The following is a 144179-nucleotide window of genomic DNA, read 5'->3' on the forward strand; positions in this document are numbered from 1 at the left end:
AAATCCACCGCATGTCGCTGGGGCTCCACAGGCGGAGCTAGGCCCGGTGGGGACACGCCTTCGTAAGTTCAGCCACAAGTGGGTTCACTCCCTGTTAGATCCCTGGGCAATAGAAATTGTATCGCAGGGATACAGGCTGGACTGTGAGAAGATGCCCCCTCACCGAGGACCCGGCGGGCTTTCCCCCAAGAGAGGGAGCCAGTGTTAACTGCAATTCGGAAATTGTATCTTCAACAGGTGGTGGTCAAGGGTCCCCTCCTTCAACAAGAGGGTGTTATTATTCGACCATGTTATAATCCCGAAACCAGACGGTTCGGTTAGACCCATATTGTATTAAAATCCCTGAACATATACCTGAAAAGGTTCAGGTTCAAGATGGAATCGCTAAGAGCGGTCATTGCAAGCCTGAAATGAATCGGGACATAAGGGATGCATACCTTCGTGTCCCCATTTATCCACCTCATCAGGCGTACCTCAGAATTGCGGTACGGGATTGTCATTACCAATTTCACCAAGGTAATGGCGGATATGATGGTGCTCCTGCGGAAGCAAGGTGTCACTATTATCACATACTTGGATGATCTCCTCATAAAAGCGAGATCAAGAGAGCAGTTGCTGGACAGCGTATCACCTTCTCTGGAAGTGAAACGGCAACACGACTGGATTCTATATATACCGAAGTCACAGTTGGTTCCTACAGCTCATCTGCCTCGCCTAGGCATGATCCTAGACACAGACCAGAAGAGGGTTTATCTCCCGATAGAGAGAGCTCAGGAGCTCATGACACTGGTCGGGAATCCATTGAAAACCAAAACAGATGTCAGTGCATCACTGCACTCGAGTCCTGGGAAGGATGATGGCATCATACGAGGCCATCCCCTTCGGCTGGTTCCATGCAAGGACAATGGAACTTACTGGACAAGTGGTCCGGATCACATCTTCAGATGCATCGGTTAATCACCCTATCCCCCAGGGCCAGGGTGTCTCTCCTGTGGTGGCTGCGGAGTGCTCACCTTCTCGAGGGCCGCAGATTCGGCATTCAGGACTGGGTCCTGGTGACCACGGATGCAAGCCTCCGAGAGTGGGGGGCAGTTACACAGGGAAGAAAATTCCAAGGTTTGTGGTCAAGCCAACAGACTTGCCTTCACATCAATATCCTGGAACTAAGGGCCATATACAACGCCCTAAGTCAAGCGGAATTCCTGCTTCGCGACCAACCGGTTCTGATCCAGTCAGACCGCAGGGGCTCATGTAAACCGCCAGGGTGGCACAAGGAGCAGGGTGGCGAGGATAGAAGCCACCAGAATTCTTCGCTGGGCGGAGAATCAAGTAAGCGCACTGTCAGCAGTGTTCATTCCGGGAGTGGACACGACCTCCACCCGGGAAAGTGGTGACTTCATCAGGAAGTCTTCACGCAGTTTTGCAAATTGATGGAAACTGCCTCAGGTGGACTACATGGCGTCCCACCTCAATAAAAAGATAAAAAAGGTTTTACGCTGGGTCAAGGGACTCTCAGGCGATAGCTGTGGTCGCACTAGTAACACCGTGGGTGTTTCAGTCGGTCTATATATTCCCTCCTCTTCCTCTCAGACCCAAGGGCTGAGAATTGTAATAAACGGAGGAGTGTGAACAATATTCTTTGCTCCGGATTGGCCAAGAAGGACTCGGTACCCGGAACTGCAAGAAATGCTCTCAGAGGACCCATAGCCTCTGCCTCTCAGTCAGGACATGTTGCAACAGGGACCCTGTCTGATCCAAGACTTACCGCGGCTGCGTTGGACGGCATGGCGGTTGAACGCCGGATCCTAGCGGAAAAGGGCATTCCGGATGCAGTTCTTCCTACGCTGATAAAGGCTAGGAAAGACGTGACAGCAAGACTTTTTCACTGTATATGGCGAAAATAGGTTGCTTGGTGTGTGGCCAGGAAGGCCCTACAGAGGAATTCCAGGGGGGTCGATTCCTGCACTTCCTACAGTCAGGAGTGACTATGGGCCTAAAATTAGGATCCATAAAGGCCAAGATTTCGGCCCTATCCCTTTTTCTCTCAAAAAGAACTGGCTTCACTGCCTGAAGTTCGGACGTTGTTACAAGGGTGCTGCATATTCAGCCCCTTTTGTGCCTCCAGTGGCACCTTGGGATCTTAACGTGTGTTGGATTCCTAAAATCCCACTGGTTTGAGCCACTTAAGACCGTGGAGCTAAAATATCTCACGTGGAAAGTGATCATGCTTTTGGCCTTAGCTTGGACTAGGCGTGTGTCAGAATTGGCGGCTTTGTCATGTAAAAGCCCATATCTGATCTTCCATATGGAAAGGGCAGAATGGAGGACTCGTCCCCAATTTCTCCCTAAGGTGGTATCGTTTCATTTGAACCAACCTATTGTGATGCCTGCGGCTACTAGGGACTTGGAGGATTCCAAGTTGCTGGACGTAGTCCGGGCCCTGAAACTTTATGTTTCCAGGACGGCTAGAGTCAGAAAAACTGACTCGCTATTTATCCTGCATGCACCCAACAAGCTGGGTGCTCCTGCTTCAAAGCAGACTATTGCTCGCTGGATCTGTAGCACGATTCAGCTTGCACATTCTGCGGCTGGACTGCCGCATCCTAAATTAGTAAAAGCCCATTCCACGAGGAAGGTGGGCTCTTCTTGGGCGGCTGCCCGAGGGGTCTCGGCTTTACAACTTTGCCGAGCTGCTACTTGGTCGGGTTCAAACACTTTTGCAAAATTCTACAAGTTTGATACCCTGGCTGAGGAGGACCTTGAGTTTGCTCATTCGGTGCTGCAGAGTCATCCGCACTCTCCCGCCCGTTTGGGAGCTTTGGTATAATCCCCATGGTCCTTACGGAGTACCCAGCATCCACTAGGACGTCAGAGAAAATAAGAATTTACTCACCGGTAATTCTATTTCTCGTAGTCCGTAGTGGATGCTGGGAGCCCGTCCCAAGTGCGGACTCTCTGCAATACATGTATATAGTTATTGCTTAACTAAAGGGTTATTGTATGAGCCATCTGTTGAGAGAGGCTCAGTTATTGTTCATACTGTTAACTGGGTATAGTTATCACGAGTTGTACGGTGTGATTGGTGTGGCTGGTATGAGTCTTACCCTGGATTCCAAATCCTTTCCTAGTAATGTCAGCTCTTCCGGGCACAGTTTCCCTAACTGAGGTCTGGAGGAGGGAGGAGCCAGTGCACACCAGATATAGTACCTAATCTTTCTTTTAAGAGTGCCCAGTCTCCTGCGGAGCCCGTCTATACCCCATAGTCCTTACGGAGTACCCAGCATCCACTACGGACTACGAGAAATAGAATTACCGGTGAGTAAATTCTTATTTATTTTTTTAATGTGTGTGTGTAAGCAGCGGGGAATATCTAATGGGGCATAACAAGTGACTGGGAACATATCTAATGGGGCATTACAAGTGACTGAGGGCATATCTATAGGGGCATAGCAAGTGACTGGGGGCATATCTAATGGGGCATAACAAGTGACTGGGGGCATATCTAATGGGGCATAACAAGTGACTGGGGGCATATCTAATGGGGCATAACAAGTGACTGGGGGCATATCTAATGGGCATAACAAGTGACTGGGGGCATATCTAATGAAGCAAAACAACTGGCTGGGGGCATATATAATGGGGCATAACAAGTTACTTGGGGCATATCTAATGGGGCATAACAACTGACTGGGGACATATGTACTGGGGCATAACAACTGACCGGGGGTATATCTACTGGGGCATAAGAACTGACTGGGGGCATATGTACTAGGGTCATATGTACTGGTGGCAGGCTCATTTTTAAGTTGATAATTTTTGTATGACCCCCAAAGCATTTTCATTTTCATTTTCGCACAAATTGCTAAAAGGATGCGGGCGCATGCGCAGCACACAGAAAATGCGATCGCCTCTGCCTGTCAATCAGGCAAAGGCGTTCGCGGGGTGGGGGGCGGCAATGCTCCATTTCCGAGACGGAGCAGTGAGGAGGCGTGGCGTGTGGACACGAACGGGGCATGACGGGGGTGTGTGACATCATGCAGCCGTGGCGAACGGAAAGATGGCGGCGGGCCTCCTGCAGGCTCAGCTAAGCTGCGTCGGCAGGAGGCAACCATCATTACTGCTATCAACCAGAAATTGCAATGCGATCGCAATTTCTGCGTGATGAAGGGGGGGGGGGCGATGGGCGGCCCCCAGCATGCGTTCAGAAGGATTGCAAATTCTGCTAATTTGCAGAATTTGCAATCCTTACTGAATTAGGCCCTAGATCCAGAATTCACAAAAGAATAATGAAATAGGGGAGTGTACAGCATGATTACACACAGCAGTGTAACATATACAACATATCCTCACTTTATCCTCAAACACAGTAGGATATTTCCGTCATAATCAAGATATTCTATTTGTACTGATTGCAGCCAAACAAATGAAGCCGCATTACCATTTAGCATAAGACTCAATCTCTGGAGAGGGCCTCAGCAGGATAGACATAGCAGTGACACTGCCGCAGTGTAAGTTATAAATTGGCGTGACATTCTAGAAGTAAGACAAATGATGCCTATCTGTATTCACTCTTGTTTTTACAGTAATAGCGCATTGCAGCCTGTGAGCCTAATAATGCCATACACATGTTATTATCAATTGCATGAGACAGGCTGGAGAAATATTCTTGCACATAAATTCCCACTCTGTGGACAACATACATTATATTACAGAAATAAAATTGGTGCAGTGGCGTCATGACGGGGGTGCGGGGGGTGCGTCCCGCACCCGGGTGTCACCCTTCAATGGGGTGACACCAAAACGAGCCGCATACAAGGTCCGCGCACCGCACCCCCTCCTCCTTTTCACAAAGCGCCGCACACCCGCCGACCCCATATCAGTCCCACCCGCCTGTACAAGCAGCAGAACGCCGCTGCGGGAGGGTCCGGACTCTGTAGAACAGCCGGGCTGTTTCATAATAAACTCCCTGGATCCCGGGCGCTGTGACGTCACCATGAACTTCAGTGCCGCTTGCAATGCTGGGAGGGAGAAGTGGAGGACACTGCAATCTGTAGCGCTGCCGCTGTTTTAACGGAGAGGATCTGTTCTGCAGTGGCGATTGTCTCCTGCTGCTGTCACACCCTGGCTGGCTGCCAGTCGTTTCACCTGCCAGTGTGGTAAATTTTATCAAGTAATTTAAATATATATTTTTGTATATAAGCGGCTCCAATAAATAAAAGCAATAATAACATTTTCAATAGGAGCGCTGAATAGATATGAAAGTGCTAAAACCTGTGAAAAAAAAACGGTGGTTAGTAAAGCAATGTTTAACAGCCCTTTTAGATGCAGGTGTTTTGAGTCCGTCATTGATCCGTTTTTGTGTGTTTAAGGGTTCCGTATATTGCCGGGGGTCAGGACCGCATGTAGGTAGTAGGGACAGAAAGTTAGGATCCCTTTGCTAACCTCTGCATACAACCTACATGCGGTCCTGACCCCCAGCAATATACAGAACCCTTAATCACACAAAAACGGATCAATGACGGACTCAAAACACCTGCATCTAAAAGGGCTGTTAAACATTGCTTTACTAACCACCATTTTTTTTCACAGGTTTTTGCACTTTCATATCTATTCAGCGCTCCTATTCATATTTTAATATATTTTTAACCCCCTCAGTGCTCGAAGTGGGCCAGTATATAACGGTATGGCATACCGGCACTTCGAGCACCGACCCCCGCTGCCGCCTTTCAAATTCTGCGCTGTCAAGCATTGGAACCGATCTGCGGGAGATTTCAAATGGTGGCGCCACGGTCATAGGGACCAAAGGCCATCTCCACATCACTGCTGTTCCCCCGGGCTTTCTGCCCTTCGCCGCTGCTGCCCACATCCTCCCCTGCTGCAGCCCACGTCCTCCGCTGATGCCTGCCGCCGACGTCATCCTCCACACCGCTGCCCAGGGCCTTCTCCTGGTCACCGGCGCTGCCCAGGTCCTTCTCGCCGCCGCTGACTTCAGCCTCTGCACCACCGCCGAGTACAGCCTCGTCCGCTGCTCATTAGGTACTGTCCCTCTGTCACTGCTGTCACTCTCCCTCTCTCTGCTGTCACTGCTGTCACTCTCCCTCTCTCTGCTGTCACTGTCTCTGTCACTCTCCCTCTCTCTGCTGTCACTGTCTCTGTCACTCTCCCTCTCTCTGCTGTCACTGTCTCTGTCACTCTCCCTGCTATCACTTTCTCTGTCACTCTCCCTGCTGTCACTCTGTCACTCTCCCTGCTGTCACTCTCCCTGTTGTCACTCTGTCACTCTCCCTGCTGTCACTCTGTCACTGTTACTGCTGTTACTCTGTTCCTTCTGTCACTACTCTGTTCCTTCTGTCACTTTCCCTGTCCCTATGTCCGTGCTGTCACTCTCCCTGTCCCTAAATTTTGGATCATACGGTGTGGAGTAATGTGAATTTTGGATCATACTGTGTGGGGTAATGTGAATTTTGGATCATTCTGTGTGTCGTAAAGGGAATTTTGGCTCATTCAGTGTGGCATAATTTATAAGGGGCACCAGTACTAGATAGTATAAGGGGTCCTACTATTGTGGTGCATAATGTGTATAAGGGGTATATGGAAGAGGACATAATACAAATTGAGGATTCGTGTGTGGAAGTGGGACAGGATGAGGGTGATATGTGTGTACTATCGGACAGTGAGGATGTTGATGATGATATTGTTTGTGTAAGTCAGCCACCAGTGGCTGCAGTTATTGACCGTGGTAAAAAGAAAGACATTGGATGCCAGGGCATGAGACCAAAAAAGCCACCTCTTGGGTGTGGGATTATTTTTACTCCGATCCTGACAATGTTTATGAAAGCATCTGCTCCATTTGTGAGGCCAAATTTAGTAGAGGTAGGAACGTTAGCCATCTAGGCACCACCTCCGGGTTCACTACGGCTGGCCGGCGGTCGGGCTCCCGGCGACCAGCATGCCGGCGCCGGGAGCCCGACCGCCGGCTTACCGACAGCGTGGCAAGCGCAAATGAGCCCCTTGCGGGCTCGCTGCGCTCGCCGCGCAACGGGCACGGTGGCGCGCTACGCGCGCCACACTATTTTATTCTCCCTCTATGGGGGTCGTGGACCCCCACGAGGGAAAATAAGTGTCGGTATGCCGGGTGTCGGGCTCCCGGCGCCAGTATACTGAGCGCCGGGAGCCCGACCACCGGCATACAGAAGACCACCCCCACCTCCATGTTACATAATTTGCGGCGAAGACATTACATTTATTATACAATATTATAATGCAATTAACACCTCATCATTAACATCCTCAGAGTAATTACTTAAAGGAGGAAGTCCTTCTAAAAAATTGTTTTGTGGGGGCCCAAACAAACCAATCATTTGAGCCACAAGTGACGGTCCCTGTCGCTGAAATGATTGGTTTGTTAAACTGTGCATGTCCTGTTTAATATATACAACATGGCAATTCCATCTTGCACCTTATTTCTTTGCATTAAGTGCTCTTTGGAGCATTTTTTGGGCATAGTTTCTAAAACTGCCATCCTGTCTGCCACTGCAGTGCCACTCCTAGATGTGCCAGGTGTTTTTGCCGCCCACTTCTGTCCCTTAGCTTAGTCATCCAGCTACCTCGGTGCAACCTTTTGGCCTAAACTGGTTAAAAACAATATGGTGAGCTGCGAGGTGTTCAAAATAGTCTGGAAATGAGTGGAAATTAATGTTATTGAGGTTAATAATACTGTAGGAACAAAAACAGGCCCAAATTCTTTGATTTTAGCTGTTTTTATGATTTAAAAAAAAAAAATTAGAACCAAAAGCAAAACACACAAGGGCGGTTTTGGCAAAAATGGCCAGGTGCACATATCTACTAAGTATTCCATGGGGTGTGAAGCGGAAGGAGGTCCATAGGGGGGGAGGGGGGTGACACCATGAGTTACCACACCGGGTGACACCAACCCTAGTGACGCCTCTGAATTGGTGTCTCAATGGACTCACTCAGCCTTAGTAAATACTCATTTATTTTATTACTAATAATGTATATTAATATCTAAATAGGGTTTTCTTGTAATGGCAAATGCTTAATATTTAGAAACAAAAAACAAAAAGTTCTTGCATGGAGTTTGAGCATTTAATATGACTCCAGAGGCCAGTGACATGTTATTGTGAAAGGTGTTACAATCTCCATGTCTGTGCTTTAAGGGGGGAATTCATCATAGCTGTGAACAAGGGGCCCGATTCAGACCTGATCGCTGCTGTGAGTTTTTCGCACAGCGGTCATTATCGAAGTACTGCACATGCGTATGCACCACAATGCGCAGGCACATCGCCAAACAGCGACAGGATGGTGAGAAAAATTAGATTGCACGGCTGTTCGCAAGGCGATTGACAGGAAGAGGACGTTTGTGGGTGGCAACCAGGGCCGGACTGGGACTAAAAATAGGCCCTGGCATTTTTGAAGCACACAGGCCCACCTCTGTGACTCCTCCCCTTACTATTCCTGACTCCTCCCACTTATTAGTCTATGCTCTTACAAATATAATTAATATTCTAACAACATACAAGTGTACATCATTCTCTATTAAAATACACACAACCAGTGGTTGAAGTGGAAATTTTTAAGTGAGGGTATGGAAATGTGAAGTTTGTAATTAAGCGCGCACCGAAGGCGTGCGCGCTCCGGAAAAGGGGGCGTGGCCACTCAAAAGGGGGCATGGCCTTCAGTGTAGTTTACCACACCATACACCCCTTATACGCATTATGCACCACAATAGTAGGACCCCTTATACTATCTAGTACTGGTGCCTCTTTCACATTATGCTACACAATATGAGCCAAAATTCACATTATAGCACCCGGTATGAGACAAAATTTACATTATATGCCCCCAATAGTGCAGTGCCAGATCCACAATTGCCCCCACAGTGCCAGGTATACAAATGGCCCCACAGTGCCAGGTATACAAATGCCCCACAGTGCCAGGTATACAAATGCCCGACAGTGCCAGGTATACAAATGCCCCCACAGTGCCAGATCCACAAATGCCCCCACAGTGCCAGATCCACAAATGCCCCCACAGTGCCAGATCCGCAAATGCCCCCACAGTGCCAGGTATACAAATGCCCCCACAGTGCCAGATCCACAATTGCCCCCACAGTGTCAGATCCACAATTGCCCCCACAGTGTCAGGTAATACCTGACACTGTGTGGGCATTTGTGGATCTGACACTGTGGGGGCAATTGTATACCTGGCAGGTATACAAATGCCCCCACAGTGCCAGGTAAACAATTGCCCCCACAGTGCCAGGTATACAAATGCCCCACAGTGCCAGCCAATTGCCCCCACAGTGCCAGGTATACAATTGCCCCCACAGCAGCCAGTGCTGCAGCTGCTTACCGCTGCTGCTGCTGCTGCTTCTCCTCCGGGCTCCGGCTGTGAGGGATGGGTGAGTCAGGAGAGGTAGCGCCCACCAGCGCGGCTGTGTCTGGCGCGGCGGCGTATAGCGGACTTCGTTCAAACCAGCCGCCGGTTCGTGAGCCAATCAGAGCTCGCGGACCGGCGGCTTCTGATTGGCTGCCGGTCCGCGAGCTCTGATTGGCTCACGAACCGACGGCTGGTTTGAAGTCCGCTATACGCCGCCGCGCCAGACACAGCCGCGCTGGCGGGCACTCTCCTCTCCTGACAGCTGAGACACGCTGCCGCCGGACTGAGCGGCAGCGTGTATCAGTGAGCGCTGGACCGACCCACGTGGCCATCGGCCCTTCTGGCATTTGCCAGAAGTGCCAGATGGCCAGTCCGGCCCAGGTGGCAACTGACCATTTTCAGGGAGTGTCTGGAAAAACGCAGGCGTTCCCAAGCGCTTTCAGGGAGCGTGTGTGACGTCAGCTACAGACCCAATTTCTTTGCACAGGAGGAGTAAGTATTGAGCTACATACGCACAGACTTCACGAACTGCACAGAATGGGCAAAACATTGAGTGTGATGCGAACGGTTTTGCAGCTGTCTGCTGACTGAGGGGAATTTTTGCACGGCGTACACATGCAATCGCACACTTGCATGGGGCAAATTTTCACTCCCCCTGGGCGGCGACTATCTTATTGCAGGCCAGTGTGATTTGCAGCACATCGATCAGGTCTGAATTAGGCCCAAGATACAATGGAGAGAGATAAAGGGGGCTATTCAAGTAGGTCTGTAGTTCTGAATTGTTACTTTTCACCAGTGGTGCAAGTAGAAAAAGGGTGGAATTCAAATGTTTGAAATGTCAGTTGGGTGTCTGCTTTTTCCTGTCTATTAGATAGGAAAAAAAAGACACCCAACTGACTTTTTAAACAATTGAATATCCCCCAAAATGTCTTATAGGTAATGGGTGTGGCCAAATGCTACATGGGGTTGGCCAATGGAAATGGGGGCGTGATACACATGTGGGGGAGGGGGGGCAGATACACATATGCCCCCACAGTGCCAGATACACCCCCACCATGCCAGATATGCCCCACGGTGCCAGATGCACAAATGCCCCCACAGTGCCAGATGCACAAATGCCAGATATGCCCCCACAGTGCCAGATACACATATGCTCCCACAGTGCCAGATATGCCCCCACAGTGCCAGATACACATGCCCCCACAGTGCCAGATATGCCCCTTCAGTGCCAGATATGCCCCCACAGTGCAGAGATGCACATGCCCCCACAGTGCCAGATATTCCCACCAGAGTGCCAGATATGCCTCCAGTGCCAGATATGCCCCCCTGAGTGCCAGACATTCCCACCAGAGTGCCAGATATGCCCCCAGAGTGCCAGATATGCCCTACTTTGCCAGATACACATGCCCCCCAGAGTGCCAGATATGCCCCCACAGTGCCAGATATGCTCCCACTTTGCCAGATACACATGCCCCCAGAGTGCCAGATATGCCCCTACAGTGCCAGATATGCCCCTACTTTGCCAGATACACATGCCCCCAGAGTGCCAGATATGCCCCAGCAGTGCAACTCACCGCACTGTCTATTTCTTCTGCTGCTGCTGGGGAGAGTAGGGCACAGCACATGCCCCTCCTGCCCTCAGTCCGGTCTCTGCGTCCTCCTGCGGCGGCGTCCCATATTTTAGATCTGGCGCCAGTCCGCGAGCCAAGCAGGGCTCGCGGTCCGGCAGCTCCTCACTCCCTAAAGTGGTGCGCTGAAATGTGTGCGGGTGGTGGTACGGCGTACCCGCTGCCAAATTCTTAAGGGTACGCCATACCCGACCGTACCCGCATTCTTGCACCACTTCTTTTCACTATATATCGCATCAGTTTGATGTGATGTGTCGTTTAGTTTTGTTAAGTAGCAACTCATGTACACTTACCTGTCCTGTGATGCGATCTGTTACCCAGAGCTCTGGCGGTCCAGTCTTCTGCTGCGGTCTTCTGATTTCACGGAAATTCTAAAAAGAGGCTCTTGATGCACAGTCTTCTCGTAGTAGTTTCTTTCTGCACATGTTCCGGCGTCATACGTGACTGGCATGGCACAAGTAACCGGCTGCAGTGGTCTAGGAAAGTTGGCGGGGGCTCCACTGGAGAAGTCAGGAATGTCTCCACGGTAACCCACTCTGTGAATAGAACGAAGCAGAGAAAGAACAGGGCTTTTCACTGCTATATGAATAGGCCCCAAAGTATCAACCGAGCATTCAGCTTGTAACTGTTATTTTGCAGGCTGCGCTTGTATAATGACAGTTATTGGTTGCTACTATATCTCTCCCCAAGCTCTGATAAATTTCCCCGCCCCCCAAAAAAGTACCAACCAATCAGCTTCCACTGCCATTTTATTCTCATCAAAGCTCTGAGTAAGATAAAGGGGCGAGAGATAATATAAAGTACTAACTGATCAGCTTCAAAGTGTAATTTTACAGGCTGTGTTTGTAAAACAGCAATTATACCCCTTTCACACAGAAAACCAAATTGAGGGTCAAGCATTTGGATCCGGTAATTTGCCCGTATCAACCTGGGACCTTTTCTGTGTGAAAGGGTCAACCCGGCTCAAAGTCCTGGGAATTGCAACCCAGGTTGACCCTTTCACACAGAATAAGAGCCAGGGTTGATCTGCAAATTACAGGGTTCAAATGCCTGACCGGCAATTTGCTGTCTGTGTGAGAGGGGGTACAGGCTGGGACCGAAACAAAACATGTGCTGCAAATGCCTCTTAATAGCCGAGATGCTGTGAATAGACGCTGTTTACTCACTGTTCTGCTATGCAGAGCGGCAGTCAGTAGCGGTGTGTGTTCCCCCAGCTGTCCCCCTCAGCGGGACACTGCGGCCCGGGGGTGGGACATTTGGGAGGTATGCAAAGATGTTATTTTACATATTTGTTGATATCTGTGAGGATGTTCCTATAGCAGGCATGTATACTGGGGAAAACAATGCCGGAGGCTCCACACCAGCATGGGCTGCTGCACCATCCAGGGGCAGATTTAGGGGTGAGGCACCCCTAGGCACAACAGTATTGGTCACCTACCATCTGCCTAATTTTATTATTTTTATTGATTAGTTATAAGCCCTCATTTGATGATATCCAATTTAAAAGAATAATAAAAAAAATCCACTAACTATGACATTTTAATTATTTATACATATTTACTAAGTAGGACAGCTTACAGGTAGGTATGTGCATGTGCTACCCATTTACACTCTATTCAAGATGGCCTATGGTACAATACAGTGGAAATATTGTGCAGTTACTGGTACTTTTTGAGCTGACAGTACCAACACAAGTATCCAAATGCCGCCCCAAACAAGTGTCGCCCCTAGGCACGTGCCTCACGTGCCTAACAGGAAATTCACCACTGCCGCCATCCAAGTTGGAATCAGCAGCCGCCGCAGGATGCCACACACTGCTCAGCCTGTCAATCATCATTTAGCCTGCCCCCGGACTCCTGTGGAACCAGCCAATGGGAGTCTGGGGGCGGGCTAAATGACGATTGACAGGCTAAGCAATAAGTGGCATGCTGCGGTAGCTGCTGATTCCCGGGGAAGGAAGCCAAGACATATGTTACATACAACTTCACACATACCTCCCAACATTGAATGCTGTGGAAGGGGAATCGCGGGCGATTTTGAAAAGGGGGCATGGCCTGAGAAAAGAGGGCGTGACTTAGTGGGGTTGCCACCATCATAAGCCACGCCCCCCGTTTTCATCACTGAGGTGGTATGCCCAGCACTCTCTGAGCTGCTGGCATGCCCCCTCTCCTTCTGTCTTCAGGGGAAATAAGGCTCCTGTCACTGCTAAGCAGAGCAGCAGTGACAGGAGCCTTCCAACTGCCCCCCCCCCCCCAAAAGTGGGACAGTCCCCAAAAAACGGGACTGTTCCACGAAAAATTGGGACCGTTGGGAGGCATGCTTCACATGTACAGTATGTTCATACGTCCTGGCCAGCTCCCTCCCTGTACACCTTGGACGGCACTGCAGCCCAGGGGCAGCAGCCTCTGCTGCTCCACACACACATCCAAAGGTACCCAACTGAAAAGTGCACTTCATCAAGAACCTGTTCTACCCATAGAACTTGCTGCACCGCAAGAAGCCTATTAACAGTAACAAACTGCTGCTTAGAATAGCAGAGACATTAAGGACAGATGATTTAAGTCTGCTGTAGTAAGGAACTACTATCCACAGCAGCAACCAGCTGCAGCATATTGCACAAAGTGTGCCCTGATTTATTGTCTACTAAAAAAGATTTAAGTATCTATTCTATATATGCTCCAGCATATTGAATAATGATGTGCACTGATCTATTGGTTACCAAAAAAGTTCTATTCTATATAAGCTTTAACGATATTTTATATCAAAATCGCATGAATAGGACTTTACAATTATATGTATGTTATACAAGTTTTATGCAAAATAACTTTTTTTTTTTATAAGTCTCTGATCCATGTTCAAACACATTTACAATGATAATGTATCCCTTATGCACCAAGGAATACCACTGCTAATATTGCCAGTGTTTCCCAACCTCGGCGCCAAAGGCACACTAAGGGGTATATTTAGTAGAGATGAGCAGTCTGGATTCACTTCTCCAAACATCGCAGGTCGGGTGTTCCCGCCAGACTCAGATCCCACGTTGAGGCCAAACCTCATCCTTCTGGCGTCGTATTATCGCGGGACTTGGATTTTATATAAGGCGCCGCAGACGGGATACAGAGCCATTTAATTCTAATGCACGCTGCCATTTGCTGTGTTATACTCTGCTGTAGTGGGTGTACTGTGTCCAGAGTCTAACAAGTTAACAAGTGGCTGTTCTGTATAGTGACTGTGTTTGGGAGCACACTGCACGCTGAGGCATGCTGCACTATACTCTGCTGTAGTGGGTGTACTGTGTCCATAGTCGAACAAGTGGCTGTTCTGTATAGTGACTGTGTATGGGGGCACGCTGATGCATGCTGCACTATACTCTGCTATACTGGCTATGCTGTGTCCAGAGTCTCAAAAGTGGCTGTGCTGTATAGTGACTGTGTAAAGGAGTCATGCTGCTGTGTGCTGCGTTATACTCTATTGTAAATTGTACTGTTTGCTGCACTTAACCCTAGTGCACTTTGTTCACATGCATCTATAAGCCCTGTGATCCACACAGTTGGAACAGAGCTGCAAGTTAAAAAAACAGAAAAAAATTAAATAAAATATATATTTCTATTGTTTGTACTGTTTGGTGCGCTTTGTTCACGTGCATCTACTAAGACCTGTGAACAATGCAGTTTGAACCGAGCTGCAAGATATAAAAAACAAGTTCTAAAAAAAAAACTTTTACGCTGTGACAATGTTTCATATAAATTGCCGCGTACTTGTGCCTCTGCTCTGATTAGTAACCAACCAGCTCGCTGCAGCCCTTGGCCAATATTGGTGAAAACAATATTGTGAGCTGTGAGGTGGTCACAATTGACTGGAAATGACTGGAAATTAATGTTATTGAGGTGGATAATACTCTAGGAACAAAAAAAAACTCACATATTATGTGATTTTAGCTTTTCTTGTCAATTTAAAAAAAAAAAAAAAAAAAAAGCAAATCCAAAACCAGTCACAGCGGTTTGGCAAATCAAATTCCAAAGCCTATAGGGATTCTGCCATTATCCCTATAGACAGCAAAGGAGTTATTACATTGCTTGTGAACAGGAGAAGTGCCGGTGTCCACACTTTAAACATTCCTATGGCCACCATTCATATTGCCACTAGGGTCCAATAGCAAGCAGGGACGTGCAGTCAGAAATAAATGAAGAAGCGGCACCTATTAAAGTGCCGCTGTGACATAGGGACGCGATTTCACAGATGAAAGCACGCCCCTGTCAGTGAGGAGGGATGTAATTGGCCAGCGGATCTGTCACTGGATCCGCTGTCAATCACCAATGGGTGGGTGCGGGCATATGCGACGGCAACATTGCTGACATTGGCAGCGGCGGTGTGGACATGGTGGTGCGGGCGTTAACAGCGGTGAAGGTGAGGGCGTTAGCGGCAGGTCTGGATCCGAGAGGATCCAGTCCCTGCCTGCAATTTACAATTTTGAGTTTGTCAATGGTGCCAATTACAAAAATGGCGCTGAGACACCATTTTTAAAATTCAAGATGGCCGCTGCGTCTTCGCCCCGCCCCCTCTGGCTGACTTATAAGTCAGCACGAGGGAGCGGCTGTCAGTCTGACAGCGTAGGAGGAGCAGAGAAGAGCTCCTGAAGCCAGAAGACGCTGTAGAAGTCCTGGATGGACGACGGCCATGCAAAAGAGCTTAACAGCCGCCTCCCACCAAGTGAAGACACCTGGAAGCCCTGGGAAGGCGGAGGCCATGCAAAAGAGCTGCCCAAAGGCCGCCGCCCACCCAGGTGAAGACAGAAGACGCTGGGAAGCCCTGGGGAGGCGGCAGCCCCCCAGGTGAAGACAGAAGACTTTAGAAGTCCTGGGGAGGCGGCAGCCATGCAAAAGAGCTGACCAAAGGCCACCACCCCCCAGGTGAAGACCCTGTACAATAAAAAAATTTTTAAAATGTGTTGTGTATTTATTTTAATATTTTCTTTACAGGAGTACTACAGGTGCCAGCGGGCACTTTATGTCCGGGCATGCTGGCTGGTTCTCCAAGTGCTGGCATGCTTGGGCAGGCTTTCTGGGACCTGTAGTCCACGTGTAAAGAACAATATTAGCATGGCATGAACCCCGCACCCACCGCCACCAGGGGCGCGGGGCATAGCACTGGCTGGTTGTTGCTCGGGAGGGGGGACACCATTCAATTTTTCTGGGGTCCCCACTTTCCGAGGAATTTCAGCCTTAGGCTGACTGGTTTGGGGGGAGTTTAATGTGATGGCAGGGGGACCCCATACTGAGTGTCCCCCCTGCTATGGCATTACTCCCCCTGGCTGGTTCAGCCTGGTGGTGGTTTTTGTTAAATATGGGGAACACCATTTTTTTTTTGTGCTGGGGTGGGGGAACGGGGGGACGACGACGACGACTAGTGAATCATCCAGTGCCTCCGCAGCCACAGACCTCACTGCACGTCACTGATAGCAAGTCCTGGTGATTTTATCTAAACTTAACAATTTTAGGAGAAATCAGACTTACTCTGAAGGTGCGTGAAAAAGGACTATAGAAATCACTGCATATCATTTTCACTCCAGCAATTGAATAGCAAAACCCTGCGGCACAGGGTTTTTTTTTTAAATTTCCTGCCGACAATTGAATCTGCTCCAATGTGTTCCAAATTGGAATGCAAAAGATAAATATTAGACTGGTCCACTACATATACACTAATCAGCAGCCAATACATGTGTACGGAAAATGGACCATATGCATCAGATCATATATAGGGTCCTTAAGTATTAAAGTTAAATACGGAATATTCAGAAATACAGAATTTTTTGAGTGAAACTAAGATAGTGAAACCTTTGTTTTCTGATGGCTCATTGTACACAAACTTAAACAAAATTTGTGTACATACACACAATTCATTCATATTTCATATTTCAAAGTTTGTTTAATACACAAAGTTATTAAAAATATTGTATTAAATGACCTTTAGGCTGTGTGTATAAGGTATATATGAAATATGAATGAATTGTGTGTATGTACACAAACTTTGTTTAATGCACAATGTCATGTCCCACGATATATGTGTTTCATGTGTTGTCATGTTTTTATTGCAGAGCTTTGCATTTTGTTAACATTTGTCCCTCCTGATTTCCTGTAGCCAGGTTCTGATGTCATTAGTCCTGCCCTCATCCTGTCCTCAGCTCTGTGTGTGTCTGCCATTTTAGATTCTGACCAGCTCTGGTAAATCATCATCTTTTCACCTACTGCTGTTTTGTGCATAACTACAAGAATATCAGCTTGAAATAAACCCTCATCTGGATTCTTCTCACATGTCTTGGCAGTTGAGTTGACACTATCTGACAAAGTCTCTCGGTGTGAGTACTGGTTAATGTAGACATATACCCAGAGTAACTGACTGAAGAACACTACACTTACAGCCTAGTTATTGAGTCAGAATAGTGAAAAGATGGTTCATAAAAACTACCAGTAAGCCAATTGCAGCTTCTGCAGATACAAATACATAACAAGCCTGCCTGTAGTGTAACAGGAAATCAGTGTTTACAGCTATAGCACAGCTCATTATAGCATAACCAGCTACAAACTTACTCTAGCTTTATTCAGATCCATTTTCCTGTGTACTATCATGGCTGAAGGAAATACAGTTCCGGCTATTCAGGATGAGCAATGTCTACAATCAGAACAAGGAGAAGTTATGGATCTCAACCTGCAGTCTAAACGCCCTGCTAAGTCTACATGGAAGGTAAAAGAGAATCTTGAAGGTAGGAAACATGAGCTTTCTTCCACTGTCCTAGACTTATGGCAAAAATTGCAAAGTCATATGTCCACCATTTCTCAGCCTGTTTGTGATGTGTCACCGCTAGAGGGCGCACTAGGACAGCTTTGTTCAGTAAATGAACTTTATAAAGTGTCAAGTAAGGAATATATAAGCATTTTGAAGAAACTCAATAGCCAGGATTCTTTAGAAGAACTGCAAAACTTTAATTGTCTTAATTTGGATCGAGACAGTCTATTGAGTGAAGTTAAGTCTAAGACAGCAACCAGAATTGCACAATTATTGGAAACATCATCACGCATTTCTGTGTCCACCAGGCGTTCAAAACGATCATCTAAGTCACGAAGCTCAAAATATTCCATGCTCAGCGAACAACTTATAAATGCACGTGCAGAAGCAGAAACTGCTAAAATACAAGCCGATTTTGCACAAAGGAAAGCAGAAATGGAATCTAGAGCAACACGTGAAAGAGCAGAAATGGAATCTAAAGCAGCACGTGAACGAGCAGAAATGGAATCTAAAGCAGCACGTGAAAGAGCAGAAATGGAAGCTCTAGAGAAACAATGTGAGTATGCCACAGCAATGGTACGGTTAAAGGTTTTGGAACAAGCTGGCAGTGGAAGTGAAAGGGACAGCATCAGTTCAAGTGAAGTGGATGTGGAGGATCCTCTTAAGCGCACAAGAAACTACGTCCTAAGTCAAAACAGTGAACCCCTGATTGCTGCAAACTTTCCCGACAGTGCGGACATCCTTCCAGGGGACATCTTTCCAGAACAAAAAGACTCCAGTCCCTATGCAACACGCCACATCCAAGGACAGTACAATGCACAATCACTTGGTCATCCTGACCCATTTTCACACACCACAGTGCACCAAGGCCCAACACCTCAACAAACTCAATATGCAAATGCCTGGTCACAACCCAATATGCCAGTAAGTCACCAAATCCCTGGCAACCACACAGTTCCACATGCAGCGAGACCTACAGACTTTAAACCAGCTCTTAGGGCGGTGCATAGGCATTCAGCCTATCTCCCTATGTCTCTTACCCAGAACACCACAAATAATATGAACAGCACTACACAGCCAGCAATTCTTTGCCCAAAGTCAGAGAAAACAGACATGTCAGACTTTGCAAGATTCATGGTTCGTCGTGAACTTATTAAGACCAGCCTCACTAGGTTTGATGACCAGCCTGAGAACTACAGAGGTTGGAAATGTGCCTTTAGATCCACAACTAATAACCTTGGTATTACTGCTGCTGAAGAACTAGATCTGCTGATCACGTGGCTGGGCCCACAGTCGACAGAACATGTCAAGAGACTCAGATCCGTCCACATTGATAATCCTGTGGCAGGCCTCATTGCTGCTTGGGAAAGGTTAGAACGAAGCTTTGGAAGTCCTGAAGCCATAGAGAATGCTCTGTTCAAACGGCTGCGGGATTTTCCAAAAATATCCAGCAAGGACAATGAGAAATTCCAAGAACTCAGTGACCTACTCTTTGAACTCCAGCTGGCCATAATGGACACTCACTTACCTGGCCTCAGTTACCTGGACACAGCTCATGGGGTAAACCCAATAGTTTCCAAGCTGCCATACGGTATTCAAGAAAGGTGGACTACACTTGGGTCAAGATATAAAAGAGAAAATCGAGTCTCCTTTCCCCCCTTTTCTTACTTCTGTGAGTTTGTCAAGAACATTGCCGAACCCAAGAATGACCCAAGCTTCTCCTACAGTGAGTCAAATCATCCTGGTTCACCTACCCCCAAGTTTGACAGCCCACGCTCTAACTACAAGAACCACAGAGGTCCAGTATCAGTGAAAAAGACTGACATACTTCCCACACCAGCATCAGCTCCTGTCAAGAGCAACCAAGGTGATAGGATCGAAAACCCCAACCGCTTGTGTCCCATTCATAAGAAGCCACATCCCCTCAAGAAATGCATCGGTTTCAGAAAGAAACCCCTCCAGGAACGCAAGGAACTTCTAAAGAATTTTGGGGTATGTTTCAGATGTTGTGCTTCTACTGAACATTTTGCTAAGGACTGTAAAACTGCTATTAAGTACATAGAGTGCGGCTGTGAGGACCACGTGCAGGCACTGCACCCATCTCAACCCAATACTACACCCCCTGCACATTTCCCCTCTGCACCAAGGCATGGCGGGGAGAATGCAGATCAAACAGCAAGTCCTACTACTGTATCTTCTTCATGCACTAAAGTCTGTGGGGAAGATCTCCGGGACAAGACTTGTGCAAAGATATGTCTAGTCAAAGTATACCCCAAGGTACAGCTAGAAAAGACTCTAAGGGTGTACACCATCTTGGACGACCAGAGCAACCAATCACTCGCAAGATCAGAACTCTTTGATCTGTTAAACTTAAAGGGAGATGCTTACCCTTACACCTTGGGTACCTGTAGTGGAATTACAGAGGAATCTGGAGAAGAGCCAGTGGACTGGTTGTAGCTTCTCTCAAGGATAATCTTGAGATACCCTTACCCACACTTGTTGAATGTGATGAGATACCATCCCTACACAGAGGAGATTCCTATGCCAGAAGCCGCTCTTTACCACACTCACCTAAGGCCTATATCCAATGAAATACCAACCCTTGACAAAAATGTAAAGATCTTACTTCTGCTTGGTAGAGACATTCTCAGGGTACATAAAGTACGTCAACACATCAATGGACCAAATGATGCTCCATTTGCCCAACGTCTTGATCTAGGCTGGGTTATCATAGGCAATGTCTGTATAGACAAGATGAAGACGCCTACCAAAATTTCCTCATTCAAGACAAACATCTTGCATAATGGTCGCAGCACCTGTTTTCAGCCATGCCCACATCATTACTGGGTGAAAGAGAAGCTGGGCAGCAGTAATTCGCAGCATAGCAATCAAGATAACATGAACATGGTCCTGTCTTGGGACGACAGTCTCGGATCGACAGTGTTCAATTCAACAAGTGAGGACAACAAGTTAGCATCTGCGAGAGAAGATAAAGAATTTCTCAAGATTATGGACAAAGATTTCACTCAAGACGATTCCAACAGCTGGGTAGCACCTTTACCCTTCCGCTTTCCAAGAGTTAAACTATCAAACAATCTACAGCAAGCAGTTGCTAGATTTTCCTCTTTAAAACCAACTCTAAAGAGGAAACCAGAGATGGAAAAACATTTTGTGGATTTCATGCAAAACATATTTGACAGAGATCACGCAGAACCTGCACCACCAGTAAAGGATGGAAGTACCTTCCATCCTTTGGCGTGTATCACCCACGGAAACCCAATCAAATTAGAGTGGTTTTATGATGATGTCTCCCTCAACAATTTGCTCCTTACTCGGCCAAACCTAAACAACAGCCTCATAGGAGTGCTAATTTGCTTTATAGAAGAGCCTGTGGCAGTAGTAGCTGACATCCAGCAAATGTTACATTGCTTCATAGTCAGGGAAGACAATCGGAACTACCTGAGGTTCCTGTGGCACAAAGACAACAACTTCAATAATGAAGTCATAGATTACCGGATGAAGGTACATGTATTTGGCAACAGCACTTCTCCTGCTGTAGCAATCTATGGACTCAGGAGAACAGCCCAGAAAGGTGAGAAGGACTATGGATCTGACGCTCGTCATTTTGTTGAAAAGAACTTCTATGTTGATGACGGACTTAAATCCCTACCCACAAGTGAAGAGGCAATCGATCTCACCAGAACACAAGAAATGCTTTCTGTAGCAAACCTCAGGCTCCACAAGATTGTCTCCAACAGCCAGAAAGTAATGGAAGCATTTCCTTCTGATGATCATGCCACCAACTTGAAAGATCTTAATCTTGGTTCTGATGTTCCTCCCATACAACGCAGCCTAGGCTTGCTCTGGGACATTAAACAAGACATATTTACATTCCAAGTATCAGGCTATGACAAACCTTTCACCAAACGAGGAGTTTTATCTGTCATAAACAGTATCTATGATCCTCTTGGATTTGTAGCTCCAGTCACCATTCATGGCAAGATCTTGCTGAGACAGTTAACCAAGGTGAACTTAGACTGGGACACTCCATTACCTATTGAGCAACAACAAAGGTGGGAGACGTGGAAGAAGTCGTTGAAGATATTAGAACAACTCCAAATACCACGTTGTTACACTCCCAGCTCCCTTTCAGCTGCCACCAGGAGAGAAATCCACATTTTCTCAGATGCATCGATGGAGGCCATAGCCACAGTAGCCTACCTGAGGATCCTTGAAACCAACAACAAACTACACTGTGGATTTGTCCTGGGTAAAGCCAAATTAACCCCAAAACCTGCACACTCTGTACCAAGACTCGAGCTTTGTGCAGCTGTGCTCGCAGTAGAAATTGCTGAAGTTATAAAGGATGAACTGGACGTTCCAATTGATTCATTTGCATTCTACACAGATAGCAAAGTCGTGCTTGGTTATATACACAACCAAACCAAACAAAACAATTCTATGTATACGTCAGCAACAGAGTGGAGCACATCAGAAGTTTCTCCACTCCTGAGCACTGGCATCACATCACCACTAGCCTTAATCCAGCTGATCGTGGAACAAGACCTTCACCAGCACCCAACCTTTGTGACATGTGGTTGTCACCTCCAAGATTCTTATATGATGATCCCTGCTTACCTCCTACCAATACCAACTATGGGCTGGTCGATCCTGAGTCCGACAAAGAAATTAGGCCTACAAGCTCCACGCTCTACACTACCGTGACTACAAAACTGAAGCTGAAGTCACATCGTTTTGAGCGCTTCTCAAGTTGGTCATCCTTAGTGCGAGCTGCTGCTCGCCTAATCCACACTGCTCACTGCTTTTCAAAGGACATTTACAGACGTCAGTGGAAACAGGTTCAACACCTGTCCAATGTGTTTTGGCATCGCTGGAAGACAGAGTATTTACATATGCTTCAAAGTCGTCACAAATGGCAGATGTCAAAACCCAACCTCCAGATCGGTGACCTTGTTCTTTTAAAGGATAAAGAGGCCCATCGCAATGAATGGCCAATGGGACTTATCACCAAGGTTGTTTCCAGCGACGATGGAAAGACTCGTAAGGTAGAGGTTAAAGTGACCAAAGGAGGCTCTGCCAAAGTTTTCTTCCTACCAATCACTGAACTAGTACTTCTTCCAAAGGAAGATATCACATAAAGAAGGACATGACTACTAGATTCACCTCATGATCGGAAGTATTCTACCTCAAACTTCCAGTTATGATATACCATCGACACCTTATTATTTGGATCATACTGTGGGTTGGTGGAAGTGTTTGCAAGTTGCGGCTTCCCCAATCCGAAGATGGGTTTATCACTTGGAACTTGATCTAACATTTTCCTACTGTTATGGATTACAAGCTTCAAGACCTTCAGCCACAAGACTTCGACTGAACTTATTTCTTGTTATCGTTGTTTATTGTTACAGGTTTTCTCTTTTGTCTTACAGGTCACAAGATTAGTTCTGGACTTCATCTAAGGGCATTACTATAATGTTTGATTTATCGTGAAATCTAAAGATTTCAGACGGGGAGTGTCATGTCCCACGATATATGTGTTTCATGTGTTGTCATGTTTTTATTGCAGAGCTTTGCATTTTGTTAACATTTGTCCCTCCTGATTTCCTGTAGCCAGGTTCTGATGTCATTAGTCCTGCCCTCATCCTGTCCTCAGCTCTGTGTGTGTCTGCCATTTTAGATTCTGACCAGCTCTGGTAAATCATCATCTTTTCACCTACTGCTGTTTTGTGCATAACTACAAGAATATCAGCTTGAAATAAACCCTCATCTGGATTCTTCTCACATGTCTCGGAAGTTGAGTTGACACTATCTGACAAAGTCTCTCAGTGTGAGTACTGGTTAATGTAGACATATACCCAGAGTAACTGTCTGAAGAACACTACACTTACAGCCTAGTTATTGAGTCAGAATACACAAAGTTATTAAAAATATTAGCTAAAATTACCTTCAGGCTGTGTGTATAAGGTGTATATGAAACATAAATGCATTCTGTGCTTAAACTTGGGTCCTATTGCCATGATATATCATTATGGTATGCAATTATTCCAAAATACAGAAAAATCCGATATCCAAAATGCTTCTGGTCCCAAGCATTTTGGATATGGGATACTCAACCTGTAATATAAAGCAAGTGAACAAGGATTCAGTAATACATGCTGTCTATAAATACAAAATCAAACAAATCATCAAAGCTATGTTGAATATTTCCATGTTTGATATGGATTCCCAATACTAATAACCAGAAGGTCACTAGACAAGACAGATCATCTCTAAGTTTAATTCCTATTCGAAACAAATTACCAAATTATCTAGAACTTTTCCATTCTCAGAATGGCTAGAGTTCTGATACTTTGCTTAGCTGATGGGCCACAGATTGTATATATAAAAGCATGCAACCTTGAGAAAGAGCCAGCTCCAAGTTTTTCAAAGCAAATATGGCACCCATTAACACAGATAGCAATGTACTGTAGCTCCAAGTTGTAGCAACTGGATGTCTACAAAAGTAAAAGGCTGTTACAGACGTGGAAGAAAAAACTGCATCAAATGCTGACATCAACCATAGATGTTCTGAAGTTTGCACTTTCTCACTAGGCCACAAGTTAATCATGGATAATTTCAGTATGTGGATAGAACTACTCGTAGTCTCAAAACAAGTAGTTGCAATATAGAAGAAAAGGACTGTCAGATGAGACAGCTTATCTCCACATGTTTTGAATGGTCATGGTGGGGACAAGGGTGTTTTTAACACTACAAGGGTAGAACATTTACCAATGATTACAAGGGATAGAACATATACCAATGACTATAAGGGATGGAACATATACCAATGGCTATGAGCAATAGAACCTTTACCAATGACTATGAAGTATAGAACCTATATCAATGACTATAATGGCACATATACCTATGTCTACAAGGAATGGAACCTACAGTATACCGATAACTACAGGGGATGGAACATATACCAGTGACTACAAGCGATGGAACCTATACCAGTGACTGTATACCAATAACTACAAGGGATGGAACATACTGTAAACTGTGCCAATGACTACAAGGGTTGGAACATATACCAATAATTGTAAGGGATAGACCCTATACCAATGACTAAAGGGATGGAACAGAATTTATACTGGTGACTACAAGGGATGGAAATATACCAGTGACTGCAACGGATGGAACCTATACCAGTTACTACAAAGGATGGAACCTGCACCAGTGACTGTGAGGCATGGAACCTATACCAGTCACTATGAGGGATTATGAGGGATGGAGCATATACCAGTGACTACTAGGGATAGAACATATACCATTGACTAAGAGGGGTGGAACCTATATCAGTGACTACAAGGGATGGAACCTATACCGGTTACTAATTGGGATGGAACCTATACCAGCTACTGTGAGGGATGGAACCTATACCAGTCACTGTGAGGGATGGAAACTATTCCAATCACTATGAGAGATTAAGAGGGATGGAACATATACTAGTTACTACCAGAGATAGAACATATACCAATGACTAAGAGGGGTGGAACCTATACATGTGACTACAAGGGATGGAACATATATCTGTTACTACAAAGGATGGAATCTATACTAATGACTAGTGATGAGCGGGTTCGGTTCCTCGGAATCCGAACCCCCCCGAACTTCAGCCTTTTTACACGGATCCGAGGCAGACTCGGATCTTCCCGCCTTGCTCGGCTAACCCGAGCGCGCCCGAACGTCATCATCCCGCTGTCGGATTCTCGCGAGGCTCGGATTCTATCGCGAGACTCGGATTCTATATAAGGAGCCGCGCGTCGCCGCCATTTTCACACGTGCATTGAGATTCATAGGGAGAGGACGTGGCTGGCGTCCTCTCCATTTAGATTAGAAGAGAGAGAGTGAGAGTGAGACACTTGATTTACTGGAGCTTAGGAGTACTCAGAGAGTGCAGAGTTTACTAGTGACTGACCAGTGACCACCAGTGCAGTTTTATTATATTATTATTTAATATAATCCGTTCTCTGCCTGAAAAAAAAACGATACACAGTGACACAGTAACAGTATACCATATCTGTGCTCAGCCTCAGTGTGCTGCATCATCTATGTATATCTGACTGTGCTGAGTGCTCAGTGCTCACACAGCTTAATTGTGGGGGAGACTGGGGAGCAGTAGCAGGAGTACATATTATTTAACAGTGCACACTTTTGCTGCCAGAGTGCCACTGCCAGTGTGACTGACCAGTGACCACTGTCTGACCACCAGTATATTGTGATTGTCTGCCTGAAAAAGTTAAACACTCGTCGTGTGGTGTTTTTATTCTATAAACGCATTCTGCTGACAGTGTCCAGCAGGTCCGTCATTAATTATATAATATATACCTGTCCGGCTGCAGTAGTGATATATATATATTTTTTATATCATTATCATCCAGTCTATATTAGCAGCAGACGCAGTACGGTAGTCCACGGCTGTAGCTACCTCTGTGTCGGCAGTCGCTCGTCCATCCATAATTGTATACCACCTACCTGTGGTGTTTTTTTTTCTATCTTCTTGATACTACTAGTAGCTTACTTTAGGAGTCTGCAGTGCTGCTGACAGTGTCCAGCAGGTCCGTCATTATATAATATATACCTGTCCGGCTGCAGTAGTGATATATATATATATTCTTTATATCATTATCATCCAGTCTATATTAGCAGCAGACGCAGTACGGTAGTCCACGGCTGTAGCTACCTCTGTGTCGGCAGTCGCTCGTCCATCCATAATTGTATACCACCTACCTGTGGTGTTTTTTTTTTTTCTATCTTCTTGATACTACTAGTAGCTTACTTTAGGAGTCTGCAGTGCTGCTGACAGTGTCCAGCAGGTCCGTCATTATATAATATATACCTGTCCGGCTGCAGTAGTGATATATATATATATTTTTTATATCATTATCATCCATTCTATATTAGCAGCAGACGCAGTACGGTAGTCCACGGCTGTAGCTACCTCTGTGTCGGCAGTCGCTCGTCCATCCATAATTGTATACCATCTACCTGTGGTGTTTTTTTTTTTCTATCTTCTTGATACTACTAGTAGCTTACTTTAGGAGTCTGTAGTGCTGCTGACAGTGTCCAGCAGGTCTGTCATTATATAATATATACCTGTCCGGCTGCAGTAGTGATATATATATATTTTTTATATCATTATCATCCAGTCTATATTAGCAGCAGACGCAGTACGGTAGTCCACGGCTGTAGCTACCTCTGTGTCGGCAGTCGCTCGTCCATCCATAAGTATACTAGTATCCATCCATCTCCATTGTTTACCTGAGGTGCCTTTTAGTTGTGCCTATTAAAATATGGAGAACAAAAATGTTGAGGTTCCAAAAATAGGGAAAGATCAAGATCGACTTCCACCTCGTGCTGAAGCTGCTGCCACTAGTCATGGCCGAGACGATGAAATGCCAGCAACGTCGTCTGCCAAGGCCGATGCCCAATGTCATAGTACAGAGCATGTAAAACCCAAAACACCAAATATCAGTAAAAAAAGGACTCAAAAATCTAAAATAAAATTGTCAGAGGAGAAGCGTAAACTTGCCAATATGCCATTTACCACACGGAGTGGCAAGGAACGGCTGAGGCCCTGGCCTATGTTCATGGCTAGTGGTTCAGCTTCACATGAGGATGGAAGCACTCAGCCTCTCGCTAGAAAAATTAAAAGACTCAAGCTGGCAAAAGCACAGCAAAGAACTGTGCGTTCTTCGAAATCACAAATCCACAAGGAGAGTCCAATTGTGTCGTTTGCGATGCCTGACCTTCCCAACACTGGACGTGAAGAGCATGCGCCTTCCACCATTTGCATGCCCCCTGCAAGTGCTGGAAGGAGCACCCGCAGTCCAGTTCCTGATAGTCAGATTGAAGATGTCAGTGTTGAAGTACACCAGGATGAGGAGGATATGGGTGTTGCTGGCGCTGGGGAGGAAATTGACCAGGAGGATTCTGATGGTGAGGTGGTTTGTTTAAGTCAGGCACCCGGGGAGACACCTGTTGTCCGTGGGAGGAATAGGGCCATTGACATGCCTGGTGAAAATACCAAAAAAATCAGCTCTTCGGTGTGGAAGTATTTCAACAGAAATGCGGACAACATTTGTCAAGCCGTGTGTTGCCTTTGTCAAGCTGTAATAAGTAGGGGTAAGGACGTTAACCACCTCGGAACATCCTCCCTTATACGTCACCTGCAGCGCATTCATCATAAGTCAGTGACAAGTTCAAAAACTTTGGGCGACAGCGGAAGCAGTCCACTGACCAGTAAAACCCTTCCTCTTGTAACCAAGCTCACGCAAACCACCCCACCAACTCCCTCAGTGTCAATTTCCTCCTTCCCCAGGAATGCCAATAGTCCTGCAGGTCATGTCACTGGCAATTCTGACGAGTCCTCTCCTGCCTGGGATTCCTCCGATGCATCCTTGCGTGTAACGCCTACTGCTGCTGGCGCTGCTGTTGTTGCTGCTGGGAGTCGATGGTCATCCCAGAGGGGAAGTCGTACTCGTAAGACCACTTTTACTACTTCCACCAAGCAATTGACTGTCCAACAGTCCTTTGCGAGGAAGATGAAATATCACAGCAGTCATCCTGCTGCAAAGCGGATAACTGAGGCCTTGGCATCCTGGGCGGTGAGAAACGTGGTTCCGGTATCCATCATTACTGCAGAGGCAACTAGAGACTTGTTGGAGATACTGTGTCCCCGGTACCAAATACCATCTAGGTTCCATTTCTCTAGGCAGGCGATACCGAAAATGTACACAGACCTCAGAAAAAGACTCACCAGTGTCCTAAAAAATGCAGTTGTACCCAATGTCCACTTAACCACAGACATGTGGACAAGTGGAGCAGGGCAGGCTCAGGACTATATGACTGTGACAGCCCACTGGGTAGATGTATGGACTCCCGCCGCAAGAACAGCAGCGGCGGCACCAGTAGCAGCATCTCGCAAACGCCAACTCTTTCCTAGGCAGGCTACGCTTTGTATCACCGCTTTCCAGAATACGCACACAGCTAAAAACCTCTTACGGCAACTGAGGAAGATCATCGCAGAATGGCTTACCCCAATTGGACTCTCCTGTGGATTTGTGGCATCGGACAACGCCAGCAATATTGTGTGTGCATTAAATATGGGCAAATTCCAGCACGTCCCATGTTTTGCACATACCTTGAATTTGGTGGTGCAGAATTATTTAAAAAACGAGAGGGGCGTGCAAGAGATGCTGTCGGTGGCCAGAAGAATTGCGGGACACTTTCGGCATACAGGCACCACGTACAGAAGACTGGAGCACCACCAAAAACGCCTGAACCTGCCCTGCCATCATCTGAAGCAAGAAGTGGTAACGAGGTGGAATTCAACCCTCTATATGCTTCAGAGGTTGGAGGAGCAGCAAAAGGCCATTCAAGCCTATACAACTGACCACGATATAGGAGGTGGAATGCACCTGTCTCAAGCGCAGTGGAGAATGATTTCAACGTTGTGCAAGGTTCTGCAACCTTTTGAACTTGCCACACGTGAAGTCAGTTCAGACACTGCCAGCCTGAGTCAGGTCATTCCCCTCATCAGGCTTTTGCAGAAGAAGCTGGAGACATTGAAGGAGGAGCTAACACAGAGCGATTCCGCTAGGCATGTGGGACTTGTGGATGGAGCCCTTAATTCGCTTAACAAGGATTCACGGGTGGTCAATCTGTTGAAATCAGAGCACTACATTTTGGCCACCGTGCTCGATCCTAGATTTAAAACCTACCTTGGATCTCTCTTTCCGGCAGACACAAGTCTGCTGGGGTTCAAAGAACTGCTGGTGACAAAATTGTCAAGTCAAGCGGAACGCGACCTGTCAACATCTCCTCCTTCACATTCTCCCGCAACTGGGGGTGCGAGGAAAAGGCTCAGAATTCCGAGCCCACCCGCTGGCGGTGATGCAGGGCAGTCTGGAGCGACTGCTGATGCTGACATCTGGTCCGGACTGAAGGACCTGACAATGATTACGGACATGTCGTCTACTGTCACTGCATATGATTCTCTCCCCATTGAAAGAATGGTGGAGGATTATATGAGTGACCGCATCCAAGTAGGCACGTCAGACAGTCCGTACTTATACTGGCAGGAAAAAGAGGCAATTTGGAGGCCCTTGCACAAACTGGCTTTATTCTACCTAAGTTGCCCTCCCACAAGTGTGTACTCCGAAAGAGTGTTTAGTGCCGCCGCTCACCTTGTCAGCAATCGACGTACGAGGTTACATCCAGAAAATGTGGAGAAGATGATGTTCATTAAAATGAATTATAATCAATTCCTCCGCGGAGACATTGACCAGCAGCAATTGCCTCCACAAAGTACACAGGGAGCTGAGATGGTGGATTCCAGTGGGGACGAATTGATAATCTGTGAGGAGGGGGATGTACACGGTGATATATCGGAGGATGATGATGAGGTGGACATCTTGCCTCTGTAGAGCCAGTTTGTGCAAGGAGAGATTAATTGCTTCTTTTTTGGTGGGGGTCCAAACCAACCCGTCATTTCAGTCACAGTCGTGTGGCAGACCCTGTCACTGAAATGATGGGTTGGTTAAAGTGTGCATGTCCTGTTTATACAACATAAGGGTGGGTGGGAGGGCCCAAGGACAATTCCATCTTGCACCTCTTTTTTCTTTCATTTTTCTTTGCGTCATGTGCTGTTTGGGGAGTGTTTTTTGGAAGGGCCATCCTGCGTGACACTGCAGTGCCACTCCTAGATGGGCCAGGTGTTTGTGTCGGCCACTAGGGTCGCTTAGCTTACTCACACAGCTACCTCATTGCGCCTCTTTTTTTCTTTGCGTCATGTGCTGCTGTTTGGGGAGTGTTTTTTGGAAGGGCCATCCTGCGTGACACTGCAGTGCCACTCCTAGATGGGCCAGGTGTTTGTGTCGGCCACTAGGGTCGCTTAGCTTACTCACACAGCTACCTCATTGCGCCTCTTTTTTTCTTTGCGTCATGTGCTGTTTGGGGGGTGTTTTTTGGAAGGGCCATCCTGCGTGACACTGCAGTGCCACTCCTAGATGGGCCAGGTGTTTGTGTCGGCCACTAGGGTCGCTTAGCTTACTCACACAGCTACCTCATTGCGCCTCTTTTTTTCTTTGCGTCATGTGCTGTTTGGGGAGTGTTTTTTGGAAGGGCCATCCTGCGTGACACTGCAGTGCCACTCCTAGATGGGCCAGGTGTTTGTGTCGGCCACTAGGGTCGCTTAGCTTACTCACACAGCTACCTCATTGCGCCTCTTTTTTTCTTTGCGTCATGTGCTGTTTGGGGGGTGTTTTTTGGAAGGGCCATCCTGCGTGACACTGCAGTGCCACTCCTAGATGGGCCAGGTGTTTGTGTCGGCCACTAGGGTCGCTTATCTTAGTCACACAGCTACCTCATTGCGCCTCTTTTTTTTCTTCTTTGCGTCATGTGCTGCTGTTTGGGGAGTGTTTTTTGGAAGGGCCATCCTGCGTGACACTGCAGTGCCACTCCTAGATGGGCCAGGTGTTTGTGTCGGCCACTGGGGTCGCTTAGCTTACTCACACAGCTACCTCATTGCGCCTCTTTTTTTCTTTGCGTCTTGTGCTGTTTGGGGAGTGTTTTTTGGAAAGGCCATCCTGCGTGACACTGCAGTGCCACTCCTAGATGGGCCAGGTGTTTGTGTCGGCCACTAGGGTCGCTTAGCTTACTCACACAGCTACCTCATTGCGCCTCTTTTTTTCTTTGCGTCATGTGCTGTTTGGGGAGTGTTTTTTGGAAGGGCCATCCTGCGTGACACTGCAGTGCCACTCCTAGATGGGCCAGGTGTTTGTGTCGGCCACTAGGGTCGCTTAGCTTACTCACACAGCTACCTCATTGCGCCTCTTTTTTTCTTTGCGTCATGTGCTGTTTGGGGAGTGTTTTTTGGAAGGGCCATCCTGCGTGACACTGCAGTGCCACTCCTAGATGGGCCAGGTGTTTGTGTCGGCCACTAGGGTCGCTTAGCTTACTCACACAGCTACCTCATTGCGCCTCTTTTTTTCTTTGCGTCATGTGCTGTTTGGGGAGTGTTTTTTGGAAGGGCCATCCTGCGTGACACTGCAGTGCCACTCCTAGATGGGCCAGGTGTTTGTGTCGGCCACTTGGGTCGCTTAGCTTAGCCATCCAGCGACCTCGGTGCAAATTTTAGGACTAAAAATAATATTGTGAGGTGTGAGGTGTTCAGAATAGACTGAAAATGAGTGGAAATTATGGTTATTGAGGTTAATAATACTTTGGGATCAAAATGACCCCCAAATTCTATGCTTTAAGCTGTTTTTTAGGGTTTTTTGAAAAAAACACCCGAATCCAAAACACACCCGAATCCGACAAAAAAAATTCGGTGAGGTTTTGCCAAAACGCGTTCGAACCCAAAACACGGCCGCGGAACCGAACCCAAAACCAAAACACAAAACCCGAAAAATTTCCGGTGCTCATCACTACTAATGACAACGAGGGAAGGAAACTATACCAGTGACTAAGAAGGATGGAACCTATACCAGTCACTGCAAGGGATAGAACATACAACCAGTGACTATGAGGGATAAAACCAATCCTTTACTATAATAGTTTGTTCTCTGGCTAATTTCTAATACAAATGAGCATCTTTGTGACAGATCTACATTTTAAATCTATCTACCTGGATTCTTATTTCATCTTTATGTAGGAACTGCTCAGAGTGGTCAGATTAATACCTGATCTGACAACTATTTTCTCCCCCTTTATACCATTACATGCATTATTTTGATCTACTGGTGTATATGAGTGCAATATCGCATCTATTATTTTACTACACCTATTGCAGAGGTGTGGTATGTTCCGGGAGATTCCTTCATTACTCAAAAATGATCAGCAATTTTTTTTTTTTACATGTTTTCCCAATATTTGCTTGAATTACTATCCATGTGGACTATGATTGGGAATAGTAACCTGTGGTCAGCAAAGCAAACCACTGCGCCCAGAGGGGGGCAAGTGAAGCGAGCCCACAAAGGTCTATGTACTGATCTACATTCTGATAGTGGTCACATGTGGCCAACCCCCCCCCCCCCAACCCCCACAAAAAAAAATGTGTTGAACATTTTGGTGTCGACGATTGTCATGTCGACTTTTTGCCCCTGTCCACCTTTTGTACCTGTTGACTTTTGTACATGTTGGCATAATGCATGTCGACTATATGGTGTCGACCTATTCACTGTCTATCTAGATAGTGTAGATCATCTATACCACACCCAATACACTACAGACAGTCATTTCGACAGGGTCAAAAGGTCAACACAGTAATAATGTCAACATGGGAATGGTTGACACAAAAAAAGGTCGGCACAAGTTGTTTTTTTTTTTGGGGGGGGGGTTATTGTATATGTTTAAACATCTACATGTCAAATTGTTGGAGATGTGTACCCTCGCAGGCTCGCTTAGCTTGCCATGCTTTGGGCAAGTCACTATTCACTATCGTAGTCCACGTGGATGGTAAATGTAGAAAAAATGACAAAAAATTAATAATTAAACTCAAAAAAAGTATGTCGCCTATTGTCATGTTGACCATTTGAACCTGTCGACCTTTTAAACATGTCAACCTTAAGCACTGTCGACCTTTCACGTGTCAACCTTTTTCCCATGGTGATATTTTGTACCTGTTGACCTAATGCATGCCATCCATATGCGATCGACCTATTCACTGTCAGCCTATCAACCGGAACCCATGCAGATCATGAGCAGCAAATGAGTGCAGACAATTTTTGGGGTCATTCTGACTCGATCGCACTCTGCAGTTTTTCGCAGCCATGCGATCAGGTCCAGAATGTGCATGGGCTGTGGCCTCAATGCGCAGGTGCGTCGCGTTGCTGCCCGGCGACAGGAAACGTCAGGTAGGGATTGTTCTAATGAAGATTTTGAGCGCAGCGGCGATCGCAAGGTGACTGACAGCAGGAAGGCGTTCCCGGGGTGGCAACTGACCATTTTCTGGGTGGGGAGAGGAAAACACAGGCGTGTCCAGGTGTTTGCAGGGTGGGTGTCTGACGTCAATTCCGGGACCTGACAGGCTGAAGTGATCGCAGTGGCTGAGTAAGTTCAGAGCAACTCAAAAACTGCACAAAATGTTTTTGTACAGCTCCTGTGCACAGGCGTTCGCACACCTAAAATACACTCCCCCATAGGCGGCAACTATCTGATCTCACGGGCTGCAAAAAGTTGCATCATGCGATCAACTTGGAATGACCCCCTTTGTCCCATATTTTAGGCTGACCATATTATCCCTTTAACCTGGGACACTCATGAATTACACAGGTTCTGTGGCTGCTTAAAACCAAGTGAGATGTAGGCTTGTAGTCAGCCAGCCACAGAACCTGTATAATTCATACGTGTCCCAGGTTAAAGGGATAATATGGTCAGCCTACATATTTTGGTTTGAAGACTGCTGCATCTAGGGCCGGTGCTTGAGACGTTTGCTTTTATTATCTTTCATTATTGCAATACATCAATAAAGGTTCATTTTATTCAGATATAAAAGGATATCTGCTTCATTTTTTAATCCCCACCTACTCATTCTTATTATTTTTATTGTATAATATCTATTTTGCACATCATTTTGCTGTTGACAAAACACCTGTTCATTTGAAACATTCTGATGGAATGTTGTAAAATAAAGCATAGCAATCCACACGGCACTGTACGAACACATCTGTGTCATGTTATCGTTTCTCAAAATTAAAAATACAGTCTACATTTTACAGTGGGAGCCAGATTCCAGCGCTATGTATGGTCATCTGTGGTGTGGAATTTCCTTTTTATAACATTACGTTATGTCAGAAGCGTTGTCATCTTGAATCAGTAATCACCTTGATTTTAGTGCGGACGTCAGTATCGTTAGTGTCTGTGTCACTGTCCGTAATTACTTTTAGTTCTTTGTGCCAACAGGCCTCACAGAATAAAATTGCTTCAAAATAACTGTGCGCACATATTTGGTCTGCCCTAATTTAAAAAAATAAAACAACTGTCTTTCGTTTTTTTGTTCTCTGATTTGTTGAGGAAAAACGTGAATACCTCACTGCACAGAAATTAAAGATGTTTTAGCTTTTGAACCTAAACTTGGAATAGTAGAAACATAAGTAAACAATCTGTGCCGTAATGGTAACACCGCAAAGCTGAGCAGAGTAGGCTGTACTACTTCATTCTACACTAAGAAAAATGAATGGCCTATTGAGATTTTGTTCATTATTAAAGAGCTTATGATACAGATAGTGAAATATTGCAAATATCTACATAATATATTCAAGCGTCCGATTCCAGAGGCGGAACTACAAGTGATCTAGCAAGTGAAGGGGTAACTCTTTTCCATTGTGCCGGCTTCCACCGTCCCCCTAAGTGCCCGAAGCTCCAGCTAACTTTCTGCATGATATAGAGTGGCTTGGTGAGTGGGTGGAGCCAGATGGGGGGATTGCCCTGCTCGCCCCTCATCTTTCTCCCTAACTCAGCTCTGTTATCAGGATGGGCAGGAGGGCTCAGAACTGATGGGGAGCGCCAACGGAGTTGTCCTCATAACCTCATTCAGCACTCACAATTGCCCACATTCTGAATGCAAAGAATCCTGAACTCTGTTTGCATGGGGGATGCAACTCTTCCTGTGTACATGCTGTGCCCCCTGTGCTGATTTTCTCCTCTACCTTCTGCTCTGCCCTGTTTCTTCCAGTGTGTCACCCTGACCCCCCCAGGCCTCGGTATGTGTGTGTCTATGCCCCCCCCCACCCCCCGCTCCAGTGTGTGCACCACTATGACCCCCTCAGGTCCCAGTATGTGTCATCATTTGCCCCCAGGCTTCAGTATGAATGTCACTATGTCACCCTCCCTCTCAGGCCCTAGTGTATATTGCCATGCACCCCCCAGGCCACAGTGTATACGTCTTCATGTCCCCTCCAGTCCGCAATATATGTACATCCATGTCCCCCCATATTCCAGTGTGTATGTCTCTATGTCCCCTACAGTCCCCAATATATATATATATATATATATATATATATATATATATCTATCCATGTACCCTCAGACCCCAGTATGTATATCTCCATGTGCCCCTAGACCCCGCTGTGTATGTTTCCATGTCCAGACCCAAAAAGTGTCTCTTATCATCCTTATGTATGTCTGGCCATTCTTTTTCCTCTTTTGCCTGTGTCTCCCATTACTCCTTTTATTATATATCCCCCCCACCTACGTCTACCATTTACCCACAACCATGCACCCTGTGTCCTTCACAAACCACTGTTCCTCTTGGCCCACAACATCTCCTACCTCCCCTTCTCTTCTTCCACTTCTGACCACTTCACTCCTTACCTTTCTCCTCCTGCTCTTCTGCTGAAGGTGATGAAGAGAGCGTCCTGCTGGCAGCCAATAAGAAGCGACATGGAGACCCCTGAGGATGAAAGATAAGCACAGACTTCTAGCAGTGCTTCTTACCCAGTGTTAAAGCGGTTCAGATTCAACTCTGTCGTGTGGGCGGGAAGAGTGGCAATAACATCTATCTTGCCTCCAAGTGACTTGGATGAAGTAACGCCACTGAATTACAGTACATGGTTCTGGGGTGACTACAGTATGTATCTCTGAGCTTTGCCCTGTTACAACATGTGCTTTACAAAGGATGCTTCTTGTGTTTCAACTGTATCTGGAATCTACATTAGATATAAAACTACCCTGAAAATAATAAAACAAAGTTACTTGTTACTCCTGCCAAATGTGCAAATTTTCATTTCACCAAAAATCATATAAATATTTATTTTTATAATACATACTATTTCCCAGAGGGCGGGATGCTGTCTGTCAAGATCCCGTCAGCGGCATCCCGCCCACCAGAATGCCGGCAGCAGGATGAGTGGTACGAGTCCTCTTGCAGGTTCGGTGGCTCACTACGCTCACCACAGGTTCTATTCTCACTCTATAGATGTCGTGGAATAGTCCCTGCATGCCAGGATTCCGGCTGTCGGTACTGTTGGCTGTCGGGATTCCGGCGTCGGTATCCTGACCACCGGAATCCTGACAGCCAGCAAATTGATTGCATCCCTTCTTTTTAATTGAAAAGTAAACTTCGAAAGTTAGTCCAGTCTTCCAAGCAGATAATACATCCAACTAAAGGCCTAGGTCTACCCCATAAGGCAGCTGTAAACAGAAATAAATGCATTTTAAAGTACCAACCATTCATTGAAAGCTTTCTTTCCTTCCCCATTGTCTTGTTGGTTAGGACTTCCTCTGCTTGACCTATTGTCTTTTGGCCTCTTCTGGCCTGTAGCGCCTTCTTATTTAGATGTATTTTCTGTACTCCTCAATGGCGTGTCTTTTATTTGCGCAATGTTTTTTTTTCTTCTTTACTATGGGGTCTTCTATCTCTGGGAGTTCTTCTCCACTCCCTCACCACCAACAAACTGACATGATTAGTCCACCATGGCAAGCCTCAATTTTGGCTTTTAACGGTGTCCAGTGATTGGCATGTATCAAATCCAAAATGTATTCACCTTGTACAAGAATGGAGGCCAGCTCCCGTGGCACCACCCGAGGGTGCCCCACCAGGGTGGGACCCTCCTGGTGGCGCTACAGCAAACAGTAGTTCATACTTCCACAGACACATCCCAAAGGAATATAGTGGAACACTATCAAAATAGCTCTGTATATGGAAGAAACTGTGACTGCTTAACATACCATCATCATAACAACACATTGGTTTACATTAACATTTCGAAAAGGCTTTCAGCACTGTTAATATTCAGTGCATACTTCTCATATTTATAACTACGAGATGTAAAATGAGCATACTGTTTATCGTTTATCCTCCTGGCTTGCTACCAAATTTGTATTGCAGTAAACACGGGTCAAGAGATCAAACAAACAATTTAACATCAAATTCAAAACTCCGTACACAAGACAGAAGAGATCTAATCAAAAGTCCATCAGCTACTCATAATGAAAATCTAAACCAGGAAGTAATTAGAAGAAGTCAAAATACAGACCTGATCTAATTTAACATTTGAGCATAACAATGCCAATCCAATAAAGAACAGATTTTTATATATTTTATACTGCGTTAAATCTGATTTATCTCAGAATAAACAAACAACTCTCCTACTGACTCTGTTTATGAAAATAAATCAGAGACAAAACAGCAACACGTTTTTTGATAGGCTTGAGGCATCTAGCAAACTTGTAAGAAATAAAGATAAATTAGCAATGCGCAAAATAATCAAAGTCTAAACAGTGTTCAGTATTTTGTGTAGACCAATATCCAGCATTTCCTAAAGCCCGGTATCCAGCATATGTAGTCCCCTGGCTATAATCCCCTCAGAGTTCCATTTGTTCCATCCAAAATCTTTTGTTGGCAATGATTACATTTCCATCGTTCAAACTCTTGATGACCCAAAAGTAACAGGATGATTTGAAATAGGTTCTTATAACTGTATTACCTTATATGGACATTAGAAGACATACAAGGAATTTTAAGGGGATCCGGTCTGAAGATCGACAGTGTCTAGGTCGGCAATGTTTAGGTCGACCACTATAGGTCGACAGTCACTAGGTCGACATGGATGGAAGGTCGACAGGGTTTCTAGGTCGACATGTGTTAGGTCGACAGGTCTAAAGGTCGACATGAGTTTTTCACATTTTTTATTCATACTTAACGATCCACGTGGACTACGATTGGAACGGTAAAGTGTGCCGAGCGAAGCGGTAGCGGAGCGAAGGCACCATGCCCGAAGCATGGCGAGCGAAGCGAGCCATGCAAGGGGACGCGGTGCACTAATTTGGGATCCCGGTCACTTTACGAAGAAAACGACACATTTTTTTTAAAAATCCTCATGTCGACCTTTAGACCTGTCGACCTAGCACATGTCGACCTAGAAACCCTGTCGACCTTCCATCCATGTCGACCTAGTGACAGTCGACCTATAGTGGTCGACCTAAACATTGCCGACCTAGATACTGTCGATAAAACGAACCACACCCATTTTAAGGCCTGTGATATCTTCTGATTTATCATTTGAAAATCCACAATTATATTGTAAATTGTCCTGTTAATTGTCCAGCACATTAAGAACATAATATAGAGCTGGATATATATGTTTTATATGTGTATGCACATTTTGGGGACTGAAGGGGCAGCTAAGTTATGTCAAGTGCATTAGGGGTGAATTCAGGTATTTGTGACTGATGTAGACCTGGACAGGTGTGCCCTGAAGAAGCACCTGGGTAGAAGGCGATTCGCAACTGACGGTAAAGTTCAGCAAGCCCTCATGTCCTGTCTTCAGACGCTTGACACTGATTTGTTCAATGCCGGGATAGATGCCTTGGTGTGCCATTGGAACAAATGCGTAGACATGTTTGGGGACTACAGTATGAGGGAAAAAAATCTGTACCAAGGCCATACTATTGATTACACATATATGTACGAGTTGAATAAATTTACGCGTTGGAGGTTTTGTTACCTTATTTATTGAACCACCTTCCTAGTTTATTAAACTGGTATTATATACAGATATATAAGCAATTAGGTCAATTCCCTATAAAAAGTATACTTTTATATGTTTTGTGCGTGTAATAAATAATTAATTTATACCATGGAGATACACTCTATATTTTTATTTCTCCTTATGAATCTATGATATCTGCTTATAGGAATAATCTGAAAGTAGATCGACCTATTATGAAGAACCTACTGTAGGTGTCACTTTCATCTTTATTCTAATGAGCATAATAACCTTAAGGGTTCGTTGGTGCTGGATGTTCTACCTTGGATTAAAGGGACCTTTTATCATCACCCTATCAGTGTGGACTTATTCACAAGGGTTATTGATTGCATTCAACCATTACACTATGTTTGATCTTCAAGTTTCTTCCATGTTTACTACAACATTATAGCTCAAACCTTACTAAACCATGGAAGAAACCGCCAATCCTTTCAAAATACCCCATCTGTTGCCACCTACCAAATCCTTGACAAAGCCCAAACCAGTGTGGCTTGCCAACTATTGAGATGGCACAAGGGTCTATTTACTAAAGTGGATGGAGATAAAGTACCAGCCAATCAGTGTCTAACTGCCATATCACAGACTAGGGGTCTATTTACTAAGCCTTGGATGGAGATACAGTGGACGGAGATAAAGTACCAGCCAATCATCCCTAACTGTCATTTTTCAATGTTTGTAACATGACAGTTAGGAGCTGATTGGATGGTACTTTATCATCATCCACTGTATCTCCATCCAAGGCTTAGTAAATAGACCCCAAAATCTCTTATTATCAAGTGAATGTCTCCCTAATAGTAGTCATGTAACACCAGGCCATATAAGCTTATTTAGGAAGATAATAGCAATGCACTGTACAGATTACAGAATCCGAAGTTTACTTACAAAACCATAGGGCAATTCAGTTAATGGCGATGGCTGGGAGGCCTCCAGCACCCTGCAGGCAACTTGGGCAGTTCTTTAAGTGTAAGACCTCTCAAAGCGTTATCTTTTATTTAAAAGGTGCCACAAGGGTGCAGTAGTGCTGTGCAGTGGGCGTAAGTTCGTCACAGTTGCCCGGAGGCAAGAAAAATATTGGTGCCCCCCTATTTCCTATATTAAGATAAATATATGTATGTATGTATGTGTGCGTATATATATATGTGTGTGTGTGTGTGTGTGTGTGTGTGTGTATATGTGTGTGTGTATGTGTGTGCGTGTGTGTGTGTGTGTGTGTGTGTGTGTGTGTGTGTGTGCATATGTATGTGTGTATGTAGTGTTCTGAAAAAAAAGTATATACTGTATTTATACATTTAATTGTCTTTTATTTTAAATCACACATTTCTTAGCAGTCATACCCAGGATTAGAACCTATGACCTGTTATACTGACAGAAGACACTTTACAAATGGAGTAATTTACTCCTGTAGAGGTAGCATGAGAATTCTAACTATATGAAGTTATGTGTAATTGTCAGAGAAGTAACTTCATATAGTTAGAATTCTCATATTTTCTATACAGGGACGAACAGCGTCATCAGTAAGGTGTCTGCTTCCAGTGTAATAGGGTGTGGTTTCTATTTCTAATCCTGGGTGTGATACTTGTAAAATGTGTATATTCAGTATAATAAAGAGGGTGTGATTTGTAAGGTGCAGGGACCAGTAAGGAAGTCGGCCACTGAAAAGACAGCGACAGCTATCAATTAACTTAATTCAATGGTGTCACAGAATGGGAGGAGAGGTGCCCCCCTTCAGAGCAGAAGCCCGGCGGCAGATGACTCCGTTGCCTCCCAGAGTTCTGCCTCTGGTGCTGTACAAAGTGGGTAGAACAAACAACAAGTAGCATAAGTACACAGACGTTACATGAATGCTTGATTGCAATATGCAGTTAACTTAGTTATGTAGAGAAAGCAAAGGGTAGCTCACAAGAGCTTACAATCTATAAGGGATAAGACTGAATGCAAAAGGGGGGAGAGGGCAGAAACTACAGAGTCAGGAGGTGGATGGTAAGCCGCAATGAAAATATGTGTTTTACGGGCACATGTGAATCAGGGCTGAGACAAGGATTTTTGTCATCGGGGCAAGGTAGTTATTTGCCCCTTTGTGTATCTGCAACAAATACACCTAAAAACACTGCACCTCTAGGACTATCAAACAATGCATACCTCTATAATATCACTGCACCTCTAGAACTGCAACACATACACCTAATAACACTGTAGGACTACAAAACATACACATAATAACACTGCATCTCTAGGACTATACCACATTGCATACTGTACTAATAATCATTCTCAGTAATAACCTATTATCACCATAGTGACCATACCTGTTACCATAGTGACCATAACCATACCTGTTACTGGTGCAGCCAGGACAACCCTCCCCTGAAGAAGATGGCAGCCAGGAAGCTGAGGGCAGAGGGTCATCTGCCAGGGACTTGTACATCTTGATGACTTTCCCTGGACTCCTGAACACAGACTCAGCCCAGACCTCAGTGAGGGTCCTGGACACTGGTGTAGACCCACTGGTGGATTTCCCATGAGGCACATGCCTAGGGGTGGTACTTGCTGGGGGTCGTCACACCAGGCTGATGAAGCCAGGTTTTTTTTTTTTGTCATTACAATATTTTTTTTATATTTTATTTTGCAACCTGTGGGAATGGAACAATGGGCAGCAAATTGTCTCGAGGCATCCGGACTGGCCCCGAAATGAAGGGTGCAGTGATGTGATGAAGGTGGCCAATAATGTGCCTAGGGGCTACCTGACCTCTAAATTCGCCCATGTTTACTGTAGCCCTAAAAAACAGTTTAAGTGACTGTGCCATGCTGCCCCTGGAACTCCTGGGCAGTGAGTCAGTTGTACCTTACTGTGTAGCATCCTTCAGCTATGCCAGTCCTCCTATATAACTACACCTCTGGCATCACATAGCGCCTCCTTCGCACAGAGAGCATGTCAGGAGCTGTAGTTCCAGCCACCAGGCCACATCTCTTGAGTGCTATGCCCAATGTGCAGTGACGGCATCTAATGAATCAGACTGAATTATGAAGTACTGTACCGTAGCCTGCAGGTCTCTTTGTTGTGGAGGGCACTGGTGCAATGCACCTGTTGCACCGCCACTTGTTCCGCCAGGGATGTGACCCTGATGGCGGCCCTGTTTGGGGGTATGTGGAATTGCGCCCCCTTATAAGTGGTACCCGTGGCACGTGCAACCCCCTAGTTGTGGCCCTGTGTGAAGACTAAGGGTGGGATGTTCTAAATGGTACATCGCGCCACTTACTGCATTTATACTAACCACATATGTACTAAGCAAAGGACAGCTCTCCTGTTCTTTTCGATGACAGGACTGCCAGGTTTCGGGAGTCCCTCTACGCATGCACAGATGGATGTGGCAGCCATGGAGGATGCTGGTAGGAATCCGATTGGATCCCTCTCAGAGTCAAATGCGGAAAAAAGCCCGCTGCACTGAAGCCCTGGGATGCCGGGCTTAGTACATATGGGAAATGTAGCCAATGCGTTTTCAGGTTTTTGGCTGCATTTTCCCTTAAGTACTGTACATCCTGCCCTAATTGAGGGTGAAAAATCCTGAAGGCATGAATGGGAAGTGCTGATCAGGGAGGATGAGAAGATGCAGTTAATGGCAGAGCAGAAATGGTGGGAGGTAGTGTGAGAGGAGACAAGGACAGAGAAGTGTGACGGAGGGCTTTGGAGGAGAGAATAGCTGACTGTATGGTATGTGGGGATGCGGTCAAGATCCCGCCAGACGGGATCTCGGTGGTCGGAATCCCGACACCGGGATCCCGACTGGCACAATCCCGACATATTCTCCCTCTGCGGGTGTGCTGCGTGGCGCTCGCCCCCCCTGTCGGGATTGTGCCGGTATTTTGATCGGCGGGATCTCGTCTGGCGGGATCTCGTACTGATCCCGGTATGTGTGTGACTTTACATAAATGCTTCAATATTGCTGTCCTTTTAAATGTTCCCTCATTTCTCTTTTATTTGCTAATGAAAGAAAACAAGTTTGAAGCCTGTCTTCCATAGACAAGGCCTACCGTGTCCGCCGCTATATCCTGCGCTGATTTATCCTGTTTGCAGTAGGTGATATTTCTCCATGCAGGATTACAGACTGCTGGCTCCCCTGTATGCAAGTTGACATTAATGCGCAAGGAGATTATGCTTGTTGGCCTGACCCACATTTACTGCTGCCCATGGGAACAGTACTAATGTGCAGAATCAATACCCGTTCTGCAATACTGTCACAGTGCTTTCCTTGTGTCTTACTGCAAATAGGAGGGAGTGTGGCAAGATGCTTACAAATCGCTCGTCTGAACAAGCCCCTAGGGTTATGATGAAATGTCAGTGGGAATGACTGTGATAGGCAGTCAGCCAGGATCCCATATGTTACAGCAATATTCTGCCATTAGTCCTGATAGACAGCCTCTCGCTGTTCCTAATGTTACATTTATATGGCAAATGTTTCAGATCTGATATATGTAGGGTTTAGCTGGCACGATATACGTGTATTATTAACTGTCACTTCCTTAATGGATTATTTAATTAGCATGCTTCCACATCCAGATCAGTTCTTACTGTAACCCTTTCATTCTTCTATATTGCTTACACACTGATTTTTGTTTCTTTTTACTAACATAAAGGGGTCAGTTCAGTTAGGTGAGACATAGTCATGTAAGTAAATGCGGCCATATGCTGCACTTATGGAACCGCCGGACTTGTTGGAACCGCCGGACTTGTGAATTTTTATCTGCAGCCCCGTAGAGCTGCGTACTAAATCCATGAACCCGGACGAAATCGGGCCGCCTTTGGCAGCATTTTAGCTGCAACCCACTCCTCCTAACTGAACTGACCCCTAAGCATCTATAAATTAGTACACGTGATTGGGCATACTGTGGTATGACAGGTTTCTTTCATTTCACGGATTCAGCAGTATTGCAACTTGACCCCAAAGTATTAAGTGTATTGGAGCCCAGAGTCGGATTACAAGCGAAATGGGCCTCGAGCTGAAAATGATCAAGCGCTTTTGTGAGAAGCTATGTGGGCATGGTCAGTACTGTGTGGGCATGGTCAGTACTGTGTGGGTGTGGTAATTGCTGTGTGGGAGTGGTCAGTGCTGTGTGGGCGTGGTCAGCGCTGTGGAGGCATGGTCATTGCTGTGTGGGCATGGTCAGTACTGTGTGGGTGTGGTAATTGCTGTGTGGGAGTGGTCAGTGCTGTGTGGGCGTGGTCAATGCTGTGTAGGCATGGTTATTGCTGTGTGGGCATGGTCAGTACTGTGTGGGTGTGGTCAGTGCTGTGTGGGCATGGTAATTGCTGTGTGGGTGTGGTCAGTGCTGTGTGGGCATAGTCATTGCTGTGTGGGCATGGTCAGTGCTGTGTGGGCATGGTTATTGCTGTGTGGGCATGGTCAGTGTTGTTTGGGCATCGTTATTGCTGTGTGGGCATGGTCCGTACTGTGTAGGTGTGGTCAGTGCTGTGTGGGCATGGTAATTGCTGTGTGGGCGTGATCAGTGCTGTGTGGGCGTGGTCAGTGCTGTGTGGGCATGGTTATTGCTGTGGGCATGGTCAGTGCTGTGTGGGCATGGTCAGTACTGTGTGGGTGTGGTCAGTGCAGTGTGGACGTGGTCAGTGCTGTGTGGGCATGGTCATTGCTGTGTGGGCATGGTCAGTGCTGTGTGGGCATCATTATTGCTGTGTGTGCATGATCCGTACTGTGTGGGTGTGGTCAGTGCTGTGTGGGCATGGTAATTGCTGTGTGGGCGTGATCAGTGCTGTGTGGGTGTGGTCAGTGCTGTGTGGGCATGGTTATTGCTGTGGGCATGGTCAGTGCTGTGTGGGCATGGTCAGTACTGTGTGGGTGTGGTCAGTGCTGTGTGGGTGTTGTTATCGTGGTGTGGGCATGGTCAGTGCTGTGTGGGTATGGTCAGTGCTGTGTGAACATGGTCAGTGCTGTGTGGGCATGGTCATTGCTGTGTGGGCGTGGTCAGTGCTGTGTGAGTGTGGTCAGTGCTGTGTGGGTATGGTCAGTACGATGGTGGAACATAGGGAGAGTGTATTATTGGGGGAGCTTCTCCCGGTATTTGTATGGACCTGCTTTGCCCATTTAGCATGGCAAAGCAGGTATATACATTGGCAGCAGGAATTATTGCCTCTTTTGCCAAAGAGGGAAGGTGTTAACTAACCTCTTTCCTGGAGTTAAGAACACTCTCCCTCTCAGCTGCTCTGACAGGCGTTTGCATAGTTGGAGCACATACAGCGGTCAGAAATCCCCCAGCAGCACCCGCGGCTTTTTGGAAGAAAAAAAAAACGTAATTTTTTTTTGCAAGCACAATCTGTAGCTGTCAGAGCCAACAGCCAGGGACAGTGCTGTGGTGGGGTAACGACAACTGCAGCAGTCGAAATCGCTAGCTGCAGTTGTCAGAACGGTCAGTGCCACTAACTGTAAGTACATTGGCTGGCACATTGGCACACGGTCTTGCAGAAAAGAGCGCTGATAATGACAGGTACACATAGCACCCCTGTCATTAAACACACAGCCCCACATTAAGAGATAGGGAGAAGAGGTATCTGCAGCACATAACGGGCCTGATTTGGAAGCAAGGCAGAAAAAGCAAGTAACTTTTTGTCTGGAACAAACCATGTTGCTATGTACGGGGAAGCAGGAGCGTATCTACCCATTGGCCAGGATGGTACTTGCCAGGGGTGCCAACTGAGGAGGGGCATTGCCCAGCGGTGCTCCCGCGACCAGGGGTTAGATTCACTTTGTAGAGGCAGCACCTACTGTGTGGCATAATGTGTATAAGGGGTACTACTGTGTACCGTAATGTTAATAAGGGGCTCTAGAGTGTGATGTATTGTATATAAGAGTTACTATTGTGTAGCGTAATGTGATTAACAGACATCACTGTGCGGTGTAATGTGAGTAAGGGACAGTACTGTGTGGTGTAACATAGAAACATAGAATTTGTCGGCAGATAAGAACCACTTGGCCCATCTAGTCTGCCCCTTTTTTTCTTTCTTTTTTTTTTTTATATTTTTATCTCTAACCTTATTTGATCCTTATTTCTTTGTAAGGATATCCTTATGTCTATCCCATGCATGTTTAAATTGCTCTACTGTCTTAGCCTCTACCACCTCTGATGGGAGGCTATTCCACTTGTCCACTACCCTTTCTGTGAAATAATTTTTCCGCAAATTTCCCCTGAACCTCCCCCCTCCAGTCTCAGTGCATGTCCTCGTGTCCTATTGCTTCTCTTCATTTGGAGAATGTTTCCCTCCTGGACTTTGTTAAAACCCTTGATATATTTGAAAGTTTCTATCATGTCCCCCCTTTCCCTTCTCTGCTCCAAACTATACATATTGAGATTTCTTAGTCTTTCTGGGTATGTTTTGTGATGTAGGCCATGCACCATTTTAGTTGCCCTCCTTTGTACAGTTTCTAATGTATTAATATCCTTTTGAAGATATGGCCTCCAGAACTGAATACAGTATTCTAGATGAGGCCGTACCAATGACCTATACAGTGGCATTATTACTTCTTTCTGCTGCTGATTCCTCTCCCAATGCAGCCAAGCATCTGACTAGCCTTCTCATTGCCTTGTTACATTGCTTACCTGCCTTTAAGTCATCTGAAATAGTGACTCCTAGATCCCTTTCCTCCTCAGTAGTTTCCAGTATAGTGCCATTAATACTGTATTTAGCTTTAGGATTTTTGAGACCCAAGTGCATGATTTTGCATTTTTTGGCATTAAACTGTAATTGCCAGACTCTTGACCATTCCTCTAGTCTACCTAGATCCTCAATCATTTGTTTTACCCCACCTGGTGTGTCTACCCTGTTGCATACCTTTGTGTCATCTGCAAAAAGGCATACTTTCCCTTTAATGCCATTTGCAATGTCACCAATAAAGATATTAAAAAGCACTGGTCCAAGTACAGATCCCTGGGGTACTCCACTGGTAACATTTCCCTCCTGTGAATGCACTCCATTTACCACAACTCTCTGTTTTCTATCCTTCAACCAAGATCTTATCCATTCAATAATCCTAATATCCAATCCCAAACTTTCAAGTTTATTTAGCAGTCTGCGATGTGGAACTGTGTCAAAAGCCTTACTAAAGTCTAGATAAGCTATATCCATGGCTCCACCTTTATCCATCACTTTAGTCACACAATCAAAAAAGTCAATAAGATTTGTTTGACATGATCTCCCCCCAGTGAATCCATGCTGTTTGGGATCCAGTAAATTGCCGGATTTGAGATAATCTACAACTCTTTCCATCAATTTCCCTACTACTGATGTAAGACTCACTGGTCTGTAGTTGTTTGCCTCTTCCTTGCTTCCACTTTTGTGCAGTGGGACTACGTTTGCTCTTTTCCAGTCCCCTGGAATTACTCCTGTAGCTAATGACTGGTTGAATAATTCTGTCAATGGTGCTACCAGCACCTCTTTAAGTTCTTTTAGTTAGTGATGAGCGAGGTTCGGTTTTACTCGGTTTTACTCGGTTCTCAAAACGGCATCTTATTGGCTATCCAAAACACGTGACATCCGTGAGCCAATAAGATGCCGTTTTGAGAACCGAGTAAAACCGAGTAAAACCGAGTAAAACCGAACCCGCTCATCACTACTTTTAGTATCCTTGGATGTATCCCATCTGGCCCCATAGATTTGTCCACTTTCAGCTTTGAGAGTTCTGTTAGGACCTTCTCCTCTGTAAATGTACTTGTTTCATTTTCCTGAATATCCCTGCAACTTAACTGTGGCCCCTTCCCCTCTCTTTCAGTAGTAAATACTGAGCAAAAAGAATTATTAAGATGATCTGCTATTAAATTGTCTCCTTCAACAAGACTCCCAGTGTCCGTCTTTAGTTTTATAATTCCGCCTTTTGTTTTTCTCCTTTCGCTTATATACCTAAAAAAAGTTTTGCCTCCTTTACCCACTGACTGGGCCATTTTCTCCTCAGCTTGTGCCTTTGCACATCTGATTACCTTCTTTGTCTCCTTCTGTCTAACAAGATATATATTTTTGTCTTCATTATTTTGTGTCTGCTTATATTTCCTAAAAGCCATCTTTTTTGCTCTCACAATATTTGCTACTTCTTTTGCAAACCACACTGGCTTCCTTTTCCTTGTGTTTTTCCTAACAGTTTTGATACAAAGGTCTGTTGCCTTCAATATTGCACATTTTAATGTTTCCCACCTCTCCTGCACTGTTTCCAAGTTCCTCCACTCTGCCAAAGAATCGCTTACACATTTTCCCATCCCTACAAAATCAGCCTTCCTAAAATCCAACACCTTTGTTTTTGTATGGGACGTGTCAGTCTCTGTCTTAATGCTGAACCATACTGCTTGATGATCACTGGATCCCAGGTTTTCACCCACTTTTACATCCGATAATCTGTCTCCATTTGTAAGTATTAAGTCTAATATTGCGTCTTTCCGAGTGGGCTCCCTCACCAATTGGTGGAGGGATGCTCCCTGAAGGGAATTTAAAATGTTCCTACTTCTAGTGGAACTAGCAACAGACACCTCCCAGTTTACATCAGGAAGATTAAAGTCTTCCATGATTATTACCTCTCCTTTTAATGCCATTTTAGTTATGTCCTGCAATAGGTTCTTGTCAAGTTCCTCTTCCTGACCTGGTGGCCTGTATATCACGCCAATACGAATAATCAACTTTTCCCCTGTTTCTATGGTCACCCAAAGGGCCTCAGTTTTTTCTTCAATACTTTGTATTAATGTAGTATTTATGGCATTTTTTACATACATTGCTACCCCTCCTCCGATTTTTCCAATTCTGTCCTTCCTAAATAAAGTATATCCCGGTATAGCTATGTCCCAGTCATGATTTTCATTGTACCATGACTCTGTAATTGCCACAATGTCTAGATCATCCCTTGTCATTATTGCAGTTAGTTCTGGGATTTTATTTCCTAAGCTCCTAGCATTTGCACACATAGCTTTTAGAGTTTTGTTTGCGCTTTTTCTGTTCCTAGCTATGTTCTTCTCTCTGCCTATTTTTATTTGGTTTTGATCTGAATTATCTTCTGTTGCTGTGGATATGCTTCCTATTCCCTTTGCCTGCAGAAACAATACCTCTGTGTTGGGGGAGCAGATTTCTTTATTCCTGTTTGGTTCACTGAATTGGGGGTATTGTGTGGCTATGCCCCTTTTTTGCCATACATGCCTTCCATATTTCAAATATAGGGGTCGCCAGTCCCCTTACTTTGCCAGGGGTGCTTGAACCCCTAGATAAACCCCTGAGGGGAGGAAATATATTTATATTTTTCTGTGCAGAGTAAATACTGGCTGCTTTTGCATGTAGCCCACATATGTTAGCTTTATTTTTACACTGCAATTTAGATTTCAGTTTGGACACACCACATCCAAATCTAACTCTCTCTGCGTATGTTACATCTCCCCTTATGTACTTGAGCAGTGATCATTGCTGTTTTTGTGTTAACACAGTGAAAAATACCTTACAAACTTGACATTTAGGCTCAAACAAGTTCTAACTGGACTGGATACAACATGGTCTAACGCGCTCCCCTTGCTCGATGTTGGCTCTGATTTTTAGTTTATCTAATGCATGAGAATTTATGACCAATTTTCGTACAGTGAAAACAAAGGGGGTAATTCCAAGTTGATCGCAGCAGGAATTTAGTTAGCAATTGGGCAAAACCATGTGCACTGCAGGGGAGGCAGATTTAACATGTGCAGAGAGAGTTAGATTTGGGTGGGGTGTGTTCAATCTGCAATCTAATTTGCAGTGTAAAAATAAAGCAGCCAGTATTTACCCTGCACAGAAATAAAATAACCCACCCAAATCTAACTCTCTCTGCACATGTTAAATCTGCCTCCCCTGCAGTGCACATGGTTTTGCCCAATTGCTAACTAAATTCCTGCTGCGAGCAACTTGGAATTACCCCCAAAGTTCTGCATCTCTATGTATAATGTTCCCATCTCACCGGGGTCACATGGCACAAGCTCTCTGCCTTCATATTTATTATTGTACTATACAGTACATTGTATTATTATATATACAGAGGGAATGGTTCTAGACTTCACACCCTAAATGCTTGTAATGAGAGGCGCTATCTTGCTGAGATTTATAGTACTACGCATAAAATATATGCAGATGCACTATGCAATCATTACTACTCAAAATTGAAATATTGATTACAATTAAATATCATATAAGAGGTTGTTAGCATATATTTGGTCAAAGATACGGGTTTGCCCACCAACGTCCAGATCACCTCTTGTCGGGTAAGTGCCTAACACTTTGGGGTTCACGTCTCAGGTGCGGAGCACAGGGCAGGCTTGGGAATTTTCAGAAGTCACCGCTCCCTGCTCACGGCCAAGTCCCTCTCCTGTTCTTTTTCAAGACACAGCCGTCTCTGACAGTTCTTCAGGACTCTTGGTTTTTTGGGGAGTCCTGCTCTTCCCGCTGGTTCTTATCACCCTTGATCGGGGGGGCGGGGGGGGGCTATTTATTATCCATCTGAATATTAGGCAGCTTCATTGGGCCCTAATAATGAATGGGCTCATTACTTAAAAATCTTAGCGTTTCTGCATGTGTAATGGACCCAATAGTTATTATGAATAGTCCCCCAAGGATAGGGGTTGATATATCAAGCCAGGGAGTAGGTGGCGCATGTGCAGTCTCTGTCTGAGCTGCCTCCTCTCTAGCCAGCAGAGCAATAGACTTTGGACACTAGGGTCACTAAGAGACCTCATCGCTGTCCCAGAGTCTAGTGCGCATGTGCAGGTCTCTGGGAAAATGGTACCGCAGACATTTTCCCAGTGATTTCTCTACTACACATGCGCGAAACACCAGAGAAATGGCCACAGTGCCATTTTTCCATTGGTTTTGAAGCAGGACTCCAGAGGGTAAGTATTGAAAAAATGGGTGCAGGGTGTGCAGTGTGGGCCCTCCTTGACCCCGGGAGCCTGTGTGCACCGCACGCACTGCACCCATTGTAGACATGCCAGTGTATCAAACAGTGACAAGAGTGGAGAAGTTGCCTATAGCAACAAATCAGCTTTGAGGTATCATTTTTCAAGTTTATTCTAAAAAATGATAGGTTAGAGCTGGTTGGTTGCTAAGGGCAACTTCTCCACTGGTCCACTTCTCCACCCTTCACTGCTTGATACATCATTTCCATAAGCCCTAAAGAATTAATTGCTAAGAAAATAAAGAAATGGGCCTAATTCAGACCTGATCGCAGAAGCAAAATTGTTCTCTAATGGGCAAAACCATGTGCAGTGTAGGGGGGGCAGATATAACATGTGCAGAGAGAGTTAGATTTGGGTGGATTATTTTGTTTCTGTGCAGGGTAAATACTGGCTGCTTTGATTTTACACTGCAATTTAGATTTCAGTTTAAACACATCCCACCCAAATCTAACCCTCCATGCATGTTATATCTGCCCCACCTGCAGTGCACATGGTTTTGACGATTAGAGAACAATTTTGCTACTGCGATCAGATCTGTATTAGGCCCGATATCCGCTATCATCACGCTTTGCTGTATTTCGCCAATTAATAGGCACTCTAAACACACGTCCTGCCCACACGAGTTAGCAAAAATATCAATATAAAGGCAAACAATAGAGCTTGGCATTAGAAATAACCAAATAAATGACCCTTTAGGACATTTGATCTCTAATTAATCTCGTTGATGTTATTAGAATCATTAACTACTATTACTGTAAGTATTGCTGCAAATCTGACATATGGTAAACATTAAAAGGAGCATATGCCAGACAACATTATTATCAGGTAGAGACGTTGTGAATAAATATATTTTATGTGAAGGATTTACTAAAAGTTTACAGCAATTGATATGATTTAGGCTTAATTGCTCACAAATGAAAGAAAGAGATAAAATGAAAGAGAAACAAATTGGATTAGTTAGTTGTTATGAGGCCAAAACTTCTAAAACAAACTCCAGTTTACAATTATTTTGTATATTGTATATAATTGTTTCCAGTGCTGAGTTGGCCTTTTTTTCTTCTTCTGTTTGTTCGGAATTTCCTCACTTTTGGCCGGGTTTTCTGATGTCACAGGGCCGGGATGTGAGGAGAGCCAGAACTGTGTATCATGGTTAGGTGAGTATATTATACAATTACTCTGATTACCGTTGGTGAAAATTCAATATGACTAAATTAACTTGATTATAATTGAAATGAGATGGATTAAGTCCAGGACAAAACCTAGTAATTCTGTTGCCTAGATCTTTCAAAATGTATAAACCACTGATTTAGCTCTTAGCAAAAAACTATTTTTGTATGTTTTAATTGGATACCTTGATGAAGCCACTCCCAAGTAATTGCATATTTTAAGCCTTTGGGACTCCAATATCTTTAGAAGTGGGAAGTGAGGATATCTTTGTGGCTTCAATAAGCTCAGATCATAAAAGGCCACATAAAGCTATTTTTGGGTACCAAATATAATAGACAATCACATCAACCTAATATAACTAGATCTTTTCATTTAGGTTCACCATAATCATGGAATGTAGCACAGCGTCACAGTGGTTAGCAGTGCACCATACGGAAAAGACAGCACTTAGTGAAAGATATAACAAACAAAAAAAAGGTGGTGCAAGGTCAGAAAAGCGTTAATATTAACACTCACTTTGCCCAGATAATGTAAAAAGAGATACCAGCACTCACTTTTGGAGATGAAAAACGATTATTTGATCTTCTTAAAGATTCCATTGCATATAGGCCGACAGTATATATGTTTTATACAGTATATATGTTTTACCAGAAATTTCCAGACATGGGCCATCTGTGTGTATGTGTTTGCATGTGGCAAGGATTATAAAAGTAAGCTCCACTGGGGCAGGGACTTGTGAATGACTAATATATGCCCTGTAAAGCGCTGCATAATATGTGTGCAATTTATAACTACCGTAGCTGTTGAAAAATAAATAATGCTAATTTAGTTTTGCTATAATTGAAAGTGTAGCAAAAACCAGGGTTACCCTAAGAGGAACGGAGACCCTGTCATGTGTCCTATTTTTATTTGCCTCTGTTTGTATATGTATTGAGCAGCTTTCCCTTATTTGTGAACAATAAAATGTACTGTTCACTAATTAAGGTAACTGTTCACAGGTTTTGAAACCAGATAAATGACAATGTAACAAAAAGGCTCCACCTAGTGGTTGTTATAATTTTGGCAAAAAAAAAATGACTACATTTCCAATCAACTTTGCAACTCGCAATATTGTAAATACTGTTGGCTTAATTAATACAGAATGCATATAAAATATAATGCACTGATTTGCATGACCTATGATTGTTGTGCAAATACCACAATCCTAGTAGCTTATGATATAGGCCCTCATTCCGAATTGATCACTCGCTAGCTACTTTTAGCAGCCGTGCAAACGCATAGTCGCCGCCCACGGGGGGGGGGTGTATTTCGCTTTGCAGGAGTGCGAACGACGAGCGGTACAAAAAAACATTTTGTGCAAAACAAGACCAGCCCTGTAGTTACTTATTCTGTGCGATGATTGTCCCGGAATTGACGTCAGATACCCACTCTGCAAACGCATGGACACGCCTGCACTTTTCCAAACACTCCCAGAAAACGGTTAGTTGACACCCATAATCTCCCACTTCCTGTCAATCTCCTTGCGATCGGCTGTGCGAATGGAATCGTCGCTAGAAGCAGTGCAAAACAACAATGCTCTTTGTACCCGTACGCCACGCGTGCGCATTGCGGCCCATACACGTGTAGTTTTGCAATTTTTTGGAATGATTGCTAAGCAGTGAACAACGGCAGCTAGCGATCAACTCGGAATGAGGGCCTCAGGCACTAACTAAAGAACTTTTTTAATACAATGTTGTGCTTTGATTAGGACTGCAATATTAAAGATTTGTATTTTGTAAAGTAACTATGGAGAAGCATGTTGAAATTGAAGTTCATCCCTAGACTAATGTTTTCCTTGTATTTAGTATTTGTATTACATTTTGGCATATTTGTCTGTTTGTTGGGGGTCATTCCGAGTTGTTCGCTCGCAAGCGGATTTTAGCAGATTTGCTCACGCTAAGCCGCCGCCTACTGGGAGTGAATCTTAGCATCTTAAAATTGCGAACGATGTAATCGCAATATTGCGATTACACACCTCGTAGCAGTTTCTGAGTAGCTTCAGACTTACTCGGCATCTGCGATCATTTCACTGCTTGTCGTTCCTGGTTTGACGTCACAAACACACCCAGCGTTCGCCCAGACACTCCCCCGTTTCTCCGGCCACTCCTGCGTTTTTTCCGGAAACGGTAGCGTTTTTTCCCACACGCCCATAAAACGGCCTGTTTCCGCCCAGTAACACCCATTTCCTGTCAATCACATTACGATCGCCAGAACGATGAAAAAGCCGTGAGTAAAAATCCTAACTGCATAGCAAATTTACTTGGCGCAGTCGCAGTGCGGACATTGCGCATGCGCATTAAGCGGAAAATCGCTGCGATGCGAAGATTTTTACTGAGCGAACAACTCGGAATGACCCCCCATTATTAGGTTGTTTTTTTTTGCACAAATAATAAAAACATATGTATAAAGCAACAGAACTGATATATTTAATTTTATTGAAGTAACTTTCAGTTATCAATCTGCACTAACTTTTCTTACGATTTTGACTATATAGGGTGTGGAAAAAAATGCTACAAAGTAAGAATGCTTTCAAAAATAGAAGTGTTAAATAATACAGGTTGAGTATCCCATATCCAAATATTCTGAAATACGGAATATACCAAAATACAGAATTTTTTGAGTGAGAGTGAGATAGTGAAATCTTTGTTTTCTGATCGCTCAATGTACACAAACTTTGTTTACACAAAGTTATTAAAATATTGTATTAAATGACCTTCAGGCTGTGTATATAAGGTGTATATGAAACATAAATGAATTGTGTACTTAGACTTGGGTCCCATCGCCATGATATCTCATTATGGTATGCAATTATTCCAAGATACGGAAAAATCTGATATCCAAAATACTTCTGGTCCCAAGCATTTTGGATAAGGGATACTCAACCTGTAGTTTATTTTTATCAAATCAATATTTGGCTTTGTCACCCTTTGCCTTCAAAACAGCATCAATTCTTCTAAATACACTTTGTCACAACTGAGGGCTGGTAACGGTAACGGGAAGCCTCAGTTGTAGGGGCTGACGGGTACCTGAACTTAGGTGGTGAGATGGGACGCCTAGACATGCACAGAAACTGTAGTACCAATGCCCGAAGGCGTGACCACGACAACTGAAAGTGCCTTTAAGGGTTTTAATTAAATAATAAAAAGGCATAGAATGTACAACGAAACAATAACTGTCAAAGAGAGTCTCTGGATTCTTACTGGGTTGAGCCCAGTAACCGGAGTAAGGGTTTGAAGAGCTTGGTGATACTTGGGATCACAGGTAAAGCATAAATGATGCTGGGGATCGCTGGTAAAGTATTAAGTGATGCTGCGGATCGCAGGTAAAGTATTAAGTGATGCTGGGGATCGCTGGTAAAGTCGAGAAGGTTATTTGAAGGATTGCCGCGCCCTCGAGAGCCGCAGTGATGATATCTACAGGGAGTCACTCAACTCCCTAGGACATGAATACACACAAAAAAATTGAGAGATCACGTCTGCGCTCGTCAGGATAAACTACTAAGGGGGATAAAGTAGGGTGTGCACAGTATCTGAAAAATAATTAATAAAGTAATATAGACAATGTTGGTTACGTGGTGTTGTTACAACATATAGAACCGTTTCTTTCTGTTTATGTCTTAATTACTAGTTCTCCGGGTTGATACTGGAATGGACAAATGTTCTCGATCACGTCCACTATGGAGTAAAATTCTCCTTAGGGGTGTCCCAAACGGTTGTTCTCCGAGTTTTCTCCTGTATTCGCGTCCAGGGTATCGGGATAATTCTTATCCTCAATGATTGGAGACACAAAGACAGGAAAAAAAAACCGCTGATAGTGTAGTAAACGTGTAGGAAATGATGGAAATGTCTTTGGATTAGGTCTTAACGAGAAGGTAGCTGCTGAGTGCGTACCAGTACTCACGTGAAAACGTGATGTCTCCCTCGCGTAAAGGTATCTTTAGTGTTCTGATGGTTTTTCTCCTCCTTCTCCAGACAGGATCCCTTATGGTTCTTGTCCTCGGGAGTGAGAGAGGAACAGTTGATAGTGTAGTATGTTAATTTAGAGTGGAGTGTATAAGAGCTGAAAGGCAATTCACTCCTCTAGGTTCACAAATTACAGTAGGGAGTGCGTACCGTACTCACATCCATAAAGGGGTGTGGAAAACATATAAAGGTATCTTTCGTTTGATATGTTGTCGTACACGGTCACACTCATGCAAGTTAGGTGTGGAGAAGGGAAAGAATGGGCGTACCCAACTCACACTGCACAATGGAAGAACTTGTATGTAAAGGTATCTTTAAGATGGTCCCTCAGATTCTAGGTGCTCCTTATTCTAAGGTCCGTTCCTCTCGTATGGTGCATGAAGAGAAGCGAAGCATGGTGTCATAGAGTGACACATAAAATATTTATTATACAAAAAATTATTTAAAACAACATAAGAACTGCCAATGAACTCCAGGTAAGAGAGGGGGGTACACACGGGTGAAGAGATGTTAATGTCCGGATTATTCTCACCTTAGTAAGTACCGTCCCAAATCAGTCCCTGGTGGTCCTGGCCCTCACACCAACGCGTTTCGACTGTAGAAGTCTTTTTCAAGGTGTGTAATGAGGGTACTAGTGCCATTATTTATACCCCCTGACAGGAAGTCATGTGTTGGGGGTGTGGTTACACAATATTCCAATACATCATGTTGTGCATAAGATTACAATAGATTCTCATGATGGAGGATGACAAAAATACTAAAATAATAAAAAACGCTAACCGCATCGTAGAAATAGTAACAATACAGAGAGAAATAGGCTTTGGAGACATCGTCGCGTCACTTCCGGTATTTGGAACGCACGTGGTTCCGGAAGTGACGTCATGCTAATATTCCAGATGGTAGCGTGTTTACTTGGAGAAATAAGGTGACAAGGAATGTTATATGTATTATAAGGGGAAGAGGTAGTGGTGAGCCGCTCAATATTCTTGGGAGTGTCCCCAGCAGCTAGGTTTCGTATGGCCTTAATGGCGGGGGTTTTAAATAATTTTTTGTATAATAAATATTTTATGTGTCACTCTATGACACCATGCTTCGCTTCTCTTCATGCACCATACGAGAGGAACGGACCTTAGAATAAGGAGCACCTAGAATCTGTGGGACCATCTTAAAGATACCTTTACATACAAGTTCTTCCATTGTGCAGTGTGAGTTGGGTACGCCCATTCTTTCCCTTCTCCACACCTAACTTGCATGAGTGTGACCGTGTACGACAACATATCAAACGAAAGATACCTTTATATGTTTTCCACACCCCTTTATGGATGTGAGTACGGTACGCACTCCCTACTGTAATTTGTGAACCTAGAGGAGTGAATTGCCTTTCAGCTCTTACACACTCCACTCTAAATTAACATACTACACTATCAACTGTTCCTCTCTCACTCCCGAGGACAAGAACCATAAGGGATCCTGTCTGGAGAAGGAGGAGAAAAACCATCAGAACACTAAAGATACCTTTACGCGAGGGAGACATCACGTTTTCACGTGAGTACTGGTACGCACTCAGCAGCTACCTTCTCGTTAAGACCTAATCCAAAGACATTTCCATCATTTCCTACACGTTTACTACACTATCAGCGGTTTTTTTTTCCTGTCTTTGTGTCTCCAATCATTGAGGATAAGAATTATCCCGATACCCTGGACGCGAATACAGGAGAAAACTCGGAGAACAACCGTTTGGGACACCCCTAAGGAGAATTTTACTCCATAGTGGACGTGATCGAGAACATTTGTCCATTCCAGTATCAACCCGGAGAACTAGTAATTAAGACACAAACAGAAAGAAACGGTTCTATATGTTGTAACAACACCACGTAACCAACATTGTCTATATTACTTTATTAATTATTTTTCAGATACTGTGCACACCCTACTTTATCCCCCTTAGTAGTTTATCCTGACGAGCGCAGACGTGATCTCTCAATTTTTTTGTGTGTATCGCTGGTAAAGTGTTAAGTGATGCTGGGGATCGCAGGTTAAGCATTAAGTGATGCTGGGGATCGTAGGTATAACATTGAGTGATGCTAGGGATCGTAGGTATAACACTCCACTACAAAGGTGAGTACTGTTGGTAGTGGAAACAGAGGACTGCTGGAGAGTGGCTGCTGGGAGCCGGATTTATACACTCTGCTAACGCTGGGTGAGGAAGCAAGGGAGGTAGGCTGCACCACAGAGTAACCACAGGAGAATTGGAGCTGCACCGCAGAGTGTAAACACAGGAGAATCAGGCTGTACCGCAGAGGGTATCCACAGGAGAGTCTTTAGTGAAGCTGAATACTGGAATCACTGGAGAGACAATTGAAGCACTGACAGCTTCCTGGGTGCTGGGACAGGATATTTATACCGGCTGGGTAGCAGGGATTGGCTGACAATTATGCACAGGTAACAGCAGCACCACGGATTGGTGAGGAAAGGGACATGTGATTGTATCCAACATGGCTGCACCCATGACAGAGTTTGAAGGGGAAATGATGACCTGAAGAACCATGTGCCAAACGGTAATGGCGGCGGAGGCCGCAGCAGCAGAGGCTCCATGCTCTCCTACATGCACAGCGGCCACAGGGATGGCGGCGGGGGCCGCAGCACACGGAGGATGCCGCATTCAGCTTACATGCAGCAAGGACCACGGGCGCGGCGGTGATGGCCGCGGCTGGACTGAGAGCGCCTTACCACAGATAAGTGAACGCACTAAGAAGGCCGCTGAACCAGCGCTGAGGGTAATATCAAATGCGTTATTAAATAAAACATAGTTATAACCCGGCTCTGGCACGCTGGGCCAATCTCAGGAGACACCTAACTGGTAGAAAATGGCGTCCAGTTACCTGGATCGTGACACACTTGCGCATAGTTTTTGAAAGAACTCTGCAGGAAGGTTGTCCCAAACATCTTGGAAAACTATTCACAGATCTTCTATGGATGTAGGCTTGCTCAAATCCTTCTGTCTCTTCATGTAATCCCAGACAGACTCAATGATGATGAGATCAGGTCTCTGTGGGGGCCATATCATCACTTCCAGGACTCCTTGTTCTTCTTTATGCTGAAGATAGTACTTAATGACATAGGCTGTATGTTTGGAGTCGTCCTGCTGCAGAATAAATTTAGAGCCAATCAGATGCCTCCCTGATGGTATTGCATGATGGCTAAGACCCTGCCTGTGTTTCTCAGCATTGAGGACACCATTAATCCTGACCAAATCCCCAACTCCATTTGCTGAAATGCATCCCCAAACTTGCAAGGAACCTCCACCATGCTAAACTGTTGCCTGCAAACACTCATTATTGTACCACTCTCCAGCCCTTCAGTGAACAAATTGCATTCTGTTACAGCCAAATATTTAAAATGTTGACTCATCAGTCCAGAGCACCTGCTGACATTTTTCTGCACCTCAGTTCCAATGTTTTTGTACATAGTTGAGGCACTTGGCCCTGTTTCCACGTCAAAGATATGGCTTTTTGTCGCAGTTTTTCCATGAAGACCACTTCTACAAACAGTAGATGGGTGCACCCGGGTCCAACTGGTTCCTGCCAGTTCTGAGCTGATGGCACTGCTGGACATCTTCCGATTTCGAAGGGAAGTAAGCATGATGTTTCTTTCATCTGATGCACTAAATTTTATTGTTTGACCACTACGTCTTCAGTCCTCAGCGTTGCCCGTTACTATGTGCTTCTTCAAAAGAGCTTGAACAGCACATTTTTAAACCCGAGTCTGCTTTGAAATCTATATCTGGGAGAGACCTTGCTGATACATTATAACTACTTTGGCCCTCATTCCGAGTTCGCTCGTTAGTGTTTTTCGCAACAGAGCGATTAGTCGCAAACTGCGCATGCGCAATGTTCGCAGTGCGTCTGCGCCAAGTAAATTTGCAAAAAAGTTTGGTATTTTACTCACGGCTTAACGGAGAAATTTCTTCGTTCTGGTGATCGGAGTGTGATTGACAGGAAGTGGGTGTTTCTGGGCGGACACTGGCCGTTTTATGGGTGTGTGCGAAAAAACGCAGGCGTTTTTGGGAAAAACGCGGAAGTGGCTGGAGAAACGGGGGGAGTGTCTGGGCGAACGCTGGGTGTGTTTGTGACGTCAAACCAGGAACGAAACTGACTGAACTGATCGCAGTGGCAGAGTAAGTCCCGAGCTACTCAGAAACTGCTAAGAATTTTCATTTCGCAATTCTGCGAATCTTTCGTTCGCAATTCTGCTAAGCTAAGATTCACTCCCAGTAGGCGGCGGCTTAGCATGTGCAAAGCTGCTAAAAGCAGCTAGCGAGTGAACAACTCGGAATGAGGGCCTTTGTGTCTTGTTGCTGTTCTCAGTCTTGCCATGGTGTATGACCTGTGACATAAAACTGTCTTCCACAACCTCACCTTTGTAGCAGAGTTTGGCTGTTCCTCACCCAGTTATAAGCCTCCTACACAGCTGTTTCTATTTAAGTTAATTACTGTGTTTCAACCAGTGGCGGATCTTGCCACGGGCAAGCAGGACTTTTGCCCGGGGCGCCGCCTTCCGGAGGGCGCCGGCGCCTTCCGGAGGGTGCCGCACCATGGCAAGATCCACCACTGTGCCCTCCAGCAGTGCCCCCCGCTGCCCCCCCCCCCTCGCTGTGAGAAGGGAACCAGACACTACGCGTCTAGTATCCCTTCGTGGCGCTGGTCCCCCCCCGCTGTGAAGGGAATCAGACGCTAAGTGTCTAGTTTCCCTTCATGGAGAGGACCTTTGCTGTGCGGTGCGTGATGATGTCATCGTGCACCGCACAGCATTGTGGCACAGACGCTAGGGGTCATAATTGACCTCTAGTGCCTATGCTGTGCTATGGGAGAGACGTCATGACTGACGTCTCTCCCATAGATCCGAGGAGAAGAGCGGCGCCAGCGGAGGTCTGCAGGTCTGGAATCAAGAGCGGGGTATAGTAAGTATACTTTGCTTTTTTTATTTCCTTTCAGCGGCGCTACAAATGGGGGCGTGACTGACCACGCCCCCGTATTAAGCCACACCCCTATCTTTTGCCCGGGGCGCCACAAGTGCAAGAACCGGCCCTGGTTTCAACCTACATATGAATATGATGATCATTATCACCTGTTTGGTGTGATTGGTTAATCATATATCTGACTATGGACCCTATTCAGCACAGATCGCAAAATTGAGATCTGGCCGATTATCGAGTGACTGTACATGTGCAGCATTCGCATTGCATGTGCGGACCCGTGGTTTGTGATTATTTCTGGGCACATTTTTAGCAAGTTTTGCGATCCAACCTGTATGAGGGCCTATAATCCTACAAAATCCCTGACTTTGTGCAAGAAAGAATTGATGCTGTTTTGAAGGTAAAGGGTGGCCACATCGAATATTGATTTGATTTAGATTTCTCTTCTATTGATTCACTTTTCATTTTGTTTCTTGATAAAAAAAAACTATTAACACTTCTAAAACTTTTGCACTTTATTGTATCTTTTTGCTATATTACATAGGGACATATTTATTATCAGATTCCAGACCTGATAAATTAAAATGCTAATTATTAAGCTCAGTCTTATATGTCATTTTATATATTGCTTTTGTAAATATGATTATTCTGCTGTTTCATGTGTAGAAAAAATTGTGATATACTGTATTTTCATGTACTTACTTTTTATTTGTATAATGTTATAGCTTTAACTTGCCATAACATTGTTATGTATGGCTGTTTTGCCCGATTACTGGGTGAGCAGAGAGGACCAAACTGACAAATTTTCTATGCACCATTTGGCTATGCACATTGGGAATAATACATGTTTGTAAGTAAAGCAAAAAAAAGCAAGCAACTGGGCTGTACTGCGGGTGGGGCAGATTTAACATGTGCAGAGAGATTTAGATTTGGGTCTGTTGTGTTCAAACCTAAATTGCAGTGTAAAAAAAAAAGCTAACATTTATGAATACATCCAAAAGCAGCCAGTATTTACCCTGCACAGAAAAGTATAAATGTATTTGCTTCCCTTGTGTTCCAGACACAAAGGGGGGAATTCAAATGTTTGAACAGTCAGTTGGGTGTCTGTTTTTTCCTATCTAATAGACAGGAAAAAAACAGACACCCAACCGACTTTTCAAACATTTGAATTCCCCCCAAAGTTACTTACTTTTTTGGCTTTACTTATAAACATGAATCAGTCCCTTTGTAGATAAATTTGCCAAATTTATCTAGAAAAATGGCCACATCTGATGGTTGCAATAAATTTGTCCCAGTCAGCTGGTGATGTCATATACACACACCATTGTGCATCATTGGTGAATCTTATTTTGTAGTCTCTTCATTTATTATTATTATTATTATTATTATTATTATTTATTAACAGTTTCTTATATAGTGCAGCAAATTCCGTTATGCTTTACAACTGGACACGATGATAAGATAAAACTGGGTAATAACAAACAGTCATAGAGGTAGGAGGGCCCTGCTCGGAAGCTTACAGTTCATTTGTTTTCAAACCATTTAAATTGAAATTAGAAATTTTATAGGAAGCGTTGTGAATGTGGCTTGTCTATAAACACAAGCGACTCAATACAACGGATGGGTGACTTCATTAATGTCGAGTTTGGCCGCACATATAGATAGCCAATTAGGTGAGATGCAGGTGTCTGGACACTTGGACCAATCATGGATCACTTTCATCATGGCTGAGACCTGTGTCCACGGTGATGTGAGTAAAGGCCTATTACAGTTATTTTTGGGAATCTCCATTGACCAACATGTTACGCTGCAACTGGCTTAGAACTTATCATTATGATATGTGCAGTAGTTTAGGTGTCACCTACTCTGTAATATGGTAATGCCAATTGCCCAAAATGAGTTGAAATATCGTAGTGTAAGTGACCAACAAAAGACAATGCCTCTGTCCGAATGGTCATTATGACCATCAGAAATATAATGGGTATTATACTTTTCATAAACACCAGTCTTGGGCTCAGTAAGTTTATTTACATGAATATATGCGTCCATCAGCTACTATGCAGTCCAAGAGTGGTGAGACATAAATAATATTTTAATACAATGGCATCTATTAAAGTCCCCCTTGGAAAAACAATTGAGGGTGTGGACCACGGGAAAAATTACAATCTGGCCTCCCCTTAAAGGACCTTTCAACTGGAAAACAAGTCTAAAAGTTTATGTCAGGCTTAATGATTTGGAACATGAATTATGAAAGCAAAGTAGAGTGTTCACGTAGAAGACAGATTGCAGGCTGCAGCCGTGGGTAATCCAGCACCTTTGAAGAATTACAGATGATTTAACTTTGCAAAAATGCACAACAAATTACAACGATTTTTTTTCCCGCTGTCAGTGTCTTGGTTGGCAAAGCATTTGCGCCTCAATCTGGAATCAATTTCTAATATTTAAAAGTAAAGAGAAAGCAAAATGTGAAACACACACATAGATCTGTCTGTTTCGCATTTTGATTTTCCCAAACATTACAGTTTGGAAATAAACTTGGGATATATTTCTTCTCCGTCCAACAAGCATCTACCAATGGCACGTATTGTGCTGATGTATCTCTGCACATCTGTCAGAAAACGAATCGTGTAAAAGATAAATTGCTGGACGGAGCCTTTCACACACTATCACATCAGACCTTTTCCATATCTCAGCAGTATTGTGCTATGACCTGTAGTACAATCTTGTCCACCTGAGTAGGCACACAGTATGGTAGGGATCACTTACTAACCAGAGTAACCAATCAGCGATTCATCTGTATTTGTCTAATGTAAGTTAGAGGGTGGAATTAAGTGTCTGATTGGTTGAGCTGTAGGGAGAAAATCCATGCAAACGTGGATGTCCTCATTATAGAAGAAGGCAGGTACAGAATTACCTGCATCCAATCAGATCATACGAATCTCCAGAGCAGCACAAGGTGAGTGCGCCATAATCGTAATGGGCAGAGACCTGCTCTCAGTTTGATTGTGTTTGTGGCTGCAATTACCCCCGGTAGAGGGGAATAGATACGATTGGGAAGCCATAGGTCTTGTCAGCGGGGAGAGGGGAGGGAGGGGGGGAGAGCCGGGTTCGGGGCTATTGGGACACTTGCAGCCTCTCACAGCTCAACCTCACCCTGGAAATCGGGACTGCCACACCAAAAGTGGAACAGTTAAGAGGCATACAAGCTGATGCAATTGTGGTGTCAAAAACAAATACAAGTTATTTATGAAATTAAATTCTTACAGTACATCCAATTAGGTAGGGATTATACCAGTGGCATGCAGCTAACCTGTCATACTCCAGCACACTCCAGAGTTTTGACTATAAAAATTATTAAAATAAAACAAAACAAAAGATATTTATAACTTAAGGTGGGTACACACTATTAGATATATCTGCAGATCAATTGATCTGCAGATATATCTATGTACGGATCGGGCAGTGTGCTGTGCATACACACTGCCCAATCCGTCGGGGGACTGACGTCATGAACTGGGCGGGCGCTCGCGCCCGCCCAGTTCACCTGTCAATCACCGCCGCCCGCCGCAGCATGTGTACGGGCGGTCGGCCGACCGCCCCGTACACACACAGCGACGCGCCAATATATCGTTAGATATATTGGCTGTCGGCTGTGCTGCGCGGCCGACGCGATACGTCTGTGAACGACGGAGTTCACAGACGTATCGCCCGTACACACTGGCCGACGGTCCCGCGATGTATCGGCCGTTCAAGAGAACGGCCGATACATCGACCAGTGTGTACGGGCCTTTACAAATATCATCTTTATATTATTCATATAATCTTTGTATTATTTTAATCATCACCAAATCATATAAGTGTGGGTAAATCTGGCTCAGATACTAGGCAGTGCCTCCCCAGCCATTGACCTCATCGCACCTCGCTAGATTATACACACCTTTTTATTTGTAACAAAAGAAGCTGCTAGGGACGTTTTTGACTGACTTTTATATTTTTCCAACATAGATCTCTTTGAAAATAAGTCATGTGACAGAAGTGACATCACCACTCACAAAATATATTTTACAGGACTTTTATATCTACATACAGTAGTTCTCCTCTTTCTGCAATCCTTCTTCTTAAAATTCCTTTTTGATGCATTTTGTCTTTGTTTTATTATGGGAGAAAATTGCAAACCGCATTACGACACAGAAATGAGCGATGAATGTAATGCACATGGGAAGAAAAAGTCCATCATATGCAGAATATGATTCAAATCTTAAGTGAGTCTAAGTAGATTATTTTTGTTGGTTACTTCAGAGTAATGTAATCAGTTCCACCGTGGGATGATTTGAGTGATTCTGATGGAGCATTAAATGTGTGATGATTTGTCTGAGTTCCGTCAAAAACTAACTGGAGTAGTTATTTTAGGCTCTATACAGACAGGTAAATAAATTAAGTATTAGAAACCAAATTTATCAAAGCATGGAGAAAGATAAAATACTAACCAATCATTCCTGTGATTTTTTTACTTGCTGCGTTTGAAAAATGACAGTTAGGAACTGATTGGTTAGTTTTATTTTTCACCACTCTCACCATGCTTTGATAAATACCCCCCATTCCAGGGTCGTGCGGTGAGCTAAATGGCTCAAGAGGCACTAGTTAGCACCAGAGCCAGATTTACATGCATTATATGAGCTAAAGCGTGCATCTGGGCATTATACACAGGAGTAGCAGTATAAACTCCGGGAAATTTTGTGAGTTGTGATTAGAGATGTGCAGAAAAGATAAGCAGGTGAGGCACTGCCATAGACTTTTTACTCCAGAGTTTTGGCTACAAAAATGATTAGAATAATGTAAAGAAGGTATTTCAAACAAATTCTTTGTATTTTTCATATACTTTATACCAGGCATGTCCAAAGTCCGGCCCAGGGGCCGATTGAGGCCTGTGCTCACATTTCCACCGTCACGCAGCCTCTGTGTGCCCTTCCCCTTTTTAAAGATGGGAATTCTGCCCTGCCCGTTTGTGTGCGCCCTGCCGCTCTGCTTGTATATTACTGATCGCCGCACCTCACCGCACTGACACTCCCCACCCGTTGCTGTCAGCCGCGATACACAGTGACTGATAGCTATCTTCCCCTCCTCTGCGTGCAGACTATAGGCTGATCTGCTGATGATCTGGTGAGACAGGAGGGCTGGGCTTGCCTCTCCCGCCGAGACAAACCCAACCCTCCTGTGTGTATGAATCTATAAAAGGAGACACCAGGGAGTATCATCACGGTGGCCATCTTTACTGCAGCTCCGCAGCAGTGTACGGTGATCAGCGGTCTCAATAAGTTCAGTGCTTCACCCCCTCATAGGTGTTCTGGGCTAAAGCATTTTCACTTGTACGTAATTCTCCAATGTGTATCTGGCAGCATTGTGGGCGCATATAATGTGTATCTGGCACTGGGGGCATTTGTGTATCTGGTAACACTGTGGGGGCATATAATGTGTATCTGGCACTAGGGGCATTTGTGTATCTGGCAGCACTGGGGGCATTTGTGTATTTGGCAGCACTGCTGGGGGCATATAATGTGTATCTGGAAGCACTGTGGGGGCATTTGTGTATCTGGCAGCACTGCTGGGGGCATATAATGTGTATCTGGCAGCACTGTGGGGGCATATACTGTGTATCTGGCAGCACTGCTGGGGGCATAAAATGTGTATCTGGCAGCACTGTGGGGGCATATAATGTGTATCTGGCACTAGGGGCATTTGTGTATCTGGCAGCACTGGGGGCATTTGTGTATCTGGCAGCACTGTTGGGGGCATTTGTGTATGTGGCAGCACTGCTGGGGGCATTTGTGTATCTGGTCGGCCCCCACACTTTTTCTCCTCACCAAATCTGTCTCCCTTTGCAAAAAGCTTGGACACCCCTGCCTTATACAGTCAAAACTCTGGAACAAACGTTAGTATGACAGGAATGGCTCACCTGACTCACCCCACCACACGTCACTGCCCCATTCTAAAAATGAAAAGTAGAGGTGTTGACCATAGCAACCAATCAGATTTTAGCTATCATTTCTCCTGCATCCCAGAAAATGATAGACCGAACCTGATTGGTTGCTATGAGCTTTTAATTTTTTAGAATATTTAGTAAATATACCCCTCAAGGTAGATGCAACTATAGATTTAAAATGTAGTAAGCCAAAATGGCAATAATTGGCAGACATGAAAAATGGGGAGAGGTTGGAAAGAAAAAAAGGGTCGGGGGGGGGGGGGGGGGGAATAAGGAAAAAAGAAAAAAATGGATGAAAAAATATATAAAAGAAAAACAATAACAGGCACTATTCTGGTGAGATAATTCTGAGTAGTTACTGCAAACTGTAACAGAGGAGTGTGTGTGCGAGTGAGTGCAAACCCACACAGATCAAATCCAGTAACACAGTCACTTAAATGTCAGACACGGTGTTCTGTGTCCCATATCTTGTATGTTTAGGTAGTGTCTGCCAGTAAATCAGTGTTGGAGATTAGTGGAGTACTCCACCAATATCCTGTCACTATACCCCTTACATAAAGCAGTACACACAAAGCAGTGTATCAAGACCACACACTTACACTCCTTGAAGAAGTCACCATGTAGAGATCCAAAATGAATTAGGTCACAAACATACAGCTATCTTCAACTCTGATTTATTGGCAGACACCTCAAGTTTCTGCTCTCACATGAAGCCCATTTGCTGCTCTCAAGACAGCTTCTGAATAGAGCATATTGGCCTCCTGATATTTACTAAATTGGGGGTTTGCATAAATATTGAATTAGGACTATTATGACATATGTATAATCAACAAGTAGTTATGGTGGTAGTAGCATATAAAGCTACACTACTATCTACTGGTAGTGTAGTAAAAGCTTCTCTTTACTCTAGCTACATCCGTGAAGGCTGCTCTGTGGGAGGTCTTCCAGGTTCTTCTTGCAGCCCATTCCAAAAACTGGACTTGGAGGAGTGAACAGGAAAACCAATCACAAGTTGCAATAAAAAAAAACAAAAAAAAAAACAAACAAAAAACAGCTTGTGATTTGCTCTCGTTGGGGTACATTTACTAAGCAGTGATAAGAGCAGAGAAGTGAGCCAGTTGAGATATCTCCCCATCAACCAATCAGCACTGAAGTAACATCTATAATTTGCATACTATAAAAGGATACAGAGCTGCTGATTGGTTGATGGGGAAATATCTCCACTGGCTCACTTCTCCGCTCTTATCACTGCTTAGTAAATGTACCCCTTTGTCTTTTCACTCCCTCTTCCACTTTACCATTTTAATGTGGTGAATGGAATATTTGCAGCTCCAGACTGAGGCCCCAACACCAGAGTCCTTCTTCGTCTTGCATCCTTAATACTGTACTTTTGACTCTTGGGAGCACCATCAACCTAACTTACTGACCTTGAATATAAGGCTTTATCAAATATACCTTGGTTACTGTAATATCATCTACAACATATCCATGTTATTGCATCCAGAGGCACACTGTGCGGAATTAAACCCCTTCCTGCCAGACTGAGACATGAAGAGCTCATCAGGGACTACAGTGGTAGGAGGGCCCATGCTTAAGGGGTGTGGCCAACCTCCAAAGGAAGTGCGGCCATCCACCACAGAGGCTTGACTAACTATTAGAAATAGCATTATCTTGTCCCCTTTATAAATATAAATATATCTACATATCTATATATACCACAACAATGCACTGTATATGTGATAGGGGATCCTGGTACTGACCAACCAGTGACTAAATTTCAATAAGAACTGCATTAGGTCCAGTAAAGATTCATCTAATCTATTACCACTGGGATGATTTAATTGTAGATTAGTGAATCAATGAAAAGCTACAATGTCATTCCACATTCCAATTACTGGAGGAAATGTGGGGGTTATTCAGAGTTGTTAATAAACCAAAAAAGCACACTAATGGGCAAAACCATGTTGCACTGTAGGTGGGGCAGATGTAACATGTGCAGAGAGAGTTAGATTTGGGTGTGGTATGTTCAAACTGAAATCTAAATTACAGTTTAAAAATAAAGCAGACAGTATTTACCCTGCACAGAAATAATATAGCCCAGCCAAATCTAACTCTCTCTGTACATGTTACATCTGCCCCACCTGCAGTGCAGCATGGCTTTGCCCAATTACTAACTTTTTGGTTTGCTAGCAACCCCCAGTGTTCATTATCCTAAAGCCAACAGCCAACAAGAATAGGGGACAGGGGTGTGTTGTGACACTTTGGGTGGAATTCAAATGTTTAAAAAGTCGGTTGGGTGTCTGTTTTTTCCTGTGTATTAGATAGGAAAAAACAGACTTCCAACTGACTTTTCAAACATTTGAATCTCCCCCTTTGATTGGTGGAAGGACAAATCTTGGTGTAGTTTCCACTGAGTGAACCAAGCATCCATGTTCTTCCATAGTCCTGCACCACCAGGTAACTGACCCTCTAATAGAGCAAAAGAGCAACAATGTATAATTTGAGTGCACTACCTGGAACCTGGCACCTAAAAGGGAGGGTGGGTCTTCAGTCAGTGGGACCAACTGAGGATTTATCCTATACCCCTGTGGGTCAGTCAAGAGCTATAGCTATTACCAGAGCTATAGCTAGAAATTCTAGCGCCTGGGGCAAGAAGGAAACTTTACACCTTTCAAGCTCATAATTATAACAAAGGGGGGCATGTACTAAGCAGTGATAAAAGTGAAGTGAGCCAGTGGAGAAATAATCCCATGGCATTGGCAACCAATCAGCTGCTCCGTACAATTGTATAGTATGCAAATTAGAAATGTTACGTCAGTGCTGATTGGTTGCCATGGGCAATTTCTCCACTGGCTCACTTGTCCACTTTTAACACTGCTTAGTACATGTCCCCCTAATACACCCTTCAGATTTGTGACCCTGCAATTTGCCGGTTCCAAAATTCGGCAAATTCCCAGGTTCGGGGACCCGGGTAGAATGCCTTCACACTAAGCACAATCCAGGGTTGATGCGCATTCACATGCACTAACCCAGGATTTTGCTTCTAGTGTAAAAGGGGTATGAGTGAACCTGAAATATGAATTCCCTTTGCCCACTTTCAGATTTGTGCCCTGGGCAGCTGCTGCTCTTACTCAGTTTTAGCTACGGTCCTGAGTACTATTAAGAATATATTTTTAAGGGTGAATTCTCTTTGGATTTCAGTCATTAAGACAGAGGTTCCCAAACTGTGTGCCGTGGCTCCCTGGGGTGCCTCGGGACACTTGCAGGGGTGCCTTGGGTTGGTGGTCCAGGACCAATTCAAATTATTCATGGTCAATATAATAGGCAAAACCAGTGCTGGTGGCTGCCAGTCATAAAATATGTGGCCAAACAGAAGCAAATCTTGTCCCTCATCACACAACTGACCCCAAGGATGACACATAAACGCGATCTACTTAATGTAATATTTCTTTCTAAATTTCTCAATAAGACATTTTTGGCTTAGGGGTGCCGTGAAAAAAATTCTGATATTCTAGGGCGCCGTGATTAAAAAAAAAGTTTGGAAACCACTGCATTAAGAATACAATGACGCTCGAAAGGAATTGAAGTCATTCTGTGCAAAGGATGAATACTTTATTGTTAATCATCCTCTGTGCAGCATGTAAATCTGAGATCTTAGGACAGATGAAAAGATCACTTTCTTTGAAGATTTGAATAAGAAGAATATGTTCTGTACCTGAAATGTAGATTATCAGGGTAATTATTGTGCTGTAAGACCCTATTGTAACATGAAATGACACAGATATGTGTGCAGGGCCTGATTCAGATATTGCTGGAGCTGCTATTGCTGCTTACATAGAAGCAGAAGCGCTGAAACTAAGATGGTAGCGCAGCAGGAGGTATCATATCTTCTCCTGCATTACTGATCCAAGCTGTGTTCTAGTACGCACTATCGGATCATCTCCAACCACTGGCATCAAAAGGAGGGTGTTGGGGGCTGCGGCCTGCACCCATATGTCACCATTGGAGGAGGATACACCAAAATGCCGGCTTCTCCACAGAGCCAGGAGCCAGGTGCTGCCGTGTAACATTCTCCTGCAGCACCTGGCTACTGTCATAGCGGAGAAGCTGACACTGCATAATGGCCAGTCTCCGGAGGCAGCCAGCATCGACGTGGATGCTGGGCACGCCTCCCGGAGTGATGAAATTGGGGGGCTGTCCGTGAAGCCATGCCCCTTCCTAGATAGGCCACGCCCACTGCTTGGAATTATCCGCATTGTCACATCCCCTCCGTGATAGGCCCCCTTTTAGGCCGCGAGGGTGGTCCCGCACCGGGTGTCACCAGTACCTGTGACGCCTCTGTCTCCAACACCATCGGATGGTTGCACGACAACTACTGCAGGAGCTACCAATAGGCCAGGAAATCTCAGTCCTCTAACAGAGATCCTGGCCTTATCCCTCCCCCAAAACAGCAGCGACATGCCTGACAGTCTGCTGTCGTCCTGCATAATGTTTTGCAAGACCAGTTTGTGTATGAAGAGAACAGGTGCAAATGCCAGAAGAGGCGATGGCATGATGGGCTGGTCAGGCTGAGCAGAAACTGGGCTGGAGGGACAGCTTGGCCTCCCGGTACCTTGCTCGCCCCCCCAACATAGAGAGTTGGGGGCATACTGCGAAGCTAGTCCCCCGGTGACTTGCAGCACACCCCCGTGAGCCATGACCATGCTTCCTTTTCGTGCGCCTGCAGCATGCCCACGCACTACTATACTGTTATATACAGTCCGTCCCTGCTTGTATTGTGATCTCTGCTCTCTGTGTGATAGCTATGTACTGAACCTGGACTTGTCTCCTGACCTCAGTCTGTGTTATGTGGAAAACCCGACAAGCTACAGTAGATGGCGGCAGCAGCACCAGGCTGTGTAATCAACACCAGATTGAGAGACCCACTCAGCCATATTACACAGCACACCCTCACAGACTGCAAACTCTGCAATCACCTTATAGCTACTAATACACTATCCCCTACATAATTAAAGCCTCTAAATCAGGGTTGCCGACATTCTGACTGCCCCTGGGGAGATGGAAGCACACTCGGCACTGCAGGCTGTGGGATGGGCGTGACGTGACATAAGGGCATTGTACAGCGGGGGAAGGGCTACGATGACGTGATTCAGCACAAATTGCATCATCGTGTCCCCTCAGACCGCCCACTTGTGCTCTGTAAATGGGTGGCTGAGGGGGGGTTGCAGGGGCTGTGCCGCTGCAGGAGACTTGCCCACCTTATCCGAGGGGCCGGGAGTGGCAGACGATTTTCGGGAGCCTCTCGGCCATTCCAGGTGTGTAGGCAAATATGCTTTAAATACTAGGGTTGCTTGACCTCTACAATCAGTAATTATATAATAATCTATACACTCAACTCCTCTGATACTATATAGTAGCGCTGTAGCAGGGCATATAAGCCACTTATTATGGACACCGTGAGAAACTAGCTATAAAGCCAAGGTTATTAAATAAACAAGTGAATACATTAGGAATAATACAGATGTCCTCTAGATAACAGAAGTTTAGTCAATTCAATATTACAGGTTGCTCACCTAGTTGATAGTACATACTGTAGTATAGTACATTGTTACATGTTATCCGTACTGTATAGGAATCAGTCAGACATACTGTAGACAGAGTATGAGACAGAAGACTATCAGGTCATTCTGTATGAGATACACAGTCTAGAGGAGTTGTTCCTTACATCAACAATGTAATAAAGCTCTGTATATGCGGATATCACATTTATAGCTACAAGCATCAGTATATTGTTACATCTCACCAATATGTACCGAAATCAAACAAACAGCTGGAGGCAGCCATATATTATTAGACGGAAGATTATTAGGTTATTCTGTCTGAAATATAAGTTGGAAGGGTTATTCTTAGAACAACAAGGAAAAATAGACATTATTAACAGCAATTAGAGTCAACTGCAATTGGGAACACACGAGGCAACACATTGTAGGATTGTGGAGGATACAATTTATTAATAGAATTGCATACATTATATATATATATATATATATATATATATATATACTGTATATATATATATATATATATATATATATATATACTGTATATAAATATATATATATATATATATATATATATATTTATATGTACACACAAACATAAGTGATGGAGAAAATTATTGTGTATACTTGGGTTCATTACTTTTTCTTACTTGAATACATTTCTTCACACACTTAATTTAGAAGAAACATTTATATATGGGGTCGGATGTTAATAGCACCCGAATTCGGCGACCTTGCTGGATGCTGGCCGAACTCAAAACACTAAACCGTGCCTTGTCCATGATTGCCCCTTAAAAAAACATTTGAGTTCGGCCGGCATCCCACACGGCCGCCGAACATCGGCGCTATTACACCGGCCCTTGATAAATATTATTTTTTCTTTAATATTTGATTTGTATTACAGTAGCTATGTTAGGGGATACATCAGTAGTTAAGGCTGCTGGAGTTTAGGTGAAGCTCTTGAAGTCAGTACCAATTAGTTTTATTATTTATAAGGGTTTTTTTTTTCTTCATTTTTAGCCCTGAATATCTTTAAAAAATAATGGCAATGAATATAGAGGGTGCAACCAAATAGTATTCACCCCCCCCCCCACCCCCCCCCCCCACCCCGTTTTTGTCCGTTGATGAGAATATTCCAATGGTCCCATAATGGCCCCCAGGCTGGATAATTGCATCCCGAAGCTTGTAGCAATCACATTTCACACTCATCTCTCAGATATACATAACATATATCACAGAAGTCCCAACCATTTGTTATTTCATTGCAACATGTCAGAATTGCATTTATAACAATTAATGCCTGTTGGTTTCTGCCACCTTTTGTTGTTTTCTGAGACAAGGGGAAAATCACACGCCATGCCGTGTAGGAATACTACTCACACGTGTTTTCACTTAACCTTTTTAATACTGCCGTGCAGCACCCACTGTCATTTCCATATACTTAACCGTAATTATGATAACAAATTACAAGGAGAGTAAAGACAACAAAAAGGGTGAGAAATGATGAGAAAAAGGCCTGGAATGCTAACTGTATAAATCCTGAAACAACAAACACAAAGGGAGGGCCATCCTGCGTCTTTCCTCCACATCCAAACACAAAACCCAGGCAAGATATACAAAGGCTTCATGGCGGATTTTCTTCCTGCTCTGTTTACATTTTTTCCAGTCAATAGCTTCCATGATTTGTCTAGTTGCAGGGAGCAGCAGAGTCTATGGGGCATATTTACTAAAGTGCTGGGTTTTTTTAGAAGAGGAGATGTTGCTCATAGCAACCAATCAGATTTTAGCTATTATCTTCTAGAAGGTACTAGATAAATTGGCAACATCTCCACTCCTAAAAACCTGCACTTTAGTAAATATACCCCTTTGAGGCCATCCACCTCTTGTCAGTTGCAATTTACAATATATGGGCTGATTCCGAGTCGCAGTTGGGCCCAGATTTATCAAGCCTTGGAGAGTAATAAATTGCACGGTGATAAAGTCCCAGCCCATTAGCTCCTAACTGACATGTTACAGGCTATTGCCCTTATTTATCAATGAGTGATACATTTCACTGTGAGTGATAAATTGCACCAGCCAATCAGCTCCTAACTGACGTGTTACAGGCTATTGCCCTTATTCATCAATGAGTGATAAATTTCACTGTCAGTGATAAATTGCACCAGCCAATGAGCTCCTAACTGTCATTTTTCAAACCCAGCCTGTGACATGGAAGTTAGGAGCTCATTGGCTGGTGCAATTTATCACTCACAGTGAAATTTATCACTCATTGATACTTTATCACCGTGCTATTATCACTCTCCAAGGTTTGATAAATCTATGCCTTAATGTGGTCACAATTCTAGACGCCTACAATAATAAATATATGCGACTATCCTCCCATAATGTAAGTCATATGCCTCTATAGGATGGCACCCCCCTCCCCCCGCCCTCCCACCATGAGAATGACCACCAAAACTAGTTACAACACTTACACCTTCCCAATGCGTGGTGCAGGTGATAGGGCAGAAAATGGCATGCACATTCCATAGACACAACTAAGAATAGGTTGCCACTCTGTCTACATGCCCATGGGGTGATTTCTTACGTGAATTATCTGGTTGTAAGTGTAACACTCATTCAGCCACCAGTAAGCAGCAACCGAAACGCGTCTGACTCAGAATTGTTTGTAGGTTCTTTAAGGTGCGTATTTTGGCTGCAGCAAATGCGCAGTTTGCAAACAATTGTGAGATGCGGTCCCATACGGATTTGTAGATGACTCAGACCCATATTCTACATCATTTTCCATATCAGGCCTAGATAATGAGGGCCATACGCAGTATCAACAGCCCAATTGCCCGGTCTACTGATGTCGATCGGCGGACATCAATGATCTGCGATCTGCCAGGGAATCAGCAGAAATGCAGCATGTTAAAAATCCTTGACTCGCCGATCCAACATGCTATATTTCACTTATCTCCCGACCCAGGCATCAGGAGAATGGGGAATTGCCCTGATACTCCCCTAATGTATGGACTCCATAAGTTACGGCATATAACTAGTTCGGAATGCTGGGACATGTAGTTTCAAAGAAACTCAATAGACCCCTTTACTTTACATTATACAAATTCACCACGTACAGTAGTTGGGTTATTTAAAATATCTGAATTAACTGGATAATCTTATATAATTATCCCGGGAGATTTTTTTCTCCGTTTATGTTTGAGAATTTTAAGACTAATCTTCTACAGTATATTATTTTATATGATTTAACTGTTCGTGTTCTGTGTACTGGATGAAGTATTAAGAAATTAAATTTGTTGCAGGGAATGGTTCATTGCAGTTAAGAGTTAAGGGGGGAATTTGAGCTGCATTGTGATACAGCTATGATCCGTTTTGCTGGGAACAGCTTGGGATATTCAACTACAATAACTGCAAAAACATCTTATGTGTCTCACTGTAGTGAAATGTATATTCTAGCTATCATGTGCTTCAGCATGTCTTGTAAAGGATGTAATGCATTTTTTTGGAAAAAGGGACACAAGGTCCAAACAGACACTGCACAGGCGAAAGGATGAAATTTTAAGGAGATACTAATTTTGTAACCAACCAATTCAGGAAAATTCACAAAAAAGGCCACAAGGCCATTGCAAGAGTCAAACGAGGTTGGAGGTGCGCCACTAAGCTATTTTATAATATTTTTTGGGGTGGGGGTTCTTAGTGTGAGCCACCAGTGGGCCCTCCACTAAAAAAGTGCTTATTGTGTGGCGCACTCTTTTATGAAATGATTATTGAATATTAAAAATTCATAAATCTTTATTTCATTATTTTAAAAAAATATATCACAAAAAACAGGTATTTTGTCCAATCTGATTGTCTTAGAGTGCAGAAAGGAAAATATGTGTTTAAATAAAAGTATAAATACTTAATGCACAATAATGTATGATATAGTAAACTTATATCTAAACCGATATAAGAAAAAAGACTATTGTTATATTGAAGTTGATAAAGCAACCGTGAGATATTTTGTAAACTTAATCAGTGCCTTTAGGCTACTGTTTGGCTCATATGAGACACTTATTGTTAATACAATAATCCCTGTGTGGTAGTTATTTCTGTGCTCTTAATTAGAGGGATATCTTTACGCACCCATATATATATTTAGTTGGTCCGCAAATGATTACCAGAGATATTACTACCAGGAAAAAATAGGGGGAGGGAAAGGAGATAGGAGAGACACCGAAAACTACTGTGCTGGTTTTTGTAACATATATGCACCCTTTGCATCAATCCACTTGTTCAGGACTGTAGCAACAGTGTTAATGTAGTTTGATACAAATTATACATCCACAGTTTAGCAGCAGATGATTTGACACCCAGTGCCAGAGAGCAGATAATTGTTACACTGTCTCAGGTACTATTTATGTGTCCAGAATGAAAAAGACCTTAATTGTTGCTGGTCTAACCCGTCTAGGACTCCTTTTTCAGGTACAGATGCTATCATAGCATTAAATCACACAAGTATCATAATACAATATACCCATTGATTTGCTCTATTGAAAGCTGGGTATGAAAAGATAAATTAGCAGATTGAAGTTATATACATCCGTATTATGATATTTTATAGCCAAGGTACAGGTAAGAGTAAAAAGTAGCCCCAGGTGTGTGAAAACAGATTCCCTTTCTGCTTTTGTCCCATGTGTCCAAATTGGGCAGTGAATGGGAACAATGAGAGTAGGGAAGAGCCGTCCACCTGGGACTGAAAAGATAGAATAGTGCGGGCTGCTTCTACTGTCTACGTTTGATATCCCCCTCCCCTGTTGCATAGGAACATTGCAGGGGGGCTGATAGACACCAACCCGTAGATGAGAGGGCAGCCCTGAGTACCTGGTATTTAGCCTGTAGGGAATCCTGTTGGAGGGTATGTGATCCGTCAGTAAAGCCAGCTGAAGGGAAATTGCTGGAGCGGAATGGCAGATCAGGTGTCTCCAGTGTCTGGTATCCGAGTGACAACTCTGTGCTGATTGAGACAAGGTTCTATGTTTCTCAGACCGCTGTGGGAAGTGGGCGCCGGATCAGATGATTTCTTTGTCCCCGTATTGGTGATTCGTTTAAGTCCCGCTGTTGAAAGTCTCCCTGTTACTGGAGCCACTGCGGGTGATGGGCGCCGCGTCTGGTAGTGTCTGTACCTCCGTGTTGGTAGTTCGTCCGTGTCCCGCTATTGGTGGTCTCTAACTTTCTTGAGCCGCGGGAGGTGAGCGCCGGGTCGGATGATTTCCGTACCTCCGTGTAATTGACGCGTCCACGTCCCGCTGTTAACGTTAGGGATGACGTACGTTTCACTGAGTGCTTGTTCACATCCGTAACATGATGGGAACTGAAGTTCTATTTAAGGGAGTGATGATTTAGGTAATAATTGATTAATTACATGTTCACCTAGATATATTAGTCCTAAATTGGGCAGCGATCTCATATACCCTAAATGTGAGATGTTAGTTAATATTGAAAATTGAAAATTACGTAACCATAAAAAACATTGCATACTTGCGTATAAATATATAAATAAATAATTAATTAGTCCTAATATTTTATTAAAGTGATAATGCAAGTTAATAAAAAGTTTGTATATATAAATATCCTCATTTATCCTAAAAATGAGCCTGTAAAAATAATCCATAACTTATATTAATATTATTTCTAGTGAGTGCACGGTGTATTGGTGCCATTTGTAAAAAAAGAGAATGAGAAGTTTATTAGTGTATAGCATATTAGAATGTGCATGAATCAATTGAATTTATAAATAGTGAAAATATAAGTGTCATAAAAATTGTATAGGTGAACTGCTTTGAATATTTAAATTTATTAGTGATAACATCCATGGATGGAATGTGAGAGGAAGGTACAATTAATAAATATTGTGTAAGAAAGAAAAATCCAGGCTTCTATACTCATGTGTAGTGATGAGTATGGTGATTAAGGTATATGGATGGAAATTATAGTAATAATATGTAAATATATGAAAATATTTTCACCAATTGAAACCACTGTACTCTCATATCTAGAACCAAATATTGTAATATGGAGTAAAGTATATATGGAGATGCTTTATGATAATACTCGGATAGAGATTAGCTGCTCTGGACCAAACCTTTTAGTAACAAAAATGCATTCTGGCAGATACATTCTGCTTGATGGTATAATTTAAAACTAACAAATTAGTGTTTGTAGTATGTGGGCACTTAAACATATATAAGGATAATGGTGTGATAAAAAATACATTGGTTATGTATGCCCTACTTATTGGATAATTAGAAGGTATAATTAGAAGTTGCTGGCAAGAATAAAGTTAAGTAATGGTAATTGGTAAATGGTGGGGAGAAAGAAGAAAGAGAACATTTTTATGTAAGGAAAGTTGGATGTAAAGGAACCAATGAGAGGGAGGAGACAATAATTGAATAAGATGCTCTATGGCTAATAAGGTGTACAAATTATAAAAATTATATAATATTATTGTTATTAGCCTTGAGTGATAGTTGGATAATTGATAATAGAGCGAGATAGATTTCAAACAGGGAGAAACACTCCAAAATTAATATTTTCATTTAGGCCTGCCGGTGCCATAGTATTTAGTCTGAAAATCCACTTGCTTTCCAGTTTTTGCAATTCTCTAGAGGTGTCTCCTCCTCTTACGCCCATCCGTAATCTCTCTAGACAGAAGAACTTCAATCCTTGTGTGGATTTGGAATGTTTCTTTTGAAAATGCCTGGCAACTGTTGTGATTTTCCTGAACCGCATGGAATCTGCTTCAACATTCCTAATATTGCCCAGATGTTCCATTATTCGTATTTTGACCATTCTGGTGGTCATGCCTACGTATAGCATTTTACATGGGCATTGAATGCAGTAGATGACATTATTAGTTTGGCAATTGGAGAACTCCTTTGTTCGTAATAAACATCCATCTCTATCCTTGACGTCTGGCCTTGTCTCAACATGCGCACAGACAGTACATGATCCACAAGGATAGGTACCTTTGATCTTATCTTCCCGTTTCGGTAGGCGGGAGAAATGGCTCCTTACCAATCTGTCTCCAATGCTGGGTGATTTCTTCCAACTCATTGATACAGTTGGGCCAAGATTGGCTGCCAAGTCGGAATCATTTAATAACAGGGGCCAGTGTTTGTTTATAACTTCCCTGATTTCTTTCCACTCTTGGCAAAATCCTCCTACAAACCGGATAGTTGGTTTTGCTGAAAGGTCCCTCTGTTGTTTCGATCTTCCGCTCTCCTGGAAGATGATGGACTGCCTATTGGTGTTGAGAAGGCATCTATTCGCTCTCTTGATGCATCTCATGCTATATCCAACATCATGTTACGGATGTGAACAAGCACTCAGTGAAACATACGTCATCCCTAACGTTAACAGCGGGACGTGGACGCGTCAATTACACGGAGGTACGGAAATCATCCGACCCGGCGCTCACCTCCCGCGGCTCAAGAAAGTTAGAGACCACCAATAGTGGGACACGGACGAACTACCAACACGGAGGTACAGACACTACCAGACGCGGCGCCCATCACCCGCAGTGGCTCCAGTAACAGGGAGACTTTCAACAGCGGGACTTAAACGAATCACCAATACGGGGACAAAGAAATCATCTGATCCGGCGCCCACTTCCCACAGCGGTCTGAGAAACATAGAACCTTGTCTCAATCAGCACAGAGTTGTCACTCGGATACCAGACACTGGAGACACCTGATCTGCCATTCCGCTCCAGCAATTTCCCTTCAGCTGGCTTTACTGACGGATCACATACCCTCCAACAGGATTCCCTACAGGCTAAATACCAGGTACTCAGGGCTGCCCTCTCATCTACGGGTTGGTGTCTATCAGCCCCCCTGCAATGTTCCTATGCAACAGGGGAGGGGGATATCAAACGTAGACAGTAGAAGCAGCCCGCACTATTCTATCTTTTCAGTCCCAGGTGGACGGCTCTTCCCTACTCTCATTGTTCCCATTCACTGCCCAATTTGGACACATGGGACAAAAGCAGAAAGGGAATCTGTTTTCACACACCTGGGGCTACTTTTTACTCTTACCTGTACCTTGGCTATAAAATATCATAATACGGATGTATATAACTTCAATCTGCTAATTTATCTTTTCATACCCAGCTTTCAATAGAGCAAATCAATGGGTATATTGTATTATGATACTTGTGTGATTTAATGCTATGATAGCATCTGTACCTGAAAAAGGAGTCCTAGACGGGTTAGACCAGCAACAATTAAGGTCTTTTTCATTCTGGACACATAAATAGTACCTGAGACAGTGTAACAATTATCTGCTCTCTGGCACTGGGTGTCAAATCATCTGCTGCTAAACTGTGGATGTATAATTTGTATCAAACTACATTAACACTGTTGCTACAGTCCTGAACAAGTGGATTGATGCAAAGGGTGCATATATGTTACAAAAACCAGCACAGTAGTTTTCGGTGTCTCTCCTATCTCCTTTCCCTCCCCCTATTTTTTCCTGGTAGTAATATCTCTGGTAATCATTTGCGGACCAACTAAATATATATATGGGTGCGTAAAGATATCCCTCTAATTAAGAGCACAGAAATAACTACCACACAGGGATTATTGTATTAACAATAAGTGTCTCATATGAGCCAAACAGTAGCCTAAAGGCACTGATTAAGTTTACAAAATATCTCACGGTTGCTTTATCAACTTCAATATAACAATAGTCTTTTTTCTTATATCGGTTTAGATATAAGTTTACTATATCATACATTATTGTGCATTAAGTATTTATACTTTTATTTAAACACATATTTTCCTTTCTGCACTCTAAGACAATCAGATTGGACAAAATACCTGTTTTTTGTGATATATTTTTTTAAAATAATGAAATAAAGATTTATGAATTTTTAATATTCAATAATCATTTCATAAAAGAGTGCGCCACACAATAAGCACTTTTTTAGTGGAGGGCCCACTAGTGGCTCACACTAAGAACCCCCACCCCAAAAAAGGATGTAATGCACTAAGGCCACCCAGAAAATACCAAATATAATATCCATAGGTTTATTAAAATAATAACTATAAACACCATATATTACATAACCATAACACATAAATCGCATAAAAATATATATTAAAAAAACTAGAGATGAGCGGGTTCGGTTTGTCGAGAACCGAACCTTACCGAACTCCACGTGTCAAACACGGTTCCGAGCCCGGCTCGGTTATTCCCGCCTGACTCGGAAAACCCGAACAAGGCAAAACGTCATCATCCCGCTGTCGGATTCTCGCGAGATTCGGATTCCATATAAAGAGCCGCGCGTCGCCGCCATTTTCACTCGTGCAGTGTAGAGAGTACAGAGAGGACGTGGCTGCGTTCTCTCAGTGTCAGTTCTCAGTATCAGTGCTCATTGTCTTGTGCTGCATCGTGATACTCAGTAATACTAGTACAGTGTCTCTCTTTTGCTGCATCTTGCTGCTGTAGGGTGCTGTGGTAATAGTGTCCTGTGACTGTGTATCGGTCATCATCATTCCAGTCACAGTGGTATCTGGGGGGTGACAATTCCAGAGTGCTTTTGTGCTGCTCGCTAATACTAGTACAGTGTCTTTTTCTGCATCGTACTGCTCAGTGTCAGTTCTCAGTAGTATCATCAGTGCTCAGTATCACTGCTCATTGTCCTGTGCTGCATCTTGCTGCTCAGTAATACTACATTGCTAATACTAGTACAGTGTCTTGTGCTGCATCGTGCTGCTCAGTGTCAGTTCTCAGTGGTATCACCAGTGCTCAGTATAACTGCTCATTGTCTTTTGCTGCATCGTGGTGCTCAGTAATACTACATTACTAATACTAGTACAGTGTCTTGTGCTGCATCGTGCTGCTCAGTGTCAGTTCTCAATAGTATCATCAGTGCTCAGCATCACTGCTCATTGTCTTGTGCTGCATCGTGCTGCTCAGTAATACTACATTGCTAATACTAGTACAGTGTCTTGTGCTGCATCGTGCTGCTCAGTGTCAGTTCTCAGTGGTATCATCAGTGCTCAGTATCACTGCTCATTGTCTTGTGCTGCATCGTGGTGCTCAGTAATACTACATTGCTAATACTAGTACAGTGTCTTGTGCTGCATCGTGCTGCTCAGTGTCAGTTCTCAGTGGTATCATCAGTGCTCAGCATCACTGCTCATTGTCTTGTGCTGCATCGTGCTGCTCAGTAATACTACATTGCTAATACTAGTACAGTGTCTTGTGCTGCATCATGCTGCTCAGTGTCAGTTCTCAGTGGTATCATCAGTGCTCAGCATCACTGCTCATTGTCTTGTGCTGCATCGTGCTGCTCAGTAATACTACATTAATAATACTAGTACAGTGTCTCGTGCTACATCGTGCTGCTCAGTGTCAGTTCTCAGTAGTATCATCAGTGCTCAGTATCACTGCTCATTGTCTTGTGCTGCATCGTGCTGCTCAGTAATACTACATTACTAATACTAGTACAGTGTCTCGTGCTACATCGTGCTGCTCAGTGTCAGTTCTCAGTAGTATCATCAGTGCTCAGTATCACTGCTCATTGTCTTGTGCTGCATCGTGCTGCTCAGTAATACTACATTAATAATACTAGTACAGTGTCTTGTGCTTCATCGTGCTGCTCAGTGTCAGTTCTCAGTAGTATCATCAGTGCTCAGTATCACTGCTCATTGTCTTGTGCTGCATCGTGCTGCTCAGTAATACTACATTACTAATACTAGTTACTAATTACTCGGGCCTGTGCCCCCCCTGTAGTTTTTTTTTTTTCAAAAGGAGAACAGCAGCAGCACTACTGCTATTTCCGTCAGTCAGATTTGATAAAAGAGCCGGCAGGCACTAGGACCCGCTGCTACTTTAACAGCAAGTCCGTGTGGTAACCAATGTGGATGCTGGAGCTGCAGATCCAGCCTCCCCCTAGCTCACGCTGCAACATACCTCCCCCACTGCCAGCCAGCCAGACTCCAGCCCAGGTGTGGAGTTCAAATGCCAGCATCGAGTAAGACTGTTACTTGGTATCCGGACTCCAGGTCGACAGCACAGAGGTCGACACACCTTAGGTCGATGCCAATTGGTCGACACACCTTAGGTCGACATGGACAAAAGGTCGACAGGAACAAGGTCGACATGGAAAAAGGTCGACATGAGTTTTTCCCGATTTTTTTCTTTTTTTAAACCTTTTCATACTTAACGATCCACGTGGACTACGATTGGAAAGTGTGGCGAGCAAAGCGGCAGCGGAGCGAAGGCACCATGCCCGAAGCATGGTGAGCGAAGCGAGCCATGCGAGGGGACGCGGTGCACTAATTGGGGTTCCCGGTCACTCTACGAAGAAAACGACACCAAAAAAACATAAAAAACTCATGTCGACCGTTTTCCATGACGACCCTGTTCCTGTCGACCTTTTGTCCATGTCGACCTTTTGTCCATGTCGACCTAAGGTGTGTCGACCTTTGTGCTGTCGACCCTCAGTCCCAGACCCTGTTACTTATGATGGCGCAGAAGGCTTCAGTAGCCCTCACTGCACCGCACAGTTTCCCAGAACTTCCTCCTCCACTACCTTTACCACCATGCTAGGTGCAGTCAAACTCAGCTCAGCTTTGAGAAGGCGGCCTGTGTGATTGTGACAGGGCTGTCCTGCAGATGTCTTATGCTGCTTGTTGGAGATCCAGCTGGCTGATTCTGCTAATCAAAGATGGGCAGTTCTGAGTCTCACTGCAGTGCCCAAAACAAGGTATGCTGCACCTGCCACCACCAACTAAAAACATTAATAATTATGTTGTGCTGGGGTGTCTTCCAGGCTCCCATAACTAATGGGAGACCAACATTTCAAGGCCCAATCAGCCTTTTCATCAGGGTGAAACATTGGCAATAAACCAGGATGCGCTCCTACAGCCAATCATTACCTGATGGTGTATTCTGTGAGGCCATGCCCCCTGTGGTACCACACCCCTTATCTGGGAGCATGCGTGCCTTTGGTGCATGTAAATATAACTATTACCGTTCCGCTATCATGGTGCCCCCCCCTTTAATTTTCTTCTGGATCCATCCCTGCTGGTATCTATCTAGTGGTATCTAATTCCAGACATTACTGCCGTCTAATTCCAGATATATTACTGGCACATAATTTCACACATTAAAAAATGGAGAACAAAAATTTGGAGGGTAAAATAGGGAAAGATCAAGATCCACTTCCACCTAGTACTGAAGCTGCTGCCACTAGTCATGGCAGAGACGATGAAATGCCATCAACGTCGTCTGCCAAGGCCGATGCACAATGTCATAGTAGAGTGCATGTAAAATCCAAAAAGCAAAAGTTCAGTAAAATGACCCAAAAATCTAAATCAAAATCGCCTGAGGAGAAGCGTAAACTTGCCAATATGCCATTTACGACATCGAGTGGCAAGGAACGGCTAAGGCCCTGGCCTATGTTCATGGCTAGTGATTCAGCTTTCCATGACGATGGAAGCACTCATCCTCCCACTAGAAAAATGAAAAGAGTTAAACTGGCAAAAGCACAGCAAAGCACCGTGCGTTCTTCTAAATCACAAATCCCCAAGGAGAGTCCAATTGTGTCGGTTGCAATGCCTGATCTTCCCAACACTGGATGGGAAGAGGTGGCTCCTTCCACCATTTGCACGCCCCCTGCAAGTGCTGGAAGGAGCACCCACAGTCCAGTTCCTGATATTCAAATTGAAGATGTCACTGTTGAAGTACACCAGGATGAGAATATGGGTGTTGCTGGCGTTGAGGAGGAAATTGACGAGGAGGATTCTGATGGTGATGTGGTTTGTTTAAGTCAGGCACCCGGGGAAACACTTGTTGTCTGTGTGATGAATAAGGCCATTGACATGCCTGGTCAAAATACAAAAAAAAATCACCTCTTTGGTGTGGAATTATTTCAACAGAAATGCGGACAACAGGTGTCAAGCCGTGTGTTGCCTTTGTAAAGCTGTAATAAGTAGGAGTAAGGACGTTAACCACCTAGGAACATCCTCCCTTATACATCACCTGGAGCGCATTCATCAGAAGTCATTGACAAGTTCACAAACTTTGGGTGACAGCGGAAGAAGTCCACTGACAACTAAATCCCTTCTTCCTCTTGTACCCAAGCTCCTGCAAACCACACCACCAACTCCCTCAATTTCAATTTCCTCCTTAGACAGGAATGCCAATAGTCCTGCAGGCCATGTCACTGGCACGTCTGACGAGTCCTCTCCTAACTGGGATTCCTACGATGGATCCTTGAGTGGAACGCCTACTGCTGCTGCTGCTGCTGGTGGTGCTGCTGGTGCTGCTGTTGTTGTTGCTGGGAGTCGATCGTTATCCCAGAGGGAAAGTCGGAAGACCACTTGTACTACATCCAGTAAGCAATTGACTGTCCAACAGGTCTTTGCGAGGAAGATGAAATATCACCGCAGTCATCCTGTTGCAAAGCAGATAACTCAGGCCTTGACAACTATGTTGGTGTTAGACGTGCGTCCGGTATCCACCGTTAGTTCACAGGGACTTAGAGAATTGCTTGAGGTAGTGTGTCCCCGGTACCAAATCCCATCTAGGTTCCACTTCTCTAGGCAGGTGATACCCAAAATGTACACAGATGTCAGAAAAAGTGTCCTCAGTGTCCTAAAAAATGCAGTTGTACCCACTGTCCACTTAACCACGGACATGTCGACAAGTGGAGCAGGGCAGACTAAGGACTATATGACTGTGACAGCCCACTGGGTAGATGTATTGCCTCCCGCAGCAACAACAGCGGCGGCACCAGTAGCAGCATCTCGCAAACGCCAACTCGTTCCTAGGCAGGCTACGCTTTGTATCACCGCTTTCCATAAGAGGCACACAGCTGACAACCTCTTACGGAAACTGAGGAACATCATCGCAGATTGGCTTACCCCAATTGGACTCTCCTGGGGATTTGTGATATCGGACAACGCCACCAATATTGTGCGTGCATTACATGTGGGCAAATTTCAGCATGTCCCATGTTTTGCACATACAATTAATTTGGTGGTGCATAATTTTTTTAAAAACAACAGGGGCGTACAGGAGATGCTGTCGGTGGCCCGAAAAATTGCGGGCCACTTTTGGCATTCAGCCACCACGTGCCGAAGACTGGAGCGCCAGCAAACACTCCTGAACATGCTCTGCCATCAGCTGAAGCAAGAGGTGGTAATGAGGTGAAATTCAACCCTCTATATGCTTCAGAGGATGGAGGAGCAGCAAAAGGCCATTCAAGCCTATGCATCTGCCTACGATATAGGCAAAGGAGGGGGAATGCACCTGACTCAAGCGCAGTGGAGAATGATTTCCATGTTGTACAAGGTTCTCCAACCTTTTGAACTTGCCACACGTGAAGTCAGTTCAGACACTGCAAGCCTAAGTCAGGTCATTCCCATCATCAGGCTTTTGCAGAAGCAGCTGGAGAGATTGAAGGAGGAGCTAAAATGGAGCGATTCCGCTAGGCATGTTGGACTTGTGGATGGAGCCCTTCATTTGCTTAACCAGGATTCACGGGTGGTCAATCTGTTGAAATCAAAGCACTACATTTTGGCCACCGTGCTCGATCCTAGGTTTAAAGCCTACGTTGTATCTCTCTTTCCGGCAGACACAAGTCTGCAGGTGTTCAAAGACCTGCTGGTGAGACAATTGTCAAGTCAAGCGGAACGTGACCCGCCAACAGCTCCTCCTTCATTTTCTACCGCCACTGGAGCTGCCAGGAAAAGGATAACATTTCCAAAACCACCCGCTGGCGGTGATGCAGGGCAGTCAGGAGCAAGTGCTGACATCTGGTCCGGACTGAAGGACCTGCCAACGATTACTGACATGTCGTCTACTGTCACTGCATATGATTCTGTCACCATTGAAAGAATGGTGGAGGATTATATGAGTGACAGCATCCAAGTAGGCATGTCAGACAGTCCATACGTATACTGGCAGGAAAAAGAGGCAATATGGAGGCCCTTGCACAAACTGGCTTTATTTTACCTAAGTTGCCCCCCCTCCAGTGTGTACTCCGAAAGAGTGTTTAGTGCAGCCGGTCACCTTGTCAGCGATCGGCGTAGGAGGTTACTTCCAGAAAATGTGGAGAAGATGATGTTCATCAAAATTAATTAGAAATTCCTCCGTGGAGACATTTACCAGCAATTGCCTCCAGAAAGTACACAGGGACCTGTGATGGTGGATTCCGGTGGGGACGAATTAATACTCTGTGAGGAGGAGGATGTACACAGTGCAAAGGGTGAGGAATCGGATGATGTGGATGAGGTGGACATCTTGCCTCTGTAGAGTCACTTTATGCAAGGAGATATTGATTGCTTCTTTTTTGGTGGGGGCCCAAACCAACCAGTCATTTCAACCACAGTCGTGTGGCAGACCCTGTCGCTGAAATGATTGGTTTGTTAAAGTGTGCATGTCCTGTTTATACAACATAAGGGTGGGTGGGAGGGCCCAAGGACAATTCCATCTTGCACCTCTTTTTTTATTTATCTTTGCATCATGTGCTGTTTGGGGACTATTTTTTGAAGTGCCATCCTGTCTGACACTGCAGTGCCACTCCTGGATGGGCCAGGTGTTTGTGCCGCCCACTTGGGTCGCTTAGCTTAGTCATCCAGCGACCTCGGTGCAAATTTTAGGACTAAAAATAATATTGTGAGGTGTGAGGAGTTCAGAATAGACTGGAAATGAGTGGAAATTATGGTTATTGAGGTTAATAATACTATAGGATCAAAATTACCCCCGAATTCTATGATTTTAGCTCTTTTTGAGTTTTTTTTAAAAAAAAACACCCGAATCCAAAACGCATCCGAATCCGACAAAAATCCGAAAGCGTGGTTTTGACAAAACTCGTCCGAATCCAAAACACGACCGCAGAACCGAATCCAAAACCAAAACTCAAAACACGAAAAATGCCTGCTGCACATCTCTAGACCTATGCATCACATAATGTTGTAGAGCTCCCACCACACCTGCTATATCTTGAGAGCTATATCTTGAGAACTCATGGGTGTAATATGGTATGCCGGCGGTCGGGCTCCCGGAGACCAGCATACTGGCACCGGGAGCCCGACCGCCGGCATACCGACAGCGTGACGAGCGCAAATGAGCCCCTTGCAGGCTCGCTGTGCTCACCACGCTGCGGGCGCGGTGGCGCGTTACGCGCGCCACGCTATTTATTCTCCCTCCAGGGGGGTCGTGGACCCCCAAGAGGGAGAATAAGTGTTGGTATGCCGGCTGTCGGGATTCCGGCGCCGGTATACTGAGCGCCGGGATCCCAACAGCCGGCAAACTGAATTCCACCCCTTGAGAACCTCTGTTTGCTGCAGAGCTGCAAAATGACTCCCAGCTTCTCTACATGGATGTGGAATAACTGCCTTTGGGGTCTATTAACTAAGCCTCGGATGGAGATAAAGTGGACAGAGATAAAGTACCAGCCAATCAGCTCCTAACTACCATGTCACAGGCTGGGTTTGAAAAATGACAGTTAGGAGCTGGTTTGCTGGTACAATAATTTTGCTCCTTCCACTTTATCTCCATCCAAGACTTAGTAAATAGACGGATTTGTTTTTTTAAATTTTTTTAATAGGTCGTAAAGTTCTAACTTAGGGAAAAAACGTCTCTTTTCTATTTTTCTATTTATTGCCAATGATCACAAGTACCTCCACTGTCTTCTGATGACAACTGCCATCTCAGAACCACTGGCATATCTATAATGGGTGCATTGTGTGCGTTCCACATGGGTTCCTGAGTCCAGAGGGCCCCCCACTGTACACGCTGCCCCCATTTTTTTAATACTTCCCCTCCAGAGTCCCGCGCCAACATCAGCAGCACTGTGGAATTACAGTGAAAATGGTGCAGCGGCCATTTTCATGGTGTTCTGCGCATGTACAGTAGAGAAATCACTGGGAAAATGGCCACCACACCTTCTAGTGTTGACTTTCCTGCGCTGCCGGCAGAGAGGAGGGGGCCCAAATGGAGGAGGCAGCACACGGGCCTCCTCTCTTAAAGCGCCCCTGCTCAGGACCAATCACTATCAGCATCTTAGGACCGATCACTATCAGCATCTCAGGATCAGTAGCGGATCTTGCCACGGGCAAGCAGGACTTTTGCCCGGGGCGCCGCCTTCCGGAGGGCGCCAGCGCCATCCGGAGGGCGCCGCACCATGGCAAGATCCGCTGCTGCTGTGCCCCCCGTTGGTCGCTCTGTCCCGCTGCCGCTGCCGCTGTCCCCCGCTGCCCCCCGCTGTGAAGGGAACTAGACGCGTAGTGTCTAGTTTCCCTTCATGGAGAGGCCCTTTACTGTGCGGTGCGCGATGACATCATCGCGCACCGCACAGCAAAGGTCCTCTCCACGAAGGGAAACTAGACGCGAGCGTCTAGTTTCCCTTCGTGGAGAGGACATTTGCTGTGCGGTGCGCGATGACGTCATCGCGCACCGCACATCATTTCACTACTGTACAGGGGGCGTAAATGACCACGCCCCCTGTACGAAGCCACACCCCCTTTGCCCGCCCGGGGCGCTGGAAGAAGCAGAACCGGCCCTGCTCAGGATCCATTACTGTCTCCATTTCAGAATTGGTCAATGTCAGCATCTCAGGATCAATCACTGTTGCCAACTTACAATCAATCAATGTCAGCATCTCAGGAACGATCACTATAGGCATTTTCGTACTGATCAGCATCATAATCTCAGTGTTGAGCAATTTCACCATCTCTTGATGCCTGATTTAGAGGTGTACATAATTTGCTCATAGTGCTTCAAAAACCACATCTTAATGAGATGCTGCTGTCCCTTGGGCATGGTGATGGCGAGTGTTCCTGAAAATGAGGGTGTGTTGGCCCATTTCTGGGCGTGCCGAAGCCGGTGGCGCAGCTTCAATGGCCCTGGCAGAGTGAATTTGCCAGACATACTGAGGGTGACTTAGATGTCCGATGTTCAGACAGTTGATCTGATTCTGCATCTTTGGAGGCAGCAGCAGATCAGATAAGTCGACAGGAGTAGTCTATTTACTTATCCAGCAGTGCAATATAGACTGCAATAGCAGTAAAATGAGTCTGGTATAAACTATATTTACAGCATGTATGCTGTATATCCTATATTTACAGCTATGTACTGTATATCCTCAATATAAAAAGAAACAATATGACAACAATAGTTTAGATTTCCTGTAACATTGGACTCCCATTGTGTAAATAACCATTCAAATCTGTACTATCACTAAAAGGTATATTAGGATGGAAAGATTGAATAAGACGTTGTGTTTTCATTATTGTTTAATCTTATTCAGTTCTGTTTGTGCTGCTTTGACCCACTGAAAATAAGATGTCTACTGTGAATGTCTAAATGTACAGTAGAGTGCTGTAATGCCCCAATTCCATTGATTTGGCAGCCCTCCGTATCCTTTGCTGTAACATCTGCTTTTATTTTGTCTATCTTGAATGTCCTTGTCTATATGTCCTACATTTTTTTTTGTATGCAGTTTTCCCTCTTTCCCATGCTGCAAATTGGTTTTAGCACTTTACAATTCAACAAATGATGATGATGGTGATGATGATGATTATGATAATGATAATGATAATAATAATAATAATAATAATAATAATAATACATTTTAATTTACAAAGCTCAACTAGGATATTGGGAAATATTTATTTCTTTGGTCTGGTCCAGTGAACTTGGCAGTCTCTTATTGGCTGCAAATTGGACTCACCCTGTGAGTTTTCTAATGCTTTGATTGGCAGTAGGTTGGCCCACACATTTGAACGTTATAATGCTCTGATTGGCTGTATGTTGGTCTTATACTAACAGTGGGGCTAATTCAGAGTTGATCGCAGGAACAAATTTGTTAGCAGTTGGGCAAAACCAAGGGGGTCATTCCGAGTTGATCGCACGTAGCAACTTTTCGCTGCTCGTGCGATCAACTAGACGCCACTTATGGGGGAGTGTATTTTAGCATAGCAAGGCTGCGATCGCTTGTGCAGCCCTGCTATGCTAAAAAAGTTTTGTGTAAAACAAGGCTAGCCCTAGACATACTTACCTGGTGCGATGATTTCAGCGATGCAGGTCCCGAAATTGACATCAGACATCCGCCCTCCAAACGCCTGGACACGCCTGCGTTCACCGAACCACTTACGGAAAACGGTCAGTTGCGCCCTAGAACGCCTTCCTCCTGTCAATCTTCTTGCGGTCGCCGCTGCGACCGCTTTCTTCGTACGCGGAGCCGCTGCCTAGTGACGCCCGTCGCCAGGGGAACTGCGCGCCTGCTCAATGCGGCCACCGCGCATGCGCAGTTCTTACCTGATCGCACCACTGCGAACAAATGCAGCGTGTGATTGGGTCGGAATGACCCCCCATGTGCACTGCAGGTGTGGCAGATATAACATTTGCAGAGAGAGTTAGATATGTGTGGGTTATATTGTTTCTGTGCAGGGTAAATACTGGCTGCTTTATTTTTACTCTGCAATTTAGATTTCAGTTTGAACACACCCCACTCAAATCTAACTCTCTCTGCACATGTTATATCTACCCCCCTGCTGTGTACATGGTTTTGCCCAACTGCTAACAAATTTGCTGCTGCGATCAACTCTGAATTAGGCCCAGTGCTCTAATGCTCTGATTGACTGTAGGTTACCCTACCTTTTCAATGTTCTAATACAGTAATTTGATTGACTGTAGGCTGATCTCACCCTGTGACTGTTATAATGATCTTATAGATTCATTGTAGGTTGGCTTTTGTTTTTAGAGCATTCTAATGCTCTGATTGGCTGTAGGTTGATCTTGGCCTGTGAGTGTTCTAATGCTCTGATTGACTGTATGTTGGCCTCGCCCTTTCAGCTTTCCAGTGCTCTGATTGGCTGTAGCTTCACCTCGTCCTTTGAGCATTCTTATACTTCTGATTACTTGTAGATTTGCCTTGCCTTATCAGTGTTCAATGCTTTGATTGGCTTTAGGATTATTTCTCCCTGTGAGTTTTCCAATTCCTGATTGGTTGCAGGTTGGTTTTGCCCTGATAATTTTTCTAATGGTCTTATTGGCTGTAGCTTGGCCTGTGGAGTGTTCTAAAGCTCCGACTGGCTGTATGTATTTCTTACCATGTGAGTGTATTCATGCTTTGAGTGGTTGTAGTCCCTGTGAGTGTTGTAATGCCATGAAGAAGTTAAGAAGATTAATCTAATTCTCTAATTACTCCTCAGTGGTGATATTACAGTGGATACAGTCCTGAAATGACTGTATAACTGAAGAGAATATTTCTGACGGCACAATGAATTGTGGAAACTCTTTTTGCATATAGTACAGAATGTGAATCTCCGTGAACATCAATGGTTGGAGGCTATTTGGAGTTCTCACTGCTGGCTGGAATATTTGCTTACACAGTGATGAGTACACAATCTTGATTAGACAAAACGTATTCATTTATGCTGAAAAATGGAAGCAAAGCGAATGGAAAGCGTAACTGAAACAACGACAGTAAGACGGATAAGGCAGTTACCAATGTGAGGAAAAATAAACACCAAACAGATAGCACGGTATTATTATTCTGCAAATGTGCAGTGCGATGATAGGTTCACACAGAGAGGAAATGATTGCAATGATATACAATATCATGTTTCCTTATGAAAGGAGAATTCTATTAACACATGAAGGATATAGAGAAACAGAGCTGCTTTACAGTAATCTTATCTTGCAGTAGGAAAACGACCCAGTAGTTCCCCAGTATACAGGGCCGGTTCTAGACCTTGTGGCGCCCAAGGCGAAAGTTTCCTTTGGTGCCCGGCGCCCCCCCCCCCCCCCCCCCCCCAGACAGGTAAAACAGGGTTAGTGTGCGCCTACAAAAAAATAGGAGCGTGGCTTCGTGGGGAAGGGGCGTGGTCACAGTTATGCCCTCTGTAGCTGTGCCCTCAGTAGTGTGCCCTCAGTACTGTGCCCCCTGTAGCTGTGCCCACAGTAGTTGTGCCCCCAGTACTGTGCCCTCAGTACTTGTGCCCCCAGTATTGTGCCCTCAGTAGTTGTGCCCCCTGTACTGTGCCCTCAGTAGTTGTGCCCTCAATACTGTGCCCTCAGTAGTTGTGCCCTCAGTACAGTGCCCTCAGTAGTTGTGCCCTCAGTACTGTGCCCCCTGTAGCTGTGCCCTCAGTACTTGTGCCCCCAGTACTGTGCCCTCAGTAGTTGTGCCCTCAGTACTGTGCCCTCAGTAGTTGTGCCTTCAGTACTGTTCCCCCTGTAGCTGTGCCCTCAGTAGTTGTGCCCCCAGTACTGTGCCCTCAGTAGTTGTGCCCTCAGTACTGTGCCCTCAGTAGTTGTGCCCTCAGTACTGTTCCCCCTGTAGCTGTGCCCTCAGTACTTGTGCCCCCAGTACTGTGCCCTCAGTAGTTGTGCCCTCAGTACTGTGCCCCCTGTAGCTGTGCCCTCAGTACTGTGCCCTCAGTAGTTGTGCCCTCAGTACTGTGCTCCCTGTAGTTGTGCCCTCAGTAGTTGTGCCCCCAGTACTGTGCCCTCAGTAGTTGTGCCCTCAGTACTGTGCCTTAAGTAGTTGTGCCCTCAGTACTGTTCCCCCTGTAGCTGTGCCCTCAGTAGTTGTGCCCCCAGTACTGTGCCCTCAGTAGTTGTTCCCCCAGTACTGTGCCCCCTGTAGCTGTGCCCCCAGTACTGTGCCCCCTGTAGCTGTAGCTGTGCCCCCTGTATTGTGCCCTCAGTAGTTGTGCCCCTAGTAGCTGTGCCCTCAGTAGTTGTGCCCCCAGTACTGTGCCCTCAGTAGTTGTGCCCCCAGTACTGTGCCCTCAGTAGTTGTGCCCCCAGTACTGTGCCCTCAGTAGTTGTGCCCCCAGTACTGTGCCCCCTGTAGCTGTGCCCTCAGTAGTTGTGCCCCCAATACTGTGCCCCCTGTAGCTGTGCCGCTAGTAGTACCGCTTACCAAAAAAATAAAATACTCACCATCCCCACTCCTGCTTGCCAACCGCTGCTGCCCTCCGTCTCTGGCCGCCGCCGCCGCTCCTCAGAAACGTCATGACGACTCTCCCATAGCATCGCACAGACACTAGAGGTCAATTATGACCTCTAGCATCTATGGCCGCTCCCACAATGCTGTGCGATGCGCGATGATGTCATAGCGCACGGCACCGGCACCAGTAGCGGATCTTGCCCTGGGCAAAAATCCTGCTTGGCCGTGGCAAGATCCGCTACCTCCAGTAAACATTTCTAATTGCAATAAATATCCATTATTGTGTAGCTAAATTGTGATGAACATTTGAGATATTGAGATGTGGGTGTTTGTCAATAATATTCTGCATATTCTACACTTACACATAATCTATGCAATGCACTCATTAAGAACAAATTGATTTTGTTAATGCTAAGTAATTCATTAGTAAACACTTATGAAAGCATATTCTGTTTAGCAGATGTTGCATTCATTTGTGTCACGCAAATTATATTATAAATTGTCAGGTTGGAGTCAGAGAAAACAAAATTTAACAAAAGCAATTACCTAAACAATTATTGTGCAGGCATTATGTCACTTGTGTCAGATCACTTACTTCCTAGTGAAGAGCTATGAATATACTAGAGATGTGCACCGGACATGTTTCGGGTTTTGTGTTTTGGTTTTGGATTCGGTTCCGCGGCCGTGTTTTGGATTCGGACGCGTTTTGGCAAAACCTCCCTTAAGAATTTTTGTCGGATTCGGGTGTTTTTTGTTTTTTAAAAAAAACCCTCAAAAACAGCTTTAATCATAGAATTTGGGGGTAATGTTGATCCTATAGTATTATTAACCTCAATATACATAATTTCCACTCATTTCCAGTCTATTCTGAACACCTCACACCTCATAATATTATTTTTAGTCCTAAAATTTGCACCAAGGTCGCTGGATGACTAAGCTAAGCGACCCAAGTGGCCGGCACAAACACCTGGCCCATCTAGGAGTGGCACTGCAGTGTCAGACAGGATGGCACTTCAAAAAATAGTCCCCAAACAGCACATGATGCAAAAAAAAAAAAAAGAGGTGCACCAAGGTCGCTAATCAATGGTATTATTGGTCCAAATCACTGGAAGAAAATGACAAAATCACTGGAATTAAATGGCAGTAATGTTGGGAACTATATCAAATGGCAGTACCACTGGACATATACGGAAGTGATGGCACTTTAAAAAAAAACTTTTTTTTAAATGACAGGGACAGACCCACTGTCCTAACAATTGGAAGGGCTGATTAAACAAACAGCCAGGGGGAAACTCCTGAATCCAGTTTCTAACCCTTGGTAATAATTCTTATTACCCGGGATATAATTATAATCACTAAGGCTCCCCTGTAGTGATGTATAAGAACCCCCCCCCCCCCCAGCGGACCCCCACATGGGAGTCCTTCCGCGTCACGCTGAGGACACTAAGGGAGTAGAATCCAACCTCTGAACCCGTGCACCTGTAGAGGGTGCAGACTTTCTGCTCTTTCTATGGCCTAGCCTCGTGCAGAAGTAGGCCCTCCCGAATTTTCTCGATCTGGCAGCCCAAGGGGACAGCATCAGAGAAGCAGAGTTACGTCTTCTCACAGGTGGTGCTGCGGAAGGATTTGTATTCAGAGTGTCCCCAAGCGGTGTCTCACCTGCGAAGGGGAGGTACCTCTTGGATTCGGCGTCTGCGTTCCATTGGCGGATCCAGAGACCTCTGCGAGCCGCTACTGCCATGGAGGATGCTCTAGAATTCATCAGCCCAATGTCCCTCATGGCTTTCACCATGAATTTAGCCAAATCCTTTATGTGACCTAGAATCAAGACAACATCGTCCCTATGGATTGTATCAAGGTCTTCTATTAAATTGTCTGACCATTTTAACATAGCCATAGCTATCCAAGTGCATGCAATAGTGGGCCTAAGGGCGGCTCCAGTAGCCGTGTAAATGGATTTTAGAGTTGTCTCTATCTTGCGGTCAGTCGAGCCGACTGACCGCAAGATAGAGACAACTCTAAAATCCAACGAGGCCGAGCCTGGTACAGGTAATGTAATTACCCTGATGGCCTGGACACCGAAATGTCCATTATGGGAGGAAACTCCCATCTCCTTCTATCCTCCTCAGGAAAGGGATATGTCTTAAGTACTTTATTGGGGATGTGAAAAACCTCTTCTGGGTTTAACCAGGATCTTTCAAATAAGGTATTCAACTCTTCCGAAACCTGGGAATGTCACTAATGATTTTACAGTTAGCATACAAGCATTTTCCTCTATTTGTATAGGTATTTCTAACACATTCCTAATGGCATTGATAAATTGCTGAATTTTATATACCAATCTATCATAGTGCCCCCCTCTAACTTCTGTGTCGATCCCTGTGTCGGCATCAATGTCCGCGTTGGCCTGCAAGACCTGTGTATCAGGAGCTGAGGGAGTCCTAGATGAAATGGACTGATCCATATCTAGAGCATTCTTCGTAGCTTTTTTCCAGCAACTTAATAGAGTATGCCCTAATGAACTCTGAGGAATCTTATTTCCTAGGCTATCCAGCCATTCTGTCTCCATCCGAATGGGATGAAACCACTCAAGGCAATCCTGAGTACCTGGTAGACTCCTCTGAGGAACACACCTCCACAACCTCCAAAACATTTTGTTCTGACATGACACTGACCAGTGATACTGAGCACTGTTCAGGATACTAGAACTGACATGGAGCTGCAAGATACAGCAATGGCCTACTGTACTGTACTACTATATACTGGTCACAACAATGCAGCACAGATATGGATACTAGAAGTGACACAGAGCTGCAAGATACATCAATGGCCTACTGTACTGTACTACTATATACTGGTGGTCACCAAAATGCTGCACTGTACTACTATATACTGCTCACAACAATGCAGCACAGATATGGATACTTGAAGAGACTTAGAGCTGCAAGATACAGCAATGGCCTACTGTACTGTACTACTATATAGTGGTGGTCACCAAAATGCTGCACTGTACTATTATATACTGCTCACAACAATGCAGCACAGATATGGATACTAGAAGAGACACGGAGCTGCAAGATACAGCAATGGCCTACTGTACTGTACTACTATATACTGGTGGTCACCAAAATGCTGCACTGTACTACTATATACTGCTCACAACAATGCAGCACAGATATGGATACTAGAAGTGACAGGGAGCTGCAAGATACAGCAATGGCCTACTATACTGTACTACTATATACTGGTGGTCACCAAAATGCTGCACTGTACTACTATATACTGCTCACAACAATGCAGCACAGATATGGATACTTGAAGAGACACAGAGCTGCAAGATACAGCAATGGCCTACTGTACTGTACTATTATATACTGGTGGTCACCAAAATGCTGCACTGTACTACTGTATACTGCTCACAACAATATACTTGAAGAGACACGGTGCTGCAAGATACAGCAATGGCCTACTGTACTGTACTGTACTACTATATACTGGTGGTCACCAAAATGCTGCACTGTACTACTATATACTGCTCACAACAATGCAGCACAGATATGGATACTAGAAGTGACAGGGAGCTGCAAGATACAGCAATGGCCTACTATACTGTACTACTATATACTGGTGGTCACCAAAATGCTGCACTGTACTACTATATACTGCTCACAACAATGCAGCACAGATATGGATACTAGAAGTGACATGGAGCTGAAAGATACAGCAATGGCCTACTGTAGAGTACTACTATATAGTGGTGGTCACCAAAATGCTGCACTGTACTACTATATACTGCTCACAACAATGCAGCACAGATATGGATACTAGAAGTGACAGGGAGCTGCAAGATACAGCAATGGCCTACTGTACTGTACTACTATATACTGGTGGTCACCAAAATGCTGCACTGTGCTACTATATAGTATATACTGGTCACACAACAATGCAGCAGATATTGAGCGCTGATCAGGATACTAGAACTGAGTCTGATACGGAGCTGCAAGATACAGCAATGGCCTACTGTACTGTACTACTATAATATACTGGTGGTCACCACAATGCAGCACACTGAGCACAGATATTGAGCTTTTCAGGCAGAGAACGTAGCCACGTCCTCTCCGCTCAATCTACAATGCACGAGTGAAAATGGCGGCGACGCGCTGTTCTTTATATGGAATACGAATCTCGCGAGAATCCGACAGCGGGATGATGACGTTTGGCCTCGTTCGGGTTAACTGAGCAAGGCGGGAAGATTCGAGGCTGCCTCGGACCCGTGTAAACCACGTGAAGATCGGGGGGGTTCGGATCTCGACGAACCGACCCCGCTCATCTCTAGAATATACACAGTCAAGTCACATTATTATGACCACCTCCTACTATACATTAGACGATGGCAGCGCGTAGCCCATGAAGTCGTGCACTGGCTTGGTGGGTATATAAGGTGTGCGATTGGCCGTCTGCATGGGATGTGGTTGGCATCCCAGCAGTCGGGATGCTGGCAGTCATGTGATTCCCAGCGCCGGAACACCAACCACCAACATCCCGAAGCTATGTATCGGGGTGACTGTTAGGCTTAGGGCCCAGGGATAGGTTTAGTATTGGGCAGTAGTGGGGGGGGGGGGGTTAGCCTTAGCCGCCACCACCCAAGTCTTAGCCCTAGCTTCCACCCCCAGTGTCTTAGCACTAGCTTCCACCCACCGGTGTCTTAGCACTTGCTGCCACTCGTGGTGTCTTAGCACTAGCTGCCACTCCCGGTGTCTTAGCACTAGCTGCCATTCCCGGTGTCTTAGCACTAGCTGCCACTCGCGGTGTCTTAGCACTAGCTGCCATTCCCGGTGTCTTAGCACTTGCTGCCACTCCCAGTGTCTTAGCACTAGCTGCCACTCCCGGTGTCTTAGCACTAGCTTCCACCCCCGGTGTCTTAGCACTAGCTGCCATTCCCGGTGTCTTAGCACTAGCTGCCACTCCCGGTGTCTTAGCACTAGCTTCCACCCCCGGTGTCTTAGCACTAGCTGCCATTCCCGGTGTCTTAACACTTGCTGCCACTCCCAGTGTCTTAGCACTAGCTGCCACCCCCAGTGTCTTAGCACTAGCTTCCACCCCCGGTGTCTTAGCACTAGCTGCCACTCCCGGTGTCTTAGCACTAGCTTCCACCACCCGGTGTCTTAGCACTAGCAGCCACTCCCGGTGTCTTAGCACTAGCTGCCATTCCCGGTGTCTTAGCACTTGCTGCCACTCCCAGTGTCTTAGCACTTGCTGCCACTCCCAGTGTCTTAGCACTAGCTGCCACTCCCGGTGTCTTAACACTAGCTTCCACCCCCGGTGTCTTAGCACTTGCTGCCACTCCCAGTGTCTTAGCACTTGCTGCCACTCCCAGTGTCTTAGCACTAGCTGCCATTCCCGGTGTCTTAGCACTAGCTGCCACTCCCGGTGTCTTAGCACTAGCTTCCACCCCCGGTGTCTTAGCACTAGCTGTCATTCCCGGTGTCTTAGCACTAGTTGCCACTCCCGGTGTCTTAGCACTAGCTTCCACCCCCGGTGTCTTAGCACTAGCTGCCATTCCCGGTGTCTTAGCACTTGCTGCCACTCCCAGTGTCTTAGCACTAGCTGCCACCCCCAGTGTCTTAGCACTAGCTTCCACCCCCGGTGTCTTAGCACTAGCTGCCATTCCCGGTGTCTTAGCACTAGCTGCCATTCCCGGTGTCTTAGCACTAGCTGCCACTCGCGGTGTCTTAGCACTAGCTCCCACTCCCGGTGTCTTAGCACTAGCTGCCATTCCCGGTGTCTTAGCACTAGCTGCCACTCGCGGTGTCTTAGCACTAGCTGCCACTCCCGGTGTCTTAGCACTTGCTGCCATTCCTGGTGTCTTAGCACTAGTTGCCACTCCCGGTGTCTTAGCAGTTGCTGTCACTCCCGGTGTCTTAGCACTAGCTGCCACTCCCGGTGTCTTAGCCCTAGTCCCCACTACCCCATTCTTAGCCCTAGCTGCCTGGCTATTAGCTGGTGGTCATAATAATGTGACTCCACCGTGTATTAACCTAGCTGAATGTAAAACATGTAACGGAACATACTTTTTGTGCAAATACATCTAATTGTCTCTGTGCATAGGTGGAATCCCTTATCACTCTTCCCACAAATGTAGACACTTGTGATGACTGCGGAGTTTCATAGGAGTGTGTGTGCAGGTAGAAGACAGATTTGGAGATGGGAAGGAATGTGCTCTACTGTAGCTCAATTCTAAATTTCAGTGTATAAACAAAGTAATAATTTTCCCTGCATGCAAAAAAAAATATTCCCTTTCGTTGCAACATGGTTTGTCCAAGCAGGGGTGGATTATGATATAAGTGGCCCTGCGTGTGCAGCCTCCCCTCTCTTGTCAGTGCACTGGCTGAGAAGAATCTGGCACTGAGCTAGACCCTGCTGCGCATTTCTCCAGGACTTTTGCTTTGTTGCTCATTTTGCATGAGTCCCTACATGGTATGTATAGTATGAGGTTGATTATTAGTGTTGGGTATGGGTGACCGGAGGCTGGGATCCTGGCGATCAGCATACTGATGCTGGGATCCCAGCCGCCAGAATGCCAGCAGGGGGGGTGAGCGCAATGAAGCCCCTTCCAGGGGCTCGCTGTGCTCGCCACAGGTTCTATTCCCACTCTGTGGGTGTTGTGGACACCCACGAGTGGAAATAGCCCGTTAGTCGGTATTCCGGCTGATGGCATTGTCAGTAGTTTGGATTCCGGTGTCAGTATCCTGACCGCCGGGATCCCGACTGCCGGAAACATAACTACATCCCGATTAACATGTCTTGTCCCAACTCACTGGTGTCTGTTCCCAACCAAACTGCACAAAATATCCTCCTCCTCCATTCTCCCATGTTGAAGTAGTTGTCAGATGACGGGCACCTTTCACCGTATTCGGTGCAGTTGCCCGGTATTGCGGTTACTCAGGTCTGAGGTGCATGTGCTTTTTGTGGCCCGCCCAGTTGAGATGTCAGTCACTGGCAGTCCCTGCAGCTGACAGCCCGTATTCAAGCACCAATATATCTGTAGACATATTGGCCATCGGCTGTGCTGCAGGGCCGATGGCCGATATGTCTGAGAACTACGTTGTTCACAGACACATCAGGGGTACACACCCGCCGGCGGGCTCACAATATATCAGCCATTCAAATGAAAGGCCGGTGTATCGCGTGTACTCCCACCTCTCCTTTTGATCGCCCCCAAACAAACTTACACTATGCTATGACTGCTGCCACCTGTCTGTTTGCTAGTGCATGGCAGCATCAGTCCTGACTCCTTATCGTCCATGAATGCTGTTAGGCGGGGGGGGGGGGACGTCCGGCCCACGGGCTGTATAAGGCCCGCAAAGCCAATAGATCCGGCCCGGCCAGGTTCACCTAACCGTGGGAGATGCTGGGCGCCCGCTGAGATTGTGTTAACAGCGGGCGCCGGCTCCTTCCCCTCAGCGGCAACCGAAAGCCGGAGCTCACTCCTGAGCTCCGGCTTCTGGCTCTGACAGTGTGTGGCTGTGTGCTGTGAGAGAGATGTCATCACGTCTCTCCCATAGGTCCGAGGAGTGGGCGGCCAGGTGGTGTGCAGCGGTCCGGAAGCAGGAGCAGGGCTGGTGAGTATTGTGTTTTTTGTTTTTTTTTAATGTGTGTGTGTAAGCGGTGCTACTAGAGGGGGCACATCTAATGGGGCATAACAAGTGTCTGGGGGCATATCTAATGGGGCATAACAAGTGTCTGGGGGCATATCTAATGGGGCATAACAAGTGACTGGGGGCATATCTTCTAAAGGGGCATAACAAGTGACTGGGGACATATCTAATGGGGCATAACAAGTGACTGGGAGCATATCTAATGGGGCATAACAAGTGACTGGGGGCATATCTAATGGGGCATAACATGTGGCTGAGGGCATATCTAATGGAGCATAACAAGTGACTGGGGGCATATCTAATGGGGCATAAAAAATGACTGGGGGCATATCTAATGGGGCATAACTAGTGACTGGGGGCATATATAATGGGACATAACAAGTGACTGAGGGCATATCTAATGGGGCATAACAAGTGACTGGGGGCACATCTAATGGGGCATAACAAGTGACGGGGGCATATCTAATGGGGCATAACAAGTGACTGGGGACATATCTAATGGGGCATAACAAGTGACTAGGGGCATATCTAATGGGGCATAACTAGTGACTGGGGGCATATATAATGGGACATAACAAGTGACTGGTGGCACATCTAATGGGGCATAACACAACTGACTGGGGGCATATCAAGTGACTGGGGGCATATCTAATAGGGTATAACAAGTGACTGGGGGATATCTAATGGGGCATAACAACTGACTGGGGGCATATCTAATGGGGCATAATAACTGACTGGGGGCATATCTAATGGGGCATAACAACTGACTGGGGGCGTGTGTACTGGGGTATAACAACTGAGGGCATATGTATTGGGGGCATGTCTACTGGGGATTAACAATTGACTGGGGGTATAACTACTGGGGTATATGTACTGGGGTATAACAACTGACTGGGGGCATATATCTGGGGCCATAACTACTGGAGCATATCTACTGGGGGCATAACTACTGACTGTGCTGGGGGCATCATTTCTTGGGGGCATAACTACTGGGGGCAGGCTAATTTTTAAGTTGATATTTTTTGTATGGCCCGAAGGATTTTATAAATATCCAAATGGCCCTTGGTAGAAAAAAGGTTCCCCACCCCTGCTGTTAGGGATAATGGAGCCAATTCTGAGTCAAACGAATTTCTTTTCACGGAGGCAAATAGCGAGTTTTAGCAGCATTGTGTGCTCAGGAATAAGAAGCAATTTGTGGTACCGCAGTCTGGGCCCCGTGCATCAGTACGTATATATATATATATATATATATATATGGTATTATAAACGGAAAGATTTACATTGTTATGACTGAAGCATTTTTCCCATATTAGATGTTTATGATATCTGTATAATCTTACAAGGTCAAATATGAGATGATTGTTTTCTAAGATGTCAGCATGAATGAAGAGTTACTGGAAATTGTACTGAAATACATCTATTTACAAGAAGAGCTAAAGATGCATTGACACATAGACTTGACATCAAAGTTGTCATTCTCATCTAGCAAGTACTGCAAAAAAGAAAAATAAATATATATATAAAAATTAGAAATAAAAAAAACATTATTTTTATGTGAATTGTTATTTAAAAACATTTATTTGTAAATCACATAACTACTTGTGAATATTAGAGATGAACCTTTAAATCAGCAGAATGATAAATGTCAGCAAGAGCTAATTTGAGAATTTGAGAACATTAGTCTAAGTTCTCAGATTCTCGGTTCAAGGGGTAGCTACCATAGGTGCAGGGAGTGCAGCTGCTATGGGGCCCAGAACTGAGAGGGGCCCACCTTCCCTGTTACAGTAACATGTGTTATATACAAGGGCATAGCTACCGTAGGTGCAAGGAGTGCAGCTGCTGTGGGGCCAAGGGCGCAGCTACCATAGGTGCAGGCAGTGCAGCTGCTATGGGGCCCAGAGCTGAGAAGGGCCACCTTCCCTGTCACAGTTACATGTGTTATATACAGTACATTTTTCGCCATTGGGTGGTACAAAGGAGCCCTTTAAAACTTTATCCTTGGGGCCTGCAATATATCTAGATATGCCCCTGGACCTGCTCATTGTAGTGTGGTATAAAATCAACTGGAGGGCATTTTAATGTTTTAGAATATGAACCGGGGCACTGCAATTTGGCACAATATGAATGGGGGGCACTATATATCATAATGTGAATTGGGGGTACTGTGCGGCATAATGTGTGCTGGCAGCTCTGAAATGTGACATAGGGTGAACTTAAGCACTAATATGATTCATAAAAGAAACTAGGGCTCTACTATGGGTATAACATTAAATAAGGCTCTACTATGGTTCAGAAAATTAATTAGGGCACTATTATAGGGCATAAAATTAACACCTGCTGCAGAGAAGTGTCTCTCTAGAAGCATTGGGATGGGGGCCCCTTCAAAATGTTGCTATGGGGCCCACAACGTTCTGGCTACGCCCCTGTATTGGGCTCAGAGCTGAGAGGGGTCTCCTTCCTTGTCACAGTTACATGTGTTATATACAAGGGTGTAGCTACTATAGGTGCAGGGAGTGCAGCTGCTGTGGCACCCAGAGCTGAGAGGGGTGTAGCTAGTAGTTACCATAGGTGCAGGGAGCACAGCTGCTGTGGGGCCCAGAGCTGAGAGGGGCCCACCTTCCCTGTCACAGTTACATGTGTTACATACAAGGACGTAGCTACCATAGGTGCAGGGAGTGCAGCTGCTATGGGGCTCAGAGCTGAGAGGGGCCCGCCTTCCCTGTCACAGTTACATATGTTATATACAAGGGTGTAGCTACCATAGGTGCAGGTAGTGCAGTTGCTTTGGGGCCCAGAGCTAAGAGGAGCCAATTTCCCTGTCAAAGTTACATGTGTTAAAAAAAAAATTCACCATAAGGTGGTACATAGGAGCCCTTACGCTGTATGTCATAATGTGGATCGGGGATGTTGTGCTGCATAATGTGAGCTGGGAGCTCTACAATGGGACATACTGTAACATGAAATAGGGCATTACTATGGTTCATTAAATAAACTTGGGCACTAGTATGGGGCATAACATTCACTAAGGCAGAGATTTTCAACCTTTTACAACTCGCGGCACACTGAACAAGATCTAAATATTGCCAAGACACACAAAGGCACTTTTTTTTTTACTCAAATATAATGGTGATGCATGGTGCAGTTGCGTGTCCTAGGATGTCATGTTGCAGCTTCTCTGTAGGTCACACCTGAGCCACGTCTGAGAAAGCCAGAAGAGCCCAACACTGCCTGGGCCTGAAATTAGAACTGACTCTGCAACCACTAAACCCACCAGTATTGATCGTTCCAGGGCCTCAGTAGCGGCAGCACACTGACGGGCCTGGCTCTGCTTCTATGGCGGCACACCTGCAGACTGCTCAGGGCACACTAGTCTGCCACGGCACAGTGCTTGAAAAACACTTTTGTAGCATATGCAGAATCAGACCAATCGGAATATGTTATGTGATTTTCACAGATTTACTCTGATTTTTCCATCGTTTTGTCCTTAAATTGAGGTTATCACTGATACACTGTAACAGTAATAAACAACATAACAACAGTGGAAATTGGGTTCATACAAAGCCTTACATAGCCAAAGATAAATAAGGAAACCCTACAATAAAAACCTATACATATAATAAACCTGGCATCACGCCAGTGGCGGAACAAGCAAGCGGTGGGCCCAGGTGCGACAAAATGCTTTGGGCCCCCATCCAAGTCCACCCCAGGGGCAGTGCGCGCCGTAGGCGCGCGCAAAAATACATAGTGGCGTGGCTTCGTGGGGAAGGGGTGTGGCCACAAAATAATACCAACACAGTAGTCTCCATTATTCAAATTACGCCGCACAGTAGCACCACTACACCAGGTAGAGACCCTTTTACACCTTACAGCGAACAGATTCCTCTTTTTACACATAACGGCAGACAGCGTACCCTTTTTACACATAACGGCAGACCGCGTGCCCTTGTTACACATTACGACAGACAGCGTGCCCTTGTTACACCTTACGGCAGACAGCGTGCCCATTTTTACACATTACGGCAGGCAGATTCCTCCTTTTTACACATAGCAGCAGGCAGATTCCCCATTTTTACACATAGCGTCAGGCAGTCCCCCTTTTTTACACATTACAGCAGGCAGATTCCCCATTTTTACACATAGCGTCGGGCAGATTACCCTTTTTACACATAACGGCAGACCGCGTGCCCTTGTTACACATTACGGCAGACAGCGTGCCCTTTTTACACATTACGGCAGACAGCGTGCCCTTGTTACACATTACGGCAGACCGCGTGCCCTTGTTACACCTTACGGCAGACAGCGTGCCCATTTTTACACATTACGGCAGGCAGATTCCTCCTTTTTACACATAGCAGCAGGCAGATTCCCCATTTTTACACATAGCGTCAGGCAGTCCCCCTTTTTTACACATTACAGCAGGCAGATTCCCCATTTTTACACATAGCGTCGGGCAGATTACCCTTTTTACACATAACGGCAGACCGCGTGCCCTTGTTACACATTACGGCAGACAGCGTGCCCTTTTTACACATTACGGCAGACAGCGTGCCCTTGTTACACATTACGGCAGACCGCGTGCCCTTGTTACACATTACGGCAGACAGCGTGCCCTTTTTACACATTACGGCAGACAGCGTGCCCATTTTTACACATTACGGCAGGCAGATTCCCCTTTTTACACATAGCGGCAGGCAGTCCCCCATTTTTACACATTGCGTCGGGCAGATTACCCCTTTTTACACATAGCAGCAGGCAGATTCCCCATTTTTACACATAGCGTCAGGCAGTCCCCCTTTTTTACACATTACGGCAGGCAGATTCCCCTTTTTACACATAGCGGCAGGCAGTCCCCCATTTTTACACATTGCGTCGGGCAGATTACCCCTTTTTACACATAGCGGCAGGCAGTCCCCCATTTTTACACATTGCGGCAGGCTGATTCCCCCTTTTTACACATAGTGGCAGCCAGTCCCCCTTTTTACACATTGCGGCAGGCAGTCCCCCCTTTTTACACATTGCGGCAGGCAGTCCCCCCTTTTTACACATTGCGGCAGGTAGTCCCCCCTTTTTACACATTGCGGCAGGCAGGCACAAGCAAGAAAGAAGGAAAGAAAAAGAAAGAAAGAAAGAAAGAAAGAAAGAAAGAAAGAAAGAAAGAAAGAAAGAAAGAAGAATTATACTTACCCTCTCCGCCTCAGGTTCCTCGGTGCAGCGTCAGAGACCGTCGATTCCCGGGCAGCAGAGGAGGTGATGGACGGAGGTGAAGGAGAGAGCCGCAGCAGCGCTTTGTTACTGGTGGAGGCGCTGCTGCTGCTGCCCCTCTGCTTCCCCATAGGCTGTTCTCGGAAGACAGCCTATAGGGAAGCAGAGGGGCAGCAGCAGCAGCGCCTCCACCAGTAACAAAGCGCTGCTGCGGCTCCCTTCTCCGCCTCCCTCCTCCTCCTTTCCCGTCCGACGTCCGTGCCGCTGGTCCTCTCCTCTCATCTGCGGGCGGCTGTGCGCTGCGGGCAGCGGTTGCCCGCAGCGCACAGCGGCATGTAATGAGTCAGTTTGACTCATTACATGCTTGGGCCCCTGGACAGAGGCGGGCCCCAGTGCAGTGCACTGCCTGCACTGCCGGTAGTTCCGCCTCTGCATCACGCAAAACTACTGTATGAATTTATATTGTGGTTTCACTATTATATAGCTTAATGACCGAGAAAAGGACTGAGGTATGTATGATCTCCATCTGACATCAGGGAGAGGAACAATAAATGAAAAACCAGACGTTTGCAGTGTGCAGTCTCCTCAAGTCCAAAAAGAATGCGGTTAAGTGACCGGCAGTCGGGAGACCGCTGGTCACAATACCGGCGCCGGCATTCCAAACACTGACTAGCCTGCCGGTTGGCATGCCGATCAACAGTGACTATTCCCACTTGTGGGTGTCCACGACACCCATAGAGTGGGAATAGAATCTCTGGCGAGCCCGCAGCATGGCAAGCGCAGCATGCCCGCCAGGGGCTTTGTTGCGCTCGCCACCACCCGCCTGCCATCTGACAGATGGGAGCCCAACCGCTGGTCACCCAACCCATCCAAAATAACTATACATCTCTATATAGCTCCACTTTGTCACTTTGGGTGTCCCGGGGGTTTCGGGCTGCACATGGGGACTAGTGTGTGTGTGGTGCTGGCTCCTGCACAGTGACAGGAGATGGGTGCTGCACGTAATGTCACAGTGCAACACCCGACTCCTGTTACTGAAGAGGAGCCGGCATTTTGGTGTCACCTCTTGGAAGGTGCCACTCGGGTGCGGGCCGCACCCCCATTGTGATGCCACTGACCCATGGGAAGCTTTACATGGCTTGCTCATGTGTTCATAGCCCCAAGCATCTCTTGTGTTAGTCCCTGAAGAAAAACTAATCCCATTCCCCTCTGCTTTTTAGCAGAATCTGCAACCCAACCTGAATAACCCCCCAAGTCCCACCAGAATTGTGATCACAATCTATTAGCAATTGCATCGCTGAACAGGGAATAGCAGATGCCCCCTACATATGCAGCCGCACCGCCACCATTTTATTTATCGGAACGGCTGTGTGTGACATCACGCAGCCGCCCAAAAAACGGTCTGGCCACTGTTGAGGAGGACAAATGTTCAACGCTGCCGCCTGAGTGACTCCCAGCACCAAGAAAGCTATTCTTCCAGAGACAGGGGTTTTTAGGAGGCGATGCCATTCCTCCTGCCATTTTGCCCCACCCCCTTCACCTGTTCTTGGCTGCCCTGGTTACAATCTGTCACACAAGCTCACAGCAATGGCAGATTCTTCTGTTGCAAAGTAAGTCTACATGCCAGTGAATTGTTGCACCAAAACATGCTCAATAAAGTTTTTGTTATTCTTTTTATTAAAGCAGCAAACAGTAACAGAAGAAACAGACGTTTCAGACTAAAAGATCCCCTTGTTCAAATGCATAAAAATGTCTGTATTTATACATTGTACCTGGCAGTGCTTAATGTGGTCTTGGAGTGGTGGTGGAACTCATCCCCCCCCCCCCACACACCCTCATTCAGCATAGCCAGGACCCGTGCAAGAGATCAGGCACCCCTTAGTTGCAAAACAAAAAGGGGTGTGGTCTCACAAGGATGGGTGTGGTCACACAATAGTACCCCCAATTCAGATTACACCTCACAGTAGAACAATGTTAGGAGGCAGGTCCCTCCTCCCCGGCCAGTGCCATAATTCCAGTGATATTTGGGAAGATGACGCTGGCCACTAGAGAGCCAAGACTCTGGCACGGTACCAGAGTCTTTGCTTTCTATGTGCGATGCAATCTTCCCGATGAGATCACCGTGAAGATGGCGCACTGCCACTGGCTACAGCACAGGCATACTGGGGAGGGGTAGCAAACTGGGGCCCCTACCGTGCCCCTCCAACAGCCCCATCACCAATGCACATCTTTCTGCGTTTTTATAACAACATGGTGACGACACTGTAGCACAGAAATTTTCAACCTTTTACAGCTCGCAGCACACAGAACAAGATTTAAATATTGCCAAGGCACACTCCAATATAATGGTGATGCATGGTGCAGTTGCGTGTCCTAGGATGTCATGTCGCAGCTTCTCCATAGGTAACGCCTGAGCCACATCTGAGAAAGCTAGAAGAGCACAACACTGCCCGGGCCCGAAATTAGAACTGGCTCTGCAACCGCTAAACCCATCAGTATTGATCGTTCCAGGGCCTCAGTAGCGGCAAAACACTGACGGGCCTGGCTCTGCTTCTATGGCGGCACACCTGGAGACTGCTCAGGACACACTAGTCTGCCACGGCACAGTGCTTGAAAAACTACTGCACTAAGGCATACTATGGTTGATAAAATGAGATAGGAAACTGCTATGGGGCATAAAATGAATAGCTGCTGCAGAGAGGTGTCTCTATAGAAGCATCGGGACAGGGGCCCGTTCAAAATGTTGCAGTGGGACCCACTAAGGCTATGCCCCTGCTTCGGTTCACTGTACTGCAAACAAAAACCTTAAACTAATTTATCAATCCAACCTTGCCAAAATTAAAATATATCCTATGATAAAATAATTACACCAAAACGATAAACAAAAAAAAAAAACGTTAAATCAGTTATAATTAGAAAAGTGGGCGAAATAGTGAATTAATATATAATGAACTCTGTGTTGTTTTTGGTCGTGGGAGTAGAAAGCAATAAAAAAATATGTTAAACTCTGCAAATTATTTAATCTACATAAATTATGCAAACCCATTAAATGAGTGTAATAACAGCAATTTCTTATGTGGTCCATTAAAAATGTATCAATGTATGAATTAATCTTAAATCATCATTCACCCCCCTCTGTGTAAATAAACGATAATCTCCTCTGCTATTGATAAATGATACTCATTAGTTTAACTTGGTTGAAACTCATTAAAACTAACAATAAAGATTTTTTTGGGAGATATGCTAAACTACAGGGCCACAGCTCAAAACCAGTTTTGTGACATGCAGGAGTATCGAGAGGGGTGGAGTGCAAGGCCCGATGTCTCTAATAGGGCCCACACTCGCAGGAAGGCGTAACCACACCCAAATCTGGCATCTCCTCGTAATCCTCAGTGCTCACCGCAAAACACTCTGCACCCCTGCCAACAAGGCCATCCCTTGCCTCTTAAACCTACTGTATACTGCATACTTCGATTTAAGTCTAGGAACAGAGATGGTCGACACTGATTGGTCAATATTCTGCACTTTCTTAATGGTCTCCATTTTTGTCTTTGTGGTTGAAAATAAGGACATTTGAACAAATAAAAATGTTTGCGTCTCCTTATAATTTGCAGTTTGTAAATTACATATAGCATACCTTCCAGTTCCAACTGTTCTGCATCCAGCGAGACAGTCTCATTCTTCTGGGACTATCCCGATGTCCCACCCGCGGTTCACAGTGTCCAGTGGTGGGGAAGGGGGAGTTGAGGTGGGTACTCACCAGCAGCACGTACCAGGGGCGTTTCAACAGAGGAGGGGGCCCGTGTGCACCTCCGAGTGGGCCCCCTCCTTTGCATGGCGCTGTAGACTACGGCATTGTGCTGGAGTCTACTGCTCATGCGCAGGTCTCCGGAAACATGGCACCTGCCATGATCCAAAGACCAATTTGGCTACTGTGCATGCGTGGCAGCCATTTTGGTGGCCATTTTCACCGCGACTGCAACACCTGACGGAAAGGTAAGTATTAAATTCTGGGTGCAGTGTGTGCAGTATGAGCCCCCCTGGACCCAGGGGCCCATGTGCACCGCACACATTGCACCCATTATAGAAATGCCAGTGGCACGTATAGTGGGTGAGCAGCAGATGCCATGCGCATGGCATCAACTCAGAGTGTAGGGGGAGCCAGGGGGCGGCCCAGCATCTCAGACAGTGCTGTGCGTGCCCACACACGCCCCTTTCCCCAAAGACTAGCACCCTTTTTGGATGTTTGCGTGCCTTTGGTGCACACAAAGGCTCTCATTCCGAGTTGTTCGCTCGGTATTTTTCATCGCATCGCAGTGAAAATCCGCTTAGTACGCATGCGCAATGTTCGCACTGCGACTGCGCCAAGTAACTTTACTATGATGAAAGTATTTTTACTCACGGCTTTTTCTTCGCTCCGGCGATCGTAATGTGATTGACAGGAAATGGGTGTTACTGGGCGGAAACACGGCGTTTCAGGGGCGTGTGGCTGAAAACGCTACCGTTTCCGGAAAAAACGCAGGAGTGGCCGGGGAAACGGTGGGAGTGCCTGGGCGAACGCTGGGTGTGTTTGTGACGTCAACCAGGAACGACAAGCACTGAAATGATCGCACAGGCAGAATAAGTCTGGAGCTACTCTGAAACTGCTAAGTAGTTAGTAATCGCAATATTGCGAATACATCGGTCGCAATTTTAAGAAGCTAAGATTCACTCCCAGTAGGCGGCGGCTTAGCGTGTGTAACTCTGCTAAAATCGCCTTGCGACCGATCAACTCGGAATGAGGGCCAAAGTCTCACGTCCCCGCACAGCAAAGTTGGAAGGTATGATATAGGGCAGCGGTGGACAACCCGCGGCTCTCAAGAAGCATGCGGCTCTTTCTTTATTGAGCTGCAGTTCCTGGCGCCCGCTACCTGACATTGAGCATGCAGCAGCACACGGCAGCAGAAACACCCCCACCGATGGAGACAGGGATTGCTTTATCTCCTTCTCTACACTTACAGAGGATGGCCGCCGTGGCCATCCGTGAGCGGGGCAGCCTCTCTGCTCCCCCTTCTCTCCGCCCCTGCCTGTCACTCCCAGCCGCCCCCAGCCCACCCACAGTGCCCTGCGTTGCGACGAGCCACCGCAGCATAGAGCGGGAAGCGGGATGGAAGAGGACAGCTGGCTGGTGGATGATGCTGCAAACGTAAGTATAGCACACTCTTTCTCTCTTTTTCTTTCTCTCTCTTTGTAGAAGGGGACTCTGCCTGCTATAATGTGTAAAATAGGGACTCTTACCTGCTGTTATGTGTAAAATGGGGACTATTGTCTGCCGTAATGTGTAAAATGGGGACTCTTGCCTGCCGCAATGTGTAAAATGGGGATTCTTGCCTGCCATAATGTGTAAAATAGAGACTCTTGCCTGCCGCAATGTGTAAAATGGGGATTCTTGCCTGCCATAATGTATAAAATAGGGACTCTTGCCTGCCGTAATGTGTAAAATGTGGACTCTGCCTGCCGTAATGTGTAAAATGGGGACTCTGCTTGACGCAATGTGTAAAATGGGGACCCTGTCTGCTGTAATGTGTAAAATGGGGACTTTGCTTGCCGTAATTTGTAAAATAGGGACTCTTGCCTGCCGTAATGTGTAAAATGGGGACTCTTGTCTGGATCACCGGTATACATTGGGTTGTGCTAGAATACAGAGGACAGATCAATGTTACCTTGAATACATCAGTAGAGATAATTTGTACTTTATTAATGTAATTAAACACTGTACATGTGATATGACCTTATGAGTACACACTATTTCATCTTCTTCTACCTTCACTTATTCGGTGAACTCTCATCTGTGATCCAGGGATTCACCTGCCTAACACAGACAGCAGATTCACCACATTGAATATCTTGAGGACCTATCTATAAATCTGCACTCTCCCGATATATTTTCATTTCTGAATCTGGTGCGCTCTCATTAGTGTGTCATAAACCTATTTTAATTGCTCTACTATCATACCACACCGAATATGCCCAATCTCGTCTGATCTTGGAAGTCAAGCGGTGTTGGGCTGGGTCAGTACTTGTGAGGGAGACCTCCAGAGAATACTGAATGTTGTAAAGATCCATGAATCATAGGACATTGCCACCATTCTAACACTAACAGCAGAAGTACCTTTTTCACTTTTTCTTCTTTTCCATCTTCTCTCCTCTGACATATGTTACCAGTTTTCTCACATACCTTATATTAAGAACCTGGAATATGAACACTACTTAGATGGTATAGTTGTGGCTACGTTACCACCACAATTGGTCTGAGGTTTTGCCGATTGGCCCATTGTGGCCTCATCAATACAGTTTTATCTGTACTGGTCAGGGTGATAAGGGTGCAGTATTAATCAATGGCTCAGCTGCATACCTCCAACCCACCCAACATTGACAGTGACCAGAACATATTTTCTTTTTTCCACATAACAATTGTGTGTGGATTGAATTTGCACATTTTTCTGATAATAAATATCTAAATGTGAACTGAATTTGTAGTATTTTGCTTTTGTTGAAGTACTGTTCCTAGCTACTCTCTGTGAGTCACAAAACCTTTTATTGTTGGAATATTAAAAGTTATATTTTATCTCGAACACACTTTACAAGGTATCTACATAACTAGTAAGAGTGCACCCACACTAAGAGTCTTCTTTTTCTCTCTGTGTTGTATGCATATTCTTTTCTGACTCTGGGCGCACCACCATTCGGATTCATTGATGGACACAGGCTGTCCACATAGTTTGTCCCATTTTGGTTAATTTCTGACTGTCTATAGTATCTTAACTGGTGCAGAATCACCCTTGCTCTTTGATGGTCTGAATGTCAATAGTGTGGATGTCAACAGGGTTTCAAAGTCGACAGTTGTCATGTGTTGCTATTTACTGTGTCAACACTGACATAATCTCAAAATGTTTAAAGGGATGTAGACATAATGGCAACATTTACCATGTTGACACTACTGTGTCGACAGTTATTAGGTTGACATTGTTAAAATTTGACATGTTACCAAATGTCGAACATGTGATATACTGTATACATTCTGCATGGATCGTGACAGAGTATTAGCGGAGGATTAGGGTTAGGCTACAGGAGAGCAGGGCTAGGGATAGGCACTAGGAGGGAGGGTTAGAAGTATATTCACCGCCACATGATCCGCCGGAAGTCATCATCACCTGACCGCCGAACCCGGATGACACCGCTGGAGCAGAACATTTCATCATTTTGTCAATGCCGACATGTTAAATGCCACAAAGTTGACAACATCCAGAACCATTTGTCAGTGCAGTGTCGGCACTCTGAATGTCAACCATATGACTACATACTCAGCTACATATTCGGCTACCTGTACTGAGCTGATTTAAATTTCATGCTCACTGATGAGAAGGCAGGATATTGGCTGGACCCAGTCATGTGACCGACCCTCTAAAGTATGGACGTGCATGCATCCAAAATAGTGACTGGCGTCCGGAGAGGACTGGTAGAACCAGTGACCACCAATAATGGGGAGGGAAGTGCTGTTACTTACCGGTCCACATGTCTGAGTGCAGGAAATAAATTCTATGTCAAACATATGGCTTCCCAGAAATACTTGTACGCCTATTCTAAACATCTGATTGGATTATGATTTTGCATATGAGCTGCCTACAGAGATTTCTACCCTGACTCTTGGCTTCTTCCACAATTCCTCTGTCCCACAGAAAAGTCCATCACTCTCTTGGAGTTAGGGTGGCCAATCCCGGGATCCCGGCCTAAAATTGGGCGGGATTCAATCTCAGGATTGGAGCTTTCAATCCCGGGGATTTCGGGATTGGCCAGCAACCTAGTTTGATATATATATGCCGGGCAGCGTTGAGTGTCCTCAGGACGCTGAGATGCTGCCCAGCTCTCCCTGCTCACCTCCCCCGTGGCTCCGGCGGATTGGCACACTGCGGTGACTGCACAGCATGACGTGAAGTCAGAGGTCACATTGCGCAGCCTGCCACCCACCTACCAGCCGGACCTCACCTCCGCCATGTAGTGGCTACCCGCCAGATCGCCCAGGGAGTGTCCCACCCTCCCGCCCGTCCAGATTGCTGTGAGTTACATGGGATGGGCAGCGCAGGGGTGGGGAACAATGAAATGCAGCCGATTCCGGGTATCCTGGGAATCCCGGGATTGATAATTTTTCAATCCCGATTCCCGGGATTGAAAAAATGTCCCAGGATTGGCCACTCTACTTGGAATCCCTGGTAAAGACTGAGGTTTACATTCTTGATTACTCTCAACAACATAGAGGCAGCTGTATTAAGCCTGGAGACGGCGTAAGGAAGTGATAATCCAGTGATAAGTGCAAGGTGATAAACGCACCAGCCAATCAGCTCCTAATTGTTAATTTACATATTGGAGCTGATTGGCTGGTGCCTTTATCACCATGCACTCATCACTGGTTTATCACTTCCTTATGTCTTCTCCAGGTTGATACATCTGCCCCATAGTACCTTACTTTACAAAGTTTTGTGATGCTTGGGCTTCGGTGGAGAAATGACTTCTGACCAGACATTGCAGTCTTGGGATGATCTAACTCACACTTTCCCACTTAAAACTGTGTTACCTTCTCTGCAGATGTCCATGCTCTGTGCATGATTCAACCAGTAACTGATAACCAGGACAATAAAAATAGACCTCTATCTCCACAATCATTGCACATAGTGCTGTGATATCACTGTTCCCCCAGAAGAACATCATTTTGAAAAGATACACAGCCAAAATCTTCTACTGGAATTCACTTTAGCATATAGGGGGTCATTCCAAGTTGTTCGCTCGGTAAAAATCTTCGCATCGCAGCGATTTTCTGCTTAATGCGCATGCGCAATGTCCGCACTGCGACTGCGCCAAGTAAATTTGCTATGCACTTAGGAATTTTACTCACGGCATTTTCATCGTTCTGGCGATCGTAACGTGATTGACAGGAAATGGGTGTTACTGGGCGGAAACAGGCCGTTTTATGGGCGTGTGGGAAAAAACGCTACTGTTTCCGTAAAAAACGCAGGAGTGGCCGGAGAAACGGGGGAGTGTCTGGGCGAACGCTGGGTGTGTTTGTGACGTCAAACCAGGAACGACAAGCAGTGAAATGATCGCAGATGCCGAGTAAGTCTGAAGCTACTCAGAAACTGCTACGAGGTGTGTAATCGCAATATTGCGAATACATCGTTCGCAATTTTAAGATGCTAAGATTCACTCCCAGTAGGCGGCGGCTTAGCATGAGCAAATCTGCTAAAATCCGCTTGCGAGCGAACAACTCGGAATGACCCCCATACTGTAGAAAGTGTATTTCTGAGGGTCACATAAATAAAACAAAAATGTACATTTCTTGGGAAAAGATTAATTTTGGTAAATATATACAGGTATTACTAAAACAGAGAATAATAATAATGTAATAAATAATTATTGTAATCCGCTGACACTATATACAGTAAGTAGCTGTTAATAAATAACATAAATAAATAAATAAATACTGTGAAGATACCATCAGAAGAATATCCTTTCATATATATAAAATCTGCTTCCCATTACTTTTGAGACTATGGGTGGTATTCAAATGATATATCACGCCTAATTTCCTTTCTAAAGTGATCACCGTTATCGCGCATATCGCGCCCATAGTAATCAGGTTTAGCTGTGTAACGGGTTGGGTGCCCTTGCTACCACGGAGGTAGCAAGCGGAAATGATTATACCACGCTCGTCAGCAGAAACAGAACGGGTGTGGAAGAAGATGAAAAGAATTGAATACCGCCCTATGACTTGACATATTACAGTACATACAGGTCTAATTAAAATAAAAATGAATATTTAACAACAAAATTACAGTCACTTTTGGACATTTTTAAATATCACTTTTTCGGCTGTATTTATGAATTTAATCCTGCCAGGACAGCTCTTGCAAAAAAAAAAAATGATGTCTACAGTCTAACTTTCTGCAGCTTGCAAGTTAGCAGGGCCAGTGAGACTGTCGTGGGGCCTGGGTGATTGGATGGGTATGGCCAAATTTGGGAGGTGTAGCCACCTCCCTCCTACAAAGAAAATAAAAAATCAAACAGAATGTTGCTGTTTATTTAGCCTCCTGGGTGGACTATTTAACCATGCACCCCAGTTTATCAGGATCAACGTTTTGACTATAAAATCTTTCCAGCTTACATTAACTATGGGAGAGCAAGCCATAAGTAGGTTGGTGATCACCTGACCTTTGTGAATGCTGGAGGCAGGAAAGATTCTAATTGTTGGAGGATAGTTTTAAATGGCTCATGCTACAAGTAACACTTTCCTCAATAACCTAATTACCCTTCTGTTCTAGTCCAGTGTTTCTCAACACCATCTCCTCAAGTACACATAGCAGGTCATGTTTTCTGGATTTATAAATTTTAAAACAAGTGGGATAATTAGTTTATAGGCAAAATAGGTTAACTCAACTGTGCATGGTTAAATAAATCCTGACAACATGACCTGTTGGGGATATTGAGGACTAGAGTTGAGAACCACTGCTGTAATCCTCTGGTTTCCTAGAGATGTCTATGCTGGTCTTTGTTACCAATACAATGGCATTGATTACATTAAGGGGCAATGCCATGGTCTATGCAGTAAAATTATTAAATTAACCCTCTCTTCTGCCCCTTTTAATATCCAATTCTACATGTCTCTTTACCATATGTGTAACACACATCAAAGTTGTCAGTAATGAACAGGAGACTATGTTTCATTGTCTCCTTGAAACACCTTCATAATTATTGATTTATACTTAATCCCAGAATTTGGAGGAATGGCAAAAACAACAGTGGACAAAATAATACAGAGTTCCAGAATGTTCTCTTGAAGAGCCAGAGAAGATGACCTCAATTGAATGACACCTCAAAATTTGGACACCAGCAGGATTTTTCTGCACATTGGCTACATGGCTTGTGGTATTTGTCCAGGTTTGCAGTAAACATTTACATTCAAGGTAATACGCAGTTCTTTTAGTGTGAGTGCATTCATTCCATACACTGTTTTTAAAAAATTACTGTTGTTTTCCTCTGCTTTAAATAATGAAGAGATTAAGTTGAAGAGCTCAGTAATGATTGTAAAGGGATTCTATTCCTCCATGTTGAGACAGAAAGTCAATTACAGGAGACAAGGGCGAGAACTGTATGTTTCAATAACCGAGAGAAAGCTAAAGTCAGTGAAACTCCTGTGTGACAGAGATAAGAGACAGTGTTTTAATTAGATTACTTTTGGAATCAACCATTGAGCGAGGAAAGTTTTCCATCTTAACTCAGCAGCTCAAGGTGTTGTACACATTCCAGGTCTTAAATGTTGACTGATGTTGACCAAATCCTGTGCCAGTGTTTTTCTTCTTCATGTTTTAAATAAATGTCCATGTATATTGAAGGATTTAGAGCATCCCATCTTGTTGGTGTGATTTTGGATAGATAAACTAATTACAAGCAGAAGATAATCAGAGATAAGGGTTTTGCTCATATGAAAAGAATGTGAGATTATGTTTCATTGTCCCTACATTTCGTATGATTGTAGGATGATCTTCACGTGAACTTGGAACCTGTTATTACTATGAACATGACTTCCAGGAAATAAATTAACCATGGAGTCCATCTCTGTTTGGACGTAGACTGCCAACCGTGTGGCTGTTTACTATCCCTAATCAAATCATTGCGATAAACGTAACATCTACGGCTCTTGTTTTGCATAATCCAGACCTAATTTGATAATCAGAGTAAATAAATTGCGGTTGTTTAGGTAAAGGAGATTGCCAGTCAATCAACATGTTTGGAAGGAGTACCTTCCAACAAACTAACTGCAGTGGACATCTGCAAGATGAGTCATCTACATCATGAGTCATCATCATCACCAGGTCTAAACATCTCAAGGTCCAAGGAAAACCAAATCAGATTATACTCTGTGTTTTAGAAAGTCGTGAACTCAGAACATGTAATCCCATAAATCATACATCTTGATCCTCTTCCCTTTACTGTAAAGAAAATTGAGCCTCATCTAACGAGATGAAATAATCTGTTACTGTGTGGAAAATCAGGCTGCAGAGGAGCCACGTGTCATCACTTACAGAAACAGACATACTGTGTTACTGGATGCAGCACTCAAATGACTGATATGTTTTTTTAGGCTACAGTGCACTAGATGTAAACTTGTTATTTAATTTTTTAAAACAAGCAGCAAATAATTCCAATATCAAGGGATCTATTTAAATAACTTTCCATGTAATGGTTGAGTTTGCATTCAGCTAGTCGCAGGTGTTTTGCCATGTGGATAATTGTTGTATATATTAAACTTGTCAAAATATATGGCTCTGCATATTAGGTTTGTCATCAGATATGGTTCTACATTTTGTCTTTTTAATATATATTCTGTTTTTATTGTAAAATGCAATTGCATACAAACACAGCAGAAATTTCTCCCCGTCAGGTGAGCAATATCACATAAACAGCAATCATCAATCAGTTGTGAGATAAAAAGAGAATTCGAGAAAAGTCATAGTATACATGGTATAACAGATACATCTTTATAAAAAGTAACGGTAATTAAAGGAAAAAAAAAAAGAAGAACAAGAAGGGAAGTAGGGAAGGTAAGAAAGGGATGAGGGTGAAGGACGGTTCAGCTGCCATGGAGTAAAATGGAAAAATACTGCAGACCATAAGGTACAGAGGAAAGATTGAAGTGGACCAAAAGGCATAGGAACTCAGATTACCTGTCTGGCGAGATTGCACCCAAGTTTTATTACGTATTTTTCCGGAGTACTACGTCAGAGTGGAGGCCACGGTAACAAAAAAATCGCTGGCAAAATAGAGATTAGTCTCTGGAACATGGCAGATGCCATGTTTACGGGGAACTGCACATGTGTTGTAGACTGTGGCACAATGTCAGAGTCTACTGAGCCGTGAAAAGGAGGGGGCACACCCGAAGCCTGCACACGGGCCTGCTCCTCTGTAAAAACGCTCCTGCTTAAATGGCTTGTCTAACTCTGCCTCAGCACTTTCAACTCCTCCCACTCTCCTGGACTCACTTAAGTCTGGTTTTCATTCCCTCCACTCAACATACACTGACCGTATTTAAGTATCTATTGAAATTCTCATTGATAAATCCACAGGTCTTTACTTTCATCTCATATTCCTTGACCTGTCTGTTGTCTTATTGATATTGATATTATTGATACAGGTTGAGTATCCCATATCCAAATATTCCGAAATACGGAATATTCCGAAATACGGACTTTTTTGAGTGAGAGTGAGATAGTGAAACCTTTGTTTTTTGATGGCTCATTGTACACAAACTTTGTTTAATACACAAAGTTATTAAAAATATTGTATTAAATGACCTTCAGGCTGTAAATAATAAGGGGTATATGAAACATAAATGAATTGTGTGAATGTACACACACTTTGTTTAATGCACAAAGTTATAAAAAATATTGTCTAAAATGACCTTCAGGCTGTGTGTATAAGGTGTATATGTAACATAAATGCATTCTGTGCTTAGATTTAGGTCCCATCACCATGATATCTCATTATGGTATGCAATTATTCCAAAATACGGAAAAATCCGATATCCAAAATACCTCTGGTCCCAAGCATTTTGGATAAGGGATACTCAACCTGTATTGATAATTGATATTGTTGGCCACTCTCTCCTTCAACAAACTCCATGTCCTCTCATGGTTCTATGTCGTATACTTGTGTAGTTATGCTAGTTACCCTGTACTTGTCCTGTATTGTCTTCAACTGTAAGTCACTGTTTTTCCTGTTTTGATTATGTGCATATGTACTCTGTAATTGGGCGCTGCGGAATCCTTGTGGCGCCATATAAATAAAGGATGATAATAATAATAATAATCATCATCATCATCATCATCATCATCGTTGTCCTCCTACCTCTATAACTGCTCCTTCTCTGTCTCTTCCTCTACTAAACCTCCCCTACTCTCCCTCTACCTGTTAGTGTCCACCAAGGGTCTATTTTTGGCCCCTTCTCTTCTCCCTATACACCTCCTCGCCTGGGTATCTCATCAGCTCATCAGTTCCTTCGGCATCCACTGACCTCTACCTCTCTGTCCTTTCTCATGTCTTTAACTGTCTGTTTTCTCATTATGGAGGTCTCAATGCATTCTCAAGCTCAACATGTCCAAATCCAAACTCATTGTATTTCCCCAACCAGGACCTTTCTCATATACCCTCCTCTCTATATATGTTGACAACACCATCCCCACATTCCAAGTCCTTGCCTGGGCATAATTCTCGACTGCGCCATCTCTTTCATTCCCCACATCTAGTCTATCTCATTATCATGCTGCTTCCACCATAACAATATCTCTAAAATCAGACATTTCGCATCATGGTTGCCACCAAAACTCTCATCTAAGCACTTGTCATTTCCAGCCTTTACTACTCCAACCCTCTCCTTTTTGGCCCTCTTCTAACCCACCTCTCACCAATTCAATCTATACTTAATTCTGCTTCCCATACCATTTACTTCTCCTGCCAATCTGTGTTGGCCTCAACCCTCTTCCAACTACTTCACGGGCTCCCCATCCACATTTCAATTCCTCACACTCAGGGTCGGACTGACCCACAGGGGAACAGGGGAAACATCCGGTGGGCCCTATTGCCTGGGCCACCACCTCTTCGTCTGGGGATCAGGTTCTAGATTGTGCACTTTAATTATATAGCATACATACTGCACAGGACTATGGTGTATTCTGTACAGTGTATTTCTGTTATTAATCTGGTACATTATCATGCATGCACTACCATATTTACTATATATATATTTATTTATCAAGGGGCCCTAGCCAGGCACTCGCTAATGTTTAGCCAAGCCTCTAAGCATGGGCCCCTACTATTGCATTCCCTTCATGCCCCAGTCCAACACTGCTTGCAATCATAAATAAATCATGCCACCCACCCCCCTACATTCCCAACCTTACTTCTATTCACACTTCGCCCTACTCTCTCCGTCTATTCACTAAGTTCCATTTCCACTGAATTCTGGTCACATCTTCTCACTCCAACATACAAGATTTCTCCCGTGCTGCCCAACTCATCTGGAACTCACTTCAGTAATCCAAAGGCTTTACAGCATAGTTCAGAAAACATTTGTTGTAGTCAACAAATGATAGCAAATATGTGATTCTCCTTAAATAGACTCATATGCCATTTCTTGTTCAGATAACAATTATCTATATGTTACCCGTAGGCATCAGCGATCATGGTAACTCATTCAGTTTGCAGAAAATGTCCATATTTTCTGCTGTGATTGATTTAGACATTTTAGTGTAAAATTGTACCTCTTGATCACAGAATTCCTGTTTTGTTTCTGAAGCCCTGGAAAGCAGAGGTGCAACATCCACACGCAGATGTGCCTGTCACATCTCATCTGTGTTTCCACGGAATCACTGTAAGGGGAAGCTTCTCTCAGATGAGAAGATGCAATGTTTTCAATTGAAAGTGATGGAGAACACAAACCTGCTGTTCCATTTAATCAACTCGGGGTAAAAGACACCATCTGTACTTGCCCACAGATATAATTAAAGAATAAAACTGAGATGTAGAAGAGAGGTAGCACCTGCGGTTTACTTGCAGGTGTCAGGTTAAAAGCTAAAATTAAAGAAAACAATAAGGGGAGACTCTGCTCTCAATTTTGAAAGGAAAATCTAGATCTAGAAAGTAGAGATGAGCAGTCAGGATTCCTTGGAATCGGGTGCTGTACTGACTGTACTTATAAGTGACTGTGTATAGGAGGCACGCTTCTGCTATACTGCGCTATACTCTGCTGTACTGACTGTACTTATAAGTGACTGTGTATAGGGTGCACACTTCTGGTATGCTGCACTATACTCTGCTGTACTGGTTGTACTTATAAGTAAATGTGTATAGGGGCACATTTTTGCTATACTCTGCTGTACTGGCTGTACTTATATGTGACTGTGTATAGGGGCACGCTTCTGCTATACTGCGCTCTACTCTATTGTACTGACTGTACTTATAAGTCACAGTGTATAGGTGGCACACTTCTGGTATGCTGCACTATACTCTGCTGTACTGACTGTACTTATAAGTCACTGTATATAGGTGGCACACTTCTGGTAATGCTGCGCTATACTCTGCTGTACTGGCTCTGCTGTATAAGTGACTGTGCATAGGGGTCACGCTGCTGCATGCTGTGCTATACACTGCTGTACTGGCTATGCTGTATAAATGACAGTGTATAGGGGCATGATGTATGCTGCACTGTACTCTGTGGTAAATTGTACTGTTTGTGTGCTTTACCTTAGTGCACTTTGTTCACGTGCATCTATAAGTCCTGTGACTCTATGCCGTTTGAACTGAGCTGCGAGGTCAAAAATGAAAAATATATAGATCCATTGTTTACACTGTTCTGTGCACTGTACCCCCTCTACGCTGTGGCAATGTTTTATAGATTTGCTATAAACTACAGTGTGTTAGTGCCGCTGCTCTGTTGCTTAGTAACCATCCAGCTCGCTGCAGCCTTTGGCCAATATTGGTGAAAACAATATTGTGTGCTGCGAGGTGCTCAAAATTGACTGTAGATGACTGGAAATTAATATTATTGAGGCTAATAATACTCTAGGAACAAAAAAAAAATCCTCAAGTTATGTGATTGTAACTTTTTTGGTCAATTTTTGAAAAAGAAATGCAAATCGAAATCCAAAACCAGTCACGGTGGTTTACTAAATCCAAATCCAAAGATGGATGATGAATCAGAGCCAAATCCAAATCCAGCAAAAGTGGTCTGGTACCAGTGTCGGACTGCGGCATGAAGGGCCCACCGGGGGAATGCAGTGATAGGGAACCACACTCAGAGGTGTGGCCACCACAGAGGCTTGGTTAGCCGCTAGACTAGAGTGTACATAGGTTGGGCCCCTTGATATATATATATATATATATGGAAAAAATGGATAAGATCAGAGCGACCACCGGTGGTATAAAATATAAAACTAGAGAAGTATCTTTAAAAGCACAGACGGGATTTATTCAAAACGAACATAATCAGTTTAAAAAAATTTTTTGACACACATGTCAGCATCTAAAAAAGGGGGGTTATATTTCTAATAAAGTTTTCTGTTTAAAAGAAAACAGTAAAACATATACAGAGAAAAAGGCATAAAAATGACATAAATAAGTGCTAAAAACGGGTCCTCATGGTCATAAAAAATATCGTGCGAGGTAAAAATATATATCTAAAATTAATTAGAAAAGAGAAGTAGTGAATAGAATGAACAGCTTATCTTTGGATTTTCAGTAATAGCAGGAATCACCCAACGCGTTTCGTCTTATGTGACTTCATCAAGGGGTAGTGAGTACAGTGGGACATGTCATTTATTTATACCCCTATGGGTCAGGATGTAATTAGTGACCTCACTTCCTGTGACAGGATGTGCAAGTTTAAAAAACGTTATTATGTTTAAGAAATAAAATATAAATAGTCTCAGCATGTGGGAATATTGGCACCATGCACAGCGCTTTAATTGCGCTGAGAAATTGTGGCCAGAAACGATAGAAATTCAGAAATACTTTTTGTTTACTGAAGTCCGGTTTAGTGACGCGAATTGCGTCATTTCCGCCCCACTTCCGGTGTCAGTGGATCCTTTCCGCGCATGCGCCGGTTGTTGTAAGAGGAAGTGCGGCGGCCATTTTCTTGGAGTCCGTGTAAGAAGACCGCTGACCAGGCTGGAAGCAGATGACGGCGGCCATATTTTCATGGTTCATATGCATAGATTTCTGCAGTTTATATGCGCTGACTCCGTCTCCACACCGGAACTCGCAACATAGGGATGGGAGAAACAAGTGTCAGTGGAACCGCAGATACATTTAAAACATGTCATTTTACTGTTTTTATTTGCAAAGAGCGCTGATTTGGTAGAAATTGTATTGGTCGTGATGCCCAACTGACAGTCTACACAGAGAGATTTAAAGAGAAAAGATACCCTGAACGTATCACATCAGCTGCTAATGCAAAAGCAAAAACCCTGGAAAGAAACAAACTCCTGGAATACAAACCTAAGGAAAATGCTAAAGACACGGTTAGATTCATTACCACCTACAGTAAACATGACAACCTGATCAAACAAACACTTAAATCACACTGGCACATATTACTAATGGACCCCATCCTTAAAGATTACCTACCAACTGAACCACAAGTGGTTTTCAAGAAATCACAAAATTTAAAGGACCTCCTCGCACCAAGCATGTTAAAGAACTACGACACTCCAAGGAACACACTACCAAAATGTGTGGGATGCTTTAAATGTGGTCACTGCAATATCTGTAAATTTGTGAACCCCAACAGGAAAACCTTCAAAAACACAGGTGACACTAAGGAATACAAAATCAAGCACTTCATTAATTGCAATACATGCTCCGTCATATACCTCTTGGAATGCTCATGTAAAATGAAGTATGTTGGAAAGACTAAAAGACCACTGAAAATCCGCATACAGGAACATATAAGGAATATAAAGAACCGGGTCCAAACTCACGCAGTTTCCAGACACTTCCTACAACATCACGGTTCCAACCCAGAAGAACTCACGTTCAAAGGCCTGGAACTAGTGGCACTAGGAGAAAGAGGGGGGGACCTCTCCAACCTCCTGTCAAGGAGGGAAATGTTTTGGATACATGAACTGAAATCCCTTCATCCGAATGGACTGAACGAAGGCTATGAAATAGCCCCCTTTCTATAAACGTAAGCTTGACTCCTTGAACTCCTGATTATATCCGCATCTCCTTTTTCCAGCTCAGTCCGGGTTGGAATACGAAGCAGTGGGCACCCCAACCTCTGGACCACTTCTTCCACTACCCTGACCACAGATTACAGTCATACCACACTGGATATGCCCAAATTCGTCCGATCTTGGAAGCCAAGCAGTGTTGGCCCGGCCAGTACTGGGTATGGGCACATCCCAAGAAGACCGGGTACTGTAATAATAGCTGGAACATGGGCTAGTGTTCTTTCTGCAATTTCCTTCATAACATCTCTCCGTCTTCCATGCCTTCCTCCCCCAACCTCCCCTCCCCCCCCCCCCAACCCCCCCCCCTTTTTCCCTCCCCTCTCACCCGCACTTAATTTATATTTCATCCATCTGATCAAACTCAATGTTCATATGACTCTCTAAATTATGCCTAAGCATTTATGAATCCTATTGTAATGCCACTCTCACCGCAAAATCTTCCTTCATTTAACATAAATCTGTATGATATTAATCTATGTGAGCCCATAGATAATATCTGACGTTGCAAAATATACGTCATCTTACCATTTGCATCAAAGTATGTTATGACCTAATGATTAGTATTGTGATGCAACAGTCCCAATACAATTTCTACCAAATCAGCGCTCTTTGCAAATAAAAACAGTAAAATGACATGTTTTAAATGTATCTGCGGTTCCACTGACACTTGTTTCTCCCATCCCTATGTTGCGAGTTCCGGTGTGGAGACGGAGTCAGCGCATATAAACTGCAGAAATCTATGCATATGAACCATGAAAATATGGCCGCCGTCATCTGCTTCCAGCCTGGTCAGCGGTCTTCTTACACGGACTCCAAGAAAATGGCCGCCGCACTTCCTCTTACAACAACCGGCGCATGCGCGGAAAGGATCCACTGACACCGGAAGTGGGGCGGAAATGACGCAATTCGCGTCACTAAACCGGACTTCAGTAAACAAAAAGTATTTCTGAATTTCTATCGTTTCTGGCCACAATTTCTCAGCGCAATTAAAGCGCTGTGCATGGTGCCAATATTCCCACATGCTGAGACTATTTATATTTTATTTCTTAAACATAATAACGTTTTTTAAACTTGCACATCCTGTCACAGGAAGTGAGGTCACTAATTACATCCTGACCCATAGGGGTATAAATAAATGACATGTCCCACTGTACTCACTACCCCTTGATGAAGTCACATAAGACGAAACGCGTTGGGTGATTCCTGCTATTACTGAAAATCCAAAGATAAGCTGTTCATTCTATTCACTACTTCTCTTTTCTAATTAATTTTAGATATATATTTTTACCTCGCACGATATTTTTTATGACCATGAGGACCCGTTTTTAGCACTTATTTATGTCATTTTTATGCCTTTTTCTCTGTATATGTTTTACTGTTTTCTTTTAAACAGAAAACTTTATTAGAAATATAACCCCCCTTTTTTAGATGCTGACATGTGTGTCAAAAAATTTTTTTAAACTGATTATGTTCGTTTTGAATAAATCCCGTCTGTGCTTTTAAAGATACTTCTCTAGTTTTATATTTTATACCACCGGTGGTCGCTCTGATCTTATCCATTTTTTCCATATTTCTTTTATCCTACACACGTACAAGTGTAGGTTTTATTTAAGATTGAGCAGACGCCCCATAAATAAAGGGGAGTGGTATCATAGAGAACTAATATTCTATAAGGGATTATAATAGACATACTGTGAAAAACTATATCTACAATTTTTTTGGCGCTGTCGGTTCACCCCATACACATATATATATATATATATATATATATATATTGTAAAAACTGCTGGTGCATTCATGATAATGTTCCAAATTAATAACAGCTATATGTTGTAGAGAATACACCATAGTCCTGTGCAGTATAAGATAACATATGTATAGTGTATAATTCATGTGCACAGTCTGGAACCTGATCCTAGAGAGGGAGGTGGGAACCAAACACACACCCCGACAGGGGGACCCACCAGGGATTTCCACTGTACCCTTGTGGGTTAGTCTAACCACTGTCCTAATCACATCTCTAATAGAAAGTCACAGTACAGTATATGCATCTAACTTCCAAGTAACCTAGGGAGGATTTTCTCTTATAGCAGTAGTTCCCAAATTGGGTGCTCTCCTGTAGGAAGACCTACTGCCACCTTTACTTTCTAAGATACTCACTGTGAGAATGTATCTGACGCCAACATGGAACAATGTGGGCAGGGGCGTATCAAGAGAGGAGGGGCCCCATGTGCTGTCTCCATCTGGGGCCCCCCATCTCTTGCCGGCAGCGGTGGAGTGTTAGTAGATTCTAGAACTGTGCTAGAGTCTACTGCATGCCTCTGGCAAAATGGCACAGCTGCGATTTTACTTGCGATTTCCTTACTGCTTATGCGCAAAACGCTGGGAAAATGGCTGCAGTGCCCTTTTCTCTACTGCTACCGATGCTGGACACCAGAGAGGTAAGTACTGAATACATGGATGCAGTGTGTGCGATATGGGCCCCCCTGGAGCCAGGGGCCTATGTGCACTGCACACATTATAGATATGCCACTGAATGTGGAATATTGGCCATCTCCAGCTGCGTCATGCTATGAATCTTACATTGGGGTACCTCAATTTTTTATAATTTTTTTTTGCTCCATTGGTTTGCCAGAAATAACATTTTATTGTCTATAACGTGCATAAGGTTCCATAAGTTGATAATCTGCTTCTATATCCAGTATTTGTCGGACTGGGGCATGAAGGGCCCACCATGGAATGCAATGGTGGGGGAAGGGCAAACTTAAGGGGCATGGGCAGCCACCAAAAGGGGGTGTGGCCAGCCATAACAGAGAGTATTCGCCAACCACTAAAGAAGGGAATAGCGGTGGTCAGGACCACCCACTGTGATTGTCAGGAGGGCTAATCTTTGTGTATATTCCATACAAACAAACCAAGCACCAAAGTTCGTCCATGATACTGACTCCTAGAGGAAGGATGGGGCCAGAGCTGGCAGAACCCGCTCAACAAAGGGATGCAAAGCAGGGAGGCGCCAGGCTGGAGTGGCGCTCTCCCTGCTCTACATCCCTATGCTGTGCGCTGTTGTTGCCACTGCGCCTATCACTGTACAGCCAGCAGCCTGAATTGCGACTTTTTTAGACTCCAGCCCCGCCACTGATGTGATCTCCTCCTCCTGTGTTGGTGCAGTGAGCTAGCAGGGAGGGGGGTACGGACTGCCCAGCAAAAGATGGCTCCAGGCGTAGAGAGCTGCAGTTACTGCTGACTGCAGTACTGCCAGGAGCCACTAGATGCCCTCATCTCCATAGAGCCATCTCATTACCTGCCAGGACTCTGGATCAATAGAGAGACAGCCCGGAACCCCACAGAGGAACTGAAAGGGGTATAAGTGAGTTTTCTTTTTATGTGTGACCATCTTTCTGTTTATCTATCTATAGGTATCTATCTACATGTTTATCTATCTATTTACATGTTTTTCTGTCTATCTATCTACATGTTTTCTATCTATCTATCTATGTAGCCCCATCCCCCTAAACGCATTACCCATTACAGCTTTCTTACATTACAGGCAGCCCGCTGTCACAGCTATTAGAGTGGCCCATCTATATTTCGAGAAGAGGCTCCAAGCCCCCACCCAGCAGTAATGGCACTCCACCACACACAAATCATGCCGCACATGTCAGACAGAGCGGGTCCACGTCCGGCAGTAAGGTAAATTAAGCACTGCACTCCCAGCTGCCGCCTGCCAGCTTGCCACATTTGTTTTATTGTAGAGGGGATGGAGTAGAGCAGAGCTGCGCTGGCTGATAGGTGGCTCAGGGGGATCGGGTAGCAAAGGACATGTGTTAGACATGGAAGGTGAGAGCGAGGTGCAGGGAAGATGGAAGGTGGGAGTGAGGTGCAGGAGTGAGAGATGGAAGGAGGGAATGAGGTGCAGGGCTGAGAGATGGAAGGAGGAGTGAGGTGCATGGGTGATAGAAGGAAGGAGGGAGTGAGGTACAGGTGTGAGGTGCAGAGGTGAGAGATGGAATGAGGGAGTGAAAACTAAAGGGTTATAGAGGGAAAGAGTACTTGAGAGGTGCATGGGGTAAGTAAGGGAAGGAGGGAGATAGAGGAGCAGGGGTGACATATAAGACACTAAGGAAAGGTGAAATAAAACAGATATGGGGAAGAGGTGGATGGACACAGGGGAGAGGCACTACTACTGTGGGCATTAAGTGTGTAAGGGGCACTACTACTGTAAGCATTATGTGTGTAAGGGGTACCACTATGTGGTGTAATATGTTGTTAGCAGTTGGGCAAAACTATGTGCACTGCAGGGGGGCAGATATAATATGTGCAGAGAGAATTAGATCTGGGTGGGGTGTGTTCAATCTGAAATCTACATTGCAGTGTAAAAATAATCGTGTCTGGTATACCTTGCGCTCACTTGCACAGCTATTCAGAGTCGGCAGCAAATTACAAGTGAAGCTACCCTATACGGCTTCACAGAAAATATAGTAAAGGTTGGGATAGTAATTGCGCCTTATGTTAATAAATGGTAATAATAAATTTAAGTGAAGGTTATCTTTACTTGGTGAATACAAAAACATATACATAAATTGCACTTAAAATGTGCATGTGATATTAGTATAGGGAATATAGGGATGGGGTCACAAAAAAACAATAAAATCAATGAAAAAGACAAAAGAGGTATATGCTTGTCCAATAAGGTATTGCTGATAAATATCCGCTCACTGGTGACGTCCCACCTATGTGATGAGTGGATAGTAATGAGTTAATGGAGTTCAGACAGAGCTCTAAGGGATTTGTCCATAGGTGTTTCTGATCAGACAAACAGCTTGGATGTTAAGGGTCTTGATGATGGTTAAGGGGCACCCCTATCTCAGAGGCGGGGGGATCGGATGCGGGGTTCAAGTACCTGAACCCCGCATGTGATCACCCCGCCTCTGAGATAGGGGTGCCAGTGTAAAAATAAAGCAGCCAGTATTTACCCTGCACAGAAACAATATAACCCACCTAAATCTAACTCTCTGCAAATGTTATATCTGCCCCCCCTGCAGTGCATATGGTTTTGCCCAACTGCTAACAAATTTGTTGCAGAAATCAACTCTGAATTACCCCCTATGTGCGGTGTAATGTGAAGAAGATTGTGCTATTGTGTGGCATGATTTGAATTGGTACTATTGTGTGACCAGCCGGTGTTTGTGGCATGCGACTTTGGCGCGCACTGTCCCTTTATTAAGTATGGGAGGGAGGGTGCAAATATATAGCTTGCAGGGGGTGCCAAACACCCTTGCACCGGCCCTGGATCAGGCCCTCAGGCAGTGGGGCTCACTGGGGACTTCCACCTGTACACCTGTGGGCCAGTCCAACCATGCATTCAGTAAAGTGAGAATATAGTGAGAATGTAGTCAACTCATCTTTCACATACCCCTTTCACATCTCCAATGCCGGATCCCACCCGGGAATTGGAAAAGGGTTCTTGTTGGGTGGGATTTGGCATTGGACCCTAACAGGGGCGGATTGGCCCACCAGGACAGATTCCGATGGGCTGGTCCCACATCCCCTCATCCTGGCCGATTCACACTCAGGCTGGGCTGGCTCACACTGCTTCCAGTACTTGCGGTTCATTGGAATGCAATCCGGAAGTTAGGCTAGAAAGGACTTCCGGGTGCCGCTAGCCATGAAAAGTGGTGAAGTTGTGCTACCAATGGGGGGACCTGGAGAAAGTTAACCAGCCCAGCAACATTCTCTCCCTGTCCCCAGCCAAAGGTCTCTTCAATGAGCCCGGCCTGGGAGCAGCAGCATAGTGATGGTCGGAGCCAGGTTCACTATACCCACAGAGAGGTTATTTCTAATTACATTATTTGCATTATCATGGTGTAAGGGTTACGGCGTCCCCGGTCACAGTGTATGGTTTGGGGACTGGACAGGAGCAGGATGTACCTTATTCTCAGGATGTCAGCTGATCAGGCTACACTCACAGCCAGCCCTGGGACAATCTCTAATGCAAAGTCCTTCAGCCCTATAGCTGCCCAATGTCTGTCCATGATGATGGGACTATTTATGTAATACAGTGGCTACGTATGTAATGTGGTGCTATTTGTATAATGAGGTGTTATTTTTATAATGAGGTGCTATACATGTAGTGCGGTGCTCTAAGTGTAATGTTGTGCTATTTGTGTAGTGCGGTGCTATACATGCAATGCAGTGCTATACGTGTGATGTGGAGGCTATGTATATAATGTGGTGGCTATGTATGTAATCAGAGGTAGATTGGCTACTTGGACAGATTCTGATGCGCTAGTTCTCTGTGTCTGTGTTTCACTACTAGTGTGTGCTCCCTTCCTGTACTGTGCTCTATGTAGTGTGTGCTCCCTCCCTGTACTGTGCTGTATGTAGTGTGTGCTCCCTCCCTGTACTGTGCTGTATGTAGTGTGTGCTCCCTCCCTGTACTGTGCTGTATGTAGTGTGTGCTCCCTTCCTGTACTGTGCTGTATGTAGTGTGTGCTCCCTCCCTGTACTGTGCTGTATGTAGTGTGTGCTCCTCCTCCCTGTACTGTGCTGTATGTAGTGTGTGCTCCCTCCCTGTACTGTGCTGTATGTAGTGTGTGCTCCCTACCTGTACTGTGCTGTATGTAGTGTGTGCTCCCTCCCTGTACTGTGCTGTATGTAGTGTGTGCTCCCTCCCTGTACTGTGCTGTATGTAGTGTGTGCTCCTCTTCCCTGTACTGTGCTGTATGTAGTGTGTGCTCCTCCTCCCTGTACTGTGCTGTATGTAGTGTGTGCTCCCCCTCCCTGTACTGTGCTGTATGTAATGTGTGCTCCCCCTCCCTGTACTGTGTTGTATGTAGTGTGTGCTCCCCCTCCCTGTACTGTGCTGTATGTAGTGTGTGCTCCCCCTCCCTGTACTGTGCTGTATGTAGTGTGTGCTCCCTCCCTGCACTGTGCTGTATGTAGTGTGTGCTCCCCCTCCCTGTACTGTGCTGTATGTAGTGTGTGCTCCCCCTCTCTGTACTGTGCTGTATGTAGTGTGTGCTCCTCCTCCCTGTACTGTGCTGTATGTAGTGTGTGCTCCCTTCCTGTACTGTGTTGTATGTAGTATGTGCTCCCCCTCCTTGTACTTTGAAACGGGTTTGCAGAATGAAAAATCAATAAAATCAGAAGTAGATTAATGGCATGACTGCAGTGTCGGTAGACACTGAAAGTGGGCATATCAGTCCTTGTATATTCAGACATACTATTACTATTATTATTATTATAGACATATTATTACTATTATTATTATTATTATTTGTAATTATTATTATTATTATTTACTCTGCATAATAGAGAATTTCGGACTAAGATTGGTCCAGTAATCTTACAAACTTGTCCTATAAGAGGAACAAGATGGTGGAAGCCTCATGACTCATGAAGAGTCATCCTTCAGCACTCAGGAGAGGAAAAACCCCCTTGTGGAGGAAACCTCTGGGTACCCATGGCTGAAGGACTGCCCGTCCCTCTAGGCATTAAGAGACTATGCAGAGTTTGCCCAGACCATCCGCCCACCTATTAGCCTTGCCTAATCCAGTCATCCCTTCTGTCGCCTCAAATCTGCTATTTTGACCTTTTACCCGGCCACAGAAGAACGCGCCTACACGTCAATGGTGAGAGAGTGAAAAAAGAGAGCAAGAGATGAATGGGAGTGAGGGGGGTGGGAGGGGGACAGTTATAACCACCATAGCATTCATTTCTGATGCTAACAGGGATTACAACTGTACAAATGTAGCCATTCTCATCGTGGCTACATCATATCGCGATTGCGCCTTATTAGGCGCGACAACACCGCGTACATCTGGACGTCTAAGATGTGTGTGCCCCATACGCATGGATGGGAGCGGCAAATGCCGCAGCTCAGCACAGCTAGGCACAGGTGCGCATAGCCGCGTTGAGGGCGCACGTTTCCCTCAGATGTAGCCATGGCCAGCGTGGCTACATCTGTATATAGTATTGGATAAAACAAAAGTAATGATTAAAGCACAATATAATTCTCTTACACCTCTGCACATTAAAAAAAATGGATCAGCCGGCAATACTGGCACACTGGGATTTAGGCAGGCAGAGAGAGAGAGTAAAGGATTTCATTTGCAACATTATGGGCTCACCAAACAACTCCAAGGAGATATCATAGGTGCGGCTGCACATAAAGGATTTACCTGTAATTAGGAACATTATAGGTCCATCTAGACAGCGCGCTTCAAATTTCTCCAATGACCCATTTGCAGGTGCTGGTGGTTGTTAAGTAACGGTGCTGTCCCAGTAGGTGTGAGATTTTGTTTTTATCCAATACTATGCTATCCCCAAGGTCATAAGTCATATATTATAGTAGTCATGCTAAAAGTCTGCAGACGATTCAAACTAAGCTTCCCTAATCTTTGTCACTAACCTTCTACCAGTGTGCTATGCCGTCCCAGGCCTCTGGAGACATATGTGAGAGACAGCAACAGCACAGCCCTGATATAGGCAGTTGTTATTATGACAGCACAGCATGACCTCACACACCCCAACAGACCAACCAAGACTGGTTATTTCTGGTTTGAGGCCCGTTATCTTTTACATGACTGACCTAAGGGAAATGTGATTTCACTTCTTATGTAAAACTATTACATTCAGATGAGAACATTATTACTAGTGTTTGGCCGCGGCTTTTCTGGCGTGGATGTCTGTTATTGCTGAGCGGAACTAATTTTACGATGACAGTAGTGGCATCTAATATTGTGATTTATATTTTATATTGTACACATTGACCACAAAATTTCTTTGTAAACAACATTTTCAATTTTTCTTCAGAGACTAACACAAAAAGATGCTTGGGGCTACTAACACGTGAGCGGCCACAGAATGCTGCCCATGGGAGAAGCAGCTGGTCCTAAGATCTACGCCTGCAGCCCTGAGTGTTTGCTCCTGTGACTTGTTGATCATCAGTGCTTAAAGTGGTTCTAGAGAGGTGGTGGAACTCACCCCCCCTCCGCACGGCGCCAAAGTAATAAAGGTATTGCATGCGCCACAAAAAATGGGCGTGGTCTCCAAAAGAAAGGGGCGTGGTCACACAATAGTAATAATGCCCACAGTAGTAGCACCCTGTAATACACATAATGCCCACCACAGTAGCGCTTCTTATACAATGCCCACAGTAGTAGTGCTCATTATGCACTGTCCACTGTACTCGTAGTGCCCACAGCGGTAGTGCCCCTTATATAGGCCCCATAGTAGTGGTGCCCCTTATACAATGCCCACAGTAGTAGTGCTCCTTATGCAATGTCCACTGTACTCGTAGTGCCCACAGTGGTAGTGCCCCTTATATAGACCCCATAGTAGTGGTGCCCCTTATGCAATGCCCGCAATAGTAGTGCCCCTTATGTCCCCAAGAGTGATGCCCCTTATGAAGTGCCCCCTTTACAATGCTCTCATTAGTAGTGCCCCAGTAGTAATGCCCTTAATGGTAATGCCCCTGTGTAGTATTGCACAGTAATAGTATGTTGTTGTATAGTAATGTTGCCTGTAGTAATGCCACCAGTCGTTTAGCCCCCCTGTCGTTTAGCCCTAGTAGTTATGCCCCCAGTGGTAATGCCCCTGCAGTTATGACCCCAGTAGTTAACCCCCCCCCCCTTTAGTTTAGCCTCCCAGTGGTAATGCCCCCAGTAATTTGCCTGCTTGTAGTTTAGCCGCCAGTAGTAATGCCCCCCTGTAGTTTAGCCCCTGTAGTTATGCCCCACTTGTAGTTTAGCCCCCAGTAGTAATGCCCCCAGTAGTTTAGCCCCTGTAGTTATGCCCCCAGTAGTTTAGCCCCCAAGTAGTAATGCCCCTGTAGTTATGCCGCCAGTAGTAAGGCCCTCCTGTAGTTTGCCCCCAGTAGTTAGCCCCTTTGTAGTTTGCCCCCAGTAGTTTGCCTCCTTGTAGCTTGCCCCCAGTAGTTTGCCCCCCTTGTAGCTTGCCCCCAGTAGTTAAAGTTTGCCCCCAGTAGATGCCCCCCAGTAATTATGTCCCCTAGTAGTTTGCCCCCAGTAGATGCCCCCAGTAGTAATGCCCCCAGTAGATGCCCCCTCCAGTAGTAATGCCCCCAGTAGTTTGCACCCAGTAGTAATGCCCCCCCAGTAGTAATGCCCCTTGTAGAGGCCCTCCCAGTAGTAATGTCCCCCCATAGTTTGCCCCCAGTAGATGCCCCCTCAGTAGTAATCCCCCCAGTAGATGCGAAGAAAACAAAAAACACACCATACTCACGAGCCCCACTCCCGCTTACAGACCGCTACAGTCCTCCTCTCTTGGCATCCGCTCCTCAGCACTATGAGAGAGACCATAGCGCACGCCACACAGTGACAGCCGGAAGCCGGAGCTCAGTACTGAGCTACTGCCTCCGGCTTTCGGTGTAGAGGGGGAGAGGGGCGCCCGCTGGTAACACAATCTCAGTGGGCGCCCGTCATCTCCCTGTGCGGTGCCGGGGACACATCGGGTTAGGTGAGCCGGAGGAGGGGGAACTGTGTTCCGTCTCCATGCGGAACTGACGGAACACAGTTCCGCCCCGTTCCGGCTCACTTTAACCCCTGATCATCATAGTGAAGCAGATGCTTACAGGAACTGCAGGGGCTTGGTCTGAAAAACAGGATTTTGATACCTACCGGTAAATCCTTTTCTCCTAGTCCGTAGAGGATGCTGGGGTCCACTTCATGACCATGGGGTATAGACGGTTCCACAGGAGCCATGGGCACTCTTAAGACTTTTCAATGGGTGTGAACTAGCTCCTCCCTCTATGCCCCTCCTCCAGACCTCAGTTATAGGAACTGTGCCCAGGGAGACGGACATTTCGAGGAAAGGATTTACTTTAATACTAATGATGAGATACATACCAGCTCACACCTCAACCATGCCGCACAACATGGCATTCAACATAACACACGCCAACAGGCATGAACCAATTACAGCAAACATGCTAAAACTAATAAAACACAACATGTGTAACTCTAATAAACAAAACTGCAAGTAAAGTATGCACTGGGTCGGGCGCTCAGCATCCTCTACGGACTAGGAGAAAAGGATTTACCGGTAGGTATCAAAATCCTGTTTTCTCATACGTCCTAGAGGATGCTGGGGTCCACTTCATGACCATGGGGTTTATACCAAAGCTCCAGTACGGGTGGGAGAGTGCGGATGACCCTGCAGCACCGATTTACCTAACTTGAGGTCTTCATCGGCCAAGGTGTCGAACTTGTAGAATTTTGCAAATGTGTTTGACCCCGACCAAGTAGCTGCTCGGCAAAGTTGCAATGCCGAGACCCCCCAGGCAACCACCCAGGATGAGCCCACCTTTCTAGTGGAATGGGCCTTCACCAATCCAGCCGTAGTATGAGCGTGCTGAATCGTACTCCTGATCCAACGCGCAATAGTCTGCTTGGAAGCAGGACACCCAATCTTGTTGGGAGCATACAGGACAAACAAAGACTCTGTTTTCCGTATTCAAGCTGTTCTAGCGACATAAATCTTCAAAGCTCTAACCACATCTAGAGACTTTGGGGTATATGCAATTGCGGTCGAATTCCGGCTGGAATTCGACCGTTTTTGGATTCGACACAATTCGACAGTCGAATCCCGGCCGCCGGAACCCGAATTCGACATATTCAATAAAAAACGGATTCGACAGTCCCGCTATTGAAAAACGGACCAATTTACGATAGTGTGCGTCCTGGATTCGACTTCATGGATGGCACAAAAGTGTTCAATAATCTTGAAAAAAAATACGTGGGGTCCCCCCTCCTAAGCATAACCAGCCTTGGGCTCTTTGAGCCGGTCCTGGCTGTAAAAATATGGGGGGGAAAATGACAGGGGATCCCCCGTATTTTAACAACCAGCACCGGGCTCTGCGCCTGGTCCTGGTGCCAAAAATACGGGGGACAAAACACGTAGGGGTCCCCCGTATTTTTCACACCAGCACCGGGCTCCACTAGTCAGAGAGATAATACCACAGCCGGGGGACACTTTTATATAGGTCCCTGCGGCCGTGGCATTAAATCACTAATTAGTCACCCCTGGCCGGGGTACCCTGGAGGAGCTGGTGTGAAAAATACGGGGGACCCCTACGTGTTTTGTCCCCCGTATTTTTGGCACCAGGACCAGGCGCAGGACCCCTGTCATTTCCCCCCCCCGTATTTTTACAACCCGGACTGGCTCAAAGAGCCCGAGTCTATTTATGCTTAGGAGGGGGGACCCCACGCATTTTTTTTCTGAAATTTTAACACATTCCCACTGAAAAACATGCACTGATCTCTCCATATTATTTTAGTCAGTAAAAAAATATATATATTCTTTTTAAAAATCTATTAAATAATACTTGTGGCTCATAAATAGACAAACCAAGTAGATAATCCCTTCTAATATAAATAGATATGCTATTAGCAATCAAAAAAACACAAAAAAAACATGTTTTAAAATTTTTTTATTAGATCACGACAGCAAAATGAGTCGCAATGAAATTGACGAAATGACTGTCGAAAAGCACTGTTGTCGAATCGACAGTCTTCAATTGAATATACTTTTGTCGAGAAAAGCCGCATCTTTACCATTGCAGACATGTCGAATTTGACAAATGTCGAATTGCAAAAGTTGAATCTGAAACGGCAGGTTTTTTGTCGAAAAGTACTGTATTGCATTGTCGAATCCAATTCAACTGTTTTTTTTTTGTCGAAAATGCCCCGTTTTTCGACATTTGCGGCAATTCGACCACAATTGCATATACCCCATAGACTCAGTGAATGTGTCAGTAACTACTGGCACCACAATAGGTTGGTTTATGTGGAAAGATGAAACCACCTTTGGAAGAAAATGTTGACGAGTTCTCAACTCTGCCCTAACTTCATGGAAGATCAGGTAAGGGCTCTTGTGAGACAAGGCCCCCAGCTCAGACACCTGCCGTGCGGATGCCAATGCCAAAAGCATCACCACTTTCCAAGTGAGAAACTTCAACTCTATCTCAAACCAATCCGATTGAAGAAACTGCAACACCACATTAAGGTCCCATGGTGCCACTGGAGGCACAAATGGAGGCTGGATGTGCAGAACCCCTTTCACGAAGGTCTGAACCTCTGGAAGAGAGGCCAATTGTTGGCCGAAATCTGGACCTTGATTGACCCCAATCGGAGGCCCGCCTCCACACCAGCCTGCAGAAAATGGAGAAAACGTCCCAACTCAAACTCTACCGTAGGAGCCTTCTTGGATTTACACCAAGACACAATTTTTCTCCAAATACGGTGGTAATGTTTTGACGTTAGGGTGGGGATGAAATCCTTGGGAATACCCTTACGGGCTAAGATCTGACGCTCAACAGCCATGCCGTCAAACGTAGCCGCGGTAAGTCTTGATACACGCACGGCCCCTGTTGCAGCAGGTCCTCGCGAAGAGGAAGAGGCAGGGGATCTTCTATGAGCAACTCCTGAAGATCTGGGTACCAAGCCCTCCTTGGCCAGTCTGGGGCAATGAAGATTGCTCGAACTCTTGTTCTCCTTATGATCCTGAGCACTTTTGGGATCAGCAGAAGTGGAGGGAAGACCTACACCGTCTGGAACACCCACTGGGCCACTAGTGCATCCACTGCTATTGCTTGAGGGTCTCTCGACGTGAAACAATATTTCTGAAGCTTCTTGTTGAGACGAGATGCCATCATGTCTACTTGAGGAACTCCCCAAAGACTTGTCACCTCTGCGAAGACTTCTTGGTGGAAGCCCCACTCTCCTGGATGGAGATCGTGTCTGCTGAGGAAGTCTGCTTCCCAGTTGTCTACTCCCGGAATGAAAATTGCCGACAGAGCCTTTACATGTCTTTCTGCCCAGAGGAGGTTCTTCGTCACCTCTGCCATTGCTGCTCTGCTTTTCGTTCCGTCCTGCCTGTTTATGTACCCGACTGCTGTTACATTGTCTGACTGGATATGCACGGAATGATCTCGAAGAAGATGTACCGCTTGTTGAAGGCCGTTGTAAATGGCTCTCAATTCCAGCACGTTTGTGTGAAGGCAGGCTTCCTGACTTGACCATTTTCCTTGGAAGCTTTCCCCCTGCGTGACTGCTCCCCAGCCTCGGAGACTTGCATCCGTGGTTACCAGGACCCAGTCCTGAATCCCGAACCTGTGTCCCTCTAGTAGGTGAGAACTGTGTAGCCACCACAGGAGCGAAATCTTGGCTTTTGACGACAGGATTATCTTCCGGTGCATGTGTAGGTGGGATCCCGACCACTTGTCCAACAGGTCCCACTGGAATACCCTGGCATGGAACCTGCCAAACTGTATGGCCTCGTAGGCCGCCACCATCTTCCCCAACAACCGAATGCACTGATGGATCGACACACTTGATGGTTTCAATATCTGTTTTACCATTTTCTGGATTTCCAGAGCCTTTTCCACTAGAAGAAATACTCTCTGAACTTCTGTGTCCACAATCATCCCGAGAAAAGACAATCTTGTAGTCGGTTCCAACTGTGACTTTGGATAATTTATGATCCAACCGTGTTGTTGGAGTATTGACAGGGAGAGTGTGATGTTTTGTAACAACTGCTCCCTGGATCTCGCCTTTATCAGGAGATCGTCTAGATAAGGAATTATATTGACTCCTTTTTGACGCAGGAGAACCATCATCTCCGCCATCACCTTGGTGAATACCCTCGGCGCCGTGGAGAGACCGAAAGGCAATGTCTGGAATTGGTGATGGCAATCCTGAACCGCGAATCTCAGATAAGCCTGGTGAAGAGGATAAATGGGAACATGCAGGTAAGCATCTTTTATGTCTACAGACACCATGTAATCCCCCTCCTCCAGACTGGAAATCACTGCCCTCAGTGATTCCATTTTGAACTTGAATCGTTTCAAGTAGAGATTCAGATTTTTCAGGTTTAGGATCGGTCTGACCAAGCCGTCCGGCTTTGGAACTACAAAAAGGCTTGAATAAAACCCCTCCTTGTTGTGACAAAGGTACCAGGACTATGACCTGATCCTGACATAATTTTTGGATTGCCGCTGTTACTGCTTCCCTTTCTGGAAGAAAAGCTGGCAAGGTCGATTTGAAAAATCGGCATGGGGTAACGTCTTGAAACTCCAGCTTGTATCCCTGGGACACTATTTGCAACACCCAGGGATCCAGGCCAGACAGAATCCAACCTTGGCTGAACAGTTTGAGACGTGCCCCCACCAGAGCGGCCTCCCGCAAAGGAGCCCCAGCGTCATGCTGAAGATTTGGCAGAAGTAGGGGTAGACTTCTGCTCCTGGGAACCTGAAGCTGCTATGGACTTCTTTCCCTTTCCCCTACCCGCAAAGAAGGGGGAACCTCTTGCTTTTTTGTATTGGGCCGAAAGGACTGCATGTGCGGGTGATATGTCTTTTTTGCCGGTGCAGGCGGCAAAAATGTCAACTTACCTGCGGTAGCCGCCGAGACTAACGCATCCAGTCCATCGCCAAATAAGACCTCACCTTTATATGGGAGAACCTCCATATTTCTTTTGGAATCGCTGAGCCGATACTGCCATGGCAGCGGCTTGTGAACTCAAGAGTCCAATATCTTTAATCGCTTCTAGCATGTATGCGGCAGCGTCTTTGATATTCCCTAACTTAAGGAATATCTCATCTTTATCAATCGTGTCAATTTCTGATGACACGCTTTCTTACCATTTTTCAATAGCTCGACTCACCCACGCGCAAGCAGTTGTGGGTCTGAGCAGTGTACCATTGGCAACATAAATGGATTTCAATGTAGTTTCCATCTTTCGGTCTGCCGGCTCTTTTAGTGAAGCTGTGCCAGGTGCAGGGAGAATTACCTTCTTTGTCAACCTGGACAGTGCACTGTCTAACACAGGGGGTGACTCCCATTTTTTCCTGCCCTCCACCGGGAAAGGATAAGCTATCTGAATTCTCTTGGGAATACGAAATTTCTTTTCAGGATTCACCCACATCCCTTCAAAGAGTATATTAAGCTTGTGGGAAGGAGGGAAAGTGACCTTAGATTTCTTTTCTTTATAGAAATAAGCATTCTCTTGAGGTACAGGAGTGGCTTCTGTGACTTCCAGAACTTCCCTTATAGCCACAATCATATATTGTATATTTTTTTCCAATTTATGATCTATTTCTCTAGAGTCACTATCGTCGACACAAGAATCAGTGTCCGTGTCGGTATCAGTATTCACAATATTCGCAAATAGTCTCTTATGTGACCCAGAGGGGTCGCCTGCGGATGGAAGAACAGAGCCCTGAAAAATCACATCCTCCACAGATTTTCTCCAGCACTCAGCATGAGATTCAAACTTATCTAATCTCCTATTGATATGATGCATACTATCACGTATTTCTTTCACCCATGCAGGCTCTTGGTGTGCCGGCAGCGCCACCACATTACACTTCTGTGTCCCTAAAATGGTTTCCTCCGGGGAGGAACTCCCTGCCTCTGACATGTCTTACACACGTGTACAACACACACACAGACACACTGGGACTTATAGGGGACAGACCCACAGTAAAATCTGTCAGAGGGACACAGTTTAGGAGCAGCCAGTTCCCAACCCCAGCGCCAGTATCTAATGCCTGTGAACACAGAATGCCCACCGACATGCAGCGCTTTTTACACAGTAAAACACACTTATAAAGCATCAAATTCGCTTGTGCCCCCCCCCCCCTTGTTTTGCACCCTAATACTTGTAGTCAGAAGTGAAGGAGGACCAGCAATGTCTCTGCAGCCTGAGGAGAGAGAAAATGGCACGGAGCAGTGTGCTGGCTGCCTGAGGAAGAAGGTCCGCCCTTTTTACCTCAGAAACTTTTCATAATATTTATACTGGCGGGGGTAGGGCTGTGCCTGGGCATCTTATGCCCCCTTTTTGCCGGTCTATAGAGGTTTTTTTGCTGCCCAGGGCGCCCCCGCCCCGCGCCCTGCACCCTGCAGTGCCTGTGTGTGTGTGGGCAGCAATGGCGCGCTGTGGTCCCGCCAGCCGCGCTGTACCTCAGCCATCACTTTTCTTGATAGAAGATCTGTCTTCTTCTACTCACCTGTCTTCTGACTTCTGGCTCTGTGAGGGGGGTGACGGCGTGCTGTGGGAGTGAGCATCTAGACACGGCTAGCGTTCAGTACCCTTCAGGAGCTAATGGTGTCCTGTCAGCCAGAAGCAGAGACATGAAACTCTTCAGGAAGTTGGTTCCTACTTCTGCCCCCTCAGTCCCACGAGCAGGGAGACTGTTGCCAGCAGTTCTCCCTGAAAATAAAAAACCTAACATAAGTCTTTTCAGAGAAGCTCAGTAGAGCTCCCCAGAGTGCATCCAGTCTGCCTGGGCACATTTCTAAAACTGAGGTCTGGAGGAGGGGCATAGAGGGAGGAGCCAGTTCACACCCATTGAAAAGTCTTAAGAGTGCCCATGGCTCCTGCGGAACCGTCTATATCCCATGGTCATGAAGTGGACCCCAGCATCCTCTAGGACGTATGAGAAAGAAAAATTGATGGGCATAAGGGGTATTAACACAGTTTAACCAGCACAACATCCCGTTAAAATATCTGCCTCAGTTAGGTTC

At 45.1% G+C, this 144179-nt stretch overlaps 1 long non-coding RNA gene and 1 pseudogene across 1 annotated transcript; both read left to right on the top strand.

The window, feature by feature from the left end:
* The first annotated feature begins 4801 nt into the window (after positions 1-4801).
* Positions 4802-120057, top strand: LOC134928446 (uncharacterized). The gene is made up of 4 exons (XR_010177926.1): positions 4802-5156; positions 52426-52467; positions 118622-118812; positions 119385-120057. It is a non-coding gene; the product is annotated as an uncharacterized LOC134928446 (long non-coding RNA).
* On the top strand, positions 113800-113918 carry LOC134929936 (5S ribosomal RNA; annotated as a pseudogene).
* Positions 120058-144179: the final 24122 nt, after the last annotated feature.

Source organism: Pseudophryne corroboree, chromosome 5 (genome assembly GCF_028390025.1).
Source record: "Pseudophryne corroboree isolate aPseCor3 chromosome 5, aPseCor3.hap2, whole genome shotgun sequence".
NCBI lineage: Eukaryota > Metazoa > Chordata > Amphibia > Anura > Myobatrachidae > Pseudophryne > Pseudophryne corroboree.